General features: G+C 38.7%; 5 protein-coding genes and 8 non-coding genes across 26 annotated transcripts; 9 read left to right on the forward strand and 4 right to left on the reverse strand.

The window, feature by feature from the left end:
* Positions 1–2162: 2162 nt before the first annotated feature.
* On the reverse strand, positions 2163–15200 carry MED17 (mediator complex subunit 17). Its single transcript, XM_062577875.1, has 12 exons — positions 14956–15200; positions 14437–14603; positions 13590–13809; positions 12210–12346; positions 12025–12109; positions 10841–10993; positions 9874–10004; positions 8622–8806; positions 7913–8050; positions 6735–6852; positions 5816–5975; positions 2163–2549 (listed from the first exon to the last, which is right to left on the reverse strand). The coding sequence occupies exons 1-12, from the start codon at positions 15185–15187 to the stop codon at positions 2344–2346; spliced, it is 1932 nt and encodes a 643-aa protein (XP_062433859.1). The 5' UTR covers positions 15188–15200; the 3' UTR covers positions 2163–2343.
* A 394-nt stretch (positions 15201–15594) lies between these two features.
* On the reverse strand, positions 15595–28411 carry C1H11orf54 (chromosome 1 C11orf54 homolog). The gene is made up of 9 exons (XM_062577885.1): positions 28355–28411; positions 25377–25500; positions 23324–23422; positions 22314–22387; positions 21426–21527; positions 19275–19451; positions 18357–18506; positions 17657–17773; positions 15595–16107 (listed from the first exon to the last, which is right to left on the reverse strand). The coding sequence occupies exons 2-9, from the start codon at positions 25432–25434 to the stop codon at positions 15934–15936; spliced, it is 951 nt and encodes a 316-aa protein (XP_062433869.1). The 5' UTR covers positions 25435–25500; positions 28355–28411; the 3' UTR covers positions 15595–15933.
* A 130-nt stretch (positions 28412–28541) lies between these two features.
* TAF1D (TATA-box binding protein associated factor, RNA polymerase I subunit D) lies at positions 28542–43919 on the forward strand. Of its 7 annotated transcripts, none has more exons than XM_062567340.1 (15): positions 28542–28596; positions 29077–29160; positions 30791–31033; positions 31139–31595; positions 31897–32072; positions 33398–33449; positions 33760–34037; positions 35455–35502; positions 36752–36884; positions 37906–38168; positions 39024–39214; positions 39849–39904; positions 40827–40899; positions 41704–41776; positions 42518–43919. In XM_062567340.1, exons 3-7 carry the CDS (start codon positions 30804–30806, stop codon positions 33904–33906), a joined length of 1062 nt encoding a protein of 353 aa, XP_062423324.1. In that variant the 5' UTR covers positions 28542–28596; positions 29077–29160; positions 30791–30803; the 3' UTR covers positions 33907–34037; positions 35455–35502; positions 36752–36884; positions 37906–38168; positions 39024–39214; positions 39849–39904; positions 40827–40899; positions 41704–41776; positions 42518–43919. The 7 variants fall into 7 exon arrangements, with proteins under 7 accessions (XP_062423324.1, XP_062423328.1, XP_062423327.1 ...); XM_062567344.1 differs by having other exon boundaries at positions 39024–39092; XM_062567343.1 differs by having other exon boundaries at positions 39024–39092; positions 39849–40899.
* Positions 35247–35318, forward strand: LOC134135797 (small nucleolar RNA SNORD5). The gene has a single exon (XR_009957381.1). It is a non-coding gene; the product is annotated as a small nucleolar RNA SNORD5 (small nucleolar RNA).
* LOC134135790 (small nucleolar RNA SNORA40) lies at positions 36519–36644 on the forward strand. The gene has a single exon (XR_009957375.1). It is a non-coding gene; the product is annotated as a small nucleolar RNA SNORA40 (small nucleolar RNA).
* LOC134135783 (small nucleolar RNA SNORA8) lies at positions 36982–37117 on the forward strand. The gene has a single exon (XR_009957369.1). It is a non-coding gene; the product is annotated as a small nucleolar RNA SNORA8 (small nucleolar RNA).
* Positions 37524–37656, forward strand: LOC134135784 (small nucleolar RNA SNORA1). Its single transcript, XR_009957370.1, has one exon. It is a non-coding gene; the product is annotated as a small nucleolar RNA SNORA1 (small nucleolar RNA).
* Positions 38640–38712, forward strand: LOC134135781 (small nucleolar RNA Z40). Its single transcript, XR_009957367.1, has one exon. It is a non-coding gene; the product is annotated as a small nucleolar RNA Z40 (small nucleolar RNA).
* Positions 39667–39799, forward strand: LOC134135786 (small nucleolar RNA SNORA18). The gene has a single exon (XR_009957372.1). It is a non-coding gene; the product is annotated as a small nucleolar RNA SNORA18 (small nucleolar RNA).
* LOC134135782 (small nucleolar RNA SNORA8) lies at positions 40583–40721 on the forward strand. The gene has a single exon (XR_009957368.1). It is a non-coding gene; the product is annotated as a small nucleolar RNA SNORA8 (small nucleolar RNA).
* Positions 43727–90869, reverse strand: CEP295 (centrosomal protein 295). 7 transcript variants are annotated; one of them, XM_062567335.1, is made up of 28 exons: positions 90741–90869; positions 86249–86449; positions 84944–85068; positions 83966–84059; positions 79488–79601; positions 78963–79103; positions 75970–76153; positions 74989–75156; positions 73826–74050; positions 72580–72686; positions 70649–70858; positions 69772–69869; positions 68549–69644; positions 67409–67574; positions 67109–67261; positions 64955–65170; positions 59011–59117; positions 56745–56883; positions 55015–55173; positions 53445–53599; positions 53042–53204; positions 50162–50820; positions 49205–49378; positions 48059–48149; positions 47041–47244; positions 46461–46569; positions 45099–45198; positions 43727–44100 (listed from the first exon to the last, which is right to left on the reverse strand). In XM_062567335.1, the coding sequence occupies exons 1-28, from the start codon at positions 90846–90848 to the stop codon at positions 44050–44052; spliced, it is 5517 nt and encodes a 1838-aa protein (XP_062423319.1). In that variant the 5' UTR covers positions 90849–90869; the 3' UTR covers positions 43727–44049. The 7 variants fall into 7 exon arrangements, with proteins under 7 accessions (XP_062423319.1, XP_062423318.1, XP_062423317.1 ...); XM_062567334.1 differs by having other exon boundaries at positions 48059–48152; positions 55000–55173; XM_062567333.1 differs by having other exon boundaries at positions 48059–48152; positions 64955–65185.
* LOC134135789 (small nucleolar RNA U2-19) lies at positions 57123–57206 on the reverse strand. The gene has a single exon (XR_009957374.1). It is a non-coding gene; the product is annotated as a small nucleolar RNA U2-19 (small nucleolar RNA).
* Positions 90870–98021: 7152 nt separating the features above from the next.
* On the forward strand, positions 98022–103256 carry LOC134135664 (uncharacterized). 2 transcript variants are annotated; one of them, XM_062567348.1, is made up of 3 exons: positions 98022–98385; positions 101359–101488; positions 101829–103256. In XM_062567348.1, exon 3 carries the CDS (start codon positions 102292–102294, stop codon positions 103201–103203), a length of 912 nt encoding a protein of 303 aa, XP_062423332.1. In that variant the 5' UTR covers positions 98022–98385; positions 101359–101488; positions 101829–102291; the 3' UTR covers positions 103204–103256. The 2 variants fall into 2 exon arrangements, with proteins under 2 accessions (XP_062423332.1, XP_062423331.1); XM_062567347.1 differs by lacking the exon at positions 101359–101488.
* The last annotated feature ends 15465 nt before the right edge of the window (positions 103257–118721 follow it).

Genomic DNA, 118721 nt, shown 5'->3' on the forward strand with positions numbered 1-118721 from the left:
AGGAGCAAAAGTTAATATTTAGAACATTCCAAGTGATCAAAGGCATTAAGGCATTTTGCATTTAAATTTTAATTAGAGATGTCCAAGTTCACAAGATTGCTTTGGCAATCAATCTAAAGGTCTTAATCATCCATTTCATATGTTTAAAGACACATTACCAAGAATTTCAAGCTTCTTTCTCTCAAATTAGGAGTCTAATATTCGGTCTGCTTTCCATTAATGTCCACATAGAATTCCACACAGGAATTATCACTTTTAAAAGTCAAGCTCTCAAGGTCGCTAATCGTGTTTTACAATGTTAATCTTTGGCATCCAAGCCTGAAAATCTTAAGGAATGTCTTTGCCACTAATGCTTTGTGCAATGTCTGCAGCACACGAGAAGCGTTCCTCTTGCATCTGTTAGCTTTTTTCAGGAGGGAAGAAACCCTGAAAAAGCTAATCGCTTGACCACGACCTTAGTATTAGTGCTTATTTGACAGAAAGGATAATGCTATGTGCAGGCCTGTTTAAGTTACAGAGACCGAAGTGTGAAGACACACTTCAAGTTTTATGAACTTATATTCCAACTGAGAGATCTGTTGTGTTGCCAGAGTCAAAACAGGACTATTATAGTCAGATACACAACAGGTAATTTTGACCCACTGTTTAGTAAGCATAAACTCCTCTTTCTTCCTGCAATCCTACAGTGTCTACTAGGCAGGTAATATAGGAACAAGCATCACAAATGCTGCATAGGATTCACTCATCTTTCAAGAAGATAAAGAGACACATTATTTTCAGCTGGTTTTTTTTTCAATTTCATGAGTTATCCAAGACAATTTATGAGAAGCTGAAAACAGAATCTTTTCCCTCCCATAGTTCAGTTAAGCAGAAGTACTTCAATGCACTGAAATAACCGCGTGTTCCATACTAGCAAGTACTACCATAAGCACAACAGCTGCTTTGAATACACACTGAACAACAGCAGCTTACCACAAGCAGCTGCTTAACATACTTATTTTCTGTAGCTATTCTTTATTGCTTAAGAACTGGCACCTTAGAAATACAATGGGTCAATTCAAACCTGCTCTGCCATATGTAAAAAGTTCTCATATACACACACACACACCCCTTATAAACACATAATATGAACATAATTCTAAACCAGTTCTACAGACAGGTTTCAAAAAGACCTTTAGCAATTATTTGTCAAACAAAAGAAAAGCTTTGTGAAACATCTTAAAAGAAACTACAAGGCAGCTACAATTACAACCAAAACAGCCACAGTACCTCCTGGTTATTTTAAGAACTCAAAAGATGTCCTGGATGATAATCAGTACCAGGGCAGAAAAGAAAAATAGCATGAGTGCAGAGATCCAAGATATACCGCATGTACGTTCCCAGCTTCTGCTCAGTCATATACTCTCACAAAAAAATTACCCACAAATTCAAATTGTCAGGAGAGCTCTGTAAGTAAAGACCCTTCCTTGCAACACGCTTGCAAAAGACGAAGACAAAACTCACAACCAAAGTAGCTGACACCACATACACTCATCTCTGGCTACCAGAGGTAGGAAGCTTGCCACAAGCTGCAACTTTGTAATGCTCTCAAATCATTAAATACCTCTCTCTCTCAAAAAAAAAAAAAAAAAAAAAAAAAAAAAGGGGGGGGGGTGTGACCCAGAGGACACACCAGCACACAGTTCATGTTAACTCAAGAACATCACACAGAGCAAGGACTTGTTGCTTGAATCTCAAGTTTTCTTCAACCTTAACTTTTGATAAGGGAGCTCTGCTTCTCCTCCTTTATTCCACTTCTAGATCAAACAAGTCCACTCTCTTCTAGGATAGCCTACAAGCCAAGCCATCCAGAGCTTATCAATAGCCCAAGTCAATTCTAACAATCTTTCAGAAATGCCTGCAAAGATCTATTGAGAAAAACTTGGAGGCGGGGAAGCGAGAGAGAAATCACTCTGAGCAGGCATCTTTCATGCAGCAGAGGACTACAAACTTCGACTTGATAGAAGAAAATCACATGAATTACTCAGATATAGTGTTACTCTAGACAGAGAAATCTCCAAAGATACAATTTTGATGCTGTTTGAACTCTGTGTGAAACAGTAAATTAGTATGTCATTTTATTTTTAAACTTTTACTGAAAGGAATTTTTTCCAAAAGTCGTGTTTCGTATGTCAGTGAGAACATTTTATTATAAACATTACAATGGACATAGCTGTACAGGAAATTAATTTGTTTTCTCTTTCTTGTATTGCCCTGTAAGTTCCACTTCCTTTTATTGAGCTGACAGTGATCCTTCACACAGCAGTGAAAACGTAAAGCCTCTATGGAGAAGCTGATGGATTATTAGCATGGAGTTAGGGCAGCCATGAGGAGTTCCATTTTATACACAAAGTTGCGTCCTTCCATTTTATTCCACTGCACTTCCTTGAACGGCCCCCGAAGATGATTCCACTTGTTGTCTTGCAGTACATCACCTTTGGGAAGATCCTTGCACTGACTCCGTGGAAACTGAACCATAACTTTGCTACCACTTTCAGGACCATTACGCACTGTAATGAACAGAGATTTTATGAGCACTTCACACTTCAGAAATTCCTCATATTATACATTGCTCTTCAAGTATGCTATACATTACTGTCTAGTCAATTACAGAAATGCTGAAAACAAACAAGGGAAGTTCTCTTTACATAATTTTATTAAAATTTTTATCTTTGCATTTGCTCTCTCTGATTGTCCTCTTTTCCCCCATGATTCCTACTGCTTTAGCACTGCATGCTCCTGATTAGAGGAAACCTGAGAAATAGTATGATAAAAACAAACAAAACCCTTAAAAGGCATTTCTTTTTCCCACTCAATGACGTCAAGAACTCCAAAATTCTTTTTTGGCAATTCTCACACTTGTTGTATTGTTTACCACTCTGTTAAAGTAAGTGCTTTCTAATTCTCCTTAAAGAAATCTATAATTTTTTTTCCCCTAGGGGATTTATCTCAAAGGCACAGGAATGAAGTCACTGTTTGTTTTGTTGCTTTTCTCATCACAAAACTCTGCAAGTTTGGTGGGAGTAGGCTTTTAAGAAAAAAAAAAAAAAAAAAAGCAGATAAGGACTTATGCTTAGTTATCCCAAACAGCACAATCAAATTTAGTTAGCAAGAGATGAAAACTGCACTGCAGCATCATAACAGATTTTACAAGCACAGGAGACAGACATCTTATGCTCTGACCAAAAGTAACAAATCTAGATCAAAATCTAGACTCAGAAGCAACTACCTCTGTAGTCTATATTATGTACATAAAGTTTTACATTACATTTGAAAGATCCTCTCAGAATCACAGAACAGCTGAGGTGGGAAGGGACCTCTGGAGGTTGCCTAGCCCAAACCCATGCTCAGAGCAGAGTCTGCTACAGCAGGTTGCCAGGACTGGGTCCAGTTAGGAAACTCCACAACCTCTCCTGGAAATATGTTTCATTGTTTGATCACCCTCACAGCAAAAAAGTTTCTTATAAAATTTCTTGTATTTCAGTTTGTGCCTGTTGCTTCTTGTCCTGCCACTGCACACCACTGAGAAGAGTCTGGCTCCCTCTTCTTTACTCCCTCAAACAGGTATTGATACACATTGGTAAGATCCCCTCAACTCTCATCTTCTCCAGCTTGAACAGTCCCAGCTCTCTCTGCTCGTCCTTACATATACCAGATGCTACAATCTCTTAGTCTTCTTCATGGCCTTGCACTAGACTCACTCAAGTAGGTCCATGTCTCTTGTACTGGAGAGGCCAGAACCAGACACAGCACCCCAGGTGTGATCTCACCAGGGCTGGGCAGAGGAAAGGATCACTTCCCTTGACATGCTGGCAATGCTCTGCCTAACATAGCCTATGATACTGTTGGTCATCTTTCCCTCAAGCATACTTTGCTGGCTCGTGGCCAACTTGTCCACCACGACCCCCAGGTCCTATTCTCAAAAGTGCTTTCCAGCTGGTTGGTTCCCAGTTTGTTCTGGTGCATGGGGTTATTCCTCCCTAGGTGCAGGACTTGACATTTCCCTTTGTTGAACTTCATGAGGTTCTTTTCAGCCCATTTCTCCAGCCTGTTGAGGTCCCTCTGAATGGCAGCACAACCACCTAGGTATCAATCACTCCTAGTTTTGTATAATTTACTGAGGGTACACATCCACCATCTACATCATTAATGAAGACGCTGAAACAGTATTGACACCAGTACTGAACCCTGGGGGAACATCACTACTGACCAACCTCCAGCTGGATTTGGTGCCGCTAATAATCATGCTGTGTGAGCCCAGCAGTTCAGCAAGTTTTCAGTCCACCTCATTGTCCACTTACCTAGTGTGAACTTCATCAGTTCGTCAATGAGGATGTTATGGGAGACAGTGTCAAAAGCCTTGTTAAAGTCAAGATAAAAAACATCCACTGTTCTTTCCTCATTCACCAAGCTAGCTATTTCATCATAGGTGGCTATCTGGTTGCTCAGGCATGATTTCCCTATCATAAATCTATGGTGACTACCCCTAACCACCTTCTTGTTCTTAATACATTTGGAAATAACTTCCAGGATTGCTTTTTTACATTCCCTCTCCAAGGATCAGGTGAGCCTGACCAGCCTGTATTTCTCTGGATTGTTTTTCTTGCCCTTCTTAAAGACAGTAGTGACATTTGCTTTCTTCTAGTCCTAAGGAATCTCTTCTGGTCACCATGATCCTTCAAAGATACTCAAGAGTGGCCTCACAATGACACTGGCCAGCACCATAAGCACTCAGGGATGCATCCCATCAGGTCCCAAGGACTTGTATATGTCAGTTAATTTAAATGTTCCCTAACCTGATCCTTTTCTACCGAGGGTAAGTCTTCCTTGCTCCAGATTTTCCTATGGGCCAGGGACCTGGGATTCCTGAAAGCTGATCTTACTAGTAAAGGCAAAGACATAGAGGCTCAGAGTACTTTAGCCATCTCCATATCCTATATCAACAGATTCCCTCCCCATTCTGCAGCATGTCCGCATCTTCCCCAGCCTTCATTTTGCTGCTGATATACCTGTGGAAGCCCTTCTTGCTGCCCTTCATGCCTCTTGCCAGATTCAACCCCACACGGGCTTTAGCTTTCCTGTCCCCACCCCTGCATACTCGGACAGTATCTCTAGTCCTCTTGGGTCACCTGATCCTGCTTCTCTCTCTTCTGTGCTTCCTTTTATGTTTGAGTTTAGCCAGGAGCTGCTTGTTCACCCATGCCATGCAGTCCTTCTGTCATGTCTGCATGACTTCCTATGTATCAGGATGGACCATTCTTGAGCACAGAGGAAATGATCCTTGGAAAAATAAAATCAACCAGTTCTCCTGAACTCTCCTCTCCAGGGCCATATTCCATAAAATTCTTCTAAGCAGAGTCCTGAAGATGCCAAAGTCTGCTCTCCTGAAGTCCAGGCCTATAATCCTGCTATTTGCCTTGTTCCCTTCTCTCAGAATCCTGACTGCTTCTGCAATTACTTTTTTTCGCTGCTAATTGTAAGAAATGTTTTCAAGAGTGTGTAATAAGGTAATATACCATGGTTACATTACATTGCTTACTTGGCAAAGTACCAATTCTATTTTGGTGTCAATTCAATATGCAAAAGAAATTGTTTCTAGAATAATGACAATTTATAGTAAAATATTCTATAAAAGTTTTGAGATTGTTTTTAGAAGCAGACATACAAAGCCTGTATATACATAAGTACATATATTAAATAAAATATATAAATATATAAGCAAATGTATATAATACATATTTGTATATTTTATATACATTTGCAAGAGAGTTAATACCTGAAATGGCATAGTCTCCATTCGGTGATGCTACAGTTATTGCTGATGCATTGCCAATACTCTCCACTGGCCCCAGTCCAACGTGATTACTGAAACTCAGCACATGCCATCCCATAACTTTTGCCAACTGTTGAACTGCATGTACTTGATGCTGTGACATCTGAAAGATAAGAGGTTTGTCTTCTCTTTAATATATGCACCACAGAATGAATTACATGTTTGTTTTATCCACCTTTTTTCTCCTACTGCCCAGTAATTATTTATAAAAGTGACCATGTATTATATGTTCTCTAGTTTCAAAGGAACTGAAGGTATCATTTTAAAAGTTTATGCAGTATACATGCCTTAGAATAGATCCTTTGCAGATAGAGCAGGTCACTTTATTAAGCACACACACAAGCTGCATAGCTAGATAAATCTTTCACAGGCATATGGGCTTTTGCATTTTATTTAAGTATTGCTTTCAATAAACCAAAACTTCTGATAAGTTCTGATAAGTTTTGATAAGCTCTACAGAAAATGTTACAAATAGGATTTTGAAACAATCTTTTCTTCTTGGAAGTGAGAAGAAATCTCCATTTGCAAGAATAAGTATTACCATTGACTTGTTCTGAAGTCAATAAAAATCTTGGTGCTCCCAAGATGAGTAGCACAAACAAATATATTTTAAATAGGTGGAAAAAAACCCTCTGATTAATGCTACTGACCTTAAAAGCTGGCACTATGTTACAGTACTAGTTGCTAAAGTCACTATATAAACAGAATGAAAATTTCAGTCATCCACCTTCCTATTTTCAGTATTTTTATTTGAACTTTTCTAACATTTTCTGCAGAGACAAATGAAAGACTAAGTTCTCAAACAGAATGTCTGTTCCCCAAAACACTACAACAAAGGGAAGAACAATGTATAAGAGTCTACCTGAGATAAAAGGAAATCCTGCAGTTCTTGCTCTTGATGGGACAATGTAATAACTCTTCCATCTCTATGCACTACTCTGATGTGTTCAACTCCAATGTTCAGTTGTAGCTGAATGGATCTTTGAAGACAAGATGCATACTTATTGCAAATGTGTAAGAGCACTTAAGAAAACAGGTATCTTGTTCTAAGAGCATAGAATCCCATTAACTGGTAAGAACTCTTAAGAGGAAGATTGTACAAAGCCTGTGGAATACATCAGTGACACCAAACATTTCAATCTGATCACTCACCATCTATCTCTACATTGCAGGACAAGTGTAGCAGATTCCCAGACTCAAGTGCTGAAGTGCCTCACAACTTCCTCCCTGCCTATATGACCAGGTTTCCCTTCAGAGTGCACAGAAAAATGATGCGAATCCAGGGCTTGTTCTACTCTGCGACCAAGACTCGACCACCACACATACCCTGGGACTGAGACTTGGAGACTGCACCAGTGAACATATCTGTTTCACAGTGAAGAGAGAGCCAAAGAGGACTGCTCAAAGTGGAAAAATGAAGCTGAAGCAACCAGTTCATCCACTGTTACACATTAGTTATTTCACTGTCAGTCAATATGTAGACATTTGTTTCTGGAACATGAAATCTCCTATTTTAATGACAGTGTGCATAATTAATAGCATGAATTCGAGCTAGTTTCATGTTTCAGTTCCTGTGTAATCAAGCTAGGACTGAGTACTGACTAGCTCTTCATAAATAGATTGGAAGCCTAGAATCCAGCACATCCAAAGGTACTTAGAATACAGATACCTCTCTGTCACCACTTTCAGCTTTGATTCCTTCTTCGGGGGAAAAAAAAGAACAACAAAAAACCCCACAAACACAGTTGCTCTGATTAACTACTTAATAAGCTGCTTCATTAAATGCAGTGTAAGGTGGGTGAACAGCTTTCTGTTGGTGGCTGTTCTCTCCACCATCCAGAAAGCAGTGTTTACAGATAAGCTCTGCTTTTAAGTTGTACCACCTTCAAATAAACACTCACATACAAATAACGCATTCTTAGTGGTCTGTCTGAAGCTGGACCTAAACCTGTGAGAAACAACTTTAATATACTCAGTCATTGTAGTCTAAAGGTAAGCTTTACAAGTACGTTTCATTTTCATATAATTTTCCATACTTACTTGCATATCTGCTCATATCCCTGAGAAGTTATTAGAACTTTAACACTGGATTCATAAACATCATTTATATTTGACCAGTGAGCCTGAATCTGAGGATCTTCAATACGACTGGCCAGACTGTCAATGGTTCGAGCAGTTCTAAAATAGAAAGACATATTCTACCCACAATAATCTAGACAGTTTGTGCAGTTATCTTTGCTTAAAGGAAATGAGTAGGTTAGTAGTTTGATTTTGTGGCATACAAAAAAAATGCAAATTTTACAGAACCATGTAGATCAGAGTTCTGTTTGGGCGCCTGAACAGCAAATGAAGCACACTTGTTGCGTATGTGGAGCACACTATTTCCTACGCATCTTGCAGAAGTATTAAAATTACATAACTCAGTATTGGCTATTTGATTTTTCTTTAACACTACACAACAGAAATATTGAAATAAATTTATGCAGTCCCTTAAAAAAAAAAGTATGGACAGCAGTCTATGTCATAACTGTAACAAACAAATCTCAAAGTAATCTGAACTTTTTTTATTTTTTTAATAGCTGGTTGTTATTTGCACATATTTGATATGTTATTGATTGTCAGTACTTAAAAATAAACACTATTTTAATAGGCAGAGTAAAAGCAACTAGTTGTAAGAACACTGAAAAAACAAGTGTGGTCTACACTGATACATTTTATTATGGCTTGAATAAGAAGAGGCGTGACATACCTGCGTCTCAAAAAAATATGTTTTGCCTGTTTTATTATCTTTTCCAGAAGTCCTTCATTGGACTGTAAAGAGCTGATATCGTTTTTATCAAACGCCTGGGGCCCTGCCAGTCGCATTCTCTTATGGCCAAAAGGTGCACTAGCTGGATGTGGCATCACTGTTGAGCTCAGAGTTTGCTTGTGACACTGCAACAAACAACAATCACAAGAGAAAGTAATAATTGAAAAAGTAATACTACAATATGCTGCTTCACACACTAAGTGTTTCAATGTTTCAAAAAGTGTTCAAAAAGTGCCCCCCCTCTTTTTTTTTTGCTTTATGCATTTGACAGCATTTTATAAAAAGCCAGCTTTACACTTACACTTTGCCTTCCCTGAGTATGTGGTCTTTCAAAAGTTAAAGCAAAGAGAAAGCTATTAAAAAAAGAATTGCAAAGTGCAAGCCAACAAAAATTTGGCAGTACGACTCCTACATATCCCAGAGCTTTAGGGAGCAAGTCTCCAGAGACAGGCAGACTGGTCAAACAGAAATAAAGAAGCACTTTAGAGATGAAATTAAGGTGCAAGATTTAGCAACCTGTTCAAAGTTATGAGAGGAAATTTGCAGCAGAGCTGGGCACTAAGCCAGCAACTCATGAATCCTTGTTCAGTGTTTAAACCACTGGACTATTCCCCATGACTGTACAACTTGTATAATCATGCTCTAGGGAGATACGTGGTTGCGAAACCATGTTCTAGAGAGCATTTAAGACATCTGAAATTGAGCCCCCTTACCTGAACAGACACAACCTCAACCACATCTTTCCACTAGATTAAAAGAATGTAAGAAAATCTAAAACACTGAAGCAGAGAATGGACCTCAAATTAAGCAAGTTACTACGATAATTGACTGTTCATTCCTCATGGGAGCATGGTCTGCATACATGCTTATTTTAAGTGCTTGACAAGTAGCAGTTAGTCACAAATGAAAAAGGCAGTACTGAAAAAACATCAGATGGCTGCTCTTCTGAAGTGAGCAGCTGGGCCTGAGATTTAGTCCAGAACCAGTGTTCCACGGAAGCATACTGGGAACTCCCTATCACTCATACATATTTAAAAGTGAACCAAGGTCACCTTACACAAATAGGGAGAAATCGACTGACCTCTAGTGGTATTCTGTTGTTGTAACACTGTCACAGCCTGTGTGAAATTCTGAGCAAAACAAAACAAAAAAAAAACGACGTCTCTTCAGTACTTAACCATGACTGCATTACCTCTCTGATAAGCTGATGCAAATTATGTTCCAGAACATAGAGATGATCTTCTGGATTCTGTTTTTCAGAAGCAGATTTTTGTGATTTTTTGTCATTGGAAGAGTGACACAGAGAAATAGACAACTGCAAACCTGTACACAGCAAATGAAGAAAAAAAAAAGTCAATTTTCAAGTAGACTATAGCTTTTTTCCTTCACCTTTTAGAGTCATTGGTATTACAACTGTATTCATGGTCTCAGAGAAAATCCAACAATGATGTCTGAGAACACAGCCCCGGAAGCAGCTAAGATTTGTTATTCACTTAAGTGTTGACAGGCCAACTACTATACATGCATATTTCACATTCAATGTCCCTGACTCAATCATATACAAAAAAAGGGAGAGTCCCAAGATAACACATAGAAGGAATGATTAACCATCATATATTTTTTTAAGCAATCCGGAAGTATATTCTTCCTATATCATCTCACTTGTATAGCCCTTGAAGGAATAGAAGATTCACCAGCCAACTCTGAGCTGGCTCCATGCTATTTAACTATCATCATGGAAAAGTATTGGCCTTAGTTCTTCTGGAAGCCCAGTAACTTAAATCAAATCTTACGTTTTCTCTGCATGCAATTCAGGAGCAACAACTTATGCACAGCTCCGAACTGCAGTATGCACAAAGCATTACAGCTGACAAGACAACTTTAAATATTACTGATAAAAAAAAACCTCACAAAATCTACACAACAATTAAAAATGAATATATCAAAAAATAAAGTGCATTAGTTGGATTTTTCTAACTACTCAGAAAAATAAAATTCAGAATTCAAGTAAAGAAATTCAAATTTTCAACAATTCTGAAGATCAAGATTAACACTCTTTCCTAAAAGAGTCACATAAATCAGAACTGCAAGCTGGATTTAAACAAGTAATCCTCTGTTTCCATATTCTTAGGACAAGAAGAGTATTAGAAAGCTTCTACCTGGGAAAGGCTGGGAGATGATCTGATTCTTCACAACAATGTGAGGAATTTGCGATTTAATTTGAACAGCTTCTCGAGACAGCTGGGCAAAAATTTCTTTACATAAGAGAACATTCTGTGCAGTCTCCAATTTTGTCTGCCAGTGTGGAGAACCTGAAAAATTTAAATGATTCTTTTCAGAAAAAAAAAATAGAGAGAGGCTACTTTTTTTTTCCTCCCAGATGTCAGATACTGAGCAGTAACTATAGAGCATCAGACGAACAGACCAGATAAACTAATAAGCTAGTCAGCATCCTCTATCCAAACCGAATCTTTTTATAATTTTACCTCAGTTAAGCATATATTCTCAGATATTTTGTGAAAACTGCTTACAGAACCCCTGCTTTCATGAGTTGCAGCTTTATTAAATTCACTCTGCAAAGAGCTACCAAATAATGTTAAATTTAGCTGCCTGCTGTTACAGGCCAAAACTCATGAAAAATATGGTCTGAATAAATACACAAACTCTATATCGTACCCTGAATGCCATGTTAAACATCTACACAATACAACATCCTGTCTATATTTAAGACAGCACAAGCAACTGTGGTCACAGACCACTGTAAAATAAAAACCTACTAAAATCATGTTCTTTTAAATCCTAAACAGTTAAAGATTATTTCATAATCCAAAAATTAACAGTTTCAGATATCGGCATGTTTCAAAAGAATCAAGCTACTATCTGCCAGGTGAGCCACTGCAGTCAATGCCCATGCTGCCAGAACAGCCTCAAATTCAGAGAGAACATGTGAGCCATGGCAACAAATGATGCATTTTGGACAATATTAGGAGTGAACAGACTGTCATTTAATTCAGTTGAGCTAATGGGTTCTAACTGGCTGAACTGAAGTAACTTGGTTTACTTTCAGTTATGTGCTCAAGCTCTTAATGACTGGCAGATGATGCTCCAGAATATTTGAACACAATCTTAAGAATTTTATTTCAAAATGGAGTAATGGACTTTGAAAGTGTCATGTTTCTAAAATCAAGCAGCACCCTACAAACAGAATTTCACTTTAAATAAGAGCAAGGGAACACTATTTTTCACTCTTCTTTCAAATTGTATGCAAATGTTTTCAAATAAACATCATACACAAATATATTTCTTGAGAATGTGCTCTGAAAAAAAAAACATACAGCCATACCTGGTTTTGATTTTGGCATAGGTCTTTTAAAGAGATTAACTGTCCCAAGATCACCAATGTCTGGAGCTTGTTTCTGAATAGAAACCTGCGAAAGAGAAGGTTATTTGCTATCTCTTCTTTATTGCAAGTGTGCAAATAAGCAACAAAACAAAAACCACATCATGTTATTAAAGTTTCTAACAAACCTTTATATAGGCTGATCCCTCCAAATCACTTGGTATTTGAACATCCAGAGGACAGTAATCCTCAGGTATCTTTTTATCCAGGTCAATGTCAGTGTTCTTTATCACCTCGAAGGTGCCATGATGAAGAAAAAGGGAACCTAGTAAGAGAAGAACATACATGCTATTTAGCATCTTCTGCAAATAAAGAAGCTCATAAATACATATTCTTCTGAAACTAGAGTATAAGCCCCTGAAAACCTCACAGTTTGCACAAGATATTACCAGCAATTAACTCAAATTACTTCTTAAAAGATATACATAGATAAGAAAGCTCCATTCAGTGCAGCAGCTTCTCAGTCTTCCAGTGTGCAATGTGCAATATTATGTAGTAAGTTTTGCCAGCAGTATTTAATAATTATAGAACAACAACAGTATTTTAAAATCATGTCAGCAGATGCATAGAGAAGGAGGGGAAACTTATTTGGTTATTAAAAACGTTCAGTGCCTGAATTTCTGCCAGCAGGTAGCTGAAGGTGTACATGCTTATTGATTTTTAGTGATACTGTTTATGTTCGTCGAACAACATTAAAATTATTACAGTGCTGAGCCTGTAAAAAAACAGCCATGCAGCTGTTTTTTACTCCAGTGGGATTGATAGAAGCAGATGCTTACATCTGACCTAATTGCATCCCTTTCACATGTAAGGCATAGTTCATCTAGTTTAGGAAGAACTGTCTAAAAAGGGGCATATCCCAGGCTACATCTACAGCTTCTTTATTAACACAAGATGATTAAAACCCTAAATTGTCCTTCTCCCTTTCACCGACTACAACAGAATCCTAGCACAGACTAGTTCAGATGCCTGCATTGTATTTACATATTAATTTTGACGAGATTCTGTATTCAATTCTGTATTCCATAGTTGGTTCCAGAACTCTGAGTAGGTTACTTTCTACTACTGTAATTCATTTAGTAATGTATTGGCAGACCCAGTATCAATTCTCAACAGTGTACAATTTAGGATACTAAGTCTGTGTCCTCACTCAGAAAAAAAATACAAGACGTTCTTTTTTTAATTCTTTATAGACTAAATATGGATAAAAGACAAGGATTTACAAGGTCTACCTGTCAACTGATCAACCTCACTGCCAATGCAGGACTGCTCCTTAACAGTATCTTTATTAATGCTCTAAACATTTGGCCTTAAAATCATTTTCTCAGGTTATGGGTGAAAAGATATTTCTCATATTAAAACAAGTTTCTTCCCTCTTCTCATAATTACAGTTACCACAATCCTTTTATTATCTGTATTTTTTAATAAATTCATTATATTTCTGTTTTTCTTGTTACCAAAAATAATAAGACAAAAATGTTAATTCCTGAAAAAATACTACTATATACCTGCACTTCTGTAGCTGAGGTCACCAAGAATTTTGTCTCCCACTTTTCTGAGCTTCCAGTGTTGTCTCAGCCTTAGCAGTTCAGAGTTGAAGTCTCTTTGTCGTTTATTTTCCTGGTTTTCTGCAACTGATTTGGATAATCTTTCTGCTCCTTTCAACAGGATTTGGGCCGCTCCTGCTAATGACTTCTTTTTTGAAATTAACTGTAAAAACTGAGGATTCTAGTAGCAAGGAGAAAAAAGAAGCTACTTACATCTTAATTCTCCAAAAGCTATTATTAGTAGAAATTGATTGACAGCGACCTGCAGTGACAATGACTGATGAATAGTTTTTTACTAGATGTAATACTGACAGGAAAGTAATTTCAAATAAATTTCTGAACATGGCCACAAGTAGCATTTGACTGAGCTTAAGCAAAAAGGCCTTTGAAATCAGTCTTGCGCCTCTTTCATAGTCTTCCCACTGACCCACAGCACAATGAACCAGGACAATACAATGAATATTTTATTAAGTTTTGTAATTACTACATAAAAGAAATGCCAGTGAAATAAAATCTTTAGTATTTAGGCAACGGGCACAAACTAAAACAGAGGAAGACCTGTCTGAATCTAATGAAAATTTTTTTTACTATGAAGGTAACTGAGCACTGAAATTGGCTGCCCAGAGATATTGTGGTTGAATGTCTCCATTCTTGGAGATATTCAAAGCTGTCAGGACAGGGTCCTGGGCAGTTTGCTGTACATGAACCTGCTTGAGAAGGCAGGCTGGACTACATGACGTCTATAGGTCCCTTCCTGCCTCAGCCATTCTGTGATTCTGTATGAGCTATAGAATAAGCTGCACTGTACCTGCTTTGGAGGAAGGGGATCTTGTACAACTGGATCTAGAGTCATGAATTTTTTATCCTTGACAATGCTGAGGACATCATAAAGCACACACATCTCAGTCAAGGCACTTCTTAAGTTGTTCCTCACTGAATCCCAAGGCCAGAGGGATGGCTGAAACTTTACCAATCCTAATAAAAAACAAAACAACAACAAAGCAAACCAGTAACAAAATGACATAAAGGTTGTAAAAAAAAAAAAAATACAGTACGTAAGGCTGGTTCTTAAAACTGCCAGGCAATAAGAAATGAAAAAGACCAACATCTGGATCTATCCTTTTCCTCTCCACCACTGCAATTTGCTTGCTACACTGACACCCATGCTGATCCAAGCTGCAGCCAGCCAAGCAGAAAGGCGAGCCAGGCCCAAGCGCCGGTGGGGCTGCAAGCCGGGCCCCTTCCACCCTCCGCGGGCCACCGGGGGCTGCAGCCCGCCGAGAGAGCCCAGGCCCCGGGCCGGCGCCACGGGCCCGCCACCCCTCACCTTCCTCATCCTCCGCCTCGCCCGGCTCGCCCCAGGCGCGGCCCGCCGAGCCCGGCTCGTCCTCCTCGGAGCCGGAGCCCTGGCTGAAGTCGATGCGCTGCGCCAGGCGCGCCAGGTTCTGGGACATGGAGAGCGGCTGCAGGTAGGTCTCGCTGCCATCCAGCCCCACCTCCTGCACCTGCTTCTCGCACGCCGACTCGATGCTGATGCGCACCGCCGGCACCCCCGCCATCTTGGCGCGCCCTCCGCCGCGGCCCCGGCCGCCGCGCCTGCGCCGTGCCGGGCTACGGGTGCCGGGCGGGGACGACCCGGCGGCGGCAGCGGCGGCGGCGGCACCGCGGGGCGGAGCTGGCCCGGGGCGGCGGCGGCGGCGGCTCCGAGCCCGCTGCCCGGCCCAGCGCCGAGCCGCGCCGCGCCGCGCCGCCCTGCAGCAGCTCCCTCGTGTCGGCGCCGGGCGCTTCAGCCGCTCACCCAAGCAAGCGGCGAGTTTCCGTGCGGCCCGGTGTAGCAGGCGGGCCCGGCCGCAGCCGCAGCCGCAGCGGGCGCGGTTCCCGGGCGGAGGGGCTGCGGCCCAGGCCGCGCTGCGGCCGCGAGCTCTCACTGGGCTGTTCGGTTTGGTTTGTTTTAATCAGAAGCCGCTTTCTTTCCCTGTTCTAAACAAATTTACTTTTGGATCCCCGTTGTCAGTCACAGCCATGCAAGAATTGCAACCCAAAAACGAAAAGGTACATGATCAATACAGACTATTAATGCTGGAATTAAATTATTGTTTCAATTCAGACATAACCATTTCAATGACATGGAAACTCTGAATATCCCCCTTTTAAAAATCTAAAAAGTCGGCAATTTATTGCCCGCAGTTGTTCTCGATTTTGATAAAATGTATGTGCATAATTGAAAGCATTATAAAATCAGCATTTTTACTTAAAGCATTAAATTGTTATGCCTTCGCTAAAACCTCACGGTTCATGGACCAATTTAGTCTCTTCCAACCATATGAGTTTCCTTGGGTCTGTCGATACGAAAGAGAAGTTCTGCAGGCAAAAAGTATCCCAGGTACTGCACGCTGTCTGGTGTGGTGTCGTTGTGGTAGTGCCCTCCTTCCCCGTGGTGACTGAAGCAGTGGGTGTGCTCCACACGCAGGTCAAACCCCTGTGACCAGAGAAACGCCTCTGAGCATGCTTCCATTTAAACAATATGTAAGAACAGTACTTTTGTAGTGTCGCATTAATACTGCGTATTTCCACAGATCTCAAAGTACTCTACAACCATTAAGGAGTGAAAACTTGCAAGATGTTTGTGAGACTAACAGTAAAACACCACAATGGAAAAGAAGCTGTTTGAGGCTGCACTACAGGGACAGCAATGGAGAGGAGAGAATTTACAAGTCTTGACAGCCCCCAGCTCTCAGCATTAAGCTCCTAGAGATTTCTCCCCTCCTCCCTCTCTTTTTTTTTTTTTTTTATTTAATTGGAATTAAATATTTTCTGCTGTTCCTAAAGCAGTAGCACCAAGGAACCCTAACTGGAAATCAGAACCCCATTGTGCTGAATATCACAGAGCCATGCAGTAAAAGGACAATCTCTACTTCAATTCTGAGAACCAGCTTAGAAGGAAGTGGGAGAAACAGCAAATAACAGCTAGCATACTGAACAGTGAGATCACCCTCATCAGTTACTGTATCAGGAGGATGTTGATTCTACGGCATTTGAATGCTAGAAATCTACTAACAAAACCGTTCATTAACATAGGATTAAAGCTCTATTCCACTGCTGTCTCTGTAGTGACACTCAAACATTTCCAGAAACCAGTTTAGCTGTGTGCTTTGGAGCTTTCAATGGATACATGGGAATAACCCAGCTGCATGCACTACAGAGGTTGTACTGGTTCTGAATGGAGCAGCTGTTCATGACCATTTTCCAAGTACTCATCAATAGACTCTGGGAAGAGCCTTAGGACAAAGGCTGCCAAATAAAGACAAAACAAAGTCACACACTTGAACATATTCTTGAACACTCTGAAGAACATCATGACCCATTTAACTTGGGAGAAATTATTTTTCTTACTTACATAAGAAAATACTACTTATGACTGCATTATTATTTATAATACAGGCATTTAAATCTATGGTTGCATGGTTACTTTTAAGGAAATACTCCTACTGATGCACATATTAATGGCTTTCATAAAGCACATTCTTTTATCCTGAACTGTGTACTGTTGGATTGAATGCTTGTAAAGATGAGTTTTCCTTCAGTCATGAGGGTTTGCAGGTTCAATTTGCATCAGCAATTATGAGACAGATACTGCACATTTTTCCACACCATACAGACAGTTTTTATGAAAGTGAACTACATGAACACATGCCTGGCCCAGCTTCTACCAGCTTGATATTTCTCATTGTATGGCCAGCAGTTAACACAAACTGTGCTGCCGGGTTTGGGATACAAACAGCTGTACACTTGCAATTGGAACAGAACCACTAAGTTCATTCTACTGTTAACAGCCATCAGCTTATAGACTTGATTGATGCAGCTTCAGTTCAAGGCACCTACAGAAATGAGATGCTTTTATTTCACTACACCACTTCTGGAAGTTTAATACAATATATACACACTCCTGTTCTTAAAGGGAAAATCACATTCACGAAAAAAATCACTACAATTCTCAGTTTATACTTAGAAATGAGAAAAAGACTCACTGGGTCTCTGGAAACTATTACTGGCTGACAAACCAGTGGAGCCTTCATTTCAAAGAATTTGAGCCAGTTGTTCACATCTTCATCAGTGTTCAGAGGACAGGCAGAAAATTCTGGAGGCTATAGCAAAAACAAGTGCTTTATAAGTGAGAAGAAATTACTTATACCTTTCCTTTAGTGACTGTCCTTCACTTTTCCCCTCCCAACTTTTCTGTTCAACACATTTCTTCTTGCCTTGCTCAGCAGTGCCCATTACTGTGTTTCTGCCAGAAATAGATATGACCAGAGTATTGCTCCTTTCATTGCCTAGATACTTAGTGGGATAACTCTTGAAGCAAGGATTCTCTTTTTGGTACAAGCTCAATTATTTAAGAAAAAAAGTCTATTGCTTGTTATAAGTATCCCCTCAATTCCTGTACTCATCATGTCCTTATAAATCCGAATTCATTTTGTAATAGTTCTATAATTCCTTCTTTAGCTGTCCATGGATTCCAAAAGAAAAGATGACAGTATTGCAGCCAGGTAACGTAGCATCAATAGTTTGATAATATCAGCTTCTTTCTTTAATATACTGCTTATCCTAACAGTTTGTGCACAAATTTGTAAGTACAAAACAAAGTCTATGCACTAAAATGCTACACTCTGGTTTATATTTCTGTGTTCAACAGGACAGAGAAAGTGACATAAATTAAGAGCAACTTACCATAACATGAATCTTTGCTTTCCCCTTTTGAATGATGAATGTACCACCCATCCCAACTGGCTTTTCTCCGTAGTGCTTCTCTAAAATTTGTCTCAGACAAGACACGAAGTTAAGTTCCCCAGTTCTTTCATTTGCTTTCACTTCAATAACCTGGAGAATAAAAGTAATTCACCACTGCTATCTTCTGCAGAAACAGTCTGCAAATGTCTCTTTCAGATGCTGAACACATTTATAAATTGCTGCAAACTTCTCCCAAGTTTATAACCCAAGATTACTTTTTTAAAGCATGAGTTTCCCCATATTTGCTGCTCCACTCATATCCTTCTAATACCTGACCAACTTCCTTTCCTGACTTTTTGTTCAACACTAGCATTTCCTGTGGAGGATGCTAGGCTGCAAGTCATTTATTCACACATGAGAAATGGTACAAGCAACCCCTTTCTGCCCACCAGCTGGCTTCAACTCTGTCACAAGAAAACTCTTGGAAACAGAGAAGACGCCTCAGTTTCCATGCAGCGTTCAGTTTTTGGTTGCTCTACCTACTTTATCTTGTACAAGCTTTGTTGGCAGAAGCACCTCTACTAAAACCTGAACAAGTGCACAGACCTGATTTACAAAAGTCAATCATTAGGCAAAATAATCTTAAGTCGCTGCCAGTTTGGACTAGATTTGAGTGGATGATTTACATGGAAAAAATTTACTAACCTGCTATTAATCCCTTCAGAAATTCAAATGCCATTTGTTGCCGCCAACTCTTCCCCTCATTCACCAACATTTTCTTGAGTTGTGATGCTATTTCTTTCATGCAATTTCTACATTACAGTTACCATAGTGAATTGATAGAGGAACACTGAAACATAAATTTCTCTTCAGCCACAAAGCTCTACAAGCAAAGTTACCTTTGATCCAAGTACGCACCTTGCCAGGTTGGCCCTCACTGGCATAGAGGTTGGCCAACAGCCCAAACTCACAGTCAGTGTATTTACTGCTGTATTTCTCAAGCAGGCACCCTTTGTCTGCAGGGTTTATCTGAGCAATGTAGCTCCCATTCACAGCAGGCTTTTTTTCACTCTTAGCTTGAACAATAGGAATAAGCTGAGAACAACATGTAAGAATAAGTCACATTAATAGAACTCACATATATGCAGCCTAAGCTTTGGACCATGATCCCAAGAAATAATCCCCTTCAGCATATAGCTCTGTCTCTCAAGATCAAGTCTGTACTGGTAACAAAAATGAACTAATATTGTAGTATAGTACAGAAAACAGTTTTACTCTTTCTGGAGAGTTAAATTTAATGTTCTGTGAAGAAAAGAAAAAAAGAAAGCACACCAAGCCTTTGAGACCTGAGGCCTACCTGTAAGCAACTTCATTCTGTGTGATACTTTCTCATGTGATATCCCCTTAACCACCACAACTATTATAGTAATACAAAATTAATCCTGAAATGGACTGATACCATCCACTAAAAAAACACATCAAAAGGAAATGGCAAGAGGAAGCAGGGAACAGTGAAAGTTTAGAGATGAGCATACCAGGGCAACATCTCATTAGATCTCACTGAAGTCAGTAGCAGAACAGCCATTAACTTCAACGTGAACGGATTTATGGTAAGCCTGGCTGGTGTGTAAGGCTCACCCATAGGGAAAAGACAGTGTGCAAAAAGACAGGAGGACACAGATTTCTAGCACCTCCTCTCCGTGTGATAGTAATAGCGTAAGGACAACTGCATTCTTCTCTATATATTTTCACTAGTATTCTGCATACTAAGGCACAGAATCATCATCCCTAAATGAAGGTGCCTAATTGAAATGTCTAACTGAAAAGCATCTTCTACAATCTTCCCCTGTAGTCAGCTATGAGAGAAAAAGGGGCTTCTGTGAGCAGCTAATCTGTGATTTGAAATAACTCTAGTGGTGCCTCCATACTCTCTCTCTTCCCCCTTTAGTGCTGAAAACAGCACTAAAGTTTAATGTGAAACATCTGAACGAAGAGCATGAAATTAGATTAGATGAATCTGGACATAACTTCTCTGAACAGGTGAGCTGTAAAAATCTAGAGAGTCCACTTGTCCATTAATTAATCTAGTAATTTGCTTTTAAACAAAACACATTTTAGTGTTCTTGAAGATGAGAAACTTATTACCTTTTTGTACAATACTCAGTACTGCACTTTAACATGATCTAAATCTTCTAATGCCTAGTTTAAGACTTTTCCTTTTCTACTTTTCCTATTTTAATTTTTAAAATGATTTCTTTAATTATGTACTATTCCATAGCCAGGCGCTGAAGCAAAATCATCCCTTAAGTGACCATCAAACTTGCATCAGAACAGTTCCACTCTGTACATATAACTACAGAAAATTCTGCTGCCAGTGGCCAAACATCCAGTTCTCAGGATGAAATGTGCTCAGTCTGCCTCAACTTTACTCATCTTTGCAGCGACAACAGCTAAGAGGCCCTTCTGGCACTGCAGTATACCTTTGCCTCAGGAGCTCCCAGAGCTGGGAAGGCACAACAGTGCTGCAACTGAAGGTAACTTTCAAGCAGAGACCTGCTCTTGAAGTGACTCTGACTGGTCAAAGCCTCCCTAGGCAGTAGTTTTTACCTCCTGTCTCTCACACAGCAGGTGATTTGGTATGTGATGTCTTTAAAGCTTAGAATGATAAAACACAAGAGGGCAAAGGACAGGGAGCATTTTAAAGCCATTTCCCAGTAAGTGATTTGACAAACATTTCTAAATCTTGTCATTAAAAACTCTGGCCAGGTTGTTGTCAATCAACTATTGCTATATCAGAAATCATGTTTGTTATGAGCTTCAAAGCAATCACATGCTTTCTGAAGAATTACAAGTTAAAAATCAATCTATTATCTCAGAAGTTAGCACCTCTTGCCTGAACCTTATCTGAATTCCTTTAAATGTGTTTTATGTACTTTTGACAGGAAAGGTGTTAAATGATCATTTTGTTGTAAACAGGAAATACCCAGTAAGATACTGCTCTCTTATTTTGATATTTCCATGCATTAATTATTAACTATTTATTTAACTGTCACACTTCTATTTACTGACCTCAGCATTTACTCCAAGAATCCTGGATGAAGCAGCTCCAGCTCCAAGAATGAAAGCTCCAGGCAGTTCTATGTCTTTTGCAACTATATTTAGATCATAAACCTGCAAAAGAAACATATCTTTCATTTTAGAGTGGTACTGTTTTAGACTTGTCACTCTGTTCATTATAACTTCTAGATGCATTTAATTCACAATACCCTCATTAGGATTTTGGATAATTATTCTGAACATAGTTCCCAAATCTGAACAATGCAACATCTGATAGTAACAGATTGGGTACATCTCCATCTATTTTTTGGCAGGTAGAATCTGCCTGTAAGTTCCTCTGTCATTTTACCTAAAGGCTGAATTACTGTTCTTGTTGAAAATGATACTTGCATAAAATAAAAAAGGAAATCACATGGAAAAGATTGTCATACAGAGTCAGGTGTGGCCAGGTGTCAGAAAGGAGACATGATATTCTTGAAAAGGGAGAGTAATATGAATCCAGTGTGGCCTGGAGAATGAAATATAGCCAGTTTTTACAAGGAAGCATGGCTGTGGCTTGAAGTCACTGACATGCAACAACCTATTTATAAACACAGGGTCTAAGCCCTTGCTTATAGGTGGTTCCTTCTGCAGTTCCTGTTGCAGGCAGCAGGTGAGTCTCAAAACCTATTTAGTATTTGAAGGCAGGAGAAGAGGAACTAGCAACCTCTATATGATGCTTCTGCTAAGATGTGTAAGATTATCTGATGTGGTCTATGTATAAAACATTGAAAAGTAAGTCTCTTTTGCAAGTAGAAACTTACAGAATCTGTTAGTCCTTGGTTTTGTTTTTAATTCAACAAGATACTGCATTTTTCTTTGACAAATGTATTTAAACACTACAACTAAAAAAGAACTCACTTTTTCTTTTTGTACAAGAGGAAGAAGGTAAGGAACACCTCCCACATCTGCTATCCTAGGTTTTCCGCAGATTCCTGGAAGAACACAGCCAGTTAGCTTGGCAAAATCTTTTCCTTAAAAATCTTAAATGCTCATGCAGTCTAACACACAGAAAAACTGGTTCCTCAAACTTTTAAAATACTTTTAGATCAAAGTTTCTCCAGCATGTTAAAATAAACTGTTATACTACTAAAAAAGCAAGGAAAGTAAGCCCTAAAATGATTCACAGGAGAGATTTAATGTGAGTCAAACTGTTGTAAAATTAACATGCTCTAAGCACAAAAAATACTATACTGGGCAACAATTACCATTTGCCAGTTCCCCAGTAAGATACCCTGATCACAGAGTGGATAGCACCACCGGGACTCCACTTGCAAAATTTCAGCAAAGTGGGATGCCCAAATCTCAGAATTCATCCAATCTACTTGGATATATATCTCAAGAAGGGATGAATCACCTTCTGAACGTGCTTCTTTCATTGCACTGATGAGAGGAAACTCAGATGATCTGCACAGATCAGATGTCTGTCTTTTAGACAGCTAATGTCGAAGACGATGAATCCCACTCGGAAGAGAAGTTTCACTTCAAACACACATGAATGGCAGGAGTTTAGACATAATGGAAATTGAACTCCCTAGGTCCCAGAAGTGATTGACATAGTTATAAAAAATTTCTCCAGTTGGAAGATAACTTAATTGCAAACCATGCTGTGTACACTACAAGCCTGCAAGATAGGTCAGTATTGCAATCACAGGTTAAGAAACATCGTTGGCAAGTACTTGAATAACTTGCCCTTATTCATACATCTACGAGGCAGCAAATCCAAGAACAAAATGCAGCTTCCATCACATGCATATTGGCTATCTGAAAAAAAATCTGTCGTCTTCCAACATTTTTAGAAGATCAAGACTAGGTAAATCAAGTATAAAGAACTAGGAAAGTCCTAAGAGAAGACAGGAATGCTAGGTTACCTTTAGCAGGAAAGCTGAAAGGTTCCTGAGTCAAATCAGGACAGTCTACAACAGAGACTTGAGCATCAGCAAAGTTTTCTTTAAGCCCTTTCTGCAAAACTGTAATAAAGAGTAATGACAATTGTTTTTGTTATTAACAGTGAAAAATTACCAGAAGATTGGCAAATTACTAATAACAAAAATATATGTGTTTTATTATGCTTTACTTCAGCAAGATACTTAAAAAGATAAGTAACTGATTTAAGTGATACTTTCCATAGGTATTTAATTTTTTCCCTAACTCAGAACTTCAGAGAAGAACAACGGCTTGTTTAGAGAACTGTGATATCACACTAATTCTTTTAAGACGTTACCTAGTTTTTACTTGAGATACAGTAACTGAATGCTCCTAGGGCTATGAGGAGCAATGCAATGTGGAGTTAACATGGATTAGTGTAAACCACATTCAGTAATGGTTTTACTTCACAAGGGCAGACAAGTATGTTCATGTGACGGCAAAGGAGGAAGTTAGTTTCAGTTGAAGTTACAGTGACTTCTTTAAATATATTAACTTGACTGTTTGCAGTTGCTTGATTATATTCTCAAACTTTCTCTGCTGTCTGGAATCTTCTGCTCTCACAGGATATTGACTGTCATGTACGAGCAGTGGAACTTGCCAGAAAATCTCCACGTGAATGGAAACAGGACAGATAATGAACAAGACTGATAATCAGCCCAAAATGTAAACTTTTTGTTCTGTTTTATATCAACGTTTTAGGCCCAGAGCCTGTAGAGTTGCTCAAACAGCAGAGAGGACTCTGATTTAGACAAGTTTGCTGTAAGAAACAATTTCCGAAGTTTAATTGAGTTGGGGATTACCTTCATATGCACTGCTCCAAAGACTGTGTAAAAGGTCCAACTTCCTCTATCCCTGGGAGTTTGCTTTGGCAGATGTCTCAAATTAAACAGCAGAAAACCCAGACCGTGATCTCAAACCAGGCAATTCCTTATTTTCTCAGAGTACTTTCCTGACTATGCCTTTGTTTCCTTCAAACAGTTCCAACTCTGCTTTTAGGGAGCAGAATTATCAAGCCATTGACCACAAAGATCTCGGCAGGTTTCTAAATACATCTTGGTATCTTCAGCTAAGTGGAGGTCAAGAAAATGCCATTCCTCAAATCATACTCAAAAGTTTTTACTTGCAGCTTACAGGAGATCCTCAGGAGAAACAGGAAAAAGGGGCAAAAATCATGCTCAGTACCTCATCTCTTTTGCTACTGTTGTAAGCCATTCTACTGAGATTACACTGAACCCACAGGTCTATAAGCAGCCCTGGCCTATTGCCACATCCTGACACTGAAAACCACCCACGGTACTGCTGGGACCACACTCTCTCAAAACATGGAAATGTCAAACTAACAGAGATTTGGGAGCAGCAGACTGAACTTGAGGATCTCTCTAAAGAAAAACTATACTACATATGCTGCAGGAGACAGAAGGAATAGCACCCTTCTACTAGGGCAAGGAAAAGAGGAGCTCAATAGTGCGTAAGAACATTCTGTAAAGGTGCTGGGGAAAAAAACAAATAAAATGTACCCCACAGCCTGGTTCTAATTTAACCATCAAAAGAGGGACCATCTGCAGCTATCCACCTGCCATGCTATGCTGCATCTTGTCAGTTGTGTTTTGAGTAGCCCTGAAAAAGAAAGATTAATACTGCAGAGACAGGAAGATAGGTGATCATGGGATCACTGCGTTAATAACCTCAGTCTATAACTGTCAAACTTCTGCAAGTTCTGCATCAATCTGCAAATGCAGCAGACTGCTTTAAAGGGTTTGAGAACCTGATGGTGTGTCTAAATATAATATGTGGGGTTTTAGGAGCTTTTATTTATTTGTTAATTTTAAAGAAATAACAACATACAGAAAAACAGTGATTTTCTTTACATTTCAGTGTGCTAGCAACAGAAGTATTTTGTGTGTACTTGCTCTAGAGAAGTTTCTGTAAGAGCTTTAAGATAAGTTTGAAGTGCACATTTTAAGTGTGTAGAAAGTTGCACACTGCATGACTTACCTCCAGCAAGCTCCTCCAAACTTGGAACATGAAAAGCAAATCTCTCGACTTTGGCCATTTCCTAATTTGTATGGTTTTCTTCAAATCAGAAATCACAATGTTCCAAGCTCTAGAAGTAACCAATCTGTTAACAAGGATAATGGTTTAACAATTAAAACTGGCTTGTATCTGCATGCTATTCTTTGATATATAACTTATTTTGCAATTTCACCCAAGACTGCAGAGACAGTAGAACTGTAATTCTGCTATTAAAGGAAAGTTTATTGTTAATTTTCTTATGCACTTTGGAAGAGGACATATCTGTCAACTCTACAGCAGGTTCAGAGAATTACACATGCTAATCCTCAAGCTTACAGCTATAGGTAAAATACAGGCTAAATTGAAATCAGTTCAAGAGACAAGTCAGTGAGCTACCTGTCCTTTGTAAGGCTGAAGCAATCATTTAAAAACAAACAAACAAACAAACAAACAAACAAAAAAGTGGGCTTTTCTGAGCACATTAGCAGCCTCCTCAGGTCCTTCTCTACTTTGATGTTTACTTTCCCAGCATAACCTACTGTGGACTTTCAGCCTCAGCTGTGATATGGTCTCCTGTCAATATTGGGCACTTTTCCCCTTCCAGTGGTAAACACACTAGCAGCATTTCTCAAGACAGAGAACAACAACAGCAAGTCCTAACAACAGTTGTGTACTATCTTGGTAGGGAGCCCCTAACAAATTTTTGCTTTGAACTTAAGTTTCAGACTCTCTGTTCAAATGAACTATGTTTCAGTCAGCCTGGCAACAGCAAGGTCAGTTACAAGGGCAAACCACCAGGTCAGGGCAGAAACTTCTGATTAGACACTACCTATAAACCAGCCACAGTAATCATTAACTCCTCAGGCACTTGTCGACTGCACACAACACAAAAAGAAATTGAGTCCCACATATCCCTATCTCAGGCCTTGGAGGAAAAAGACAAAAACCTACTTTAATTCACAGATCTGAAGAACTTTTGTTAGCAAGGATTATAATGCAAGGCATATTTTTATGCATATTTTTAAATTTTTATTAAAAAATTTTTATTGCATTTATGATTGCCAAAAATACCAGGATGAGGGAGGTGGGGGGAAAATAGTCCTTATACCACAGTCCTCTGGAGTCTGCAGAAAGGATAAAGGCCCAGTGGAAAAAAAAAAAAAAAAAGAAGAAGAAAAGGAGTTGGGAGATTATAGTAGTCACCTGAGGTATTTGTGCTCAGAGTTCAGCCACGCCAATCTACTCCTATAGCAGTGTGTGTGTGTGTGTGTTTGGGGGGGGGGTACAGCTGCTTGTGCAAAGTATTCTCATTCTCAGGCTGGATTAGGTGCCTCTGATAGGAGCCTTCTCTCAGAGTGAATCAGATCCCAGCATTTTACATTTGCTGTGCTCTGAACACGAAAGAGATGGAGTAATGCAGCCAAAGAAAGTCAGAAGATGACTTTGTCAGCACTGTTTTAAATCATCGTCATCCTATAGAAAGCCTTTTGTCATGTCCAGAAGGAGTCTGTGACCAAAGTCAAGACACAAGGTGAAGAAGTCCTGAAATTGGCTGAGAAGACAGACTAGAGATGGTGTTGTGCACAAAGCAGAAGCAAAACTTGGACACAGTTCAAATAATCAGGGTTAGCTATAACACCTAGACTATCATTTGCTGTCTAAAGGGCAGTAGTCAGCCCACCACAAACCAGGCAGTAAAGATCGCAGGAAAAGCTCCGTTTTATCGTAATGACCTTCAACTGATTGCTAGACTACAGATGACTTTAAAGAAAATGAGATGTAGGTTGGAGCTTCCAGCACAAGGACAGCACTGACAGCGCGGTTGTGTGGTCTGGGAGAGGGAGAACGGGAAGGGAGACAGCAATGGACAATTAAGACACACGGTGGCGAGATGCACTGACATCAAATCAGCCCAGAAAGCTTTGAAAGAAGTTCAAACGTGTGACAAACGCTAAAGGAACAGTAAGGAAACGTTAGGAAGCGATCGAGATGGTACCACAAGAACCAAGAGAAAGAGATCCAGAAAGACTTCAAAAGGTTGAGCTCTACGAAGAGGAGCACAACAACAGAGAGCGGCCTGGAGAAATGCGGATGAGATGAGAACCCTGACACTCAGGCAGGGGTACATATCAGAACCCGTGTTAAAGCAACTTGAAGGGAAGAAGCCAGGCAGGAAAAGTTACAGGCTAGAAATGTGGCAGGATAAGGGGAAAAACAGGGAAAAATTGGAGATGACTCAATCAGCGAGACAGGAGAAACTCAGGGATGACACCAAGAAGAACAAAACACGAGCAGGCGTGCCAGCAGAGGCTGCGCTCTTCCAGCAGGGAGACGCAGGAGATCAAACACTTGTGGCGGAGGAAGGGTACAGAGCAGCACAGACTTCTGCTTGACCGGCTCAGACACGGCACAGAAGCCTGCGGTGGCCGGGCAGGACCTGGTGAATCACAGGAGACCGGGAATCCTTAACGGGATCATCCGGTCAGTCAAGGCTAAGGAGAAGCACTGGAGGGAAGAAACTCGAGAGCTGCTGTTGGACTTGGAGAGGGTGTAGGAGAGAGAAGGGATTACTGAGGCGGGAGCCGCCAACTTGGAGAGACCGGGCAGCAGACGAAAGCAGTAACGAGAGGGCGACTCGGCCAGAGCCCCGCGGGAGCGCGGCCGCTCGGACCCGCGCACAACCCCTCCCTCCGCGCGGCGCCGGCCCCGCGGCCAGCGCTCCTTGCGCACAACCAGTCCGCGGCCGCAAGCGACGGCAACGCAAGAACGTGCGGGCGACCGGCAGCTCTCGGGCGAGGCACGAAGGGCAGGGCAGAGCCCGGGACCCGCGGCCGTCACCGCGCCTCCGGGCCCGAGGAGGGCCAAGAGGGAGCTCAGATCCGCCCGGCCAGGCGAGGAGAGAGGGGAAAGAAAAGCCGAGAGCCGCCCGCCCGCGCCGCGCCGCGCCGCGCCGCACCCACCTGCCGCCCGCGCCGCGCCGCGCCACGGCCGCGCCACGGCCGCCCCGCCCCGCGCCCGCCGCCGGGCGCTGCCATCCCGCCCCGCCCCGCCCCGCCCCTGCCTCTCCCAACATGGCGGCGGCCCAGGGACCCCGAGCGGCCCCTCCCTCCCGCCAGGCCGCGCGCCTCTCGCGAGAGCCGAGGGCTATGTAAGCGCGCGGGCGGCGGCCGCCCGCCCTTTGCGGAGGCGACGCGGGGAGCGGGTGGGTGGTGGCGGAATCCGTCGCCATCCGCGGCGGGCGGGGAGGGCCTGAGGGGCGGCGGCGGCAGGGCCGCGGCGGCGGCCGGGGTTCGCTCGCTGCCGCCGAGCGTGACCGCGAGGGTTCGCGTCCGTGGGGCGCTGCCGCTGCCTGCCCCCTTCGGCCACCCCAGCGTGGGCCGGGCGGGCGCGGGCTCGCCCCGGCGGGCCCTGCCGGCTGGGGCCGCCGGTGCGTGCGTGGCGGCCGTGGCGAGGTGCCCGGGGCGGGGGTGTCCCCGGGCATGGGGCGGATCGCGCACGTACGAAGTGTCCGCCGTGGCGGCGCCGCTGCTGTGGCGGGGCTCGGCTGGGGGCGGCGGGCGGGAGCGGCGTGTTCGTCGTCTCCCAGGCTCGAGGTGAACTTGAGCAGAGTAACGGAGGGATCTTCGGGAGGACGAAATGTGTGAAATGGTTAGTTGGCAATTTCCCCCTCCTTCCTCCGCAGGAGAACGGTTAGCAGTGCGGTGTGCCAGTCGCTGGTAAGAACAGAGCTGAAAGAGCGAAGATAAACGGTGCTGACCTGCCTACTGTAAGTATTATCTGCAACCTGTCTAGTTAATGTGCCGTTATTGCATGTTTTTGTGGCTTTGAGGTTTGTTATGTTGTTAATTTCTGGTCATTGTGTTGGTCAGTCAAGGTGAATTAGTAGCAGTGTAGCTATGGGGCCAGTAAAAGAATTCTCCTAAAAAGAAGATGTGGATTGCTCTCTAGAGTTACTTTATCTTCCCTGATGGCAAAGGGGAGATAGGGCCTCTGTGCTGCTACCTTATTGACATTAGGATGAGTTTGAGCCGTGCAGTATTTCTGTAAATACTTGCTTCCAAACCTTCATTTTCATTTTGAAGAAGGCAGCCAAATGCATTCTGTCTTGAATAGTTAAATGATGAAAAAACCTTATCTGAATACAGACCATTTAAAATTCAATCACTGATGTAAGGTTGTAGCAGACTTGTGGTACTTGGGCCTTCTTTGGTCTGAGAGTAAGTTTGAAGTCATTCTAGTTGTAAGGGATGAGGATGAAATGGAACTCACTGCATTGAGTACTGATGACTGTCACTGTCCAGTAATATTTGACTACAAAAGCATTTGTTATAACCTGCTTGTTTTCATTCATTCTACCAGTCTATATACACCTTTCTAGACTAGCATTTCTAGACTTCACGCTTTCCTTATGCATTCCTTTGTTTTCCTATGCTTTTGCTCTTTTTTCTTTTTTCTTCTTGAATTTGTATAATAATCTGCACTCTGAAACATGAAACTACTGACTAAATGATAATAGCAGATTAGCTAAAGATGTAAGATGATTTTTCCTGTAGTGTCTTCAAATGCTAAATTGTGAGTTACTGACTTTGAAATTATGGGGTAAAGTGAAAGGTTTCTGAAAGCATATAAAACAGTAGAATTGTTAAGATGCAGCACTACAGGGCTAGCAAATAGCAAGCAGATGAAATGCTCTAGGCTGCTGCATAGGAAGGCAGGTTCCCTCAGCTGTATGTTCTAGGCCCTTCTGCATAGACTTGAGTGACTGGAGGGTGAATTGCATTGTCTTGGTGATTCTAGTAGAAACTAACTTTTTTGTGCAGTTGATCTGCATTTAGGTTGAGAGTCAGTGAGCATCTAGTTAGAGCAAACTGTTAAAGCAAGTACCAAGAGGCTTTAGGTACCAGTGAAAGAACAGAACGGGGAAGATGGAGTTGCTCCTGGTTGTGAGACTTGCTTAAGGTTACTTTAAAATGATGGTAAATACAAAGAAAGTAAGTATTTGTATGTGTTATACTTGTAACTATCCTGCAGCTGTAAAAAGCTGTTTGCTACATGTATTTGTTGCCCAAAGAGGTTGTAGAATTTTGACCTTGAAGACACTGGAAACTGGCCTGTACAAGCTGGTGAACAATCTGATGCTTGCCTTGACTAGGCAGTTGCACCGGAAGAGCTATACAGCTCCCAACTCTTTTGTGGATATCTCCATATATAGCTATAATTTAGCTGTTACTCTATTAGAGTTGCTTGCAGTTCATAGCAAAATCTATGTCCAAATTTACTCACAATTGGCTCTGATAACCTAGCCTTATTAGATGGAGCAGGGGGAGGCTTATTACCTGATTAATATTAAAATTTTATTTAATAATGAATTTATTGAATTCTTGTTGATGTTTTAGGACAAAATGAAACATGACTGATACAGATGAATCTCAGGCTTCTGGTTCTGATCACTCTGCTCAAGATTTAGTATTCACTCTGCAGAAGGAATCATCTGAGGTATGTGAATTAAATACACAAAGAAAGTGTTCAGGCTCTGGGCAGAAGGATGGATCTCCTGAGGAGTCTTCAGATGAGCTTAATAGTAGACATAAATCAACTGCTTCAGATATGGCCTGTTTGGACAGCAGTGATTCAGAAATGTGAGTTTTCTTCTCTAGTTTCTCGAAATTCTTCGTGTACAGAACTTGTATGATGAATTGTAATTGTAAACAGTCCTCTGAAGGTATGTATTGTTTCTTCTTTAGTGATGTTTCTGCTTCCAGTGGCAGTGAATACTATACCAAGTGCTGCACTGAACCTTCCAAGCGAAAAATTAGATCTCAACCTTCAAGGCAACAGGCAGAATCTCTTGCAGGAGTGCCTGATGTTGACAGTTCAGATTCTTCTCTGTCCACTCAAAGTCCAGTGAAATCACCTAAAACTTCTAAACAACAGAAGTCAAAGCTCAATTTGAAAGCCATTTTTGCCTATCACTTCAGGGGAAAGAAGTTTAAGGCAACTGCACACCGAAAATATAAAGGTGGCTCAGGGAAGAGGAAGAAAAAGTATGAGAGCACACAGATGCCTATAGGGAGGCCCCCACTGACAGCATCACCACAAGAGCAAAAGAAAAGGCTTCTAGATAGAGGCTTTCAGTTCCCTTTTTTGGAAAAACATTATGGGAAGAAACATATCCCTTTAAAGATGGTTCTTGGCTATGAGGTGAGTTTTTTTTTGTAGGAGAAACATTTTATTTTTGTACTTTAAAATAGCACGTTTAATTTGACTGTGTGGTGCTTTACTTGATGAAGATGGATTTCATTGTACTTTTGGTAAAAAGGACACTGAAGTATTCTGCTTAAGAGATTAAGTGAAACAGAAACTTGAAGTACAGAGGTGTCAATATGAAAATTCAGTTGATAATATAGCTGCTTTATTTTTTGTTTTATAATGGTATTTGAGATCTTACCATACATATAAATTATATTTTATATATGTGTATATTAAATTATGTTTTCTTCAGCAAGCAGCTGCAAAGGGATATTTCCAGTACATTGAAATGCTCAAATACGAAGAACATCTCAAAAAGGCTTTAAAAACTCTTAAAGCTAGTGAAGACTTGGAAAGAGAATGTCTGGCAGTGCGGAAACACAAGTATTTAGATGATGAAGGCCCCATTTCCCCTATTCAGGAGACAAAGTAAGTTAATTGGTTAGTCTTTAAATACTTAGGCAGCCCAATTTGAGTGTGTATTGCATGGCTGTCCTCTTCAATGGGTAGATGCAGGACAGTCACTGGTGAAAACCCTCTTTAATACTTCTTTGATTCAGTAATCTATACCACTTTAAATAGTCACATGCAGTTCTATAGCAGAGTTGCAAGTTCATCAAGTTCAATTCCTACACTGTCCTTCTAGCCTATATAAATATATTGTGTAGTCTGAATATGGAAATCTGTTCAAAATCATTTGTTTGGTGGGGGGGAACACTCAGCCACTTGGGATTCTGTGTAGAGTGGGGTGTACTTAATCTGAGGCCTGATTTTTGTTTCAAGTGGTGGTTTGTGTTGTTCATAAAAATAGTATGGTGGAAGTTAAGTAAGAAAAGTCATGTAAACGTCCTAAAATAAGTTCTACTACTGTTAGCCCATATAAAAACTGGAACACTTTAAAGTCTTTCCTATGATCAAATCAGTTTTCTTACATAAAGGGGTCAACAAATCAGCAAGATGACTTATTGCTGTAAATATACTCAACATTTTAATGCAGGAGAGTCTAGAAGACTTTGTAGACATACATACCTGATTTTCAGCCACTGTTAAGTTACCACCTACACTGCTAACTTACAGGCTGAGCTGGATGCTTAATCTGTGTAAGATATCAATCATTACTTTGTACTTTTGTAAGGGAACAGAAGAAACTAAGGTCAGTAGACTGAATGCCAGTGAACTGATCCAGACTGGCATATCTTGATAATAGAAGACTTTCAGAGCAGTATCTGGAACTAGTGCTCTATGTGCCACTTGAAGTGATAGCCATGGTACTAAAATGGTTTCTGTGGAGTTCTAACTACCTTCGAACAGTGGTGGAAAGGAGTTTCATGCTTGAGTTTCTGGGCATTAGGGGGAATAATTTTGGCTGTGGTATCAGTGAAACAATTGTGTATTCTGCTAGCTGATGCTTGTTCTTTTATTTTCTTGATTGTGTTTTGCTTGTTTTCTGACTTACTGACTTGCTAGCCTATTTGTTTTGTAACCCTAAGTAACTTCACTACTACTACTGTCTTCTACTATTCTGTTGCTGAACACTGCTTCTGTCCTGCCAGTATTTCTACCTACGATATAATTCCGCCATCAGAATCAGTCCTTTCAGAACCACCTAGTGCAGAACCGGAATTATTTTATGCTTATAACCTGTAGCACTTCCATACATATCAAGACTATCTTGGGGGCTCTGGTAGGAAGATAGTCTACACACTTGAGACTACTGTAAAACTACAAACTTTGTTTTGAATATTATATTTCAGTGATAACAGCTTGGATTCTGATAATCAAGAAGACTGTGATGCGAGAGTAGTGGTGAGTAAATATTCATAAACTCTGTAACCTTCTTTCTGCTCTTATGCTGAAGAACGATTTTTTTTTAAAAAAAGTACTTAATTTTTGAGCTTGGATTTAGTGCTTGTGATGCCTGTGATCCTGATATGTGATACAGAAGGAAGTCGCTTTGAGAGCCCGTATCTTTCTCTATGAAATAATGTTGGAATGTGTTGAGATTCTGGAATTTTCTGAAGAATTCTCAGAAGCTTGCAAAGTTACTACCAGAATATTTACTTTAAAATTGTCTCAGAACTAGACTTAGGAGCACTGCTATTTTTCATTGACTTAGGAGAACAGCTGTTTCGTTTTAAGTAGCAAAATTCCCAACAAGAAAAAATCAAAGACAGAAATGAAACCTGCAAAATCAACTGGAGTGATTGAAGGAGAAAAAGAATATGATGCTGAGAACTGGCTTCTGCAGGGTTCAGTTCAGTGAACGGAAAGCTTAAAAAATGAGCTGGTGGTGGCCATGTTTGACAGACCTTTCATTGCCTTCCTGGACTAAATGGTCGTTCTGAAGTGAACTTTGTGCTATCAATCAAGGAACCTAATCAGGTTTGGTTTAAGGTGAGTAAATTTGGCTTATCTGTGTGTGAAACTTGAACTTCAGGAATAGTATGTCTTTTTATTAAGTTCTTAAGTGTACTCTGAGCTGTCCTGTACCAGTAACCTTGTCTCTGTGGCTGACAGCCTTGTTTAAACACTAGCTTCTGCAACTTAACTTGTATAACCAATGGATAATCCATAACTAAAAATAAGGAAATGCTGCAGTTCAGCAGCTGTGTGATATGGAAGAGTGTATGCATGTGCACGCATGCATGTGTATGCCCATATTTTTCATTAAGAGAAACTTAAACTAGAGCCCCATTTTGTTTTGTTTTGTTGGTATCTTGGGGAGAAGCAGGTTATACTTTGAAATAATTTAAATGACTTCTTCAATGGGGAGAGTAGGAATTGATGAGAAACTTAAGCAATTCTGATATACACCAACAAAAAAAATGCCCACAGAAGTCGTCTCTTAATTTGGATAGAAGTTTATTGCAAAATACTATTAACACAAACATGATAAAATGAATTCTAGTTTTAAAGATTATATTCTGTTCTTAAATGCACAGTAATAACACTTTGGGAAAACTAATTATTGCTGAATCTGATCAAGGGTAGGCTATATCAAGAGTAGGTAGAACTGTAGCAGTGGATGAATCTTAGATGAAAAGATTGCCCTTTCTCTGCTCCTCTGTCTGGTTCAGAATGCCAATGTGACATGAATATGACTAGACAAAAGACTGAAGCTGTCTCCAATTGACTAAAACACCTTTGAGAAAGGGATTTGCACCTGGGGACATGACTGGCAAATACTGACAAATGGTCTGAATACTGCAAACTTCTGGATCATAAAACTGTGTTGTTAGCAACAGAACTTGAAAAATATGTTCAAAAAGTTCACCTGCGAATCCACAAGAAGCAGATTACCAAAGGGCAATATGCCTTGCTGAAGTACTCTATAATCACCAAATTGCTGTCATCTGCAAATCAGCAGCTGTTTAGTGAGTAGGAGCTCTCTGTGCTGAACAGGGACGTTGTCAATAAAAACCTCTTCAATAGCTGAAGATCATGTTTAATATTGGTCCAAAATTAATGGCTAAATGTAACTCTTTTAGGCATCTACATCAGAAATACTCTGTATGGCTTGAAAGACTCATCCTGGATCTAGGAGTGGGGTTCTTGCTGGGTAAGGCATAGCAAGGTAGTATGTGGAGTCCCACTCATTCTGTAGTTCACATGATGAATTTTTCTGTTCAACTGCTGAGTGACTCAGAAATGAACTAAATTTCAATTCTGATTAGAACTCAATAAATAGACATGAAAAGCAATCTTATTACAAGTGTTATACTGGTTGATGAAACTTGGCTTTCAGCTTTAAGAGTCCTCAGTCAGCTATATCTGACAGGGTTTTTTATCATCTCCTTCCTTTAATTTTCAGTTTGTTGCTTTGGGGAAATGGAATACTGCCCAGTTTTCTTGGTGAGAGGTAAGTTGTTGTTTGGTTTTGAATTCCTGTTTCCTTTTAGCTTTTTTCCTCCTAGCTTTTTTGCTTTAATTTACAGAAAGTCTTTGTAAAGCTTTTCCATCATTTTAGAACCTGTTTTGAATCAAAACTAGAATTTCGAATTCTTGAAAGACTGTTAAATGTAGGTTTTGTTAGAAGTTATATATAGAAGTATTTCAGTTTGACCTGGTGTTGAATGCTGCAGGGCAATCTAAAATGTCTGGTTTGTTCCTGACATGGCCTGGAGTACTCCCAGATGAAGGAGTTTGAGGACTGCTGTGCGTTTATTCTCCTGGAGTCCCACTATTCCTTTCTGTACCAGCATATATCATACAGCTGCTGTTTTGGGTCACTTTGCTATGGTAAAATTCCATTTTCACACATGCCATCTTGTTCTTCATTCCTGCTTCCTATGCAAGAACAGAGGGAACATCAGAAGGCAGTAGTCCTGTGCTTATATAGCTGAAGTTGTGAAACATCTTACTGCAGGATGTTGTAGTTTGTGAGAGTTCAAGAGTGGAAAATACCATGTAGGACTTCAATACCATGTAGGAAAAATTAATGTAGGATTACTGAACAGCAGAACATCTTTGACGTAAGAAGCCATGAGCTGCAGGCAGTAAAGGCTGGACAAGTAATGATACCTCACAGGAACGTACTTGCTCAAGTAAGCATAGAAACAGGGCATTTTTTGGCATTTACTATAGTAAGGGTACTGAACTAGATAACAGTTCAGTCTAACACAGTATAAATTGCTGTTGTAACAGTATATCTGATATTGAACTCCTTGCCACAATTACCTTAGTCCAAATTATACCTCCCTCTAAAACCAGAAATAATGGAAGGTGACAGTTGTTAGTCAGGAGTTGTTAGACAGTTGTTACTTAGGAGTAAGTATACAGCAAAGACAAAAATAGCTTAGATTTTTGTGTACCATCCAAATGCTGTTTCAAAAATAGTGGAAAATAAGATGAAAGCTGATGCATTTGTCTTGTTTTAGCACTTGTTCAGTTTTTGTCTCTTGCTGTAGACAAAAACCTGGAACCTAGTGCTTAGAAAAAACCCTTCTTTGCAACCCACAGCTGATCACTGTATTAGCTGTGTTACTTATGTGAAGGGACAATGTTTCAATGAGTTACTAGTAGAATACATGCGGATACTGAATCTAGGGTATCAGTTTCATGTTCTGTATTTGCAGATGTGTAATCCAGTTGCACTGATTCCTTTCCAGACTGTTCAGATGAGTATACCAGCTCTGCCACAGTGAGCAGTTGTTCATAACTGATTTGGACTACTTCAATTCTTGCAGCTGTTTTTCTGGCCTTCTGTTATCTCACCACATTTTTGTGGAAAATACTGAGCCTGTAAGTAGAAGAGGTAAATTCTAATGTGTTTTCTGCTTCAGTATGAGGATATTGGGTTTCTTTAGGGAAGTACTTCAGCCTTCCACAGCAAATGATAAGACTAATGGTATCTGCACCCAGAAGTACTTTCCTGATGATGTGGAAAAGGCAGTACTACAGTAATTCAGCAGCTAGCCTTGTTTGTTTTCATGCTGGATGTGCTAATTAAACTTGGCATTTCTCTTGGGACAAGTAGATTAAAAGTTTTTTATTTGGGTACTTGTCATTTTAACCATTCTTCATAGATGTATTTCACAATTTGTTTTTATACAGTAAGTATAGTAGTTAAATCAGTGAACTTGTAGTAAAATATTTCTATTTAAAGGGGAGTTCCTGTGACATGTCTGAAATGGTGAAAAGCCTCTGTAGTTCAGGTAAATATTGAGGGAATAGTTGTTTTTTCAAGGTGGAGATAGCTGGATGAGGGTCATATGAACTCAAACCTTAGATTTAAGCTGCCTTTTTCCAAAGGAACAAAAGATCTTGTTTTGAAACTCAAATTCAAGTACTAGAAGGCAGCTAATGAAATGTTTTTGATAATGTGGATGGTTAGGCTTAAATAGGAACTGTTCTGCAGCTGCTGTCCAAAGTTAATTGTTATGCCTCGTTATTCAGCAAATGGACACAACTCATTGTGTCTCTGAAATTGAAGAACGTGGCTAGAGGAGTAACAGGTTATGCTTTCCTCACTGTAAAGCTAATTGCAGTGGTGACAATGAGACCTGTAACAGACTTACTTAACAAAACGGTTCTTAGGCAGTTATGAGCCAAAGTGCAGCTACTCTGAAGTAGTCCCAAGGATTTGCTTATTTTGATGGCTTTGAACTCTGTGTATTTGTAATTTGTCTTAAAAATGGTATCCCTTACATGTTGCCTGTGTATCACAGTACCAACTGACTTTTAGGTGACTCCTGTGAAAGTTGTACCTTCTCTGCCTTAGTGCTTTTTTTTTTTTTTTTTTTTTTTTTTTTTTTAACTGCAGGTTGTTGTTAATACTTTTATGATGGATGGCACCATGTCTCTGGCTTCAAAAGAAATGCTTGTGTTTTAGGCTTAACACTTAGACATTAAGGCAGCATAACTTGACTACAGCCTACCTGCTTCCTGTTGAGAATAAAAAAACCTCTGAATCTTCCTAAAATTATTAAAATGATGAGGAAACTTGAAAATGATTCTCAGATGCAGCAATTCCCTATTTTCTTTTTAGGAAGCTGATCTGAATGTGCAATCCGACCTAGTATCTTGGTAAGTTAGTATGATTGATTGTTATTGAAATAAGGTTGCTATACTGCTCTAAGGGATGTTTTATTCTTCCAGTCCATATCTGCACATTAGGTAAAGAAAACTATCCATTATGTGATACACCAGACTGGAATCCATTTTATTATCTTTGCCCATAGTGATATTCATCCTTCAATGTAGTATCAATCTCCTTGATTGCTGCTATTGCATGTGGAAAGAGGCAACTTGCTGTGTGAGGTTTTCAGACATGATACATTGGTTAATATAAATCACATGAACTGCAGTAGTTCTCTGTAGCCTGCAGAAAATAAAAGATGATGTTGGGGTTTCTTTGTTTTGTTTTTAATCCTTGTCTGTTCTAGGTTAGCTTGTCATTTAACTTGCTGAGCTATTAGCTGGTACTCTTTCAACTGGAAAGCTGCAATGCTGTTGAATTAAAAAAAGTAATACCAATTTCCAAATTTGAAAATACTATATTGTTGTGATGATTGGCAAAATGTTCAACTGCTCTGAAGACAGTGAATGAGAACAGCCTTTCTGAACAAATCTTAGATGAGTGTTCTTTTCATTGCACTTTATTACAGGCATCCATTATGAATATTTAATGTGCTGTGTTTTGTGTCAGTGGACTGAAAAGTTCTGTGTGACTTTTGTATATTTTTTTAAAAAGGCATTTTAATTGAGAGCTGATAAAGTAAATAGAATAATGAATACTTGGGCATACTAATAGCTGTAAGTGTGATTCCAGAGAGAATAATCCTCAGGAAACATTCGTAGTTACTTCTAGCATTGCTCTAGATTCTTCCGGTTTGTATCTTCATATATGTCTAACCCTGTAATCATCTGGCTTTTCTTTAGGTGGCACTTGCTTAGAGAACAAAGAAGAACTAAAGAAGCTATCTAACAGAAATATGAAGCCTCTACTAGGTCAGCAGGAAACAAACTTCAGCCTGTTTCTTAGTGCTGAGGAGGGCTTTGGTTTCCAGTGACTGGAACTCTTTATCAAGCTTACTGATTGTGGCAAATTTCAGGGACTTCTCTCAACACAGGTACTGTATTTAATACAGTGCTTGTTCTCATTCTGTTAAGGAAAGGATTTCTTTTCAACTTCAGTTTGTCAAAAGAATACTTGCACAAATTTTTCAAAGGGAAACTGAAATTATTAAAATAGACTTGATACTTCTGTAAGTAGCAAACACTTGACCAAAGTCTTAGGGAGAATTTTCTGTTCAAGTGAAACTTAATTCCTTTGTTTTTTGGCTTTCAGGTAGCATTAGCTTTTAACACTAATGCTAGTACTTGCAGTTATTTTTGTGCATATCACCTACTGCTGCTACTTCTTTTCCAAGTGTTGTTTTTCCCAAATGTTGATGATTTTTAGTGTCTCCTCTCTCCTTCCCCCTAAATGTATTTGTATGTATCCTTCTAGAATCTTGAAGCAAGAGAACTTTGTCAGTCTATTTGATCTTTATCTATTGTATTAATTTATAGTACTGGAAAGGTTGAGGTCTATCCCGATAGGATCTCTTCTGTAGGTTCGTGTCGTTGGAAACGCCTCACAGAACAAACTTGTGGTTTTGCCTTATCCATTGAGCTGCTTGTTAGCTCTGTGGGATAAAAACTGCAAGACAGATTTCTATTTGACATTCTAGGAATGGAAATAATGCTTATGTTCTCCTTTAGGTACCACCTATATGCTTCTGATAAGAATGAGAGATAGATGGGAATGGAAAAATTTGGTAAGAGTCAGAAATGGTGTTTTACAATTTGAGATTTCAAATATAACTTGCATGTTGAATTACATGGTTTGAACTTAAGCCAGACTTCAGTGTAGATACCTTTGTTTCTAAGAACTTTCTAGTTATTTTGGTTTTAAGTTTTTTGGATCAGTTGAAGCAGTCTGTTCTCTTTTAATCTTGAAGGATTCTTTACTTGCTTAAGCAGCTACTAGTTAAAGAGAAAGAGCACTTTCATGTCTGTCTGAAATTAAAGTAACTTCATAAACATGCTGCATTTTTTTTTTGTTCTGTCAAGTGAATACTTTGTAGTTTCATACTCAGGAACACAAAATTGTTTTTGGGTTTCAAAGTTTTTAATTCCTTAACAACTCAGCTGGTTCATTACTGAACCATTAAAATTCCTGGGTACTTAGCTGTAGAATATATGTTAAAGAATTACGGAAAGAAGTATAGAATGCTTTATTGTAGACATACATAATAAAATAACTGAAAGGATTTCTGAAGCTGTTGCTCATAAGTGAAGTTATAATAGATTCTCTTTTCCCTTTTAGTTGCATGACAGTTTTTGTAAGAACCAACAACTTATTTTAAAATTCAAACTCCTGATAAAACACTTAGGACCTAGTGGTTAACAAGCTAAAATTATGCACGTTTTATTTCACAAACTACTGCAGCTGTTGCACTGTATGGTATCTGCACCCAACAGCATTCTCCTGATGGGATGTTCAAAAAACAGTGCCACAGTAGTTCAGCATTTGGCATCGTTGGTTTTCATTCTGCTGTGTCTGTTAAACCTGGTATTTCTGCTGAAACATCCTTTGGTTCTCTTCAAGAATTCGAATGCACTGGCTTTCTACTTAATGTAGAAAGTGTGCAAACTGGGCACTAGCTCTAAGTGCATTCACATTTCTTTTCCTAACAGATACTCTAGAATACTGAATAAGATGAACTTTGCTTTAAGAGGATTAGCTGGAAGATGGTAACCTTTTTGGCAGGTAGGTGCTGAATTACTTGTCTGTTCAGAAGGTTTCAAGCAACTTAACTGAGTTAACAGACAAACCTAACTTTAGAATGACACCTCTGTAGATGGTTCTAGATAGTGATCACTCTGATTTGGGCAGGCTGATTATTTGCATATGAAATTGTGCTTGTATGTATACTTTGCATAAGTCTGACATTCATGCAATCTGTATTACTAGTGTCTGAGACAAAGATTGATACCAGCTGTGAGGAATTGTTTTGTACTTGGAATTCATAGCAGATTCTCGGCTGGTTAGTACACGATGTGATGTAACTTAATTGGCATGATTGACAGTCCTTAACAAGACAGGAAATTTAAATAGCAAGTGTAGGATAAGTCCCAGATCTAAGTCTGTAACAGCAGTAAGAGGAGTATCATCTGGTCATTACCAAGGCTGCTGGGATATTACTGTTTCTGGTGAGCTGTGGACATGACCATAAAGTAAGACCATCAGACCCTTGACTTGCCACATTGTGTGGCATGAGGTCTGCTGGGAATAAAGTCTTAATGTAAAGGATCAGAGATGGTGTTCCCTTGCTTTGCTTAAAGTAAGAAAGACAAGCTCTTGCTGAGACATTAGTCTATTCAGAACCTTAGGCTGTAATTCAGCCTTAAGGTAACTCCAGAAGTTGCTGTGGAGGGAAGTTGTGACCCATTTGGAAAAAAAAAAAGGCAAGAAAGGAGAGGGCAGAACAGGCTACTCCATGCAGTTTGCATCTGACTTGACTTGTTCCAGGCTTTCGTTTCCACTAACCAAATCTGACTTTTTAATCTGTAGTGTCTGCTATTGAGTCACTGACAATGTCAGGGGCAAGAAGCAACATTTTAGTGCAGCCAGAGTGAGTCTGAAGGTAAGACCAGTGCTTTGTAAAATACCAGTATTTGAAAGAAATTCAAGGTCACCTCAAAGAGGGTTTGCATGGCTGAAACACCAGCAGCTCTTAACGCAGTGACCTTATATTGAAATCCTCTGCAGGATGCCTTGGGCACTTGGTGTGTACTGTGGTCTATTTCTGAGGAGATAAGCTTAATGTAGCCAGGCATGTTTGAGTAAAAAATGATGCTTGCTTACTGACACCCCAAATCTGAGATGCTATTGTAGGGAGATGTTACTTGGTTTCAGACTGAGCTCAGCTGATTCCTGCAGCATGTGAAAAGAACCCTGTCTACCATGCTCTAGGTGACCCTGCTGAGCAGGGAGGTTGGACTAGATATCTCCAGAGGTCCCTTCCAACCTTACTGATTCTGTTCTATGATAACATGATACTAGACTGCTCATCAGCACAGTTTTAACTTAGTTGCTACTTCCTTCTGCCTTGGGAGTGTAGTATACCCCTGGGATAAATGGAGGTGTTGGAGAGAATAATTCAGAAGAAATGGATGGGGGGGAGAGGTGCAGGACTGGGATGCCATGGACACTTCAGAGCTGCTTTGGAAATGATGCTTTGTCCCTTACATTTCAATAAGAAATATATGTTCCCTGGATTACTGCTTTTATATCGGCACTCTGCTTTAAAATTTAATGTGAGGAAGACAGCTGAATTAAGATGCCTTTTCTCTTGTGGTGCTAATATGTGCTTCACCTCTTCTAGGTCCTGGTAACATTGCTGCAAGGCTGAGGAAGAACAAGACAGTTCTAAATCAGATACAAAAAGGACTTTATAACCTATTCTGCATTAATTAATTATAAACATTAATTGTATAACTTTCCTTGGTGCTCTGTAAATTGAAATAATGCAAAAAAGTATGCAGGACAGGTCAAACATTAAAGACTGCTGTTACCACTTCAGCCTACTTTGCCCTCTTGGGAAATGTGATAGCAAAGCTTAGGACTGTTTCAAATTAGCTGTCTCCCTTGGAGTTGCAGAAATGCTTACCAAGCTGAGGGTAGTGAATTGTGTGGTTCAACTACAAGTGAACTATCTGTTTCCTCTGCTGCTTTATCTGACTTGACTGGATATTCAGGTTTGAGAGAGGGAGCTGCTTACTCTGTGTAGACTGTCATAGCAGTTAAATAAAACTGATCTAACTGTTTAGAAGGAACAGTTGCAGGCAGGGATTATTTCTTCTTGCTACAGTACTGTATGCAGCTAAAATGGTGAGTAAAATGTGGCATGTTCTTATCTGTGGCTTGCCGTAGCAAAGTGTTTCTCTACTCTCTTCCATTCTGATCATGGTAGGAAAAAAGGATGAGATCATTCATCAAAGCTTCTGCAGTGGAGTGAAAGCACCCCTTTCAAATGCCCTCTGTAAAGATGAGGCAGCCTACATAGTTAATTTGCAACCTTCTGACAAATTGGGGGCAGGTTTAGCTCAGTTGGTTAGAGCATGGTGCTGCTAATGCCAAGGTCGCAGGTTCAATCTGTATGGTCTATGCTGAGGGTTGGACTTGTTGATCTCCTGAAGTCCCTTCCAACCTTACCAGTCTATGATCCTACGAAATCCTTACACTAACGAGCCTCTACTTAACTGCACAGAATGACACAGGCTTCTGCTGCCCTATGCTGTTAAAAAGAGGGGATAGTTGTTGGATTCACGTCTTTTCATCTAGGGTTCTACTTTCACTGACTCCAGAGAGTGAGGATAGAAGTCTGAATTATATTCTAGTAATGGTTTACTAATGCTTAAAGAATAGCAGTTACCTGTGTAGCAGCTTTTAACTTAACAGTGCTAGGAGAATGGTAGGGTGTTACTAGTTCTTTTTGCCTCAGGTGCTTTAGGTGTATCTGAGCTGCAGCAGTGGTTAATTACCATTTGCACTGAATACTAGAAGAATGGTATTTAATTTAACACAAAACAACTTATTGCAATAAGTTTTATTTGAGTAAGTTTTAACACATATATTACAAGAATGTGAACTTCCTTTAAAACACTAACCTCAGAAAAGGCTTTATTATGTCTGTCAACCTGATCTGAAGCCAGCAGTGCTTAAAGCAGTAGTTCTATCAGCTTGTGTAGTGATTTGTCAATAAAAGATCTTTGCTACTACAGTGATTGTTTACTCTTGTCATACAGCTTATTTCCACCTGTTTCATAATTACACTGCTTTTAGTGCAAATTTCATTTCAGTACATTCTTTGGACTGTACCAATAAATTTTTCTTCTTATGAAGGTGTTCTGACAGTCACGGTGTCTTCAGAGGTTTCCTCCTGGCTCGTAGTTTTTCTAGTGTTCTCTAGAAAGAAGACAAACCAATGGAGACTATCGTAAACTAGCTTAAGAAGGGATAATACTAAAAAAACCTCCTGGAGCTAGCTAACAATATAATGGGGGAGGACAGTTAAAATAAATACTACTCATCTTTATAACTCGCACAATTACTGATAGTCAGGTTTACACAGGAGGGTGAGTATGAAAGATCAGCATAGGAGGGGAAGATGCAGTTTTCGTCATTTTTTAGGGAAGCTATGAAAATAGTATAATCAGAAAAAAGTGCTTTCTACTGGGGAAGGGGGGAAAAAAGGTAGGATTTAGTCCTAGAATAGCAGTTTCAGCCTGTCAGAAGTCATCAGTGCTTCATTCCCTCAAAATTGCCAAGGTCAAAAATAGCAAGGACAAAAAATTTAACAATTCAGAGTTTTATTTTCCCTGTTGGAAACTCAACTTAGAGCAATTGTATGCAAATCCAGCAGGATCCTTGCAACCTTAAGATTCTACTTAGCTGAGAATGCCCAGACTTAAGAATTTATTTTGAGTAATGGAAAAGTATTAGCCAAGAAAGGAAAACTGCCTTATAATGAAAATTCAGTCAAGCTAATAAAGGTCAAGAGAGTAAAAAAAACCCTGAATCTCCATCCTTTTGCTAAGGAGCTCTTCCTCTATGAACTTTGGAGTTTAAACTTGCAGTTAGAGCTTGTTCAAACTTCTTGCTTAGTACCTGCCACTTACCAGAAAAATTCAGCTTGAAGCAGAGCCCATTACAGAAAATTGCAAAGGTGTTATTTTGTATTAGCAAGTTCAGCAAGAGTGCTGATAGAAAAGTCTGTGATAAACTAATAGCATCAGTTAAAATAGACAAAAGCTGAACTAAATTGTCATTAAAGTCCCATCAGGCCAACAAACTGCTACCTTCAAACTAATTCCAGTTGTCTCTGTTTCAGTTGTGGTGCTGTGCTCCTGCAATAGCAGGACTAGAAATTCAGTTAAATTAAGAGAACTGACCCAGTATGTTACCTTTTGAAATTCTTTAGCTTTTTCTCTGTTTTTAGCATAGGTTTCTTGCCTTGTTTTTTCCTCCTGTCTGATTTTCACTTCTGCAAGTTGATTATAAAGTCTGTCAAAACAGTAGATCAAAAAGTAGTATCAAGAAGCAGCAACAGAGAAGAGTTAGTGTCTTAAGTGTATACATAGTCCAAATTGCTGAAAATTCCAAATGAAGTTCTGACTCAGTTGTCCAACATGGAATCTTCTCAAATTCTTTTTCACCTGCCTATAGCTGACAAACATCCCGTTCAGGGATCACAGAATCAGTAAGGTTGGAAGGGACCTCTGAAGATCATCTAGTCCAACCTCCCTGCTCAGCAGGGGCACCTAGAGCATGGTAGACAGGGTTGCATCCAGGCGGGCCTTGAAGATCTCCAGAGAAGGAGACTCCACAGCCTCTCTGGGCAACCTGGTCCAGTGCTCCATCACTCTCACAGGGAAGAGATTCCCCCTCACGGTCAGGCGGAACTTCCTGTGCTTCAACTTCTGCTCACTGTTCTGCTCTTGTTCTGTTTCTTGGCACCACTGAAAAGAGTTTGTCCCCATCCCCTGGACACCCTCCCTTCAGGTACTTGTACACATTGATAAGATCCCCCCTCAGTCTTCTCTTCCCCAGGCGGAAGAGGCCCAGCTCTCGCAGCCGTTCCTCATAGGGCAGGTGCTCCAGCCCTCTGATCATCTTTGTAGCCCTATGCTGGACTCTCTCCAGTAGCTCCATGTCTCTCTTGTCCTGGGGAGCCCATAACTGGACACAGGACTCGAGATGAGGCCTCAGCAGGGCTGAGGAGAGGGGCAGGATCACCTCCCTCCACCTGCTGGCAACACCCTTCCCAGTGCACCCCAGGAGACCATTGGCCTTCCTGGCCACATTGCTGGCTCATGGTCAACTTGTCATCCACCAGCACTCCCAGGTCTTTCTCTGCAGAGCTGCTTTCCAGCAGGTCAGCCCCCAGCTTGTACTGGTGCCTAGGGTTATTTCTCCCTAGGTGCAGGTGTATTATTTTGTATTGTACATTATATTTACTGTGCATTATCATTATTAAGCACCTAAGTGCAATTACGAATTTCTCTTCAAATTTAAACTAATTTGAAGAAATAACTGGCTTGGCTTAGACTGGCTGCCATCCAAACTTCCTCCTGCCTGCTCTGCTGCAAGGAAATTTCCTATCATACATATATCTCAAGCATACTTGCTTCTTTCTCCCAGCAATTTAGTGTGAAGCAGTGCTCCCTTAGGGTCCAGAATGTGACCTAGCCAGTAGCCTTCACAAAGGCACAGATTACTACTACTGTTTTTTTGTCCAAATTTCTCCCACTTATGTTATGCAATACCTGGAAGTACGCTGGTGCATTTCAATTTCTGCAGACTTCCTGTCTTCTGGAGAAGACACTTTCACTTCTTCTACCTTCTTCAACTGATTGGTAGCTGCCCCTTTTTTTTCTTAAAATAATAAAAAGGTATTTTAAATCATTAGTCCAGCTAATATATACATTTGTGAAAAAGTAGACTGTTTCTTCATAAAGATTTACTCTTTACAAAGCTACTACTAGTCAGTTCTAGTGTTAAAACCGTAACAAACAGTCCAGGTTTTTCAGTGTAACAAAAATCATTAAAATAATCAAATATATAACAATCAAAAAAATAGTAATTTTCCTATTTTAAGGCAGCACTACAGAAAAGAAATAAACTAGCAGAATAGACTCAATAGATACTCATGTTAAAAATAAATGGTCTTTACAGCACTGAAATAAGGGGTACTCCAGATAGTGAAAAAGCTCCCCAAACTGCTGAAAAATCTTAAGGAACATCCTAATCTACAAAGATGGAACAAGTGTGAAATCTACACTTTGTTAAAAAGAGTAGCAGCTAAAACAATCCCTAATGCTTTGTCCTGATCCCAAAGAAACCTACCAGAGGCGAGAGGGGATTCCTTTTGCCTGCTTAACATCTCAGCCTTTCGTCTCTGAAACTGTCCAGCTTCTGGCCTTTTGTTTTTTCTCTCTTTATTTTTAATTTCTTCTACTCTCCTCAGAGATTTTTGGATGAAGTTTTTCTTTCGTTTTAAAAAGGATTCTTGCAAGCTTTCTGGTGCAGAAGCAAACTCTAGAAACATGACTGAGAAAGAAAAGTGCTAACATTTTCAATTTTTAGTGAAGAACACTATCACTTCTAACAGATTTCACTGCATTTCTTCTAAAATGCTGAGCTTGACCATTTTTATAAATAGGAGTAGTAGAATGACATTATGACTAACTAGGTATTTTGCAATACAAGAAACAATTCAAAGTTACTGAATATGAGCAGCTGTAAACAGTACTGCCAAGACAAACACTGTAATGTTGTATCAAAGCATCTTAATACCTCAAAACATGTAAGAGACTTGAGAAGATTCCCCCCCTCCCCGCAAAAGGTGAAATTCTTGTCAATTCCTGTCTTTTTTACTGCTGTCCATCTTGGCCAAAAAAATATTTCCATATTTTACTGATGTTCCACATTATCACCAGAATAGAAGCATGACTTCCTTTAGGTGCAGAGCTTAGACACTAACAGGAAGTAAAGCAAATAAAAACAAATGAAGGTGCATTGCATGTAACGACAAACCACACAAAATACCAAATTAAATATTAAATAGTTACAATAAAAAAAAGGGTATTGGAGATTATTAAGAACCTTGAGAAAGATAGCTTGGCATAGGAAGAGACAAGGAAACATTTCCATGTCACTACAATGTACATTAAACCTGGGCTAAATACAGCACCAACCAAGTTGAAATGGCAGCATGTACTTACATAAGTAAAAAAAATTATGTTTTGTGAAGGAGAGGTATATTAATGATTTTTAAATTATGTATTTAGGATTTTATCTACCTCAACTTCATCATATTGAAGTTGTACATAATTACTTGCAATCTGATGTGATGGAAACTCACCTTCCTTAGGACTCTGGGCATTGAAAGAACTTTCAGGCTTTCTGAAAACTGAATAATCTGCATCTGGAGCTAATGGTGAAGATTCCCTCTCCTGCTTTAAAAGAAATCATTGGTTGAAAATGCTTAATACACCCAATTTTGAATGAAATGGTAGTGATGTACCACTAGCGTTAAGTCAGATGCAAATAAGACAACATGCTCTTCTGCCAATGCAGGAACAACATCAGAAACTGAATTTCATAGTAAGTATTAAAAAGCCACTTTTTCTTTTCTTTTTTTTTTTTTTTTTTTTTTAATAAGTTTCCAGTAAAGTCCATTTCCCCACCAGATTTCAATTTTTTGCTCTTAATGTCAGCCTATGCAACTCTAGCTTATCTGGTATCTTCTCTTCCTTGCTCCTGCTCTCCTAAGTTTCCCTCTCATGACTCTCTTACTGTTCTGCCTTTTTCCCATTCTCAACCAAAAGGTAACAGCCAAGGCCACTCTAGTACTTCTAGGATCTTTTCTAACTGCCTCCTGCAATTGAAACGTCCATTTCCAGTTTAGTCTAGTTGACTAGTTAAGTCACTGAACAGACACATATCACTTTGTTCTGCCTATGGGAGAACCATTGCAATGGTTCTCTTGGGAATCGCTTCAGTACCCAAGCTTTTTTCCCATACCAAACTAGTGCCTCTATAATTTGTAGCCATTGTTTTATACAAGCAAACAACAGAAAGCATACCACAGACAAAGTAAGGTATGGCAGAGCTGATCATATTTTTTCCGTTAGAAAAGAACTGCTTTGTAGGTTTGGTGTAGCTCTATTCATTTGGATGTCTATTTTATTCCTGTCTACTCTGTAGTTTTGTTTCATCCCACCCTCTCTCCTCATTTAGATATTCAGCTAAGATGTTATAGTTTAGTCTTGCAAACATCTGCAACAGTTGTCTCTCATCAGAAGTTTGCCCAGATATTACCTACACTGATAAAAGGTAGTAATATTACTGTATTAGATCAATCTGGAAAACCTAACATCAAAACAAGATGGTGCAAGCACTTAATAATCTAGGATATCCCTAACATTTTCTTATTTTGCAATACTGTATTAACTGTATCAAAAGTATCAACTCTAAACCAGAATTATATTAGATAATCAAGACTCACCTCAGTAAAAAAATTAAATTCAGACTGATTCATACATGCTGGGTTACTGGTTTTATCATCTTTAGTTTTCTCTTGGCTAGAATGTTCAACATCTGATTCTGCAATACTGATGTCATTGGAGCTTATTAGAGTGAGTTCAGGTTCTTCCATAATACCATGCCCCAACTCAGTCTCCTAGGAAATCAGTAACAAAAGACATCGATGTAAAAAAAACAAACAAAACACACCACCCACCCAAACACACACAAAAACCCCAAACCACCTTCCAAACACTATTTCTATCAAGAGCAACATCTGTTAGCTTGTCACAAAGAGGAGGCTCATTCAACACCATAAAAGAGGGTCTGCCCCAAACAGTAAAGAGAATACCTCAGCAAGTGTTCTTTTTAAATTAATTGATGCGTACAGACCTTGAGACTTAAGTCCCATATCAAATATTAATGTAAAAAAACAAAACAAAACCACACATACACAGCAACTTGCCTCTCTTTGGTTAATTTCAAGTGTAACTGATGAAGTCTATCTCTAGGCTAAGCTTTTTCTTTTTTTTTTTTTTCTTTTTTTTTTTTGGGGGGGGGGGGATTATGTGAAAGTTATTTTCCTAAGTTTGTTTAGCCTTTTGTTAAATAAAACATCTCCTTCAGGCTTCTAAACTGGGGATAAATGCTGTTAAATAATTATGCCATGTAATGTTACACCTACTGATGCTAACAGATCAAATGGAGATGCTAGAGCTCATCCAACAGTCATGGTAAATCCACATTTTTCTTTTATGACTGTTAGTTTAGTGTTATGATCTGAAAGAATAAGGAAGAGGGCAGGAAACATGCAAGTCTCAAACTAGAACTATAAATTAATGCTTGCTACATTTTTAGATATTTAATCTCTAAAACACCTTGGTGTAAAGTTAAACCACTGTATAATTAACCTGCTTTTAGAAATCTCAGTTTTACTCACACAGATTGGAATACGCCAAGAGCCTCCAAGCCCAGAATTAGAATGTTTTTTATATCTTTCCAGAAAAGATGCATTTTGTTGTACAACAGCCTGTAAACGGATGTCTGAGATTTCCAAGTTGGTTTCAACAGGACACCTGGAAGATTTCTGTATTTCTGGAAAGCCTTGATCTGTCATCTTTGCATTTGTGTTCCACTGAGAACCCACTTCCATTTTGTTTCCTTCATTTCCATGAAATGATTTTTCAGTAAGCTTCACATATTCCTTATCAAACACCTCACTCGATAATTTTTCCGAACATACAGTCTCTGTTTTGATTGTTGCACCCTCTTTCAGTAAGTATTCGGGCAGAGTTTTATCCATTGTAACTGGTGTGGTATTTAGTTGATAAAACGATCTTTGCTCTTCCAGTGAATTTGGACTTTCATTTCGCAGATCTTCCATTGAAGACTGGAGATTAATAGATTCTATATTTCTTGCCAGTTCTTCATATTGTGTGGCAGATGAAACATCACTCTCAGTCCAATTTTTAATCCCAGTATATTGTTTAAAAGACCTCTCTAATATAACATTAAGGTCTGCTGGCTGATCAGCATTCTGACAATGATTGCTCACAGTAGATTCTAATTCTAAAAGTGGATGGAAAGATTCTTCAGATCCTGTTTCAAGAGATATGAGAAGTCAGAAGTCTAACTTAACGCAACAGAATTTCAGTTTAAAAAGAACCTTACATAACCAGACTTTTCAGTTGGGTATAGAAAGAAATCTAGTCTAGAAAATGTTTTAAAAGTGTTCTCTATCTTAAAATATCTTCTTCAATCTCATTAATGTTGATATTACATACATTAATTCATTCACCGTATGACTGTAAGTAAAACAATTTCAAGAAACAGCATTTTGTTGCTTCTTAGAAAAAAATTAGGGTCAGATTTTCTCATTGTGCTGACATAACCACATGGAAAGGCAATGGATTAGTACCAATTTATGCTCTGTAAATGGAAGCTATTTGAGATCCTTTTAGGTCACCAAAAAAAAACCCCTAAAACCGGCACCAAAAAAAAGTTATTACTCATGCAGAAACACGTCACGGTAGAAAAAATCCAAATTGGAACCTGGCTGCTGTTCCCAAAGGTTACGGAAACCCAACCTCATTTTTCCCTTACAAGCTACACATGCAAATCAAGACTTTTCCAGTTGGCTAAGAAAGGAGAAAAATAGGATATTAATTACTGGCGAGACATTTCAATACTACAGCATCTGTCAAGCAAACACGTTTGCTTCAAATTTTTTTGCAAATATTCCTTTGACATAAGATTTGTATGATGTTACATGGCCTCCAGCATCATGCTAGTAATAGGCTGCTTCTCAAACAGTATAGAAAAATAATTCTTTAAATGTTTCCTTCAAAGAAATTTTTGCATTCTTTGACACATACAAGACATCTAGTTTTACATACAGAAAGAATAAGGAATTGTCTCCTAACAAACAGTAGTAATTAAAACATTAAAATCTAAAGAGAGACTGAACTGGGAGGGAAAAGATTACATTGCAATATCAGCTATCACCAGAAAATTCTCCGGGTGACAGGCCTAAATATCAGCCTTCCTTTAAACAGCAACTAAGTTTAATTTCTTAACGTGTTGTTGTGGATAGCTTGTTTTTTTTTTTAAGCACAAGTATTTTTTTTATTCCCCAAAAAATTAATAGATGAGAACCTCAAACTGAGGATTAGCTATTGTAATTACCTTTAAAGCACATAGACTGCTTTTTATGAGCAATTTATGAATATCATGCTAAAGTTGGAAGGAGCTTTCTAAATCCTATTTACTGTGACCACAGGTAGATAGACCAAGGGTGTCAGCCTTTTACTGACATTTTATTTCATTGGCATCTGCCAGCTAAAGAGAAAGTGATTTAGAGAATAGTTGCTTGTATTTTTAAACAGCAGCAGCATGTTTCCAAGAATTATATGTACATATATGCAAATAAATAACTAGGAAAAACTATATCATAAATACATGTATTAAAATATTGTGCTGCATTTCCTACTGCTTGATCAGCCTTCTAGTAGAGGACTTTACAACACTGAAACACCTGGGTCTTGATAAATAAGAGCTTTTGAAATACTTAGGTTACTACTAACTGCATTTGAAATTACAGGTTAGTTTTCTTTAATATACATGGAAGACCATGTATACTGAACATTAAAACACTCTTTATATGAGCTGCAATTAACTTTTTAAGCTGCTGTAGAATCATAAAATTTTAAGCTATGAACTATTACATTGTCATCTAAAACTTTAGTTCCTCCTCCTCACTTTATTTTGTGGATAAAGCAATTTTTCTATCATCAGTCAAAACAGATATTTCATCATGCAGTATATAATTACTGCTGGTGCAGCTTAACAGCAGAAAAGGAAAGTCCAATAGCTTTTTGAAGGACACAATGTATAAAAGAAAAATGAGCAAGAACGTCACAGAGATAGTCTAACACATATGCTTCAATAATTTGGTTTATGTATTCCTCTTAATTTCCTCAAACTTACAAAATGAGGAATATACATGAACATATAACACCACAAGTACTACAAACTGTAAGTAATAAATAATATCCATTAGATTAGCTTGAAAGCAAGTCTGTTTTTATATTAGTCATAACTTGAGTAAATAACTTCACAAAATTTAGGAGTTAACTCATAAAAAGTGATGGGGAAGGAAGCATGTAGAAGAACAGCAGTAGTGCAAACACATTTCAGTGCAGGATTCATACGCAACTGAAAAGTTCCCAGTGTCTACACAACACTTAAACCTTGAAGTTTGATATTTATGTATCAGCAATGGTTTTCTATTGAAATATTGATCAGACTACGCTATACATACCCAGGGTAACATTTTCTTTCGCTGACTCTTGTTCTGACGTAATGTTGTTTGAGTTGTTTGTTTCGAGATGAAAAGGTGAACTATTTCTTTGTATATTCAAACTGGAGTTTCTGGCTTCTAGAAACACAGTCATGTCTTCACATTTTGTTGAAAATCTTGAAGTCTAATGGCAAAAAAAGTCTTAAGATTCATTTTCTCATGAACATGAAGGACAAAAAAACCTAACATCAATATGCTCTTTGGAATCAGATTTCTGCTACAAACAGCAAAAATACTTCCAGTTCTAAATATATCAAAAACTATTATTGCGTTTATTCTGAATAGAGTACAGTGTAGAGATTACACATTTAAATTTTGCATATTAAGCCAAAGTATTTCCTTCATCATAGCTTTTCTGTAGTACCTTGATAAATTCTCTGCTGTCTTGTGAAATCTTGTACTGAGAAAGGGATGATGAACTATCCAAGTCAAGACATGGTTCCAAAGGCTGAAAGTGCTGGCGATGAAAATTAGGAAAATGTCTTTCCATTTCAGGAAAATCAAATTCAGGTGCTGGAACTATAACAAAAAAATGTTATTTTTAACAAATTGACATCTCGCACCCTCTGTCTAGATGTAATCAACAGAGCAGACAAAATTCTGTAAGTATACAAATAATAACCTGGAAAAAAAAACCCTTATAATATTTAATATTTTCACTGATACAATGCAAATATAAAGCACCACCAAAAAAAAGCTACATTGATCCAATTCTTTGATAAAAGCTGAGGTCAGGAAGTAGTCTGTTTAGCACTTGTAAGACTGCATCTGGAGTACCATGTCCCATTTTGTGCTTCCCATTACAAAGACAGGTATTGACATACTGGAGTAAGCCTAGTGAAAGGCACAAAGATGAGTAAAGGAAAGATGAAGCATGCAACATTCAAAAAGCTAGAAGAACAGAATTTGTTCAATCTTAGGAAAAGGCTTGCTTTGGGGAGAGGAAGGGGGGGACATAGGGAGGTGTGAGGCACTGAAATCACATGGTTGTCCATAACATCCTAAGAGACAGTATAGAGAAGACATAGCCAGATTCTTCTCCAACATGCTCAGTGCAATAACAAGAGACACTGAACAGAAGCTGGAACACAAATTCTTGTTAGATGTAAAGAAAAAAAAAAATCACCCTGAAGCTGGTTAACCAAGTTGCCCAGGGAGGTCTGAATACCTCCAAGGATGGCGATTTCTTAACTTGAATGGACAAGGCCTTAACTAACTTTCCAAGTTGGCTCTGTTTCAGGTGGGAAGGACAATTTGAACTGCATATCCAGAGTTACTTCCTGATCTAGATTATTGTAAAATTGTATGATGATGAGAAAGTGGTTCAAATTAAATACTGGAGTTAGCTGTGTGATAGCTAATAATTTCATGAATCACCACCACCTTTTTCTACATGATAGAAAATTCACGCTAGTTTGTCAGTTGGTGTTTCATCAATTACGTGATCCTATCTGAATAATAAAATACTACTGTCTGTACCTTCCTGATTGTGATTCTGTGCTATGCATGACCTCTCTAGAATGGAGTTTACCATCCACTTTGGGCATACATACATATGTATGTATATATATACATACACACTGCACTTTTATATATAAAGTGATAAGCACAGATTAAAAAAAAAAAAAAAACTAACCATAGAAGCAGAAGCTGCACAAAACTAGGCTTTGAGCAGACAGATACCTGATCAGATTTTCTTTTGTTTTACTACATTATGCAGTACGGACAAATTTTAGAAGGGGAGGGAGGAGAGCGAGAGAGAGAGCGCGAGCACAGGATGAAGAATGCTATTAAAGGAAGTGATGTCTTCTGTAGAATCCTCACTGGCTATAAAATGTAAGCTGAACATAAATAACTAAGGCTAACATATAACCCCGACTAAGCTCTTTCTCATTCTATATAATGAGAATATAACACACTAAAATGGTAATTGCCTTGGAAAGGAGTATTGTCTTGAGATGAAATATTTAAATCTCCAGATGCTCCAGAAAGATCCTCTTGCCTCTGCTGCATGTTAACAGGCACTAAGGAGTTCCAAGGGTGGCTTGCCATTTCTCTGAAAATTCGAACTTCTGTGCTGCCAGAAGACAATCCTGAAATAAAAAGCCAGAAGTTGACAGTTTTGCATATAAGCCACTTGCATAAACTCATATGAAAAGACACTGATTCATATCCCAAAATACTCTTAACAGCTTTAGGGTTTTGTTTCTTTAACTCTCTCCTGTCAATTCTTCTACAAACCTTACCATGAATTTCTACTAATCTAAGTTAGTAATACCTAATTATATCACACTTGGTTAAATTTACCCATTTTAGAGGATCAGTCTTAGGAAATACTGAAATCAGAAGATTACTAATATTTATTTTACACTAGCTAGCATATTTATGTTTCCCATTGCCACTGCATATAAATATGTCAATCCTCTAATCTGATCTCAGGCAGGCATCTTTACAACATAACACAATAGCTTTTTTCATTCTTGAATAGAAATTGCCAAATATCACACAAGAAATCTGAGAGATCAAGAATACTGAGTTTAGTGCCACAACCACCTTTATCTATATACCTGAAGAATTCCACAAAGCTATCAGAAAAATCAAGTATAAACCACCCAGCGTAACATAAAAATACAGCTAGCCTCAAAAAATTTATTCAGGCACTGAGCAACTGAAATGTTAGGGAAATTTTTTCACAACTAGTCACTAATAAAAAAGCTGCAAGTAATAGCAAATGTTCTAAGAGCTTATTTTTGCTTTATGTCAGTTACACACAGATTTGTCACCTGAATTAGGAAGCATACAATGAAGAAAGTTACCATTTTAGAAGATTAAAGTCAAAAGAGGTTGAGATTTCAGTAGCTCAAGAACTATCATCTTTAAAAAATGATTTATAAATATAGAATAACTCATGCATATGTAAGTGTATGCAAGATCAGACACAAGTGAGATTAACACAGTATTAACATTTTAACCAAAAGACTTCAAGTAAATAAAACCACAGGTCTCACAATACAGTCACTATCACATGCAGCTCTCATGTTCCTAAGTGATAATGCTTGATATATAGAGGAATTAATTATAAAAATAATATTTTTGTGTTTTATAAGAAAATAGGTTAAGGTCAAGAGACAGACTGCAAGCAAAAAAAGGATATGAACATATATTCCCCAGAAAATTATTGACATCAATGTGACATTTAAATGACATTATTTTCAAAAATAAGTTATTAAAACTTTTAATTACTGTGGTGGCACTTCAGCAGATATCAGAATAATACTCTTAGAAGCAACACAACAATTACAGCTCTGCAATAATCTACATTCTATACTGATTAGAAAACTTATATTACTCTCTTCTGGGGGTCAAAATTCCTAAAAATCTGCCACCTAAAAATTTTCAGTGTTATAGTTGCTGACTAAGTCTCAAAATGTCCTTTGTCAAAGTCGTTATGCTATTGGTTAAATTATAGAAGTTAAAAATCACAAGCAAAGACTGTGTGCATTTCAGTTACACTCTACTCTGCAGGGCATTAGCTATTTTTACATGAAGTTCCTTACTAATCTTTATCAGAACTTATGCTCAGTGAGTTAGATCCATTCTCCTATAAAGCAAGGTAAAGAGAACACACAATTTTCTATTTAGAAAAGGAGGAAAAAAAGTTTACCAGTGTCAATAGGGCTTGTATCCAATGTTTCACTAGTCAAAAAGCTTCCAGTGGAAATTGTTGAAGACAAATCACAAGGTGCCCCTTCCATGAAAGCTTCTGAACCCGAGTTTGTGGATACTACTTTAGAAAGTATTTCCTAGGGAAGAAGTAACATATATATTCAGTTGTCCATAGTTCAAACCTGGAAAAACTAAACATTTTATTCTGAGCTCAGTTCAAGTGTAGAAGCCTTCATTTTTTTTTTTTTTTTTTAATAGTCAGGCAAATACACATTCATCATTGCTCAGTACAACACATTCACATCCAGTCTCAGATATCTCCCTCCCCCCACCCTCCAAAACACAAACACACACACACACACACTCTTAATAAGCTTCTCAGAAATGTGTACAAATCATAACACCTGGAAGATTAGTTTATCTTCTGGTGGTCAGATTTGGCTATTTCTCATCACAGATCCACTTCAGTAGAATTGTAGATCTCAGAGGAATATAGATGCAATTCTTGAAAGACTCCAAAATTTCACAAGTATTTATTTACAAGACTGCCTTTTGCATACAGGAGATGGACTTAAGCTTGTCTTAATTCTGCTTTGTTTTATGACTATAAGTATCCAGAAAATACACTAAAATATTAGCTTCCTTAGTTTTCAGGATAAGCTCTACAGATAAAGCATGGAAAGGGGTTCTTATACTTCTGAGTTTACAGGGATGAAGAATGTGTACACGCTTCTTCCCTATCTTTGAATTAAAAGATTAAAAAAAAAGACAATCTAAGAAATCCAGCCTTTTAAAATTATAACCTACCTATAAGTACAAACACACTACTTCCTAAATACTACTTTCATCTACCAATAAAATGACTGGATCTACAGATGATGTAAGAGCACTAGATATCATTTACCTTCATTTTGGCAAGGCTTTCAACACCCTCTCCCACAAACATCATCATATCTGAGTTTGGATGTTACAATCTGCATGGATGAACAACCAGATGGAAAAAACCTGGCTGAACAATCAGGGTCAGAGGGTAGTGATTAATGGGTCATGCTCTACCTTGAGGCAGGAACAAATGGGGGTACCACAAGGGTCTATCCAGAGACCTGTTCCGTTTAACACTGTTGGCAATGATCTGGAAGAGGTGACAGTACACTCAGGTTTGCAGAGGACATCAAGTTGGGGAAGGGAGAGTGAACCAGCTGAAACGTTTGAGGGCACCGCAGGCATCCAGAGAGACCTCATCAGTCTGGAGAAGGGGCCTCCAGGAACAATATAAACTCAGCAAGGACAAATGCTAAGTCCCGCACACGGGAAGAAGGAATCACCTGACACAGTCAAGGCCGGAGACAAACTGCCTGGGGAAGAGCTCAGGGAAAAAAAACAAAACAAAACAAAACAAAACAAAAAAAAACCTCTAGAGTGTTTTGGCCAACAGTAAGTTGAGCATCACCCCACAGGATGCCCTGGCAGTAATAAGCACCGGGAGCATTCTGGGCTATATGAACAGGAATATGTCCAGCAGATCCAGGCCAGTGATTATCCCTTTTACTTGGTACACTGCATCTAGCAGTACTGCATCTAGCCTTGAGCCCCTTATACAAGACAGATGTCAATCAGATAGGAAGAGTTCAGCAAACGGCCACCAATATGGTCAAGAGAGCAAGAGCACTTGCTGTGTGAGGAGAGACTGGGGGAGGGGGGCTTGTTCAGCCTGAAGAGATGGCTAGGAGGAGGCAGGCCGAACAGCAGCCTGCCAGTTCCTACAAGGTTACCAAGAAGATGGAGCCAGGTTCTTTAGCATTGCATGGCAGAAAGATGAGAGACAATGGACCTAAGTTGAAACAGTGGAGGCTTAGACTGAATACAAGGAGCAACCCTTCCACCAGGAAGGCCATCAAATGTTGGAACAGGTTGTCCACAGAGATTGTGCAATCTCCATCCTCGAAAGTTTTCAAGACCTGACTGGATAAATCCCATGGCAACTTGGTCTGCTCCCACAACTGACACTGCTGTGAGCAGGAGGCTAAACTAGAGACCTCCCCAGGTTCCTTCCAGCCTGAATTATCCTATGATACAAAATAGATCTATACATATTCTTGAGCATTCTGGAAATACAAGATCCAATTCTCAAACATGCACATCCTTAAAGGCAAAGATATAGTACACTTTCATTTTTGCACACTATCTTCATATTCATATTTCAGATAAATACATCATGAAATAAAGAGTAGATTACGTTGCGTGGCTATTTTGATATGACTGACCGTATTATAGAGTCTGAATGATGGTCCAGTATGTGTTACAACTCCATTTCCAGTTTCAGGAACAAGAACTGGCAAATTTTGAGCCGCATGAGAATCCTGGGACCAGGCTGAATACAAATGCAACAGAAGCAGTCAGGAATAGAAAACAACTTTGAGTTCAGAGTTAGCGATTTTATTTGAACACCAGATGGCAATAATACTCTATTGTTGCCATCTTCACTACATTGATTTTGTCCATGCTTACCTCTTTTTATAACTTAACATGCTTTCTGCTCCACTGTAGCACTATATCAATTTAGTTGGTAAATAGAACAACTCTCCTTAACAGCCTTTTGACAATTTCTAATTACCATGACTGCTTTCTGCAGAGTATGCAGAAGGAGTAATGAATGTTTTGCGGAAGGTAACACAGCTTTTGTAGTGTTAACATAACCACTTAGTTGGTGGAGTTAGGAGGTAAGGTCTTTTATTCTCTACTACGGTGATGATTACAAAGAAAAGTGCACAGAACAGACCACAGAACTCAAATACTGAAATCTCACTACAGCATGACTCCTACTGAGGAACTGGTAGGATCATCTCTGCCATAATGCACTTATACGCAAAAATAAGAATGATCAGTATCAGGGGAAAATGACATGCTAGCAGCACCAGAAAAACGTAATCTCTCTATTCAGTGCTGACAAGTGCATTCAGAGTTTGGTAATTCTTGTAAAATTTGAGATTACATTTCCTGCAGCAAATAACTATAAATATTATTATTTCCAGTAATAATTTTCAAGAAAAGAAGCATTAAATATCAAGTAGAAATTGAAAATAAGCAGTAGCAGTTAGTGTTTCCTCCCAGTTCTATAGAGGCTGCTAATGGCAGAGACATTTCAAATTTCAAAGGCTCTATCCTTTAGACTTAACAAAACTTTGTGAGATCTGCTAACAGTAATTTTTGGCTTATATAAACTGAAACTCAGTCTCCATTTTCCAATGAGAAATTAAATGTCCCATTTTTACTACGGTACAAAAAAAGCAGGAGGTATTTCCTCTGTAAGACAACATAACAATCTACATGATGTGATACCTATATACCTCTATCAATATGAAACATTTTGAAAATCACTTAAAGGAAAAAAAAAATCTAAGGTTTTATACAGCCACTGTCATCCAGTACTTTCCCAGGAGAAAGCGTAAGAAATGAATTGAAACATCTAAAATAAATACATTTAGATTAAAAAGAGAAGTTAGTCTATTCATCATTTAATGTGTTATTTACCTTAAATGCTAACTGTCAGATCTTCAAGTAAAGGATAAAGAAAAAATATCAAACAGGCTCCTCATCCTGCAACAAATTCTCCAGAAATTTCTAGTGGGCCTGATTCTGATCACTTCTGGCATTTTGATCAGTAACCAAACAGGCATTGGCAATAGAATTTTCAAATAAATGTGACGACTGAAAGAATGATAAACAACCACAATAACGGTACAACCATAAAAATCATCCAAATCTCCTGCCAAGCTGGTCTGCTAAACACCACTGTTCCAAGATAGGTAAAATCATAAAACCAAGAACATAAAATACTGGTTTCTGATCCATTTTCTGTAAGCATATGACAAAAGTCTTCAGATTCTTGGGGAGGTGGGGGGAGGAAGAGGCCTGAGGAAGACGCGGTGACAGAGAACTCCCTGGGTATAGATGAGACTAGGAACACTGCGCAAGTCTGCTCTTCTTTGGATCAGAACATGAGCATGCTAGAGAGGACCACAAAAATGACTGAGGCCTTGCAAAAAAAATTCAATCAGCAAAACTGCAGTCATGTCATCTCTTGACATTTAAATATCCCCACTGGAGCACACATAAGATACTAAATGTTTAAACTCCAAGAAAATCAAGACAAGGAGCAGTGATTAGAAATAGCTGTCAGATATACTGAATCAGGAAAGAGAGCATTTATTTTCAAGTGTGATTAGAAAAATGAATACTGGAATAAGCTACCACAGAAAATGAGTTCTCTATTTCTTGATCTCTCTAAATCAAGATTGGATAGTCTTCTGAAAGAAATGCTTTAGTTTGCCAGATAAAGGGTTATCAGAGTGGCAGGTAATAATTTACAATACAGAAGAGATTAGATTAAAGCATCCAACGCTCTCTTGTATTTAAATTCTATGAAGAACTATGCTACAAATGTCTTTTATTACTACACAATAAGTATATTGTTCTTGTGATATTAATAAAAGGGATGAATAGTAGTAATTTCATGCTATAAGCCAAATTACTGATTTCAGAGTTAAAATAAAACATGCTCAGATTTCATGAGTTTATTATAATACCCTTAAAGCCCTAATATTTGGTGGCTCATAAAGGAGGCTGCTTCTTCCCTTCCTCCCTCCAAAATCATAACGCAACATTCTTATTTGGGCACAGCTGACTTCTATATGGCACCTCCATATCTTAACCTCCTTGCCACCACACCAGGACAAACAATTCATATTAAGAAATTGAGGCTGGAATATAGAGAATGCAATTTATTCAAGCATAAATCGCAGTAAGACAGCAGCAATTATTTTTGGGTGCAATTTAGAAGATAAAAGCCTGAACGATGAATCACTCAGTGAAGATAATGAAAAAACAGGGATTGGTTCAAACTCAACTAGGGATACAAATAGAGCAGATTTATGTCAACAGATGTACTCCACACTAGTTTGCTATACTGACAATGGATAAGACAATCTGCTGCAATACTGAATTACAGACAAATATTGAGGATTAAGAAAAATAAATTGAAATTTTTGCCTGATTCAGACTAACCTACCACACATGGAATATCTCTCTTTAGGCTTGCAACATATGAAGATTATCACATCTGGAACCCTGCTCAAGGGAACTGTTGAAGATGAATACTGAGGGAAAAGTTTACCAGTATACAAGGCAGAACTGTGAAAGCAGCTGTATATATCAAATCTAGTGACTGTTTGCAAACTGATTCTGCCTGCCTCATCTGCAGTGTTACTCCGCAATTCTCTAAGAATTTGTACTCTATTGGCCCATTTTAAAATTACTTTTCAGGCAAATTTAGTTAAAGACATTAAGTTCCTACCTCATTTTTAAGGCATCAGTGGCACGGTAGAAGAGGGCAACCCAAATCAGTGCCACCACAGAGGTTACTACTGCAGCATCAATTCAGCAGTTACCCGTCCCTCCTGGCCTGCCGCTTGGCCAATCCGTTTGTGTAGCACTTGCGACCACTCGGTACCAATAGCAGTGATTCATTCTCATCCCACCAGAAGCAAGCCCTTAAGACTGCCTTTACAGTCAGATACGTCTGCCTCCAAATTTGAGGAGCTTGAAATTATTTTTCCTCTTGTAATACTTGGAGGAAAGAAATATGGTTACTAATTAAGCGTGACAGAAACCTAGGGTAATTACTGAAGTTCCAAAATAATTTTGCCTATCACTCAATGACGAATCTTGTATCTCAAAAGGAAACACTTATCAATAAAGTAGCCAGGCAGATTTACAAAGTTTATCTTTACAAGACTCAGTGTAACTCCTGCGCAACTTTTACCTTATTTTTTTTTAAATCATCTTTAACACTTTATTCTGCACAAATCCTATTAATAATGTTCATATATTTTCCAGATCTAATAGTTTTGTAATCACAAGAGCAGTTCAACTCCTAGGTTGTAAAGCTATATCCATTTGATCAAAAGTAGAAACCATCAAGGATGTCACATCAAAGATCAAATCACACACATAAAGCACTCATTTGTTTTCATCATTAGAGAACAAACTTAAAGGTACAAGTATGTCTCTTAAAAACACAATATCACAACTGTAAACATGGTCTGGTTAGAATCATGTATAAAAAAAAGTTCACCACTAAAACCCTAAATTACATCTTAAAATGCACTTAAAAAGCACACTAACCCTTTTCAAAAATAAATGCCAACACATTCTAAAGATTCTTCTGCTGAAGATACCAAATTAGTCATTGAAGATACCATGAAGTTCTTTACAACCTTCAAATTATAATGAAAATATTCCTGGCAGTATTTTGGTTATTCTTTGAACTGTTCAAGGGGACAACCCTCTTCAATACGTAATTCAGGATCTCTCCTCACCTCATCTCTTTTAATATATATGTTCACATGAAGCTTCCTAATCCTCTCATACAAGGAACTACTGCACTGTCTATACATCACTAATGAAAAAAGACACTATAGCAAGATATTTTTATATTAATTGAGTAACTGCCAATCTGGCCCACGCTTCTACAACTTGGGCAAATAAAAGCCTTTTCTCCAACTATTAAGGAAAGACTTTTAATGATAAATTAAGTGTAAATATTATGCACATTTCAAAAAGACTGTTCTGAGAATTGAAGGAAGCAACTGAAAGGAAATAAGCTTTTATGCACTTATTTAAAACAACTTCATTTCCCATTAAATTTTGGTCAAATTAAAAAGGATATCAACACACTAAATAAAATCTTAAGATGGGGGGAGGAATTAGCATTTCAAGCAATGAAGAGATGCATACTATATACCTGTATTGCTTGTAAAAATATACACAAAATTACTGAATTGACTTCTTTGCAGCTCTAATAAAATTTGTTTCAGACAGATACTCTTCACCTACTTCACCAAGAGATACTATCATGTTGTATTAAACTTTGAATTGCCTAAGTCAGTGTTTCAAACACTGTTGAGTAACAGTGATAGCTAGTCAGGGAATGCACTTTCAGCTACAACCTAGATACACTGCATTTCCATCTGCAAGAAATTCAAAGAGATGAAAGCAAAATGCAACTGAAAGTATTGAAGCCTTCAGGTTACATCATTATTTCAAGACTGGAGGGGCAAGCTTAGTTTCTATAAGCAGTAGGAAAACAATAGGATTTATACCTCAGCGCCTATTTATGAGCCCATCAACATAACCTACTGAAACACTCTTAGTAACCGACAACTGCTTTGCTCGTCTAAGACCGTTGTCCTTTTATAAGTCAGCTAAACTATTCATAGTACCAAGTAGGTTTCAACATCTCTATAATAAAAAAATATTTGGACCATCTATAGACTGCTTTATTTGTGATAACTGAAACAACTGCTTGTTTGGGGAATCAGAGTACTTTTGTCACATACGGACAAGGCCTATCCTCAAAGGTGCAACCTCTGATAAAAGCTCTTCACTGAAGAGATCAGAATTCAAGTAATCCTTGCATTATTGTAATATGTTTTTAGTCATAGCTAACAGCCAATCCCTTCAATGCTGTTTCTTTAAGCAAAGGTTAACACTGGCCTCCTACTTTTTGTCTCAACTGTAATTTTTAAACAATTTCTTAAATATGGTGATCTTTCAGAGGGTGTCTACATTAGCCCTTTAGTACTCCAGAGTTCTGCTTAAGCATGAATTTGCCTTTTGTCCATACAAAGAGTTATTGGGTACCATGTGTCATGGCACCACCAGTCTGCTCAAAACCACCTGGTGAAACTGATGCTGAAACCACACACAAGCTGTTTGGACAGAAGGTACTTCCCTCAGCAGGAAAACACATCTTCTGCAGCACTCTCCAGCTGTTTGCTCCCTACCCATGCATGGGATTTTGTTTGAAACAGCAAGGCAGTCAGGTGATGCAAAACATCTTATCGGCAGCTCCACTAATTACAGATAAAAAGCACGTGCCTGGGATGAGCAATTGTTGACTGGTAAGGAAGTCCACTCCAGTACTGACATATATTACTAAAATGGTAAAAGATCAGAAAAATCAACCACTCAGTCCTTAAGACAAATGCTTATTAGAACATTATTTTTCACACTTAAAGGTAAATGGTATTTAAATTGTGTAGCACAATCTTTAATGAGTCAGGTCAGACACAAAAATAAATAGCAGTAAAATCAGCAATATTTTTAAGGGTACTTGCTTAATCTCTAGAAGAAGGAAGACTTGCTCACCTGAATCGTATGACTTTTCAGTCATCAGCATCTTTAATAGCCTACTTGACTGTTCACTTTCCCTTAGACTTCCACTACAGATTTGTTCTTCATAATTCGTTATGCTCCCAGATAATCTGCCATCTTCATGAAGAGCACGACTGTAAGAGTTAACACATGCAAACTCCCCAGCAGTTGAAATGGGAGAAGATTCTCCACCAGCAGAATCTGTTTTATCTGAGTTTAAAACATCTGTAATCAGTTTAGGTAAAGAAATGCAGTGTTTTGCACCTCACGAAAGATTATGTTAAAGATGCACGTACTGTTCCAAAGAAATAATCTGGTGAATTTGTAGAATGCTCCACTTTAATACAGTTAACCATTCAAGAAATGAAAACCTCTGTATTACAACTGTTCAGACAAATTTCACAGCTCATAAGAATTACTTTTTGAGAAGTTCTAAATAAACTAAATGATTCTTTCAAAAAGAAAAAAAAAACAGAAACCCAAACAACTCACATGTTTTCTGTACAGTAAATCCACCAAAACTTTTGGTAATTTCACAGATGGTAAGTTCCATTCTTTGAATAGCCAGGAAGAAGTCATAATAAGATCCCCCCCATCCACCCCCCCGGAGAGCTTACTGAGACTGTAATATCTCAACATAACCAATTCTACTAATTCTCTTGATAACATATTTTTAAATTCAAGTCATTCTCATTGTTCTTTGAAATATCTTTTTTTTTTTGCAATATCCTGCTTGAAATACTGATGACACCAAAGTATCACATTTCAGAAGCAACTGCATCATTCCCAAATTCAGAGGCAATATAATTTTTCTGCTCTAGTTCAAGATCTCTCTCATTTATACAACCACAGATCAAAATAATCCCTTCTCACCATGGAATCCCATTAAAAACTCAAATTCAGTTATTATCTTCTACCACGACCAATGGTTAGATAACATAGGAATAAACACACCTGTGGATCACAGTGGGATTACTCACCAAATAAGTATCCTCTACTCTAGAATTCCATTGGGCAATTTGTCAAAAAATCTTTGGTAAGTACTAATAAACTAATCTTGTTTAAGATGTGTGATACTAAGTCAAACACCTTCTGAGAAGGTAAATGTATTTCAATCGAACACTTTACCAACCAGAACTTTTTATCTAATCAAGACACCAAATTGGTTTAACAAGAATTATCCTATACAAAATGATGCTGACTAGCATTAATTACTTTTCTTTAATTAAGAAAAAGTCCCATATCAGCTGTTTCGTTATTCTGCTCAAGATCAATGCCACCCTGACAGGCCTGTAATTACTCGGGTTGTTCTGCTTACTCTTTTAAAAACACTGGCACAACACTAAAACTTCCTAAAATATGCCTAGAATTGTAACTGTGAAGAGACTTCCTTGGGAGAGGGGAAAAATATATGTTCATATTTAGAAAACATTATTTTCTTGTACGTCTTAAGCTTAAGGTTCCAGAGAATTATTATAAAGCATTGTATACTTAGAAAATGCTAATAGCTAGTTATTCTTGGAAGTTGTTAAAGAGTGCTTTGTAACTGAAAAAAAAGAAAAAATTAAAGAGCTCTTTTTAAAGTTTCTCTGTAGCCACCTGATACTAACTCCTTAATTATAAAGTTTCACACTCACATTCTAGGTGTGCTCCAAGCCTTTAAATACCCTTCCATCAGCTCTGATGTTTCTCCTTTCAATTGATATATTTGCAAGTATCTGATTAAATCCTCAAATTAAACTGCATGAATTACATTCACTTTAAATAGTGAATCCAGAATATATTATCTTTATTCTGAAAGGAATTTTTAACACAGGCCCTGCTCACTTTATCACACAGAAGAAAAAAATAAACAAGTACTGGAATTATGATGAATTTCCTTTTTAGTGAGTGTTTTGACTGTGTTTTTCTAGACATATACACCTGACAGTATACTCTTTCTGCAACTATAACTTGCATTTTTCTGGAATATAAAGAAAATTATGCCACAGTAAAGGCAACAGTATCAGCAAATATAAAAATTATGACACAGCAAAGGTAGCAATATCAGCAAATATTTCATGATAATCATCTTAAAGACTCTGAAGAATAGATTTTTTCCCCTCTAACCTGTATTTCTTAGGACAAAGAATTTAATATATATATTACCTGCAAAGGAAATGTTGCAGCTTCTTGGTGTGTCTACTTCTGGTATAACACTAAGCTCATGCTGTTCCAAATCAAGCCCTAACTTGACTTTTGCCAGAGGTGGTTTGGAAGATCTCCTTTTCTGTTCTTTACATTCAAGCTTCTTAGGCTGCTCTGTAAAACGAATTTCTGTGATTTAAATTCCCCTAGCACACTGCAATAATTTATCTATTAAATTAGCTTGGGGAGATGGAAGAGCACTCCATCTCAATTGAAAAAATAAGAAAAACTATCCTAATGTAAAATGTTACACAGCCTTACCAGTGTGCCCAGCTGGACTGACGCACTGTGAAATCATTTCATCTTCCTGAAAGGCACTTGTATCACAATTCATTTGCTGGTAGTTTTCCGAGTCTTGCAAAAAGTTAGTCAGACAGTTGGGCTTTTTTGCCTGTGTCATTTCTTCATTTGTACTGAACTCTCTTACCTTAAAGAAAAAAAAAGCAACCGTATGTAGTATTATACTTATATCCATTTATTAAATCAGCAACCTTTTCTGGGTATTCCATGGAGTGTCAACAATATTGAATATTTTGAGAGATAAGTTCAAATATGTGAGGTACTAGACACACTTACTCACTTTACAAAAAAAATTTGGGCAGATAAGTATTTCACTTAGCTCTACAAACCTGATTTAGTAATACTTGATTAGCTATGTATTCAAGGCTGTTGCTAGATTAGATTAGAATAATCAGTATTTTTAATAGAAACATTTCTTGAAAAGTCTGCTTTGTTTTCCATTACTGACACCATGCATTTTAGCTGTCTGAAGACTGCAAAATCAGGAGACAAGGACTGAAGATAGTTATTTTTCTAAGATATCTTCAGTCAAAAATAGAGGGTCAGAAGAAGCTTCTTTAGGAATAACCTTGCAACTCAAAAACTAAATTTGTTTTTCCCTTAGAAGTAAGTACAAGAAATACAGAAAAATGCAAAAATAAGCAAAAGTACAAGCTGAGTGTAACTGCCAAATCAATTTCCTAGTCTGCGCATGTTAAAAGTTAATTTTTTTTTAAATGGTCTGTTCAAAACGCTTAGTATATCCCTTTGAGATATTTAAAGATTTTTAATTTAAGAGCTGTTTTACATATAAGCTGCACTTCTAGACCTGAAGAAAACTATGCTTGCTTGTATGGCATTTCAAACAATGTAACTACCTCAATGAACATTATGTTCAGAGACCAAGCATAGAGAAGTTTCTGTAAAATTTCTGTTACACTGAACAAAACAGCTCTTTTGGATCTCATGAAATAGAACTACTGTTTACAAATCAGAAGCTGTAATTCAAATTTTCATTCTGGTAAATGACTTAAAGTATCAACACTCCATGGGATACTTTACTATTTGGCAGAGTGCACTCTAAGTTGGATCACCTACTAGCATTGCATTTATCAGGCACACCTGCTTGTTCAGAAATTCTTTTAAAGCCTCTTGCTGTCTCTGCATTTGTTCTTTCAATTTATCCTGCTTCCTTAGAAGTAGTTGTTCTTGTATTTTTTGTCTAGAAAGAAGAGCTTCTCTTTGTGCATCTAGTTGCTCTTGAAGTTCTTTCAAATACTTCTGCTGAGCTTGGATGCTCTCTGATGAGGCCAACACCCTGTTCCTTAAATTCAGTATAGTAGAATAATTTAATAAAGATGCATCTCCACTTTTTGATGTCAAGAACTCCTGAACATTGTGAGCTTTAAGTTCTTCATGAGATAAAGTCAGAGGCTGGAGAAGAGACAGGGGTTGTTCAAAGCTTGTTTTAAGGTTGCTCTCTGCAGATCCCTGCTGGTACTCCGAAGAATCACTTGAGGCTGCCTGAGCTACCCAAGATCTATTTGTTCCTGGCAAAAGAGGTATTTTTTGTGGAGGCTCTTCCACAGCATCTGTCTCTGTTTGATGGTTTGACATCTTCCGAGATAACGACTCCCCATCACACTCAACTGTTCCTGAAGGCTCAGAGGAATTTTCTGCAGGCAAAACAAATCTAACCTGTTGTACGCGGGCTTCTGGTTGCATTCTGACAGGGGGGACATCTTGCAAAGCCATGCCTAATCCTGATGGTATCTGAAACTGAGGTGAATCTCTGACTCGAGTATTGGAGGTTTCCAACATTCCCATTTGTTCCTGTGAAGGAGAGCTATATGGCAAGTGAAACACTCCTTGATTCAATTTTGATGTTTCTAAAAATTGCACATGTCTTCCAGGACAAACATCATGTATTTGCTCTTCATATTTCTGTGCAGATGTTTCTTCCGACACATGTGGTGTTCCTGAAAAAACAGGTAGTGACTGGCTATGTTCTTGTGTACTAACTTGTTCAGACAACTGGCATTGTATTGGATGTACTCCTTGCTTCTGTAGCACAGGTTCTGAGGTAGACTTTAAATTAACTGATTTTGTTTCCACAGAACTTATAGGTGTGACAGGAGTACTTGAATATCTTTGCTTCAATTTATTCTGATACTCCTGCAGACACTTTCTAGCCTCTTCAACAGTCCGTTTGTGCAGCCTAAAAAGAACAAAAGCACACATCCAGCTTAAGCATCACAAAGATAAACAACAATTTCAATAATTAAGTCATTTCAAAATTGTTTTGAAATTGTCAACTTAGACTTCCATTTTATAATGAAGTTTACCTGCTTTGCTGTAGAAGACGTTGCTGATAACTACGAATCATCTGCAAATGACTGGCTTCTCTAGGACTTCCAGTTTTTGACACAGTAGTAGTTTCAGTCTATTTAAAATTAAACAACTCTAAGTGAAAATATGCAAATAATTCACAGAAAACTATGGAGCAACATTCATCTTTAACAATATGTTACTGCTCCTCCTAAGCCTATAGAAGGTACTCTACATCACTGTTTGAAGCCTGTGGGGTTTCAGCCCGAAGCAATGAAGTTAGAGCAGGTTCTGGAACAGATTGCCTACTGCTTCACTCTCCCATTGGAAATCACCATGAAAGTTGATAGTGCTTACAGTAGCTTAGCTCAGAGAGGTAAACATGCCCAGTAGCAAACTAAGGAAACCATGATACAACATAGCTGCCTTTATAAGGAAAAAAGATTATTGGAGTACAGGCTGTACAAGTGATTCAAGATTTTATATAAAGATTACTTTCCTCAATGAATGCCTCTTCTTGAAATAGATAGTGTTTGAGATTTAGACAAAAGAAAAAAGGTAGACTTTTTAAAGATTTTTTTCCCTTGATCAAGAAGGATACATGTACATGCATAACCATTAGATGACTCCAATCAGATTTTACCAATGTGTGCTTTGTACAGATATACTGTCTCTAGGACTATGCAGAGATAACCTAATATCCAAAGCCCAGCAGCAGCACATGAAATAAATGCCTTACTTCAGCCGAAAGGCAGCTTTTGTATGGAGGAACTTCTGACTTATGGCCTAAGAATCAAGAATAAACTCTTGATTGTTAGAATTTAAAACTTGGAATTTGCTCTCTGAGTTTTTATTAATAAATAAATAAAAGAAGAAACACTTAAGATACTTCACCTCATGTTCCCCTTCTTTCTGCTGGTCTGTGAAAGGACTGTTGCTGCTTTGGACCAGCTGATCTTTCTCCTCTTTTTCTTTTTTATTAACCTCTTCCAAACAGTGTTGCATTTGAATCTTCAGAAAATCAGCTTCCAGACGTGCTCTGTTCTCCTCAATTTGTTTAAGCAAGGCCAGCTGTTCCAATTTCTGTTGCTCTATTTGCTTATTCTATTGAAAAGAAAGGAGGATGAATCTCCAGAACTGAATGACAAAAAAAAAGTTTGTCACAAATTACAATAAAATTTCTATTGTAAAAGGCATTTCCCAACTCTAAGAGGCTTTTACAAAAATAGTTTCAAAGCTTAGAAAAGTTTATTTGGCTGGCTAGATATTCCTAATAGCCCATGAATACAAAACATTATACTACATATTCATTATTGCAGTTATCTACTATCAAATTAATAGAATGGATAAAAATCAGATTCTAAGCATTGAAGATGCATTACATTTTCTAGAGACTGCAAAAATATCCTCCTCTTCAGATTGAATTTGGAAGTCCGTTTTGCATTTTATGGAGTTTTTCATCAGAAGTTCAAAGCACTTAAATGTGAATAAGTCTCACAGTATTTATGAAATAGCTAATATATAAACAACTTAAAGCACACCACGAATCTCCAAAGTGGTTTGCTTATTTTTATTTTCCAAGCTACTGATTAGTTACAAATCACTATTGTATCCAGGTATAGCAACAGCACACACCTTTTGGAAAGGAAGTTAAAAAATTTCGAAGTACCAGCAAAGATGAACTGAACAACAGACATTAATATGCTTGCCCTAAAGTGACTGAGACACACTGAATAGTCACTTATGAGCTTCACTTGTGCAGCTACCATCACTCATCAAAAACAAATAATTGACACCTTTTGTGCATCTACCTGTAAATATTTATACCTAGTTTGCCAAGGAATACAAACTCAGGCTCTGTTAACATCAGACAGCTATTTCATATATGTAGTGTAAGATAATTAGACTGCTGTTGCTAAAGTATTACTGAATACCTGCAGCATAGCAGCCACGATGAGGACAAGAGAAACAGCAATCTGATAAAAAGTTCAGCCTGAAAGTTGTTATGTGAACCTAGCGACCTATACCTGGGGGTAAGGAGTGGGAGAAAATTGCTGTTAAAGAAAGTAGTCATACTTTCAGGGAGAATCTACTGCATTTTTCTGCTAGAACAAAACAAACAAACAAAAAAAAACAACAACAAAAAAATCAAACCTCACATTTCCTGACTTGCTGAATTTTAACTCTACAGTTGAAGGCTGCATTAAGACCTGCATTTTGTTTTTTTAAAAAATGATGAATCTCCACATAAAAAGTTGTAAATTTCTAAATTTCTAGAATACTATGAAATAACAAAGTCTTATACAAACTTATCTAAATATAATGAATACAGCATTCAGAAAGACACAAAAGTTTCTGCATTTTTTTTTAAGTAACTAGGAAACACAATATTCAAGGTTTGAAAGCTTTTTTCTATCAACACTCTAGACAACAACACAAACCTTACCATGTTGTTACGCAGGCTTAACATTTTCACATGATTGTGTATTGTTGACTAGCATCTTCCCTAAAGCAAGTGTATTAAGCCACAATCAGGATTTTAATATTTTCATAGGGTAGCATCCCTTGCCTATAGCAGATGTTAGGTTTTAAAAAGCAGTTTTTCTCCACACTGTTCTAAGCTCCAGCTAGAGTTCAGTGATTAAAAAAAGTTGACAATACACAGGTTAAGCATAGAAAATATTACAGCAAGAATTTATGTAAAAATTACAAGCATGTTAAAAAGAACTATAACTGTTTTATAAGCTGAAGAATTTTATCATTTTTCTGTAAATCAGTTAATCAGCGCTCTTAACTGAGAAAGAAAAAAAGATATATACATTTACCCATTTTTGTCTTTCCTCTTCCATTCTAATTTTAGCTGCTTGTTCCCGAGGATGAATTAGAACAGAATTTTCAGCTAAAACTTTATCTTCCAACATTTCCATGGAGTCTAAGATATACACGTTATTTAACTGTAAATCCAGTCAGAAAGGACAGAATTGCTCACATTGAAACTTGAAAGCATATGACTATTACCTGAAGCATTAAAACTTTAGCTTGGAAACAACTTCTGTTACTGAATTCATAAAACATTATTCTAGAAATTACTATTTTCCTCTATTTTCAGTTCCTACAGAGAAGGCAGTAGTGGTTGCCTTTCAAAGGGCCAGGCCTCGGAGCTTTCTTATGTCTTCCTTCACACTGTTGTAACCTCTCTAAACAAAATGCATTAACAGCTCTTGAAAATATTTCCATCTACAACCCACTCTGCCTGTCTCAGTGAGCTGCAGAATCAGATTTTTGTGTTATTTAAGTCCTTGCCCTTTACTATGTGCCTTTGATATACAAGATGACCTATCTCCAAAAGGATGGAAGATTGCTTCTACCCAGCTTATTCAGTAGCTAAATTAGCAAGATTATTTTGAAGAATGATCAATGTTTCATTCTACAACTAGAATTCTGCTAGCAAGTGATCTAACAGCTGGCTATTGCACAAAAAGCAAATATTCATCCAATACTTAAAATATCAGCACATCTTCCTCTCTGGTAAAGGCAAGCTAAACACTTGTTTCTACCCATTCAGCATTCTGCAATGCCCACAAATTATGCAGGTGTATCCATGTGCACATGACTGAAGTAAATTGCTAGATCTGGTTAAAAAAATTACAGGATTTCAGACACCCTTTTGTCTTGAACACTTCCAGTTATGAATCTCTGAAGCTCATAACTTTTCCAGGTCAACTGGTATGCAGCTTTAATGCCCAGTTCTGCACTGAAAAAAAGCACTCCTGGAAGCAAACATCTATTAAAGTACAGCAGCGCTATGTGTGACTAAAATTTAGAGAATTCCAAGACGCAAAGGTATTTTGGAGATCTTTATGGCCAAGGCAGACAAAAAACCAAAAGCCTCTCCAATTTACTGTTTCAATAAAACACAAGGCACAGGGGGTAGGAAGAAGAGAACTGTATTTGCTTTCTGGCAACACAGTGAAACTACATTAAAAATTCATTGAATAGCTTTACTGTACTCCACTTGCATAGGTCTTTGTACCCAAACAACAAGTTCTGAGGCAAGTATGTACTACATACCTTTGGTTTCAGATACTGAATTTTTATGTTGTTCATCAGTACGTTCCAAATCACATAATCGTCTCTCTTCACTAGCAATTGTGCCTGATTCAATAGTCTCAATTTCACTTCGACACTCTCTCTCACTTTTTGATGTCTGCTCCTCTTTTTGGCTTCTAATTTTGTTCAACAACTTCTTTAAGGCATGTTTTGACTGAGGTTGGTGAATTTTTCTCTCTTCATGATCTATGAAGAATACATACTTTTAGTTTTGGGTATGATCATCATGTTATAAAACTCCAGAAAACACTTACTAATTCCTTTAACTATTTACGCAGTTGGACAAATAGCTCAGGAACATTATCAAGTTTTCAAAGCTTAACAAATTATTTTTCTTACATGGAAGAGGTGAGCAGTAATTTGACTTGGCACAGTATAAAAAGGAGGGCTAAGCTAAACAGCGTTTTACATCCAAAAATTAAACCTAGCCTATACTGTTGAAGAAAGAGGCAGTACTTTCTCCCCTTTCATTTTTGCCTGTATATTCCTGCGCTGACTATTGTATTAGCACTAGCAGCACAATCCGTCACGCATTGGCCAAAAATGGATAGTGCCAAGAAACAGATGTGGCAGAAATGCTTGGCAAAGGAGCAAAGTTCATTAAGACACTTCTTGTTCATGCTATGTTACCCTGCACATGCCACAAGCAGACAGTACATACACATGCACTGCAGCAGCAGCTTACTCGCAAGCTGAGGAAATTCAATCATGAACCTGAACATAAAGCATAGACGATAGGTAACTTTCAAACAAAGTCAAGCTTCAACTTCAAAATATTTCAAAACAAATCAAAAATAAAAGTTTATATACTAGCTTCATCCCATAATTTACACTAACTACACATAACCATTATAGCTACTGACAGTATAGTTTTACAGAAAAAAAGAAATATTCTCAGCATAATAAACAGATATCCTAGAAAAAAATCGCATTTCAAATTTTAATTAAAATTTGTTAGACTATTATCATCCTTGATAAACATCATAAACCATTTAGTACTAGAATATTTCATAGTCATTGAAACATTTAGTAATTTAAATTCAATCTTGTTTATCTAATTGACATGTTATACTATAATTTATTTTCTACTATGAATCCAAAAAGTTTTAAGTTAAAAGTTTTACTTTCTGATTCATTAGGAACTTCCTCTTCTACCACCTCTCTCAATTCTTGTCCAGTGTCACAAGTAGATTCTGGGTCCAAAGTGATATCAAGTTCATTGTCTTGAGATCTGTCAGAAGGGTCTGGTAAAGGTTGTGGCTCAAATTGCAAGATCAGGTCTCCTTTCATTTCTAATTAAAGGAAAACAACCACATAAAACAGCCATTTGGAATAAAGAAAACAAAACAACATTACAAGATTACACTTATACAAATTCCTAAGAAGTTCCAACATCAACAGTTGCTTCAGAAGAGATTTAATCCTATTTTTTTTCAAAATACAAGACTTGCAAAGTTGAGACTAGTTCTTTAGCCATGTATTGAATTCAGGATTCTACAGTGGTTTCATTGGCATATGCTAAATTCTTCAAACTAAAAGATTATGTGATAAAAGCCTTGTCTCCACATGCACAAAGTAGTGCACAGAAACAATGACAAGCAGGAGGACCCCAATAACCTAATCAGAAAGATAGAGCACCCTGACCCAGCTGCTCCCTGGGCTATAACAGAAGACCAATCAGCTCCATCATCTAGGTTTTACACGCACTGATTCCTCTTAATAGCCACTGTCCTGGGTGAGGAACTCTCCATTCTGTGTGCATGAGTGTATGGAGGTCTAAGTGTCAGCAACTGGTGTGGGGACCACAAATCAAAGGTTTACACGCCCAAGTACCAGCATCTGGAGACCAAGGATCCAAGGTCAGCTGCCGGCTAGATTGAGTGTCAAAAGACAGTTACTAGGGGAACCCATTTTACGTATTTTAAGTAGCAAGTCTATGTGGGGGTGCAAGGTAACTAGAAGGCTAGGGGGTCCTGGGCTAGTTACTGGAGAGAATGACTATCTAAGGCCAGTTACTGGAGGTATCCAGATGGGGGTAACAGAGAGCTGCAACAGTCCCATCTCTACTGGGATACTGGATTAAGGACATCCAACAAGTAACTTACTCCTGTCTTCATTATACATGTCTTCAAATGCAAACTCCAATTCCCTCTGCCAGTCATCTTTTATTTCCATTCGTTTGTATGCAGGTACAAACAGCTGAGGTGGCATCTGTGCTACAACCCGTTTTCTGTGCATCCGATCCATATTCTGCATTTGTTCGAGTTCTTTCAGTAGCCTTTCCCTGTCCTTCAAATAAAAAAGTGATCTCAAAAATTTAGCATTCACATTCAGACAGCAATACATCAGAACTGATAAAATGCATCCATTTGGTTACCATGGAGTTTAATTCTTTGTGTTTAAAGTTAAATTCATTCTGAGAGAAGGCACTTCCTGACTTAAATGCTGTATCTAATCTTTAAATACAAGAGTCAATGCTACCCAAAAGATCGATATTAAGTACAAAATCAGACTGTACACTGGTAGTTAAGCTACTTCTGTTAGTGCACACTTCATTTTGGGGGTTTTTTTGTTTTGTTTTTAAGAAGTGGACTAACATTCTTTGGGTATTATGATGGTACATGAAAGCTATTTAAAAAGCTTTACTTGAAGTTTGTTTTTTTCTAGTAATTTAAGGAACATTAGTCATTCAGGCATCTCTATTTCAACAAAGAAATAGGAATCTTGCTATTTATATCCTCCTGAAAAGGTAGTAATTTATAAAGGTAACAGATTCCGATTTTTTTTTCACTATGTTCCTCTGGATACAGAGATCATTCTCAATAATTCAGTTTTTACTTTTTGTATAGTATTTTCACACTTTTGAACTAACAGAATCTGAATTTCTAAAGTAAGAAATTAAAAATGTTTTGCAAAATAAATAAATGAGTTGCATTCTTAAGAAATAAACCCAATTTTTCTCTTGAAGCACAGAAAATTACTAAAACAAACATGAAAAAGCAGAGCTGATCACCCCTTAAAGAATTTGATCCTAGATACAGCAGCTGGATAATATTTGGTCATATGTTAAGTCAAAAAAATTAAAAGGACATTCTTCTAAACAATGATCTTAATCCGCGTGCTTTCGTTCTCTCAGTAAAGATGACTACCAACTTTCTCCTCACAGAACTGTTGTGAATATAACTTCAACTGAATCTTTGGAAAACTCTCAGACGCTTTGAAAAGTGCAATGCATGAGCCACGATGAAGCTGATATGGCTTTATTCAGCATAAAGTTTGGACACTGCAATACAGCAGTAAATGAAAGACCAGGATAATACAGCATTGAACAGCCTCTTCCACTTCGTACATCTAATGAAATACAAGGTTAATGCCAGCAACAGATAAAGAGCATAGCTGCTAAGAAAACCAGTCTGGGTCCACACCAGCAAGCTCAGATTTGAATACAGATCTACATTCATACCAATCATCTCAGTACTAACATATACTGTAGAAAAGAGAAAAAAATGGTGATTATGTGAGGAGCTGAGGTTGTTAAGAATGCATCTATTATGCATTTTTATGCCCTTTACACATTTTACATGCTTTTGCTTTACCTGGATTCTGTCTTACCATTTTTCAGACAACATAGTGAAACATACACGATTGACAGGCATAATTATATCAGGAATTTAAAGCATACCACACACACAAGAACTGAAGAAAAAAATACAGAAAAGGGAACTAGAATGATCAAAAGCTACAGAGCAACTTCTTTAGAAAGTTCTGGACTCCTCAGAGTAGAAGAAAAAGGATTAAATTATACAAATTGTACAATTGTTCCTTATACAATTAACTGAACAGAAAATCAAGAGTAACAGTCAGAAGTCAAAAACTGAAATAAGGGAAAAGAAGGCTACAGCAAGCAATTCCTCAACTCACACACTACAGTATCCACCGTTTCTTGAAGGTGTCCAAGCTATTGCAAGAAGCTGACTACATGACTCTGCCTGAAGATGTGACAAAAAAAAAAAAAACACCAAAACGAAACTCTGTCTCCCACTCCCACCATTTATGTTATGGATAACTAGCTCTAGCTCCAGCAAGGCTAGGAGGAGATTAATAAGCTAGTCTCGTAACTTTGCAAGGGTTCAGAAAAGCAATGCATATGAAGAAATTTATTTACATTACATCTTTTATAATAATACCACCTTCCACCTTTTATCCAGACAGGACACAAGAATGAGAAAACAGAAGGGGAGAAGCATTAATGTTCAGAACATTAACTGTAAAATGTTCACGTGCGCCAAGCTGGATGTGAAAGAGGGAGAAGGATTGATGATTACATTTTATAGGTTTCAGTTTTGAGAGGCACACAAATGATTTAACCTGACTGATAATACACATGCTTAAAAATGTTACCCTTCTATTCTGGTCATAATTTAAAATCATTATACAATTCTTTCTCAATCTCGCATAGCTATAAAGTAAACATGTTTTTAATTAAAAAAAAAAACAACTCCATGAATAACTGATAAAATGAAGACTCTGAAATGCTTGCTCCTCTAATTCAGAATATATATTGTTCAATCATTCATTACCTAAATACTTTAAACAGTTAATTCCAGGCAGTACTTCAAAGCTCAAAAACTCCTTTATATTAAAAAACCTCAAAACACAACAAAGAAGTGACAAAACAAGTCCTGGAGTAGAGCACATATTTAAAAAAACAACAAAAAAAGAAAAAACCCACAAGAATTCCACTTCTACTTTTCTATGAAGCAACATAGTAAGTCCCTTGACATCTTCTAACTTAACAGAAAAACAAATATACTAATTTCACATATTTAAAGACACAGCAATACTAGTTTCTGTAAGGGCTGCGGCACTGCATAAGAAAACCAAATTACCTGCAATGCCTATTCTGCTTCCAAATGGACTTCCAATGTATCTTCGTCAAAAAAAAATCCTACCTTATAAGCTTTCAAACAGCTAAAATAAGCAAATTGAGTTTGATGGAGTTTTTTAAGCAGCACTTTGAAAACATCAATTAGTCAATTTCCTCTTAAATTCATTCAGCCTGGTCATTCCAAACAGGCACAATTTCTACTTTGCTTACCTGAGCCAAATGGACCTTCTTCAAGGCATGACTTCCTCTAAGATGTGACTTTTCAAGCTGCTCTCTTCTATCTCTCTCCTTCTCTCTCTGCAGTTCCTCCAAGCGCTTCACTTCCTTTTCAGCAACTAACCGAGCGTCTGCCTGGCAGTGAATCAGTAACAGTTTAGTCTGCAAAGTTCTCTGGGATAGTTTAAAACATATGTGACAATAAATGAGAAAGTCTGCAGCAAAAAAACATATGATGCCATATAAATAGCCTCTAAAGTTTATAGTTCTCTGTTGCAAGCAAAACCTAACTGGTTTTACACCTTTGAAAAAAAAAGGCATTATTACACACTGCCATTACCACCATCTAAAATTCTGATCAGTAACAAGTTGTGTAATGGCTGCTTTATACAAGTCTCTTTTTTTAAAGAAGTTTTGGCAAACCGAATTGCTACTATCAGAAATCCAGACACTGTGTGCAATACAGAAAAATATACATGTGTAAGTATACGCCACAAAAAACACTTGGGAGTTAATCACCTGCTCTCTGTCCATTTCTCTGTTCACATAAGGTTCTGAAAGATGATAATGAGTAACATAGAAGTCGTCAGCACTACAGACCTTCACTGTGGGAATCTTTTGCACTTCAAAATTCTAGAAAGAGAAGTACAAGTAGAGCTGTACCATAGATAACATTGTCTTTTGCAAAGCAGCTAAATGGAACATACATGATTTGCAAACTGTAATTAGTATTAAAAGAAAGCTAACACCAAAAACCTACAATCACAAAATTCTCTCTTATAAACACTGCATACTTTAAAACCTTACATATCTATATTATTTATTAATAAATCACATTAGCATAAGGCTATCTAGAGGACTTAATGATTAAGAGTATCTAACAGCCTAAGGCAAACCCCTCTGCACAAATTGACATTCATCACAGAACTGTATCTTCATGCTTCAATAGCATCACCTTAATTCAAAATCACTTAGGTTTTAATGTGCTAAGACAAATCCCACTTACAATAGCTATCATGTTTATCTGAAAGTAGTGCAACCACAGGTCCACAGTATAATTACTGGTAACAGCAAAATAACATTTCTCAAGTAGAGGCTTTGTTTATAATACTTAGAACCTGTTCTTGTGCCCTATTTATTACAGCTGCTCAGAAAAGAAAGTGTTTTCCATAATTTCACTGAAACATATCTATACATACAGTACAGAATATTCATTTTTAAGAGTTTTGAGTATACTACCAAACATCAAGCCTTGTTTAAACATCTCTGAACATTCAGCAACTATATCCCCCTTCTTCGCCTTAGTCTGGGGGTTCTCAACAGTAAGGTAACTAGGTAAGGTAGCTCAGTATTCTGTACAAGTTGTCTTCGCACTTCTAACACCTCCTCTGTTAATCTTCTCTCAGCTTCCTCTCCCCTTGATTTTCTCCTAAAGAATCAACAGTCATATTAACTAAAACAGCAGTTCCATAGCCTGAGCAATTTAGCGTGATTGTAAACAAATGCCCATACACAGAAAGCAGAAATAAGTCTTGACAATATCTTACACTTTAGATCTGCCTGCTTTTTAAAATTTCTTAGAAAAATCTTATCCTGCTATAAGATGTCATACAAAACTTCAGGACAGGTTATCTCTTGTTATTTTAAAGACAGTATAGTGAGCTCTTAAAATTCTATATGTAACTAGTTTTAGCCTTACCAAAGGAACTTCAATAATTTGTTTTACTGTTTTAAAACAAAGGCATGCTATTCTAGTGGAGGACAAAAAATAAAAATGTACAAATAAAAGTGAAATACTCAGTGGAGTGCTCTTATTTGTACATTATAATGTTGTTTGAGAATTTCTAATTATCTTAGACAACAAATCATAATAATTGTAACAAAAAGACAATAACTAAAACACTGTAGACAGACACTAATTCTAGTCCTGAAAACTGACAAATCCCATGACTACACCTAATTAGATTCTCCATTGCTCGGCCTATTCTACGTTACTTTCAGAATCTGTAACTAGACTCAGTCTTCCGAAGTATTAACAAAACACTGATTAACAGATGACATTTAATGAATCCAGTTCCAACATTTTATTCAAAATGTTGTGAAGATGTGAAGGTTACGTTGCAGCCTGCAATTTTCCAATTAAAAACAAAACCATTTTAGATCAAAAAAGAACAGTTGTTGAATTTCCTACTTACAATAACATTACATCTCACAGCATAACCATTATATTTCATCTGTCAGTATTTCTATCACAGGGTTTGCAAGACAGTTTTTAAAGAAAAATAAACCATCCCACACTAAAATCTGACAAAATTGGAAGAGCAATGTTTCCTGAAATTAAAAAAAACCCTACAAATTAAAGCATTTTTAAAAAAATTCAGGAAGAATACAGAAATACGTTTAGGTTGTATTTCCATTAAAATGAAAATCTCATAGATCCTATCAAAAATTTAAGTTTGCATGAACTTTATCAACTGCAACTTCAGAAGAAAACATTTCGGATGTTCTAGTAAAACCTGCAATGGAGAACACTGCCCTAGCTTCACATGAAATTTTATTCAAAAACTATTAAAAGATCTTCATGTTATGAGTATAGTTACATTTAAGCTGCTCCTTAGGTAAATTACTTTAAAAATAAGTATGCTTATGCAGATGACCTTGTAATTTGCTGTAATTCACAGAATTTACTGTAAAGGTAGTCAGCTCAAATTCAATGTCTTTTGAATTATGCATTTGTAATACAAATCCCCTTTTTTTTGTTTGTTTGTTTGTTTTTGCACTGAACATGACAGTTTCTATCTTTTGCTTATTCTATGCAGAAGGAGGAATAAGCCACATATTGAATTATTTAACATTTACTCCATGCAGTAACTACAGAGATGAGTATCTGGCACCCAATTATTCTTCCAAGAAGAAAAAAAACCCTTCAGCTTGTGTCCCCTGAAGCTACATAAAGCTATGGGAATAGGATTAAAATTCATACAGATGGAATTCATACAAAATTCATACAGATGAAAATTGCAAAAACAGGTTTGTAGTCAGTCAGTCTTTACATGGATCGAAATGATACTTTGTGCTGTAATTAATGCACTGCAAACCCTTCCTTAAGCAGAAATCCAATAGGTCTACCAACTTAATTCAATCTGCTACTGTCAGAGCATAAATGTCTTACATGAATCCAAAGTACTACAAAAAATCCAGATGTTTGCAAACTACTAAAAAAGCTAAAGTCAGGTTTTCTGAAGAGGCTATGGAAAGAACATGTCTGATGCAATACTGAAACAGGATACGACCAGAACCTGTCATCCAATACATTTGCGTACGCAAGTGCTGCAGAATCTGGGGAAACCTGAATCAAGTTTTCTTGCTTCTCCTGGCGAAACAAGACTAAAGAATAAGAAGGAAATTCTCTATTTGTAAATGGCAAGAGAGATACACTGCTGAGGTTGTTAGAGGAAAAGTCTTAGTCTAACAGCTATGAAAATATAGTACTGTATCAGCTACAAATCTGCATACTAACTGCAGCTGACTTTGGGCCACCAGCAGGAAATACATTTCTTTAAAAAGTAACAAAATACAACACACTAAACTGCAAAAGTTACAAGAAAGCAAATTCTGCTCTTGGCCTCAGAGTCTTCCAACAAGGGAAAATTGAGCAAAACTCAAGCATCTGAAACCCATAAAATGAAGAAGAGTCCAGGTTTAAGTTGATGCAGCTTAAACTCTGCTCTACAAACATATTGATGGTGTCACTTGCAACAACACACAGGGTAACTGCAGCAAGCGTTGAATTTAACTGGAATGTACTACACAGGACCTTCTTCCGTCTGAATTCTAATTCTCTGCATACTTCATTATAATAAATAACACCATCATAATAAATAAGCCATAAATAACCCTAAGCTTTACCACTCCCATAAAATATTTTCTCTAATCCTCACTGATGCTCAAATTCTATAGTAAGAAAACCCTTAGGTAGCAAGTGACAAGATTTGCAGATGAGTATGCATGTCCCAAGGGATGCAACTGAAGGCATATGAACACCTCTTTCTTTAATCATTCTGAAAACCCAAGGTGGGTAAGGGAGTGTCAGAGCTTAGTTGATTTCTTCATATACAGCACTGCCAAATCACCATCTTCCAACACAATAACCTTTACCTTACATAACAGATGTAGCTGAGAAAAGCACTGATAACTTCCAGTGGCTCCAAGAGGGACCAGCTTAACCTTGCATTACTGTATACTGTAATCCTTTATTTTCCGGTTTTTGGTTACATGAATATCACTGAACGTTCTGAAAGGGCATGACACCTCACACACCAATTTTAACTGTGCATTAATAAAGTTACTTTACAGCTAACTACAAAGTAGAAATGCTCATCATATGCTTTTGGGGAAGTTTAGACATGCAACCTTGAGCCGTTCTATAGCTACGGAGAGCATCCAAGAAGCAGCTGCAAAATCACCACATTAGAAAAAAAAAAAAGAAAAAAAAACCACAAGCACAGTAAAGTATTAAAACTATGTTTAATATCTACTTTCCCCCTCAGTAGCCTCATATACTTGTTCCCTATTGAAATTAAACAGCTTGCCATACTTTTTACGCTCTCTACCAGAAACAAAGAAATTAAATAACAGCTGAAAAGCTAAAATCATCCTACAGCTTTGTTACTGAACTAATCAAAATACAATGCTACTACTACATCATTATAACAGAAGGCTAGGATGGTATGTATATGCTGGGAAAGATCATTGTAAAGTTTAATACTACTAAGGCTATTAGATGAAAATGAGATCACATAAGGTTGAAAGAGCACATTAATCACAAAAGTAAGGCCTCAGCTGGCTATTAGAAATAAAACCACATAAGAAATCTTTAAAAAAAAAAAAAAAAAAAAAAAGAAGAAGAAGAAGAAGAAGTCTGCAATAGACAATTCTTTCATTTCCTTGACATTGTATCCTGAAATTATGACCACTATCACATCATGAATACACACCTCAAGAGGATGTGGTGGAGGAGGTGGTAGGCTTGCAACTTTGGCAGCTCTTTCTCTTTCCACATCCAGAGCATGTTTACGTGCATTGACTCGTCTTGAGAGAGAGAGAGAGAGAGAGAGAGAGAGAGAAAGGAGAAAAAGTAAAAAAGGGGGGTGAAGTAGAGGAGGGAAAAAGTTATTCAAGCAATAATGACAGCACTATATAAAAGGCAAGTATAAAAATCAAACGAACTTCTGAATCTATTTAACTTTGGGAGATAGGGATGGGTAAACATACTGAAAAAGGCAACAATTGATGATGGAAGGCAGCACTGGAAAATTAATTTCTTGAAGTAATACAAAAACATTAAGAAAACTTCCGCATAAGAATTTTTACAAGAACAAAGTAAAATCCCTACTTTTCACATAAGTTTCCAGAAAGTTCTGCATCACTTCAACATATTTTAGTTGTTCATATGTATACAAAACTAAGCATCTCATCAGTAGGCTTCATCTCTATTCAAGTACCACTGTCCCCAAAAGAACAAAGTTCTTTTTCATACCTGCTCAAGTTTGAACCTATCCAATGGAGAGGAAAAAAAATGCTAAGAAGGGAGGGATAGTGACAAATACAGCAGGCACTTTTTTCAAGTGGCTAATTCTTCACCAGGAACTGGACTGAGAGCATCGCATTTCATGTATCATTGAACAATTGCCAGGCAACAATCAGGACCAAAAATAGCGATATAGAGATAAAAGGCTCCTCAGTCCATTGAGGGTCTGTCAGGTCAGCTAGTATACTTGACCTTTTATCTTTGTTTTAAAAATACAATTCTTACCAAAATCCATATGTTTGTCTCAAGCTCTAGTCCTCTAATTTCCTAAAACTTCAATTTTGAAGAAAAGCTCCAAACAAGACGGATCAAGATTTTTGCTTTTCACCTTCTGAAACTGTAGAGTGCTCTCTAGGCTTAATAAAACTACATTACTATCGCATACCGGGCTTGCTCACGAAGTAATTTTTCTTTTTGGTACTTCTGTTCTTTCAGGGCTTTTCTATGTCTCTTCTCAGCTCTTTGTTTCCTTTCCTCTGCTTGCTTTGCCAGAGCTTCTAAATCAGGTTCCTTTCCAATAAAATATTATAAGCACTTAATACAGGACTTTAATTACTTCTCATATTATCAGCATGGTATTTCAAATTAAGTACTGCTAGTAAGAAAAAAAAAAGAAAAAGAGCTTGAAAAATACTTTTTTGCATATTAGAATAAAAATTTTTCCTTCTTTACCATCTTTATTTGCTCCTCATCCACTACCAGCAGTACCAGATTTGCCATATTGCTCGATCAATATAACCAAATATCAATGTGGAAACCTTAGCTTCTCTCTGAATATTTTTAATAAAAAAACAGTAATGTAAATGTACTTAACATTTTAGCAAACTCGCTAAAGTATACAGAGAAAGGATATTACTATATCTCAGTCATTAATTACAACACTTGTGCATTAACAAATAATCTTCATTATCTTCCCACTACAGCGTTCCAACAGTTTGACAAACCCTTTCATCTTAGCACCCCAAAAAACTTCAAAAACAAGTTACAGTTGTTGAGATATGGGGAAAAGCACAATGCTGTTTCTCTTGCATTAAAGGGAGAACTGATAAATTCAGGGATTAAGCTAGTCTACTAAAGTTACATGAAAAATCTGTTGCAGAGTTTGATTTCTACAACCCTGATCCACACTCAAACCCATAGAGGATTCCTACCCCCCAACCTCATGATCTCTAATAGAGTCTACATAAGTTACAAGATTTAGAAGACGGTGAAAATAGCATATAGAAATGGAATTATGAAATGACATCAGTTTGGAGCTCATACAAAGACCTTTGAAGCCCTTACTAAGGCCTTCTATGTCACTTGAGTACCGAAGAAAAGTGTCACAAGTTTGTCATTCAGCATAGAAAAAGGTAACACACAGACTGATAAAGAGCCTCTTAAAAATCATGGAGTTACTTATGCTCTGACATATAAGGATGTCCATCCTGTAATAACATGACTATGAATCTTTCCAAATAAAAAGTTTACATTCCTTCTCACCATGCCTGGTCCCACAGACTAATGTCTGCATGTGAATATGTAAACGCTTCCTGTGAAGTTTCCATTCTTAAAAAAACTCTCTCTTCAGATATTATGACAGTAATATCAAGAATAAAAAAAAAAACCCAAGTAATTAAAAGCCCTACAAACTTAGTATTTCTAAAACATCAAATATTTTCATGACAACAACATTATGCTCTTTACTTACATTTTCCTTGGCTTGTCTGTGTCCCTCACCAACAGCTCTTAAGCTCGATAAATACAGTTTTTCTAAGGCCTTAATCTTCTCATCTTGTGCTTTCTGCCACTCAGCTCTCAATGCCTTTTCTAACTGATGTAGTTGTTCTTCTCTCCTCTGCTTTACCTCCTGTCTTATCCGCAAGGCAATATACTTCTCTTGCTCCCTAACCTGCAGAAATAGCATTTATGTTTTGTCAGCAACTTAAACAGAAAAGTAATTCTTTCTGGCAGCAGATCTCTCCACAATACACTCTCCTACACTTGCTACTTTACCACCTTCAGTCTCACCAGCTCTTCCATTACAACTACATCTATCTCAAACATGTTTTAACATTGTCATTACCCTTTCCAAAAATCATCTTTAATAATTGGTCTTTGGGCTTAAACCAAAACATTTAATAAAATTGTATTTATTATTAAAGACTGACACACAGCCGATAATCAAAATATATAACTGGCTTGGAATAACCTTCCCTCCAAAGGAAAGGAATACAATGATTTAGTAATAACTTTTAATGATGTAACATATTTCTGTAAGGAAAAATAGCAACTATATTGCTTGATTAAATATTTTTTCCACTTTGTCAGTAAAATTTTGTAAACAAAAAGACTCTCTCTCCTAAGAGAAATGCATATTAAAATAAAAAAACGCCTAAGAGGCTGGAAGATTAGTACATATAATCTTCTTAAAGATGTATATTTTTGAAGATGTGAGACCCAAATAGCTTGTGTGAGATAGCGCAGAGAAAGGCAAACTTTAAGAGTTTAAAGGAGTAAGACTAAAAAGGGGAAAGTAGTCACATGCCCTAACAGCAGCATAGTATAACAGAAATGGAAGAAAGACTAGACAATTGACAGCTGGGCTACAAATAACTTAAAAGATGCTTTGGTTAAATTAATTCTAAAAGGAACAATAAAAGGAGTGCAGCTAACAAAGGTAGCGAACAGATGCAGCAGTTCATTCAGTACATGCAGAAGACACTTTTGTTTCAAATCCTAGGAGCATCTGCTTCTTCAGATATGGTCACAACACGCCACAGAGCACATTCCCCAGGAGCTGTTGGAGTCACAGCATCAGCTGTGTCAGAGACTTCAGCCCAGGCAGACCCTCTGCTCCTCCATGTTGCTGCTAATAATACCAAGGGCAAACTGGAAACCATCACATAGGATTTCAGAGCTCTGGGGATGGTGGTCAAGGGTCTGGGAGCCCAGATCATTTCCTCCTCAATCCTGCCAGTGAGGGGGAAGGATGCAAAAAGAAGCAGACTGACTCTCCAAGTTAACAACTGGCTGTACTGCTTGTGTTGGCAACAGGGTTTTGGTTTCTATGATCATAGGACCTTGTCTGAATATAAGCACCTGATAGGGAGAGATGAGATCCACCTCACTAAGCACGGGAAGCATGTCTTTGCCAGCAAGTTGGCCAGTCTGGTAAGGAGGGCTTTAATCTAGGAAAAATGGAGGAAGGGGAGAGTTGTAGAGACAGGGTAGTCAACAAAACCAAGGCTCAAGTCAGGAGGTCTCCAGCAGGTGCTCACAACCAGAGAAGTGCTCACATCACATGACTATAGAGGATCCTCTAGCACTCCTCCTGGGAAACCTGCATGCTTGATTACCTCTCTGAAGTGCTTGCAAACCAATGCATGTAGCATGGGGAATAAACTGTAAGAATTAGAGATCTGTATGCAGTTGCAGGGCCACGATCTCATTGCAATTAGAGACAGGGTGGGATAGCTCACATGACTGGAATGACATCATGGATGGCTACCTGCTTTTTAGGAAAGAGAGACCAGGAAGATGAGGTGGTGAGAGAGGTGAGAGCGCAACTGGAATGTATTGAATTCTGCCTAGGGGTGGATGAAGAGCAAGTCGAGAGCTTATGCGAAAGCATTAAAGGGCAGGCTAAAACGGGTGACACTGTTGTGGGTGTTTATTACAGGCCACCTGACCAGGAAGAGGAAATCGATGAGGTCTTCTAGAGACAGTGGAAGCAGCCTCACAATTGCAGACCCTGGTTCTCGTGGGGGACTTCAACCACCCTGATATCTGCTGGAAAGACAACACAGCAAGGCACAAACAGTCCAGGAGGCTCCTGCAGAGCACTGATGATAACCTCTTGACACCAGTGGTGGAGGAGCCAATAAGGAGAGGTCTGCTGCTGGACCTTGTACTAACAAGATGTGGATCAGAGATGTGAAGGTTGAGGGCAGCCTTGGCAGCAGTGACCATGAGATGGTGGAGTTTAGGATCCTGCGAGGAAGAAGCAGGGCAGTAAGCAGGATCACAACCCTGGACTGCACGAGAACAAACTTTGGCCTCTTCAGAGACCTACTTGGAGGAGTCTCAGGAGTTAAGGCCATAGAAGGAAGTGGTGTTGAAGAAAGCTGGTTAATATTCAAATATCACTTCCTCCAAGCTCAACAGCAGTGCATGCCTACGAGAAAGAAGTACAGCAAAGGGGGCAGGAGACCTGCATGGATGAGCAAAGAGCTCCTGGCAAAACTCAAACAGAAGAACAAAGTACACAGAATGTAGAAGCAGGTACAGGCCACTCGGGAGGAATACAGGAACACTGTCAGGAGCATGCAGGGATGAAACAAGGAAGGTTAAGGAGCATTTGGTATTAAGCTGGCACGGAATGTCAAGGACAAGAAGGGGTTCGAATACATCAGTAGCAAAAGGAAAACTAGGGAAAACATGAGTCTGCTGCTGAATAGAGCGGATACTCTGGTGACTAAGGATACAGAGAAGGCAAAGTTACTGAATGCCTTCTTTGCTTCAGTCTTTATTGCTAAAGCCAGTCCTCAGAAATCCCAGAACCTGGAGAACAGGGAGAAAGTCTGAAGAAAGGAGACTTTCCCTTGGCTGAAGAGGATCAGGTTAGAGATCATTTAGGCAAACCTGACACACAAGCTCAGGAAGTGTGGGTTAGACAAGCAGACAGTGAGGTGGATTGAGAACTGGCTTCAGCCTTTCAAGGCAGAGCTCAGAGTTGTCATCAGCAGCAGTTTAGTTGGAGGCCTGTAGCTAGCAGAGTCCTCCAGGGGTCAGTACTGAGGCCAGTCTTGTTCAAATTATTCATCAGTAACCTGGATGAAGGGACAGAGTGCCTCCTCAGCAAGTTTGCTGATGATACAAAACTGCTTGGAGTGGCTGATACACCTGAGAGCTGTACTGCCATTTAGAGAGATCTGGACAGGCTGGAGGACTGGGCAGAGAGGAACCTCGTGAAGTTCAACAAAAGCAAGTGCAGAGTCACGCACCTGGGAAGAAATAACCCCATGCACCACTACAGGTTGGGGGTTGATCTGTCAGAAAGCAGCTCTGCAAAGAAGGATCTGGGAGTCCTGCTGGACAAGTTCACCCTGAGCCAGCAATATGACATTGTAGCCAAGAAGGCCAATGGTATCCTGGGGTGCATTAGTAAGACTGTCATCAGCAGGTCAAGGGGGGAGTCCACATAGCGAGTACTGTGTCCAATTCTGGGCTCCCCAGTACGAGAGAGAAATGGAGAGTCCAGTGTAGGGGGCAAAAAGATGACTGGGGACTGGAGCATCTCTCTTATGAGGAAAAGCTGCTAGAACTGGGCCTGTTTAGCCTGGAGAAGAGAAGACTGAGGGGGGATCTAATCAGTGTATACAAATACCTTAAGGGCTCCCCCCTCCTCTCCTGTCAAGAGGACGGGGCCAGACTCTTTTCAGTTGTGCCCAGCAACAGGACAAGAGGCAACAGGCACAAATTGAAACACAGGAAGCTCCACCTGAATATGAGGAAGAATTTCTTTACTGAGAGGATGACGGAGCACTGGAACAGGTTGCCCAGAGGGGCTGTGGAATCTCCTTCTCTGGAGATATTCAAAACCTGCCTGGAGGCCATCCTGTCTAACATGCTCTAGGTGACTCAGCTTGAGCTGGGAGCTTGAACTAGATGATCTCCAGAGTTCCCTTCCAATCTCAACCATTCTGTGAATATTTTAAAAGCATTCAGAGCTACTACGTGATGTAACAACTCTTTTAGTCTACTGGAAAGCTGTGAAGTTTTGTATTAGCCAGCTTGTTTTGGTGGTGATTAGGCAGAAGAAATATTTGGAAGTCAGAGATATGAATCTCTGCACAAAAGACGTTGACAGAAAATAAGACATATCTACATGTTAACTAACAAATAGAAATGGTAGCCAAAGATGAAAATTTATATAAAGACCTAAGTTGGCAAGAACAATTGGAATAGAGGCCCAAATTAGCCTAGTAAGGACAGAAGATACCAAAAGCAAAACAAGCATTTACTAGTAAAGAAACATGAGAAAAGGAAAATAATTCACAAACTACATACAAATTTAATACACAACTATAATGACCCTGCACTATTTAATTTACATGAAATAATTCAGTAAAAGAAATACATTTTTAAGTATTTTACATCATAAAATGAAACAGACAACTAGTGCAAAGACACAGGCATACCTGCTGTAGCCTCAGTTTTCTTCTTCTTTCATACTCTTCTTTTAAAAGCATAGTTTCTTCGTTAGGACTAAACCTTAATTTCCCAACTCTTGTCACTTTCCTCTTCATCTTGGGGAGGATTGACAATCAACTTTCTGTGAGAACAATATGAAAAACAAACATTAGACATAAACATTAGCAAAACATCTATAAGAAATAAATATTGCCACAATCTTATATATCTATAATATCTGTGAAGGTGGGTGCAACTGTTCATGCTTGTTACAAATTTCACTCAATACTAGTGGCATTTTCTTCATAATCATAACAAAACATACTGGTTTTGAACTATTATGCATGTAGTATACTCTGCAAAGAGTAGGTATTACATTCACATTCCTGAAACTGTATGCCAGAAAATAATTACTATGCCATTCAGAATATATTAACTCCTCTATACACCCAAAACACACACCACCTGTACAGTAAGCAGATTACATAGTTGTATGAGAATATTTTGGTACAAATCAATTATAAGATACAAGCTACTGAGACTGCAGTCTAACTGTTAACAACCTCCTTCTCAGAAGGTTGTGAAAGTCCATTAAGTCTGCTTTCCATTAGAACACCAACATTTCTATCTGATAATTTTTCAGTTCAATTTCCTTAAGTAGCTTTTTAAAATAATGTTTCCCCCTGGATTTTACTGTGAAATCAGCAGCAGGACAACAATACTGGTTTTGCAGATCATTTCTCATTTTCCTTACAATTATCATTTCCATTTCTAACCTCACAGCAGAAAGTTTTTCAGCTTAATATACAGCTTGGTCCAAACCCACTCAAAGAGAGGGGGGAATAAAAATAAATCTGGTCTTTAAATGTTAATAGCCTGTAAAGTTTTTCCTCCAAATCCTCTCCCAAAATAAAAAGACAAGAACTTTCAAAAGCCGTTATTTAAAGATCAAAGGGCTATTACTAGCTAACAACCCAGGCAACAATTGTAACCAACATAACTAAGTTTCTGTTATATCTGAAAAGGTTTCTTTTCAGTATCATAGATACCAAAATAACATAACTCTAAAGTACTCAGATAAAGCATAAAAAGGAAATAATTTGTTATGAGGTGCACTTAATGTAGGCTTAGTACACCACTGGATCCCAAGATTCACTGCAGGATAAGCAAGGAAAAAATACCATGACTTCTTCTAGCCATCCCTTAGTAAGCTCATACAGTGCAAATAAGAAGTTCATCAGAACTACTAGATGAAGAGCAAAAGACTGCATTCCACTTTACTTCACACTTGAAGAAAGGAAAACCTACAGCACGAATAATACAAAGTCAAAAAGATCTAAGGTTTAATGGAGAAGAACAAAAGCAGATTACACACTCCAAAGATTCAGGTGCAGTGGAAAGCAGTCAGCACACACGCAACACTTAAAAACGAGACAGCAACACCGTGCTACGGAGGTGCTCCTAAGCAGCAATAGCTTCTCTTACTACCCTGACCAGGACAGCGAGCGAACAGGCAGCCTCTGGAGCGCGCAAGCTCTTCTTCGGAGCCTGAAAGGGCAGCAGCGGGGTTAAAGGGACGGCGGGCGCCGGGGGCTCAGCGGAGCGCGCCGCGCCCTGAGGCGTGCGGCCGAGCGCGGACGGACGGGCCCCGCCGGGCACGCTCCGCCGCCCGCTGCCGGCCCTCGCTCGCGGAGCGCCCTCCCCGCATCGCCCTTCCCGAGCAGGGGCCGCCGGAGGCCTCGCTCCCCCCCAGCCACTGGGCCCGGCGCAGCGGCCCGCACGCACCCGCCGCCACCTCGCCCGCTCCCGCCGCCGCCAACGGCTGCCTCGCGCGCCTGCGTCAGCGCCGACGCTCGCACCCAACCGCCAATGGCCGCGGGCGCGGCGGGAAACCGGGCCGCCCGCCGCGGGCCGCGCCCTTTGCGCATGCGGAGTGCCGCCGCCGCTCCACCGCCCCTCTCAGCGCCTCAGGCTGCACGAGGTGCGCCTGCGCCAGCGGGCACCCCGTCCCTCCGCCCAGCCATGAGCTCCGCCCCCCGGGCTCCGGATGACCAATAGGAGATGAGGAAGACCGTGATTGACCGGTGGGGCTGAAAGCGGCAAAAAGTAGCGCGGGGGCCTGGCTGACTGACTGACTGACTGACTGACAGACAGACAGACAGACAGACAGACAGACAGACAGACAGACACTCACACACAGACACTCCTAATTTTACTCTAACTACCGCGAAAGAGGCAGCGACGCGATAGCTGGCTGTGCTGTGCTTCCCCTGGCAGGCCCGGGCGCAGTTCCCTGCTCTGTGCCTCTTACCCGAGCGAGGCTCTGCCACGCTTCAGGTCACCGCTTGCCCCTCAAGCCATCCATTCTCAGTCAGTCTCTCCCTAAGGACTAATTTAGGCACAATTAATATTTGCTCCGCTCTATCAGGCAATCTTGGCTACATACCCAAAAGGGTTTATTACGAAGGACAGGTATTATTAGCTGGGCTAGAAATGCGGGAATTGGGGAGGGAAAATAAAGCTGAGCATTGCCTCTTTGCTCACCCTTCTTCCGCTGCGTAACTCTGGCTCACAGCTGGTTTTGATGCCCTGTAGGAGTAAAATAAGTGAATTTAGACTCTGCTAGTTGGATTCTGGTGCTACTCTGCCTCTTTTCTGAGGCTTGCGTGCAGCTGGTTAAATTGCCTTTACAACGAGTGGGTCTATATTGCTCTCTCAAGCTGGTGCTGATCTTTCAGAAACTTTTTTGAAACTAATTCCTGGTCCTGTAAGTCTAATGCTTCTTTGCTTCTTTGCTTTTATTCTCATGTTTTAGTTTTCATTACAAAAGAGACCATTTCTCATATGTGTGAGATTTACAGCAGTTTGGGTTTGAAAGTCGAGTCATCTGATATCCTTGATTTATAAGGAGCAGCAAAAACTTGTTACTCATGTTTAGAGAAACAATTCTGCTCCACATACAGATGAAGCAAAAGTGGCTGTGCCAGAATGTTTTTTTTGTTTGTTTGTTTGGTTGGTTGGTTGGTTGGTTTGGTTTGGTTTTTTTCCTGTTAAATATGTACCCAGGGTCTGAGCTGCTGCTGCAAAAAGGGGGATAAATGCCTATGACCTGTAATCAGACAGGCACACAGGAGAGAATCAGTTGTCTTATAATGAAATGTGAGCACAAAATACAGCATTTTATGCAGTTTCTTCTAGAGAAAGGAAAAGGTGATTTTTTACTAAGAGCTAGCTGTCAAAATAACCCACTATATTGTGCTCTGCAGGATGGAAATCAGGAGACCTGAGATGACTTGGTAAAGCTTGGCGGCCTAGTACCTGCAGATGCATGCCTGCACATAAAATATAGGGAAAACTACAAACTGCAAAACAAAAGCTTTAAGCGTGGGAAGAAGTCACGTGGGAGCTGGATGTACTTTCTTCACGGTCTTCTGCATTTTACTGCTAACTGCCTTCTTATTCAGATTTCTGTGCTATGGGATCAGTTAAGGAGATAATTTGCTTTGTATCACGTGCTTGCAACTTGTTTGCAAGCTGCTGACTGTAATAGCTGTTAAGTAGTTAATACCTGATTGTACTCTGCAGACACCCAGGTGCTACACAGTATGCATACTGAAAAAATTAAACTTGAGTACTGTGTTTCCAAATATGTTTCCCAGTCTCCTTATTGGATTTTTTTGTCCTTCAACATTTTCATTATGACAGCACTCTCTACAATATCATCTCTTCTAAATAGCTTTTTCTCTGTAGGTCAGCAGGTAAAAAAAAAAAATGCAGACAATCTATTAAGAGAGTAATTGAAATTGGATTTTTAAACCTTCTATTTATAAAATGTGAAAGAGGTCAAACATATGGTCTAAAATTAGGCTATTGGGAAAAGAGTTATAATGAATCCTACATTTGCCAGGTAAGAATTTTGTTTAAAGGGTGCTTTTTATTCAAAAAGTTGAGAAGAATTATTTCTACTACTACTTAATTTACATACATATAATTAAAAACGGATTTAGAAAATAGTAATTTTTAATAATACTCTAATGTCTTTCACTTGTTAGTGTATCTGAACTACATTATTGACATGGATTAATTCTTTCCTCTTGTGAAGTAGATGGTATTCCTTTCATAAGAGATGAATACGGATGCAGCAATATTGTTGCCTAATCTAACTGGGCAAACATAAAATTGGAGATAATAGCTTCCCCCCCCCCCACCTTTGTTTTCATATTTAAACCACTTTTCTGGGGGAAAAGAAAGACACTTGATGCAGGTGTTATCTGTAGAGCCCCAAGATACTCAGGGGAAGATCTGAACTTGTTTTCAGGAACAGAACGCCTTCTATACTTAAAAAAAAAAAAAAAAAAAAAAAAAAAAAAAAGCTTTCATTGTGAATCAGTATGAAAACATGAATTGAAAAAAAAATCTATTTTCATGTGTTTAAAGTTGAAGATGGATGTGACTGTGAGCATATGCAGTTTGCTGCTGAGGTGACCTGTAATGCATGGTCAGGAGCTCCAATCACAGCATAGACCTTTTATTGTAAGAGTGATAGCAGGCGTCTTGCTACAGCAGTGAGTGGCTTTTGAGTGGGATTGTCCATCCTTCCCTATCAGAAAACGTTTGTCTTATCAGCAGAGGAACCTGTGCAGGAGATGTTGGCCTCGGCATATTTTTTGGTGTGCTCTATGTGGGACTGTTTTGCCTGGACACAGGATTAGTGAAACTGAGAGCTGCCTGGAGAGAACAAAGTTTCCCTGCTTTGTAGCAGGTTGAGCATGCCAGTTTATATTTTTTTTCTTATTGTTACACAGGATCACTTACTCCTTTCTTCTTTAGAAATTCTTACTGGCCATTCACATCTTGCACTCTTTAAGTGTGAGATGACCCTGCACTAGATGCTTTTCTGCATCTTTAGTGGAGAAGCAGTGGTTTACATGTGTTTTTGAGATGCAGCAATGGAATAGTATAACCACCTGCACCTTGAGCAGAACTTGTCACCCTGCAAGAATTAAGTATTTTCCTTGATAAAATCTGAAGGAATAGGCTTTAAAGAAGGTGTCATAGTCAGACATTAAAAAAAAGTCTTCTGATACCTCATTAGACAATAATGTAGTTTTCTGTTTCTTGTCTCCCTCTTATTACTGAAACATCTAAATAAAACCAGAGAGTCTCTCAGTTTGAACCAGCCTTTCTCTGCATTCAATATCCCCCTGTTTCACTTGGCACATTATCATATGGCTTTAACTGTTTTCCTTTGGTTCATTTTGTTTTGATTTGTAAGTCTGTTTCCCATGCTGTTTTATCTCCTATTTAGCATCTTAAAATGGATTTGTAATTATCATGACCAGCAGAAGCTAGCAGGATGTGGTTTTACAAAGGTTTGTAATCCTCCGTTTCATGCAATCGCAAAACTACAAAATACTCTTGCTAAACAGTTTGCATTAAATACAGGTTTTTATATGCAAATGTTGCAAACATGATGTTTCTTAATATGGAAAAAACACTAGTTTTTATTTTGGAGTCTGAGTAATCTACTATGGTCAGCCTATACATGCATAACCTGTAAGTTTATGCCTGAAACTGATTTGGAGATAAGTTTTCTTGACATAGGTGGAAGGGTAGCTTTCATTATTTTACTCTATGTTGTGCAATAAAAGGCTGCAAAGCTACAGTTTGAAGTACCAAAACAACTATGCCCAGAGCTGTGTTGTATAAAATCAGCTTGCAGATTATACTCATAAAAAAGATACTACAGGTCGAAAGACTTCTGAACAAAAGACAAGAGGCATGAAAAACTGAGTAACTGTTTAAAGGAAAATTAAGTGCAATTAAGTATAATGTACATCCTAAAATCAGTATCATGTCAAGATCAAGAAATAGTTGTGAATTCAGAACTGTTTTTATGTATAGTGTTGTCTCACAGAAAATTGCATTCTTTCTTTTGACATTGGTCAAGGAGCTCTGTTAAAAAGATCAACATCAATCTTGGGGCCTCTTTCAGTTGTAAAGGCTTCAACTAGTGTCCTTAACCTGGCTTAATAGTTCAGATGTTTGGAAAACAACCTTTGTTTTTCCAGCCTTTGGTTGTTAAGTTTGGCACTAAGTGTTTAAGAATGGTATCATACGGATTCATGTATTAACCTTAATGCTGGATACAACCACTTTGAAGTGGCCTCTTCAGAAGCCAAAAGAGCTGAGCTGCATTGAATTCTTGCAGGCAAAAAAGGAGCCACATGGATTTACACTGCTGCATGTCCTAAGGACCAGTCCAGATAACTACACAATGATATAAATGTATGCACAATTCTACAGCATAAATTCAGTGTGCATGCATTTTTCTTACTAAAATTCTTGTAATCTACCTTCAACATTGTAAAGGATATTGAAACCATACACAGACTGTTCTCCAGTTTTTATAATACACATAGTAATTATGTGCAAAAATAGGCCAATTATGCTCAATCTAGTGAGCCTACAAGTTGTTCTTCACCAGTTTTTCTTAACTAGTGTTCTATATACTACTTCACTAACCTTATTTTGTTTCTTCTTGTAATACCAACTTTTATTCAATTTCATAAAATAAACTGAACATTACTTGCTTTATTGCAGGTAGCTGTAAGCAGAAAATAAAATGGAACAATGCTGGGTTTTCTGGTATTTTCTTTAAATAATTGATTGTACTATACTTTAGCAAGAACTCTTGAATGCTTTAAAATTTTACTTTGTAGGAAAAAGGCCATGTTTGTGTGATTCAGAATGCTTTTTTAGTTTAGTCCTATGTTAACACCTAACAACATATTTTCAGCCTGCACTACAGATGAACCTGGAATAAAGCTGTTGTCTAATTTTAAAATGAATATTCTTTCTCCAACCTAAATAGGCTTATGACTTGTATTTTGTGTCTCTTTCTGTTGATTGCTTATGCTTATTAACTTGTATGAACGAAATACAGCATCGGGAATCAGAAACAGGCACTGGAGGTTGTTTGCTGGCATGAACTCTTCCTGGGCAGTGTGGTAGAATAGGATGTATATCCTGTTTCATTTTGCAAGACAATAGGAAACCAAACACCCAGACATGTAAATAACGACTTCCTTTAAGATAGGGCTTATCGGCTATTGTGCAACGAATATCTGCTTTGCAAGATAGGGCTTGTCGGCTATTGTGCAACGAATATCTGCTTTGCAAGCTTGCAAGTGGGACAACCTCCACCGGAAGGTAGAAGAAAGAACCCCTAGCAACAGGACACACATGCGCAGAGTACTATGAGAAGGACGTGACAACAGGAAGAGGAAAGAGAATAAAAATGCGAACTGAAGCCTGTCTAGGCGCGGCAGTTGGCAGAGCAGAGACTCCCCTGTCGCCCAGCGCTGATATTTGCCTATATCTTGCTTGCTGTAATTAATAAAATTCTTATATTGGCTACACTGACTGAGTGAAATTTATGACAATTTGGTGCCGTGACTCGGATGTAACCTGTGAGACGGGATCTTCTTTGGCCTTACCAAGGAGGCGCCCCGCCTGTCAATAGGCGGCCTTGGTAGTCCAATTTCCCGTCCCGGTTGCACCGACGAACCCAAAATTCAAGATATTAGGCAAAGGAGGCCGGCAGACCCTATAAACTTTGTGCACAAAGGTCTGGACGAAGCCGCGGGACGCGTGAGTATTTGTGGGAAGGAAAAATCCGTTCGGTCTGGGTCAGGGATCCTGGAAGCGCGGTGAATGTGTGTGTGAGAGGGGAACTGGTAGCTCGGATTCCCCACGCGAGTGTGGACCCTCAGTAGTGCGGTTCTCATTGCCCGCGAGGTCGTGAGCCACGAACCAGGGGAAGGGAGTGAATACCAAAGGCGCTCCAGAAGATGGGACAGGGGAAGAGCAAGTCCCCAAGCTCCATAAAACTTCCTCCGGTGCCCAGGGATAGCCCATTGGGATTTATATTAGATAATTGGAAACTCTATCCTACCACAAGGGATAAAGAAAAAGTAAAGATGATTCATTATTGTATGATAGTATGGGGAGGAGAAGAGATTTCCCGGAATATTTTCTGGCCAATATTTGGATCATCCGAAGATTGGGTCAGACAGAAGCTAAATCACTGGGTGAATAGCAAAGCCTCCTCCAGTAAGGAAGAAAGTGAATATGCTGGTGTATGGGTGACTAGGCCAGGCGTCGATACACTTTTTTTTCCTTAAAAGAGAAGAAGAATAGGGAGGAAGACGAGGTGCCACTAATTCCACCCCCATATGTGCCCCCTCAAGATAATCCACCTCCCAATGCACCACAGGACCACCCTGAGGTCGTCAAAACAATTCAGGATCCTGTAACTCAAGAACGGACTCAACAACAAAACCTATATCCGCTCCGAGAAATGCCCATTGGTGGTCGAGGTCCGAATCCGATTATAGGATTTGTATCGGTCCCTCTGAGTTCACGAGATGTGCGGGAGTTTAAGAAAGAGATGGGGAACCTCCTAGAAGATCCATTAGGAGTTTCGGAAAGATTAGATCAGTTCTTAGGACCCAGTATTTACACCTGGGAGGAGTTACAGGCTATACTGAATATCTTATTTACAGCTGAAGAACGGAATATGATTAGAAGGGCAGGAATGCGAATTTGGGATAACCAACATGTTCAAGGGCCCTTAGCAGACACCAAATGGCCACTACAAAATCCTAATTGGAATCATCAGCAGCAAGATCACCGAACCAATATGCAGGATCTAAGGGCGATAGTCATACAAGGGATTAGAGAGGCAGTACCGAGGGGACAGAATATCAATAAGGCCTTTAATGATAGTCAAAAGAAGGATGAATCGCCCACAGAGTGGTTGGAACTCTTAAGGAAAAACTTACAGATGTATTCAGGACTGGATCCCGAGACCCAGTTAGGGCAGGCCTTACTGAAGACACAATTTGTGGCCAAATCATGGGAAGATATCCGTAAAAAGTTGGAAAAGATAGATAACTGGCAGGATAGGGATCTAGACGAATTATTAAGAGAAGCACAGAAGGTGTATGTAAGGAGGGATGAAGAAAGTCATCGGAGACAAGTAGGGATGATGATAACGACAGTTAGAGAAGTTGGAAGGTCTGAAGCTCCTTCCAAAATAAGGATAAGGACCCAGAGAAATGGGGGAGGACCTCCCCGAGTGGAAAAGAGAGAGATAGGTGTATGTTTCTACTGTGGGAACAAAGGACACTTCAAAAGAGAGTGTAGGAAGAAACTAAGAGATGAAAGGGCCTTCATTGAGGACTAGAGGGGTCAGGGGCTCTATCTGCTGGGGACGAGGAAACATCAGGAGCCATTGATAAAGTTAAAAATAGGTCCCCAACAGCAGGAGGTCGAGTTTCTGGTAGACACCGGAGCGGAACGATCAACCGTCCAGAAACTCCCAGAAGGATGCAAGATATCCAAAGAGACTGCTCAAGTAGTGGGAGCTAAAGGGGAACCCTTTGAGGTCCCAATAATTAAGGATGTGTTAATCGAAACAAAGTCTAAAATGGGACTAGGGAGCCTGCTATTAATCCCAGAGGCAGATTTTAACTTGTTAGGGAGGGACTTGATTACTGAATTAGGCATTAATATAGAAGTAGTAAACAAAGAAATAAAAATTAGACTCTGTCCTCTAAGGGTGGAAGATGAAGCACAAATTAACCCAGAGGTTTGGTACACTCCTAACAGTGTAGGGAAACTTGATATAGTGCCTTTCTCGATCACTATTAGAGACCTGGAGGTACCAGTAAGAATTAAGCAATATCCCATCTCCCCTGATGGCAAGAGAGGATTGCAACCAGAAATAAAGAGGTTATTGGAAAGAGGCCTTCTAGAACCTTGTATATCTCCTTTTAACACCCCCATTTTGCCTGTGAGAAAGGCAGATGGGTCGTATCGATTAGTGCACGACCTAAGGGAAATTAATAAGAGAACAGTGGCCCGTTTTCCGGTAGTAGCAAACCCTTATACTCTATTGAGCAGATTAGGGCCAGAAAAACAATATTACAGTGTAATAGATCTCAAGGATGCATTTTGGACATGTCCCCTAGATGAAGGGAGTAGAGATTATTTTGCGTTCGAGTGGGAGGATCCGGACACACATAGAAGACAGCAGCTGAGGTGGACTGTACTTCCCCAGGGGTTTACAGAATCTCCGAATTTATTCGGACAAGCTTTAGAACAAATTTTGCAGGAATACCAGACGGGAGAAGGGGTCACCCTCATCCAGTATGTGGATGACCTCTTAATCGTGGGGGAGACCGAGGATACAGTACGAGAGGAGAGCATTAAATTACTGAATTTTCTTAATGAAAAAGGGTTAAAAGTGTCCAAGGCAAAATTGCAATTTGTTGAGGAGGAGGTAAAATACCTGGGGCATTACCTCCAAAAGGGAGAAAAGAAAATAGACCCGGAGAGGGTAGGCGGGATCTTATCCATGCCACCTCCCAGAAGTAAGAAACAGGTACGACAACTATTAGGACTTGTCGGATATTGCCGACAGTGGATAGAAAATTATAGTGCGAAGGTCAAATTCCTGTATGAAAAGTTGAGCCAGGAGGGGTTATTAAAATGGAGTGGGGAAGATGAGAAACGTTTAAAGGAATTACAACATGACTTAGTCAATGCTCCGGTATTGAGTCTTCCAGATATTAAAAGACCCTTTTACTTGTTCGTAAACACGGACGGTGGTACGGCTTACGGAGTATTGACCCAAGAATGGGCTGAGAAAAAGAAACCTGTGGGATATCTGTCCAAATTACTAGACCCAGTAAGTATAAAATGCTTGCCCCTAGCTCTACTAAATATTAGAACACAACCTAGAACTGACATGGGGATCTCCTCATTCGAAATGCTGTATGGAATGCCTTACAACATGGGGGAACCTCGGGATCACCCAATAGTCAGGGATCAGATCGCGGCAAATTATATAACTAACTTAATGAGATATAGGGAAGAGCTATGGAAAAAAGGAATTTTAGCGCAGAGACCCCCGTTAGACCTGAAGTTGCACCGTGTACAGCCGGGTGACTGGGTGATGATCAAAACATGGAAGGAAGCGACCTTAACCCCACAATGGGAGGGGCCTTACCTTGTTTTATTGACTACAGAACCTGCAATTCGGACAGCAGAAAAAGAATGGACTCATGCCAGCAGAATTAAGGGACCGGTGGAAATCCAAGATCCTGGCCCCGAACCCGAATCAGCTTCTGAGTGGCAAGTAATTGGAAGTCCCAGAGGATTGAAGCTAAAAATACAAAGGAAAGGGACTAGCAGAACTCAAATGTCAAACGTCCAAAAGGATTGAATTTCCACTCGGGAGGAGGGAAATGTATGGAGCACCCACAATCAAATCTTTTCCTTTGTAAAGTTTGCAGAGGCAAGTGGTAAGCCCATTGCGGCTAGAAAATTCCTAGCGAGAAAATTAGCGAAATCACTTATACTTAGCGAACTTACCTGAGAGGTATCCCATGCGGTTCCGCCTCGGTTGAACACCGGAGCTAAGAAATTTATATAAAGAACTACGGGTGCTGCCTAGGAGGGCTCCTGAAGAATATCCTTGCTGCCGAGAAGATGGCTCACCTCGTGGCTCGAAGCAACCGGGTCGACGAGCGAGGCAGAGGGGTAACAAATAGTGGAGAACGAAACCTCCAGATCAGGACACCCGTAGGGCGTTTAGGACACTATCCTGCAAAAGGGACTGGTAATGATATTCCCTGTTGGACAAACAAAGGACACTCCCTTCCTCCGGACGGGATTTACCCCTTGACTCTGCAAACTCTTGTCCTGCATATCCTATTGCTTGTACGATCAGCGGGTGCTAATGGACCCTCATCCCACCAGCCATTTCAGTGGTCTTTGATAAGATGGGAAGACCAAAAGGTGCTTAGGACTAGTGTTACCCCTGGAGCTCCTAGTTTTACCTGTTATCTTTGTGATATTGTGCCCACTCAACCCTGTCTAAATTTATATGGGTTCTATCTCTGTCCGAGTTCAAATCCGGGGAAAGGGTATTGCAATTACCCCGGACATTATTACTGCGGCTATTGGGGTTGTGAAACCATTGCCTCAGATTGGAAGGTACACAGTCCGGACCAATATTTGAAAGTGGGATGGGGCCCTAGCGGATGTGAACCTCCAATACACTCCGGAGGCGGTTTTGTAAGAACAGGAAATTGTTCATGGATCTATATCAATATCACGAACCCAGAGGATACAGGATGGTTAATAGGGAAAACCTGGGGAGCTAGATTATGGGAACCGGGCGTAGATAGAGGCGGACATTTCCTTATCAAAAAGGAAATTATCCCGCAGGGCACGGAGCTCGTTGGGCCTAATTCGAGTCTACAGGACTATATCCCCTCAGCAAATTACTCAGCGACGGAGTCAGAGAATGACACCAGTCTCTATGATTATGCGAATGAGACTGCAGTTGATTCTGGGCCTAGAATAGCCGATTCCAGTGCCCACAGTGTGGTAGAATAGGATGTATATCTTGCTTGCTGTAATTAATAAAATTCTTATATTGGCTACAGTGACTGAGTGAAATTTATGACAATTTGGTGTCCACCGTAAGTTTATGTTGATAAGTGCTTGGAGGTTTCACAAGTTTCATTTTCCCTCAGATGTACATCCAAAGGCATAAAAGCAATAAAATTCACGTAGGAACATTCTGAACAATAGCTTAAGGGTTTAAGTCGACAAATCACTAAAGAAGAGGTTAAAGGTTCCAAATGAAATCATAAAAAGTAAGTAAATGGTTAGGTCCTGCCAATTTAATAGCTGATGAAGAGATTTCAGTCAGAATCCCGTTTGCTGTCTCAACAGTCATATATGCATAAAGCAACTAAAATTGTATGTTAGATACTTCCTCTCATTACTGTAGGCTTGTATCAAGTTGTGACAACTGCTTTGGGAGACATAAGGGCTAAGAAATGGCATGCAGATCTCTTCCTATGAACATATTTATCACCATCCTCAGCTATCTTATAGTGACTTAATAATGTTTATGAAATACTAGCAAAATGTTTATGGTGTAAAAAAGTGGATCTTGGCTTCATCAAGACCTTCACAGTCTACATCAAATAAACTACTTGATCAGACAGACCTGTGATACAGCAGATCACAGTTCTATCACAGATTAGCTTTGTTTCTTTAGTAGAAAGCAACTGATTACATAGATGAAGTCATTAAAAGGCTTTACGGAGGAAGTGTGTTTCAAGGAGAACCTTACATAAGGAATGAGTGGTAAAGAAAGGTTTATAAGAAGTGAGAATGAATTTGCACTGAGAGGAGGAACTTGGAAAAAGCTGCAAAGATGATACAGAATGAGCAAACTAGTATTTAGAGGAAAGCAGTGAGCATAGAGTAGTAATCTGTTTGTTCTTATGTTCCTCCATTTTTGCTCTTTTACTTTATTAGAAACCATTCCATTTATAAGTATGAAGACTTTTTTGTTGTGATTTTGTTAAATATTATAGACACCAAGAAGGGATGAAAGAACAAAAGCTTTTAGTAACTGAAAAGAGATACAATCTCTTGTCCACAATCTACAATCAAGTCTGAAAGAAGAAAATGTGCAAGGGAAGCTGATTAATGACTTAGTCTCTAGCCTACCAAACCAGCATCTGGGTCCCATGACAGCTTGGATGAGTGTGTAGGTCTTGCGTGTGTGTGTGTGCATGCATGCGTGTGTGCGCACAGTCTTGGCCTAGTCTCTTAGGGCTTGATCTGAGGTCTGATAAATGGAACTAAGCCCCAGAATCCCAAATATGAAGTGCCTCGCTAAGCTGCTGAAGTCCAGAAGTACGGCATTTTTTAATTTTAAGGGTCCTCAATTTTCTAGACTCACTAGTCTTTGTACTTTCAGACTCTTCTGGTGTTGACAGGGCTGACAACTCAGAATCTAGACCTGAACAAGCTTCAGGAATTGCAATTTTTCTTTCTATATGCTTCAAAATCTAGCATGCTCAAAACACCTCCAACACACAACTACACGGGGTTCTAAACTGTAACATACTACTAACTTAACATATTACTATTTTCTTTTAAAACGTGGTTGGAGAAAGAAGAAGCAATGATACTTGAAGACGATTTTTTGCGTGGTGGCACAGCTTCATAGGAAAAGGCAAATTATCTTCACTGGCCTCTCCTCCTGGAACGATCTATGTCTGCTGGTCCATGAGAGTTGACTTTCTGCCTTACGAGGAAAAACAGTGAATCTTTCCCACTTCCTCCACAAGTGTTGTAGCCACCAAACTGCTTTTAAGTGGATGCAGTTCTATCACCTACTCCTATTGCTTTACAGCGTTTTTTTTAAAAAAAAACATGGATTCCTATATTTAGAGATGTGAGGCCAAAGACACTTTTTCTGAAGGACATATCCCTGCAGCTCTGAGAGGTAGGATTCAACATATATTCCTTTTTTCAACGTTTCCTATAAGCTAGTCCTAGATAGCTGCACCTTAACACATCGACTTAAAATAGTTCCCTGTTAGTGCTCTGGCATCTCTAGATTTATCCTGAGGTTCCAGTAATGCCTATGCACTGTATAGGAAGTTGGTGCACCTACATCGACCCTAAAAATGGAGCCATGAGCCATCTATCGAATACAACCCTTAGTTTCAGATGTTAAGAGATTAAGGTAACATTAAAGATGGTAAAGAGGACAGAAGCAGTAATAGAAAAACAGGTGAGCAGTATCATTTGCCCCATTAACATGCCCTTGGTAAAGGAAAATTTTATTTTTTCCCCACTGGCTTCTCCTTGGATGATCAATGCTCATTTGGAATTTTATCACTGTCCTTTTTAGAGGATAATTTATGGAGGCAAGGTAATAACCTTAGATTTACATAGAGCTAATTTCTTTCTTTGTGAGGGGGGGTTCTGCAAGATGTGAGCAATTAAGCTGCTGTGGGAGGATACAAGAAAACATGATTAATGGATTAAAGGGACATCATCCAAGGGAAATGGGTATAATACCAAGGAAGATAATGCTCCATTTCATAATAGTTATGCAAATATACCAAATGTTGGAGAATTCAATTAGTATTTGACAAATGGATTTTCTGTGATGCAGAGTAAACATGTACTGGGAAAAAAAATAAAGCTGTATTGCACATTATTTACCAGCTTCTTCTGGAACAGGCTGGGTGGGCTGGTCAGGCATCCCATTCCCCTGCAGATGGCAAAGAATAGCAAGCCATGAATCAGTGCCAGACAATGATATTGTTTGGATGAAAGAGGCTAAATTTTATACACAACATCAATGTTAAATTTTATATGCAGAATGCCAGTCAGCACTTGTCACCATGCTTAAATCTGCTGCTCAGTCCTGCCATAAGCTAAATTTTATCCCATATAAATGAAAAGTGGTTTAGGAATAAAGGAGGAATAAAGGATAGAATTATTCAACTTGAACATCTTTTTTTTTTTTTTTTTTAACTTCTTTTCTGACCTATAAAAGCAACATTTATGTAAAAACAACCATCAGAGGTAAGAATGGGATGTCTGAGCTAGTGGAAGACATAGTGCTGGGGCTCAGAAAACTTGTGCCTCAGTTCCCCAACTATAAAATGAGGTTAATACCAACAATATATAAGGATAATGACTCATTCAGATACTGTAAGCATGAGAGATAGAACTACCTACATTCAAAGAATACAGAAACTGTGTGTTTGTTTGTTAGCTTCCGTACCAAATATGTATTTTAATCCCTGTCCTAAAACACACAGCTCCCTTACTGAAGATTTAACAAGAGGTTTTGCTCTGACAAACCTGAATCCGGGGAAGTATGACATTGCGAAGCATACTGAGGAGTGTCTGACTGTGCAGACTGGGCTCTGAGCTAACGAAGTGTGGCAAGAGATATGGAACTACGTTGTAAATGTGAAACTCAAGTTTTTCTCTTAGTTACAGATGTAGTGTGGCTGTGTGTCAGGACTGTGCCTGTATGTTCAGCCAGTGCCCTTAAGTCATGAATTGCCTAGGTGGTCCAGGAACTCCCCAGTTAGTCATCTGCATCGACTTGAGACAAAGTGGTTGACTAGACCCCTAGCCACCTTATCAATAAAAATTTTGGCTGTTACAGAAGCTCTTCCAGTGGGAATTTTGAACAGTAGCTCCTGCTCTGCCCAGACCAAATTATATGCTTAAATGTGTTAACTAACATCCTGGTTAGAGAGTCTGGCCCAGAGACTCCCTTAGGTGGTTCTTGCCGTAGAACTGACCACACTCGACATAGATATTTGCAAATAGGCAGTAGAAACTGTTCCTGCAAACACAGAAACAGTCATGTTTCAATGTAGGACATTCTTTTGTACGTACTTAAGACAGTATGTGGCTGTGGATTGTACTTGTGCTTCAGAGGTCATGTAGGACCATAGGCCACTTGGATTGTAAGAACTGAGTGAAACAGTCATTCAAGATATCTCATATGACCCAGCTAAAGACACCATTGCAAGGAACTCCTTGTAATGGAAACTGTTGTCACCATCTGGACAGCAAAGAACTGTCCTGTCTGAGAGACTTGATTTCCCATTCTTGCATTACCCTATGCCAGAATCTCAGCAAATTTGTTCTTTTTAACAAACACTACCTATGAATGTCTCTACAGAAAGGGTTATTGGGCTTTTAGGGCATTCCACTCCTTGAAATCAGGATGAGCTCTAGAGACATTCATTCAGTGCCTAGATAAGAAGTTAGGAAGAACTTAAGAAAGTGATCTTAAAAATCCTATGCTCCTAAGGACACTCATCCTTGGAGATGCACGCTCCTGCCTGAATTGGAAGCACTCAAAATTGAGACTTCTGTGCATCACTCCGATTCATAAGAGTAAGTGCCCACTCCATAATGACAAAAATCCACTGAGATGAAACCTAGATGATTAGGTGAACTATACACATACACATATCATACAAGTATGATATATACATATTATATATATATATATACACACACACACTTTTTTCCATTATAATGCTTGGCAGCCAATTTATTCAGTTTAAAAGTGATGCTGCTCTTGCTTCAGTGCTGTTGTCTGGTAGTTAAAGCAGTCACTCAGGAAGCTGGAGATCTAGGTTAGATACTTAGCCTGGAAATGCTCTATCTAGGAAGGTCTGTTTGGGGCATGCCCTTTGCCAACTGGGCTGCTGTGCCTCCAGAAAGGTCAGATGTTAGACTGGAAAGAGAGCAGATAAGGAGGTGCCCACCTCTGGAGACACAGAGGAAAAAAACTTGGAGGCCAGGAAAAGGCTGTGTTCTTCTCTGCTCTTTTCTAGCCTGTTAATGCATCTTGCATCAAGCAATCATGAGATGAATGTTCAAAGATAATTAGGGAAACAGAACCCCAGTTTAGATTTGTTTTTTAAACATATCATTTCTCTAGAAAAATAAGCAATGGTCAGTTAGGTCGCTACACTTGGGAAGGCTCCACAGTGTGCATTCTGAGCGGTCAGAAGCTTGGAAGTTGAGAAGAAGGCTTTTCACATCAGCCAGCTCTCAACCCTTTGTGTGGTATTCTGGGCTAACCTGGGAAGTATTTTATTATTTTTATTGAGAATATGGACCTTACATATGTAATTTCAATTCTTTGATTCATCCCACTGAGATGAGACTTTGTGATGCCTCTCAGAAGCACTCTGGATTACATCCTTAAATGTATATTTTTCCCTTTGCTTTTGACTGTCAGGGAAAGATATGAGCCTTATTTCACATTTGCAGGCTGTATGTTCATTCGTTTTGGTTCACTGTGGTCAAGCTACAAGCTCTTAAAAAATCCTTATCTCTTGTACTAAACCATTCACTTAAATCAGACATAATAAATTTTAATAAACATTGATATTTCCCTGAGAGTTTATGATATCTTTTAACAACCAATTTTGCTGTGATCTTAGAGTTATTTCCTCTAATAGATGCCTTCCCTGTTGCCAAGGCTGATTCTGTCTCAAAATGTATTAATCTAACCCACATGTACACTTCAGTTAAATGTTTCTTAGCAGACATCTACCACTGGAATCAAGTGCTGAACACCACAGAATATTTTTTTTTAATTGGACGTAAAATTCATAGTTCTTGTATCATATCATTCCTTGCTATACAGTACTTCCAATTAGATTAAATGAGCTCATTTTCAGGACAAGTTGGCCAAACCAATGCTGTTGCTAACTTATGGAGGCTACAGAAAAAGTCACTTTCCTATTTTCTTTCCTAATTTTCTTATTCTAGACAATCTTTTTTAATTCTTTCCCAATCCTATTCTCTTTCTGAATTTCTTTCCTAAATTAGGTCTTTCTGGAAAGTACTATTGTTTCTTTTTCTTTTAGTGCATGATTATACAAAAGCATAATTTTGGAAATAAAATGTTTGTCCAGTATATAGCTTGCAATGATTGCTACAATATCTCTGTATTTTATTTCTTAAATATAAATGTATAGCATATTCTTATATCTCATTGATAAAAACAAGGTTTTATCAAGGGTTGCTGTTGCAAACCAAGGGTTACATGATGACTGGGGAACTAATAGCAAAGTAGCTATCAATACATGAATCACAATCCAGCTTGAGATTCTGCTTGATCCAGCCTGAGATTGTGCTTTGCAGTTAGTGCCTAAGCTACTCTAGCTATATAGCCTGCTAAAATCTAGTGTAAAGACATTCTTGGTTAATAGAGAACTAGCTTAACTTTTTTTTTTTTTTTTTTTTTTTTTTTTTTTCCCTGGAAAATTATTTCATTGGACACAGTCATGCTAGCTAAGCTAGGAGGGGAAGCATCCAGCATACTGCCTGATGTACTTGATCTTGTGAGCTAAACAGTCCTGAGCTGGTCCACACTGGACTCTAAGTACTGTGGACCTAAGTCAAGAGATCACGGTCGAACTTCTGGGAAGGCTAGGGCATAGGAAACAAAACAGATGAAGGACTTGATCTGGCCTTTTCATCACTGCAGTGCTGACAGAGCAGATAAGGAAGCCGACTGGAAAGTTATTAGCCAAAGATGCAATGCAAAATGTCAGTGTTAAGACATGGGTGAAAAGAGTGTTATTCAGAAAGGAAAGGGAGATCCAAACACTTGAGACAGTGATGCACAGGGAAGGGTTCTTTCTAAAAAGGAGATACAATTTTATGTGGTACCTTTCTATCTCCTACTCTGCATCTCATGTCCATGAATACGGGACAAAAAAGACTTTCCGACTGCGACAGTGGAGTTGCAGTTCGATGGGACGGCTGCTGCTGGGGCGGGCAGCCCTGCTTGCCCCCTCTCCCCCGCGCTGCGCTGCATGGCCTCCTGCCCTCCTTTCCCTCAGCTGATTTGCTTAGGTAGGGCACTTGTCCTAGCAGGATTGCTTTCTGCAGCTGCAAAATGGGAATAATACATCCATTTTTTGTAAAATGCATTGAGAACTACCAACATGAACCTCAGAAGAGGACTGTAAAGCATTGCCTTTTTGCTTGCCTTTGCTTGTTTTCTGACAGTTTCACAATGTAAGAATGTTGTGTCCCCGGCCATGATCATTTCATGAATTGTTAGTTCTGAGTTATTAAGTACTTAAAAAGTTATGTGCTGTTTGTATTGGATAGACATACAGTAAGGCTTTCATGCCTGATATCCTTGCTACTCCTTACTAAGATGTTTCTCACCTATATACAGAAATAATGAGACAGAAAATTTTTAAAAGGATGGTATGAAACTACAGGTCACTTCTGTCAATAATTATTCCACCTATCTGTCCACATTTTTATTTGGGTATATTTTATTTTCTCTCACTGCATATATAGCAACAAATTATTTAGCAGAATCAAAGCTGCTTGTTTTAAACTCACAGTGCTTTCTTTTGATCTAAACAGAAACAAGCAGCATAGTGGAAGAATATATGCACATTATGCACTTGGTAGTGTTTTGGTGGTAATTTATTGATACACATCCAGGTACTTTCCCAGTATAATAGACTAGTATCCCTTTTCTAATGAAAATAGTCACGGGAAAATTGCTGGAGGTGCTATAATGAAAGCCAATATATTGTGATATGTCTTTAGCAGAGTGGGTTAAGCATGAGTGCCTTGTGCATTAACTGTTTCTTTCACCTGTACAGCATGAATTTGGCAGCAGTAAGAAAGTATTGGCATTTTGAATAGCAAAGAGTCAACATTAACTAAATATCCTTGCAGCATTCCCCTGAGAGAAGAGAACATCATTAACCTCTTTCACAGGTGGGGAAACAACAGCAGATTAGCATTGTAACTCCATTGATTTCTGCAGAGTTACTCCAGAATTACACCAGTAGAAATGAGATTAACATTAGTCCCCCAAAGATTAAGCAATTTTATTCATGGTTGTATGGTCACATAGCTACACACTCAGGATTAAAACTCAAGACATCCATGTTTCCTTTTCTGTTATAGTAAGACTTTCTACTGAAATAGCATCTTTATACTTTTAGCTGGAATAATTTAATTAAAAAAACCCCAACAGATTCTTATATTATTTCTCCACGTCTGTCTAGAAATAATTGCCCTGTGTCTAGAAAGGTCTGCATCCTATGGAAATAAATGAAGAAAAAAAAATATTTTTTTGATGAAATAACTTGACCAGAAATGTGACTATTTTTCTGGGTAAATTTAACAGTAACAAAGAATAATGGGCTTCCAAGACTGCCAGTGAGCAACGAATGTGAGTTAAAAGCCTTTTTATATGCAAATACTTTGTGTTGGATTGTGTTTGGATTTTTTTTGTTTTGAAAGCAAAAACACAATAGGACATTGGTTATTTCAATTTACATATGAATATCCAGAATTCCCTTTCTACATACAGTAATTCCACAGCCCTGGTGGTATCTGAGAGTGTTTAAGGTCTGAGGTAAAGTGGGAGTGTGCAAGTTGACTTCTCCGCACTGAGCACTCTGCACAAATGAGGGGTCTACAGTATTTTGGCAAAAATAGAATCTCTTTTTGCAAGATATCTCATCTTCCCCAAGTAAGTGGTGTCAACAGCATTATTTCTGAAGCAGGACATCTTGAAAACACTTACAAATATAACTACCGTGTCTCCCAGTTACTTTATTCCTAATGCATCCGTTATAAAAGTGCTTTGCTGTCAGTTATGATATATTCACGGCAAGCCTGTGAACTAGAGCTGAAATTCAGCCTTCCATCAGTACAGAGCTGAATACGTGAGCCTCACTCCAAGCAAGGCCAAGCCCCGCTCACGAACATCCTTGTTCTGAGCAGCACCAGCCAGTGCCCTCCGCATTGCACCCTAAGAGCTGAAATTCCTTCCTGAAATCAGGTAAGAAGATAACTGCAAGAAAATCTTTAGTATTCCAGACAAAATAAGACTGGACCTGCAAACTGAAAAACTCCTTTCTGGGTCAGAGACCAAAGGAAAGGTGAATTTTATGAACCAACTCAGTGATAGCAGTTACGCTGCACAGATGCAAATTCATATGGGATCTGCTCTGCACTGCTGAAACTTAGAGCTAATAATCCATTGGGTTTGATACTCTCATCACACTCAGAAGGCCCCCCTAATACACATTTCTCAATAAAACAAACAGCCCAGCGAATCATAATATTTTAAGTATTTAAAATTTGAAAATCTAAATGGGAAATAAAACATTTCTTCTGAAATTGTTTCTCACATTGAACTCCTTGCAGCAGCAAGTTCTACAAGAAAGTCAATCACGTAAAATTGACTGCAAGGCAAACTTTGAGTTAGAAAATTAAAATCATTCATATTTTAACAGACCTCTAGAGATTACAGTTCATTTCCAGAAATTTGCAGCGTTAAGAATCAGAGGCAGCATTCTTAAAACTATATATTGATTATTTATAGTACCTTATCTAAGCAACCATTACTGTATAGTAGTCAAAGAAGTATTCACTAATAATTAATATTTGAAACTTCAATTTGTGAAATGGCTTTATGAAAATGTTTATTACTGTTTCATTATTTCAAATTTCCATGAGTTCTGCTTTTATTTCTCTGTCAGGGATGCTTTTTCCTAATACAACTTATCCTCTGTTTTTTTGTTTGTTTGTTTGTTTGTTTTTTGGGTTTTTGGGTTTTTTTTGTCTCACACAGTCACTTTCGAACACATGAGAGGCAGATAAATCTAACAGATTTTCTATGGAAAACTTTTACTTTAATGATACTAATAACAACCTGGCTATAGAATAAATCAGAGAGCCTTTGGATTCCCTGGACTAGACAAATAGCCAGGAGCATGGATTCCAATTCATTGCCTGATGTTGGCTTATTTAAGATAAGGCATATTCACTTTTACTTTCAATTCATTGTACTGCTAAAAATAATTGGTTTTAGGTTCTAAAAGCTGTAAGTCATTCTCCTGAGGGAAAATCTATGATTTATGTATGGATCTGTATTTTTATGTGGTGGGGATGTGGCACGTCCCATTCCCTCCCTTCTCCCATTTTCTCCCACACAAGCCCTTGGAGCCAGTAACCTAGACTGGCTGACGGATTGGAAAACTATTTGTTTTCATGGTTAATGTGCCACCAGATTGGCCAGAGTACTCAATTTACCCTGAGGTTACATTCACCCACATCTAAAGCACTCAGCCTCCTGTTAAGCTTGTTTCCTAGTGCAGGCTTGTCCTAATATAATCTGGCAAATGAGTCTGGGATACAACAGAATCAGGCTCCTGCTTAACTAAGTGTATGAGGCTTTGATTCATTCAGAACAGAGCTCTCAGCTTTCCTTGGGGTTTTCAAAAGCATGGAGAGGGAGCTGCAGAAAACGCATGTTGTCGAGGTTAGCAAAAATACCTACAGGATTTATCTTATGTTTTCCTTACAAAATGCAATGTAAAATGCTGGAAGGCAGCAATTTGCATAGCTACTGCAATAGCGGTTGAATGAATGTACATAGTGTTATCACACACATATTTTGCAAATGTAGTCCTAATTTCCTAAATTTCACCATTTATGCAAGACTTATTTTGATAACAAAAGACGACTGGCAGTCTAAAACACTTTTAGGATAAAGTGAGGCTTCCAGTTCAGAAACTAGAATTTTCACATCTCCTTTCTCTACAAAGTGCCTCATGGCTGATGTACATGTATAGAGATTACAGCATGCGGGTCCCTGCTCTTCCATGGATTATTTTCTTCTGCTTGGACAGACCATGCAAGGCCTGATCCAGCTCCTGCAGCCATTGGAAACAACTCCAGTTGACTTCAGTGAGATTGGCTCAGGCCCTTGATCTCTCTGAACATATTCCTATTCAACAAGCAGCAGATATTGATATAAGCAGAGAAGGGGAGAGTGAGTGACACAAATCTCTTTCCAGACAAAGGAGATTCATGGGCCAGTTGGAATTATGGCCCATTTATACTCTTTATAATGAGCTGCATGGTCTTACAATAATTGTGTCTCATGCTTTTCCTAATGCTCTTAAGGCATTTCATGACCAATTAGCAGCTCAAGCATGTCATCACTAAAGAACATTTTGCAATAAGCAATTAGGCATTGATGCAGGGTGAGCTCTCCATCACCACTAAACACACGGTTACACCACCAGCATCCAGGCCAAGCAGGCGGGCTCTGGATTACGCATTTTTTGCAAGCATATTGTCAAGGCTCTCTACTTTGCTCCCCCTAGCCCCCCGGACATTTTTCATCTCACTCAGGTGAGATTAATAAAATCCTCTGTTACCGTGCTGCATTACCTTTAATTCAAATACTTAGGACATGATCTATTATTGAAAATGTCATCTAGAGAAGTAATATCTCTGGATTGGAAGTCCATCCCTAGAATGACTTCATGTATTTCTGAAATCTTTCCCTACAGCTCTGTAAGACTCTCAAATGCATCCTTCCTGCCTCTTCAGTCTTACTACTCCTTCTATATTTTCCAGTTAATAGTCCTGGACACATCACTACCTTCTCAGGTCAAGCACAGCATAAGAGGGAGAGAGACCTATCTCGGTTCCTCCTAGCTGTAGTAAAGTCTAGCAGTTAAGTGCCTGGCTCCCATAGCTATTTAGAGTAACAGTAATGCTGTTAATGCTCCTTTTATTCCAAAGATAAGGGCTGTTAGATTTAAAATTCAAACTTGCACTTAAAGAGCTTCCTCATCTGGCAAAAGTAGGCTATCTCCTCTCCATGCGAGAGGTCTGTGGCTTTCCATGCTCAGCTTCTGCCTGGCAACAGTTTGCCTCTTCCTATCTGCAGCAACAGTCTAATACCAGCATCTTGCTCTGAGATCCGCACTGGAACTTAGAGTATGATTTATACAGAAAAAAAGGTTCTTGTTCAAAGATTAAACTCCTTTAGATGTCTGACATTGGACCTCTATACTGCCACCATCACACAGGATGTAACTTTTCAGTAGTTTAAGCAAGGCATGTTTTGGTTTTGCACAACGGCACACAGTCTATTATTAACCTTTTGCGGGAGAGACGTGGCGGTTTCCCCACTGTTACGCCAGACAATATAGTTTGATTGCTTCTGCCTCCTGTCAAATCTCCAACTGTAAACGCATGATACGAAACGAAGAGCAGAAAAACAGCCAGAAAGATCTGCTAAAGCAGATAAAACAATATTGGGTAATTAAGGTTTGGAATCTATATGTGAAACAAAACAAACTCACTGTTTGGCTAGTTTGATTGGCACTGCAAGATTACTGATCACACTAACTGTGAGAAAGCTGGAGGAGAAAATTCATCTTAAACTAGGAAAGATCAAAACTACAGGGAAATATTTAATTTATTTAAAGGTTTTATAGAAAGGTTTTTCCTCCACGCAGAAACAGGAATAGAAAATGTTTTTGCAGCAGCAGCAGCTATAGCAGCAAGTTAAATGGTGAGAAGCCATCTGATCTTTTTGCTAATATGTACTGCATTTTTCCTATGTGCTCAGACCTGTGGCAAATGTAGCAGTAAAGGAGAATGAATACCACTGTTAGAATAAACTCACAGCAATAATAAAACATGAAGAATTCCTTCCATGCTTGCTACATTTATATATATTAAAAAAAAAAAAAAAAAAAAAAAAAAAGTGAAGAGCTCCCTCTTTCCCCTTACTGAAAAAAAAATGGAGTAATGCTCAGCAGAGCAGTGCTGAATCGTGAATTACTACTATGAATGCTGTATCGTTCGGCTTCAGGAGGCTCCAGCCACGGCTCCTGGAGCACAGCCTGCTTTGCACAGGAAGGCACCAGCATCCACAGAGCAGAATGAAGCTCGCTGTTAGGTATCTGCTCCACAACTCCTGCTCTTTTGCATGTCTTGCAGAGATTACATTTGCTCATGGCACCCTTCAGCTTTGCAAAGTGTTAGTCTCTCCTGCATCCAGCTGCATCTCTTTGCCTACCAAAGAGAGTCATGAATTCCGGAGTCTTTAATTGCATATTTACAAAGTAATGATCTCTCTCCTTTGGAGAAGGAATCCAGCCTGCATGCAACTGTTAAGTTACACCCATAGTTCTGCAGCATATGCAGTGTATGTAAGGAAAGGGTGTACCGTAGATGCACAAATTCCCATTGGCTTTAAATGGGATATATGAACAATATAAAAAACAAAATGTCATTTGAAAAGATCAAGGAAAAAATAGAATGAAACGATTCCAGAACATTGTTTCTTCTTCCCCCTAATTACGTCTTCTCTTGTACACACAGTTATCTACTCTCTTTTCTAAATGAGGAATATATTCATGCAGTGCTAGCCTCACCCAAACTAAAAATATTCTAACTTTATTTCCCAAAGTGAAGGTGTCAGTTGAACCAACTCATCAACTGGAAATTGCTGTACCTGTGCCAACCCAAGCCTTCCATACTGTCAAGTGAATGATGCACATCCTGACAAGCTTGACAAAACAGACCATTTCACAGTTGTGAGCTTCAGCATGACTGAGCCAATGTATGTTTTCAGGAGGTATGTTTTTTTTCCTAAAAAGCTACTACTGCTTCACCTCCCCTTTGCTACCCAACAAACATTAGGTGCTCTCTACCTTCTTTCCTTCAGCACGAAGAGAAAGACTGTAGTAATTATTTCTAAATAATGATTGCCACCAGAGGAAGACATATTAATAGGAGCAGTGGTCTTGTGACTAATGTACTGCTAGGAGATCAGGTTCAAGACTAAGCTCTGTGAGGCTGCTGGGTGGTCCTGATACATCAGTTGGACTTCCCAGCTTCCTGCTAAGGCGCCTGGGTGAGAACGCAGTCCACAACAACATGGCCTAGCTGCTTCCTTCTTCTGAAAGATTTGAACTCATTTTCCTGTGACCCAGCTGTAATGACCAGATCACAGAATATTCTGAATGTGTGTCTTTAGCCACCTTGGAATAAACAATATTCGAGGGGGACCGGAGAGAGTATGGCTCTGCAACAGAGTGAGTAAAGTAGACATCAGGAGAGGGGAAGAAGCTTCCAGTCTGATCTCCGAAGAATATTGGAGTACTTAATTTACTAAGATCCTGGTTGAAAATTGAAGATGAATGCTAGACAGGCAGTGACACAGTCTTAAATTTGGTCATAACACTACTTGGGGCCAAACTGCTCTGGTACGGGAGCATCCTACTCTCCTACTCGCTTCTCTGATGTGCATCATGATCCTCAACAACATCAAACTCGAATCAGTGCAATACTCCAGGCTAATTCACACTTTAATAGGATTAAATACAACCGCACATATATAGCGTAGCAGAGGAGTACATGCCCCTACCTAGAGACAGACAACTGTCTGCTCCTTGAATGCACAGAATGCTGTTTAATCTTTTAAATTTGCCCCTGCTACATTACTGGGCAGTAAGGTCAGGATATGGCAAGTCTCAGTAGACCTTTAAGATGAAGTGCAAACTATTTCCAATTGTATTGGTTTTGGTAATGGTCTTGACAGGGGTATTTTGAATTGCAATACTTAGCAAAAAATGATTGATTCAATTCTCAGAAATTAGCACAAGATTCCCATTGGTTTCAGAGGCTCAGAAAAGTTACACACTGCACAGAAGCAGTTTTTGAGAAACAGTTATAAAATAGCACAGTTACACTTTTATATCGAAACAATTTCCTTTGGAAAGTGCCATCTCCACAAAAGTGGGGTTTTTTATTATTTATTTATTTTAATGAAACACTATAAATTCAGAACAATTCCTATTAGGAAATAGTGAAAATCTTCCTCTTTCATTATTTTCAGAATGAGAAATGTTGATATTTAATTTCAATACTGTTTGTCTTTAGAGATGATGCTCATATAAAAAAATAAATTGAAACAAAATATTTGGAAAATATTGAAATAAGACATCTGACCTGATCTAAAATTAGTTTCTTTTATTTTATTTTATTAGTATTCTTTTTATTTTTAACAAAGACAAATATTGACCCCAAACTCCCCCCCCCCAAAAAAAAAAAAAAAAAAAAAAAAAAGCTTTTATCCCACTTGGAATAAGGAAAACTTCTGCCTTATTTGGAGTAAAACGAGCTTATTTCAAGATTTTCATAGAATGAAAAAATATTTCCCAGCCAGCTCTACCAAATAGACTACTGTGTCTCAAAGCTGTAAACGCAGTTTTAAGATCTTGCATCTATTTTTTATTTGTAGTGATGGTATGATTATATCTGTAGAGGTAAGTCAGGTTTTCCATGACAACAGTGTGTACTTCTACATTTCTAGCTACTGGTAGTTTTTGAAAACACATGTATAGGAGAATACAGAAAAGAACCTTCCTAGCAACAGAAAAAAGAAAGAAACAGTAAGAATCTAAAGAGGCAAAATTAGGTAATGCAAAGAGCTTGTTCAAGTAAGTAATTGTATTAGTATTGACTCAGTGTAACCATATCTCTTTCATAAACGAATGCTTTGCATGACTGGTTTTCTACGAGTATAAATACATTGGATTTTTTCTTTTTACTGAATTTTACAAGAAGAAAACACAATTACATAGATGGAAGCGAAAAAAAGCCAAGCCCTAATATTTTCAGAGAGGAAGTACGAAACACACATAGCAATGAATCCAAATGCAACCAGGTATTATTACACCTGTGAA

This window comes from Rhea pennata, chromosome 1, assembly GCF_028389875.1.
Source record: "Rhea pennata isolate bPtePen1 chromosome 1, bPtePen1.pri, whole genome shotgun sequence".
Lineage (NCBI taxonomy): Eukaryota > Metazoa > Chordata > Aves > Rheiformes > Rheidae > Rhea > Rhea pennata.

What these genes read in the sequence shown, in the direction of transcription:
- MED17 (XM_062577875.1), bottom strand. Translation starts at nt 15,187, where the DNA reads ATGGCGGGGGTGCCGGCGGTGCGCATCAGCATCGAGTCGGCGTGCGAG. An exon ending in GGATATGAGCAGATATGCAA is followed by an intron (nt 6,853 to 7,912) that starts GTAAGTATGGAA and finishes TTGTCTTCAAAG; the next exon opens with ATCCATTCAGCTACAACTGA. An exon ending in TGGAGACTATGCCATTTCAG is followed by an intron (nt 2,550 to 5,815) that starts GTATTAACTCTC and finishes TGTTCATTACAG; the next exon opens with TGCGTAATGGTCCTGAAAGT.
- TAF1D (XM_062567342.1), top strand. Translation starts at nt 30,804, where the DNA reads ATGACTGATACAGATGAATCTCAGGCTTCTGGTTCTGATCACTCTGCT. An exon ending in GACAGCAGTGATTCAGAAAT is followed by an intron (nt 31,034 to 31,138) that starts GTGAGTTTTCTT and finishes TTTCTTCTTTAG; the next exon opens with TGATGTTTCTGCTTCCAGTG. An exon ending in ACTGTGATGCGAGAGTAGTG is followed by an intron (nt 33,450 to 33,759) that starts GTGAGTAAATAT and finishes TCATTGACTTAG; the next exon opens with GAGAACAGCTGTTTCGTTTT.
- CEP295 (XM_062567331.1), bottom strand. Translation starts at nt 90,848, where the DNA reads ATGAAGAGGAAAGTGACAAGAGTTGGGAAATTAAGGTTTAGTCCTAAC. An exon ending in GAGAAATGGACAGAGAGCAG is followed by an intron (nt 79,104 to 79,487) that starts GTGATTAACTCC and finishes ATTCACTGCCAG; the next exon opens with GCAGACGCTCGGTTAGTTGC. An exon ending in AAGAATTTCTGAACAAGCAG is followed by an intron (nt 67,575 to 68,548) that starts GTGTGCCTGATA and finishes TTTTTCTTTAAG; the next exon opens with GTAAGAGAGTTCAGTACAAA.
- C1H11orf54 (XM_062577885.1), bottom strand. Translation starts at nt 25,434, where the DNA reads ATGGCCAAAGTCGAGAGATTTGCTTTTCATGTTCCAAGTTTGGAGGAG. An exon ending in TTTGGAGGAGCTTGCTGGAG is followed by an intron (nt 23,423 to 25,376) that starts GTAAGTCATGCA and finishes TCTTTATTACAG; the next exon opens with TTTTGCAGAAAGGGCTTAAA. An exon ending in TTTCAGCTTTCCTGCTAAAG is followed by an intron (nt 22,388 to 23,323) that starts GTAACCTAGCAT and finishes GTGTTCTTCCAG; the next exon opens with GAATCTGCGGAAAACCTAGG.
- LOC134135664 (XM_062567348.1), top strand. Translation starts at nt 102,292, where the DNA reads ATGGCTCACCTCGTGGCTCGAAGCAACCGGGTCGACGAGCGAGGCAGA.